This window comes from Balearica regulorum, chromosome 3, assembly GCF_011004875.1.
Source record: "Balearica regulorum gibbericeps isolate bBalReg1 chromosome 3, bBalReg1.pri, whole genome shotgun sequence".
Classification (NCBI taxonomy): Eukaryota; Metazoa; Chordata; class Aves; order Gruiformes; family Gruidae; genus Balearica; species Balearica regulorum.
The window spans coordinates 26,154,425-26,298,145 of NC_046186.1; the positions used below are offsets into that span (position 1 = coordinate 26,154,425).

Below are 143,721 nucleotides of genomic sequence, written 5' to 3' on the forward strand. Positions count from 1 at the left end.
GCGTGTAAACCCCAGATCATCCCTGCGGTTGTAGCTGGCAAGAGAAGTACAACCTTCTCATTGCTCCACTTTGGATTAAAGGCGGGGTGGGTGGGTAGATTTTTTTTTCTAACCTATGCTAGGTTAAAGTTACTGCCAATTACAGCTGATCAATTATAAGCGCGGGTGCCTCATTTCGCAGGGTGCCGAGTACCCTGCACCATGTGCTCCACCGCGCCATGAGGGAGCACCCCGGCACCCGGCCTCGGAGAGCTGCCGCAGCCCCTTCTGCCTGCCGGGGCCGAGTGGGGAGGCGGGGTGACAAGGACACAGCCCTGGGCCTGCTTACGGGGAGCCCGCCGCGGGAGGCCTTGCCTGCCGGGACGGCGCCAGCGGGGCAGCCTCAGCAGCAGAGCCCGTCCCCTCAAGCTGCGGCCGAGGCGGAGCCACAGCGCTGCCCGCCCGTCCCGGAAGTCCCCCCGCAGCCGCCGAGGGGCCGCCTTCCTGCCGGCGCCGCTCCTCCTCCGGCCGGGCAATATGGTGGCGGAGGCGGCGCAGGGGGAACCGTGAGCTAGAGTCGGTGCCCGCTCCCGCGTCTTCTTCCCTCCCTCCAGCCGCCGCTGCTGCTGCTGCTTCCCCGCCTGCCTGGCGGGTCTGCCCGGCGCGGCGAGCGATGCGGTCGGCGGGGCTGCCGGGCTGTGTGTGAGCGCGCTGCCCATGTGGGTGTCCCGGTGAGGCCGGGGGGGGCAGCAGGAAGATGCTGCTGTCGCTGGTGCTGCACACCTACTCCATGCGCTACGTTCTGCCTGCCGCCGTCATGATGGGCACGGCGCCCACCTACGTGCTGGCCTGGGGCGCCTGGCGCCTGCTGTCTGCCGTGCTGCCCGCCCGCTTCTACCGCGAGGTGGACGACCGCCTCTACACCATCTACCAGAGCATGGTGCTCTTCTTCTTCGAGAACTACACGGGCGTGCAGGTGAGCCGGGCGGGCAGGGCGGGGGAGGGGGGCTTTGGTCTGGCGACCCCCCGGGAGCCGGCAGCCGTCGGGGAGCGGCGGTCGGTAGCGTCGGTTACGGGCCCGCGGCTCTCGGCCGGCGCCTGCCCCCCTTTGCTTCTCCTCAGGCCGCTCCGGCGGGCGGGACGCAGGTCGCCTCGCAGGGCCCGCCCGCCGCCATGTGAGGTCCGCGGGGAGGAAGCGGCCGCCGCTGGCAGCAGGTGCGGGCTGTGGCCCTTCTCCGGTACCGGCGGTGGCTCCGGATCCGCAGAGGACAGTCGTGTGTCGCGGCCGCTGTTGCTGCTCTGGTGATGCTTTTCACGGCGTGTTGGTGTTGTGTTCATTTTGCAGGTCGGGAAAACGGAAGGGATGCGACACCGGTCGTGCTCTGTCAGCACTTGAATGGCAGCCTCCTTTGCACACTTGAACCTTGTGTTGCACATCTGTAGTATTAAATTGACAGCAGATAAGAAAACTAAAATCAGCTATAATTGTACTTAATGCACATACAAGTTCTTAATAAATAGATTAGCTCTAAATTATTACAGCTTCTCAGTTTTTGTGCAGTCTACCTCCTGTCAGTCTTTGGCTCTTAAATTTTGGATCATCCTTGGATTGTGATTATTCAGTATCTCAGAAACTGAAGTCCGTGGTTTCAGGTTAATAAGTTAGAATAGGAGGCTTCTCTTGCGTGACCAGAGGAGTATTTGCATTCAAATATTAATACTTCAATTACTTCATGAAGTGTTAAATGTTTGAAAGGTTACATATTTGTAATTTGAAAAGTAAATAAGACTTTTAATTCTACATGTAAAAAATAATTATGTTAATGACAGGTGCTTACTGTGCCTAAACCTGACTGTCAAAGTTGTCTGAATACACAGAAGTGTATTTGAAGTTAGTGACAGCTGTAGGTGCTTGAAAGTAAAGAATAACAAGTGCTTGCATGTTGATTGGCAGGTGACAGAGCTGGTACAAATAAGCTCTTCTTCATATTAACAGCTAAAGCATTCGCCCACTCTCTTGGGAAGCATTTATTTCAAAATTAGGCTAGGTCTCCCCTAGTTTCCACTCTTGAGCTGCAGTTGTAGGCCTCACTTCATAGCGACTCTCATGGAAACCCCCAAAACCAGCTGAAGATAGAAGAATTGCACAGTTTGACATCAGGGTAAATAGAACGGAAAATAAGTGAGACCTTCTTTTAGTGGTAGTTACCTTTTGATTCAGGTTGTAACTCATGGGACTTCACCCTTGAGTCTTGTCCAGATTAGTTAACCTGTGCTGTGATTTATATATATGTTAGGGTTTTTATTAAAAAAAAAAAAAGGGAAGAAGGAGCAGTATTCACAGATTAAGTACTTACTGTTTTATCTGCCGTTTTTATGTGGCATCTTTAATACAGATATCTTGATGTGTAGTAACACACCTTGGTCATTAGCTGCTGAAAGTAGCAGTATAGTAGTTTAAGTAGTAGTTATAGTTCTTATTCTAAGAATAAAAGCCAAAAATCAAGATATAAATTGTAGCAGAAAAATTACTCAAACTTCCAACAAGTAGTGTAGTAGTAGCAACCACTTTGAACTTTTGATAAGAAGTTTCATCAAAAAAAAAAAATGCCTGTGGCATAAAGTTACAGAAAGGAGCATGCTAAGCAAAAGAAACAAAAAGGCAGCCAACATCTGTTGACCTCTGTTTTCTTTTATTGCATTGGTAAAATTTCATCCACACAAAAAGAAAAATGGTGGGAGACAGTACAGGTGATCGCTTAAGACAATATTAAAATAGAGATACTTTGTCACAGTAAGCAACAGACGATGTTAAGAGAAGGTAATATGTGCAAAGCTGAAATAAAGGATAACAGAAACAAATAAGAGAGCCCACAAAACCAGCAAGGCATATGTCATAGGATAAGTAAAACAATAACTGAGGCTGAAAAGTAAATACAAACTTGGAAAATATGATACATATGTAGAGAGGTAAGAGGTAGAATCCTTAAAATTCATGTCTCATTTAACTGGAAGACATCCCCCATCTGTTTAAGGAGAAAGAAGGTGTTCTTTCAGACCTACTGTTGTGAACACTGAACGCATTTAACTTGAAACTTGCAGTGGAAAGTTCAGCATGGGCCTGAGTGTTTGAGATTGGGGTGGTAACCTGAGAGGTACTGTGAATTGGCCGTTTTAAGGCATGTAATTAGATGCAGAAGTGTAGCATCATTAAACTTAATCACTGAATCCCAGAAAACAATGCAAGAATAGTAACGTGTGGCTTCATAAAGGCAGCTGTAGGGCTTTACCAGCGTTAAGGCATCATAATAGCCATGGGAGGGAGGAATTCAGCATCTCTTTCAGGTCTATTAATTTATTCAATTGATTGAAATGTGTTGAGATATTTTTTTCTAACTGTGGAAATGGGAGGCCAACAACCTCATCCATCAGAATTCTGGAACTTGTTGTGTAGTCTCACTGAAGTCATTAGGATTATACAGATGCTTAAGTGACTTACTGAAGGCCTTATATGACTTTTCTTAGTACTGCGGCCATCTTACCCTATATAAAAAGTCTTCAATGTTATGTACTATTTAGCATTCTTTGGTTTATTACGCTTAGAGTATTTATGGTTTTTCAATATGATAGCGCACTAAGGCCGCTGTGAATATTTGAGATGTCTGATCTTAAAGTAATAATTTTGCTGAAATTCTCAATGATGTGTGGGGCCTTAACAGAGTAAAGTTGGTTTGGATCATAGACATAGATTATTTTTTGACTGAATGAAATACTAATGTATCTTGATATTCATTTTTTATTTATTTATCCATCAGGAAGTGATGTTTCTGTGTATCATCTGCTGTTAGTCCATCAAGTATCTAAATCTGTCTCCCCCTCATGACTGTATGCGCAGACGTATTTTTCTTCTTTTTTTGTTCTCCTTGACTTGGATGTTTTTAGCCAAGTTTATTAAAACAGAAACTCTAGTTCATGCTAGGAAGGCATTTTATCTTTGTAGCAAAGTCTTTTCAGTTGTGAAATGTAACTAAATAAGGTGATAACCTGATCTGTATGACAGAAAATCTTGATAGACCAGTAATACCCTTTCTATTAAGTATTTGACTTGAGATCTAAAATAATTACAGAGGTATAATTGCTATGAACCCTTACGGAGTATTTATGTTCTACAGAGTGGCTCATGAAGTAACTGTAATAGTTTCTACTTTCTCATACTGTAAATACTTTTTAAATTTTGGGTCAGACTTGGGTCTTTTTCACCAAAACAATTTGTTTGACAAAGCTTAAAAGAACTTGAGCTAAGATGTAATCAATTTAGATTTTTCAATAATATCAGGATTCTGTTAATGAATTGCCAAATATACCCCTTTTGCTGACTGTCATGCAAGCGTTGGCTGTAGAAAATTGAAGAACCAGTATTGAGAGTATAAGAAACAACCCAGACCATAACAATCCTGTAAATGAGGTAAACTGGACAAAACCAGTAAGACTATAACGTGAAGTCCTATAATGCTGTGCAAATTTGTCAGTGCAATTGCAGTTTAAGAGATAGCCATGAATTTTATTAAGGAGCTATAAATATATAAAATTAATCCATATATGCCATTGTGACAGTGTTCTTCAACAATTTCCAGGATTATAAACTCATAGTAATGAAAATCTGTAAATGTGGTGTGTTGGAAAGTAGCATAGAGAGAATGGCCCTGCTTTGGCCCTATGCTGCTCCTGATGCAGATGCAGTTTTGTTGTATCCCGCCTGTCCCGCTGTAAGCTGCGGAAGCGCTACAGTACTCTTTGCTAGGAAAAACATATATGAGATGCTTGAATTCTGTGTAAAGTGAGTAGAAAGTCTTCGAGAGCAAAGGATGTTAATTTTATCAGCGATGAGCCAAAGCAGTCACTGACACAAACAGGTGCAATTCGAGCGCTTTGGAGGTTTTGCATTTGCTTGTGCTAATAGTTGATTTGGGCCCAAGTTTCTAAATCATAGAAAGTAGCCTGTGAACTGTGGTTGTATTACTGCTTTTGTCTTTACTGTGTTAGGGAAGTCTGGTCTCTTATATTGCAAACAGACAATAAACAGTTGCATCATACCATAAAATGTGAAAACCAAAATGACTGCAAATGTGATTAGGATGTTTGAAGGGCTGAAAGGACTAGTAATTCAATATGATGAATGCTGTCATCTCTCTGACCCCTAGCATCTTATCCCAGTTGCTGTCAGGGCAATGAAATTAATGCCTGTTGTGTTTGTGCACGTGTTTCAGATCAGATGAGGACTAAATGTTCTTCAACATTTTTTTGTTGTAATTGTGTTTGATATTTTGTATTGAGTGGCGGTGAAGAAATAATAAAGAAATCATCACTCGGACTGCTTCCTAAAGGATCATTTTCCATCTGAAAGGTTTTGACAATTGAATAAAATCCATGACTGAATTAATGTGCATGGATTTTGTTCAGTGCTTGTGTCAGCTCTCTTCCCTACCCCCATTTCTTGCTGAATAGGAGTTTTTGGAAGTGGTGCTTTCATTAAAGGCATTATGAAATTCTGGCTTTCATGTCATTATGAGGCTCTGGAAGGGATGCTACCTCTGGTGTTTAGCAGAGCTGTAGTATTTCTAATAATTATTTTAGAAGATAGAAGAGATCCCTGTGAAACAATGCAGTTGCTTTCTGGATTGGTATTGAAGCTTGGACATGCTGTGTCTCAACAGGGTTGAAAACTATTTAGGATTAGAGCAAATTAAAACTTTGCAGAGACAGTGAGCTGCTGAACTCTTGACAATGCTCTCCAGTGGACTAGAACCCAGTCTGTATTTTGTCTCTTGGATTCCTAGGAAATCTGTGAGGAGAGCTCGGTGTCTGAGCTTGGAATGGATGCTTACTCTTCTAGCTGTTGTCCAGTTTGCATTGGAAGTGAGCGTTACAAGGTCTGTGCCCATCTCTGTTCCCAGGACAGCAGCCTTCCCAGACTGCCTGCTTTGCCTTTTGAAGCTGTTCAGCCATCCAACAGGTGTAATTTGGGAGGTCCCAAGGTGGAAGTGGGAAGCAAAAGAGGCCCAAGTCTAACAGCCAAATCGCAGTATACTCACATCAGGGAGGTGCTCTGGTTGCTGTTGGTGAGGTGGGTTATCTTCTTTTGGGAATCTGGTTCTCCCCACCCCAGAGTGGGGGAGGTATTATAACCAGGCTTCATCAAGGCAGAGCGAAGGTCCGTCTTCTAACTACTTCCTGTTGGTAGATGTGAGTGACAGGGTCTGACTCCCCTCAGGCTGAGGACCCGTTTCCTGGCCAATGCCATAACTGGAACATCAAAAGGAGACGCCACTTTTCATCCTTCTCCAGTTGTGTTTGGAAAGAAAGTGCTGGCGATTTGCATTTTGGCGTGAGCCTGGCTTTATGAACCTGCGCTTGAGTTCCCTGAGCTCTCCTCCTGGTCTGGCAGCTCAGGAGTGGGACAGTACTGGGATGGTGTGGCAGTTGAGCAGGAAGGCACAGAGCTGCAGGCGAGGCAGACTTCCAAGCTCAGCTGGGAGCTGAGCAGGCTTCGACAGCTTGCACTTTCCTAGTTCATTCCTTGCAGCAGCAACTCTTTTTAGCACCCGCTCGCATTGTCACTTTGCGGAACTATGTTAGCTGTTGTGAGGCATGTTGAGAGGTTAAGATAATCATAACTTACTATTTGCAAAGGTACAAATAATGAAATTAAGGTCTTGGGGAGTGATAGGAATTTGGGGATTGGTGTGGTGCAAAGATTGAAAAGAAACCTGAGAACGTAGTGAAGTTAATTGAATCACTTTTTTTTTGAATCACTTTTTTTTTTTTTTTTTTTTTTTTTTGTGGTAAACTTCTGAAAGAAGCCCAGTGAAATTTTTCTGCTGTGATACTGGCTCCATGAAGACAGTCTGCCCTGGCTCATGTCATCAGAGATTTCAGTGCACAGCTGTCTTGAGGCATATATGTCTTTTATAATATACAACAAAGTCCTGTGTGTTATTGTAGCAGAAATTAAGTGATACCTGCTAAGCCTGAGGGATGCAGCTTTCAAATATAGATGGATGCCTAATTTTAGACTCTTACGTTCAACGGTGGTGTGAGGCAGCAAAAATAGATACATTAGGTATGTAAACTTTGTGCTCTTTCTTCTTTAGATACTGCAAAAGATACATTTGCATATATCTTAGTTTTTGTTCTGTCTGCCTTTGGCTGTTGTTCCGAAGGTGAAAATGAAGTCCTTCATGAGTGGTTCATTGGGATGTCAGCTAGAGTTCTGGTGTGCTGCAGATACGGCTCTGGGGCAATCTGGAAAGAATTTAGCATGGGGAGATTCTACTTTTGGTGCTGGTGCTGATCATTCCCCACCTTCTGCTCAGTATATGGAAAATAAAATAAATAATGTAAAACTGAGGTCTGTTAGCATTTTCAGAAATCAGGTGTCCACTAGCTGAGCCAAAACTGCTGTTTGAGTCTAGAAATTAGAAGCTTTGTGTGGAGATTTGCCTAAAATATGTTTTCTAATTGGCAAGTCACAACTGAATCTGTATTTTACATCAGCTTTATCTAATACAGTCTGCAATTTAAAACTAATATATATGTTTAAATTTGTTAGCTACATATATTTACAAAAATCCTAAAAAGTCAAGTAGTAGGTACGAAGAGCTACCTGAGTAGTAGGAGTCAAAGGGCAGGTTTGAATGCACTTATAAAATACTGATTCCAAGTTTTTGGCCAGTAAGTTTTACAATCTCATGGTTTGATTTTAAAATTTTCTGTTCAAATATATTTTAGTATCTTGAGATTTTTAGTATATTCAGTTCTTAACATGAGTTGTCCTGATTTTGCATAATTTGTTAGATTTGAAAATACAAATGGTATTTATCACACTTTTTTAAATCCTTTTTTTTTTTTTTTCTTTTAAACCTGCATGATTTTTATACTCTTCCCTCTTTTTGTGTTTAACTGTCTTTTGGTAGATACTGGGCCATGGAGTTTTACAGTGCTCTTTCATGCCCTTTGCTTCTGCTTACATAATATGTCCAGATACTTTATGTAAGGATGATTGTTAACTGAGAAGTTTTTTCTCCTCATACTCTACCATGAGACACTGCTCTTGCTAAGAGAAGATTCTATTCATAGTGAAACATTTGACTCCCATTATTTCAAACTGTTTACCTCAGGCTTACAGGGTATCCTTTTTTCCTCAGTTTTAGTTGTGTTAGATAAAGTAGGCTCAGATGTCAGGCATTTTGACATTACAATTATGAGGAAGTGTATCTTCTTAAGGGAAAAATATTCTTTAGTCTTTGTTCTGTCAATTTGAATTTATGCTATGAAGAGATTTGGGATAAAAAAACTAGGGAAATTATTTTTCTTCTTTTGTTCATTTCATTTCTGTCACATATTACTTGTCATCTTCCCTGTTACAACTAGCTCCTCAGTGTGGGACTAGGAAATAATAGAGTTTATGCTAGTTTGATTTTTAAATGTAAGATTAGCTACCTGTGATTTGGTCAGATCTGTATTTGAGCACATAACTAGATGTGAACAAAATTATTTTGGATAACTGAACTGTGTTGTGGTAGTTGCAATGATTTTTGCTCTGGAACTTATGGATTGACTTGAAGAGTTATTGAGTCCCATTTTCTAACACCACTTGGGAATCTGAGAGCACGCGTGTTTCTTTTTGTGTAAGCAAACATAGCGCACAGTCCTGAGCAAGCTGCAGGTGAACCGGCTCATCCAGACGCTGTGATGGTGTACAGATACTAGAGTGATTTTAACAGTGGCTATTTTTTTCAGGCTGATTCAAGTTTACTGTGTTCAGGTCTGGAGCCAAATTAGTTGCAGCTAGCTCAGATACCTCCCTGCACGTTCTTTTATTACTGTGATTCCTTTGCCTCGCCTTGAGAGTCCATAGCACTTAAATTCTAAATACTTACTGAAAATGATGTGTGGAGAAGCTTTCCAAAATCTTATTCCACAATCACAAGCCAAGGACGTAGAGGTTTCTTAATCATCCTCTTTCCCATGTATATCAACTCACTGATAGCTTCACACCGGTTCTGTCTGTACTTGATAGCAATGCTTATATGAATGTTACAAATCAAGATACAATCGACTCCTCCTTGGAGTCGCTGGCATTTAGAAGCAAAGTTTCTATTATAAAGAGCTCTAGCTAGAGGAACACTGCAAACTGCCACGAGGTTTCCTGCTTATGGCTGATGTGAGGTGCACAAAGGATAACGTTTCCAGAATGTGCTTAATGTACCAAGGTACCGTAGCTGCTAATTTGAGGGGGATGAATGGGATGGGACATGGACATTATGTATTTTCCGCTACAGAAGAGTAATAAAGTAGCTACATTAAATGTAGGTCACTTTTTTCCTTTCTCTTAAGGAAACTACAAAAATCTGTGGGAAGAAATCTTCAGTGATGCCAAAGGCTTGTAAGGGAGACTATTTCGCTCCTAATGAAACAGATGGAATACTTCCTTCCACTCTTGTGCTGGAAGGCGTGTTCAGGTTTTGCGTAATACCAAGGTGCCAGATGTTCAGAAAAACCCTCCTGTTGAAATCTCAGCTTATAAAAATCTCCTTTCACATGTGCTATTTAGATTTGAAACACGTGCAGTACTTGTTAAAAAAAAATGTAATTATTACTGGTGATATATGGTAGAAGTTATTTAGATGCTTTAACTTTGACTTTCCCAGGTGGTCACTGATTGTAATTATGGGATGCTCCACAGTCCATGCCATAGAACTGCACTGTAATCAAAAGCAAGTCATTTGCAGAAAGATCCAGTAAATTATTTAGGCACTGAAAATAGGATTTATTCAGAAATTAAATGCCAAAATCTTAAAATTATGTTCATGATAAATCCTGCTTTTTTCTGTCACCAAGACTTAAACAGTTATGTTTTGGGGGTTTTTTTTAAGGTTCCTCAGCTAAGGAGTCCAGGCAGGAATGAACTAATTGTGTGTGGTTAAAGCAAAGTTCCCAACCCACATATAGCCCTGATCAGAATCCAGAAGCAAAGCTCCTGAATCTACAAAGTACTGTCAAATGGTATTTAACATATGCTGGCTGGACTGGGGACCTCCAAAAATGTTTTAGCTTTTTTGGTTTTAATTTAAATAAACAAAACCCAAGAGAGAATAAATTACAGTACCTCTCTTTAACATAAGCTCAATTTATAGGATGCATTAGTTGAGTTCTCTCTACATGTACATATCCCCATCACTTCTTTGAAAAGGATGATGTAGCAGTTTGTTTTCAGAAGAGAGAATCTCCATTCCATAGATGTACCTTCTAACAGCAATGAGCAGTGTGTTAGGATGGAATAGGATTTAAGATCTGCATCTGCTTTCAGTGGGCTAGATTCTGGCAATGCAAAGCTGACAGGCTCAGTATCACAGATTTGGTGAATCCCCTTCTGCAGCACTGAGGTCCCCTAGAATCCAAGAGCTCTTGCTCCTCGTTAATGTGCGGTGGGTAACCACTGGAGTGGTTTTGTTGACTCTAGTCTGGGACTGTTGTTTAAGTAAGTGTAAACTAACTGAAATTTCACTGACATACTTGGTTTTGTGGAAACTTACTTTGCTCATATTGGATATTCTAGTTATTATGGATGTTTCCCAGAACTTTTTTCCTCTACCACATTTGTAATACTCTGCTCTAAATCACCATCTAAGGGTCTGGGGAAGACTGTAAGGAAAGGTGCAGAATGCTGCTGTAGGATTAAGACCTTCACATTCAGTCCTCTCTGCAGCAGCATCTGTGAAATTTGCAGGCAGGTGGGCATTGAGCACAAAACTGGTCTGGTTAAACACAGGATTTTGCTCGTCTGTTTGACAAGTGTCTCATTCCTTTTACAGGATTGTGGAGGTTTTGTGGGATATTTTAGAATTACGGTAACTCTGTTAAGAGTATTCAGAATAAAAGGGAATGTTGGCATTGTTTAGCCTGCTGCTGTAACTAGATGTTCTGAGTATATACTTTTTAGTTAACTTTTCTCTGTATGAAACTCTTTCAGCTTTTGCTCTAAAATAAGTATGCTTGTTATTGCTGTTTATTTGATTTCCTTCAGTAAGCTGATGGCAGTGAAACTATAAAGATTTTTCTTCAGAGGACCTACCTGCAGTGAAAATTATTGAATTTGTTATAAACCTTTAGAAAACTAGGCAACTAATTTCTTTTAGCCTAAATATTTGCAAGGTTTTTTTATGCTGAAATGCAAAAGTAGTCAAACTTGCACAGAGTAAAAGACTCTAAAGCTGTATTTTTACTGACATAGATATTATAAAATTTATTATAAATATTAATCTATGTTTTCATTAGCTCACAAAGTAACTGCATTTCCTTCAAGATTTTATTGATCCTGATTGTTCCAGAAGGAGCTTTCCTTTAATTCAGAGGTCAATTATCTTAAATTCGTCTGGGAAACTGTAAAGTCTTTAGTCAGCATCATAACTAGACTTCTTCTGTACATGTAGCTATTGAATGAAGCATAATCACTCATGTTTATAACAGTTTGTCAATTTAGACCATAAGACTAAAAGCTAGTATGAAAGCACAAATGTACAGGCATCAGATGGTATGATTCAGTCCTGCATAATCCATATAGATTGCTAATATAGTTGTCTTAAAAAATACAGTTACTGCCAGTTTATTTCCTTCTTGTAAGTTCTCTGCTTTCTGGTTCAATCAAATGAATGATTTATTAAAAAAAATAAAAATTGAATTACATCTAGGAATCTTCTCAATATTTCCCAGAGCTCAGTCTCTTGGCAATGGTTTTCTTCACTGAACCCCAGTAAAATACATAGCTGCAGAATATTTGAGTGAACTCTCTGCTTCAATAAAATGGATTGCATTGTGATTTTATGGTTGGATGCAGAGCCTGAGCAGCAGACTTCAGACTTTTGCAATTATGTATTGAGCAGGTAGTCTCTTTAAAAAGGTAATGAGGTGTAGCAATAATATGACCATTACCTAAAAACTGTATGTGACCTAAAGGTATTTTTAGAAAAATGATACTTAAAGGTAAACTTTTTTTTTTAGATCTAGAGAAAAAGCAAGTAAAAACTAAAACATGAAAGTCCTTTCTCCTTCTGTTCTATTCATATTTCATATGCTGTAGGCAAGTGAAACCCATATCTGTTAAATGCAAATAAAAGTGCTTCTCTCTCTTCTGTGAAGAGAAATGAACCTTTGAAATTCTTACAGTAGGACATCTGAAAACCTGAGAAATTTGTCAGCACTAAGTACAAGTTCCCCATTTGTATTCTGTCTTGAGGCTGCTTCTTGTCAAAGAGGGTAAATCGATTCTGTAATCTGAGGTACTTTCTCTAAAAGCTCGAAGGACAGGCTGCATCATCACGCAGGTTTTTAGGCTGAGACGATTTCAGCAATTTCCTATACGATGCCCGCAGCAATGCTGCAGAAGTCAGCTTGCACAGGGTTATGTGTTGGCTTCAGAAGTCGTATCTGGTAGTTGCTTTTGGTGGTTTGTTGATGCAAGCTCCACCCTTTCACCACAAAATTACATCCAGACTTTTTAACAGATGAAAAAATACATCCTAGGATGCTATTTATTTTAATAAGCACTCATGTTGTAGTCGTGCCCAGCTAACAGACGCCCTTGTCTCACAGAGTGTGCAGTCCCAGTTATAAAAGTAGTCAGGAAGAAACAGTGAAATGGAGAGAAGTGCATGTTGTGAGGATAGCTCAGCTGAGTGTATGAAGTTTGTATGGTTGTTTTTAAGTGAAGTATTGATGTCCTGAATGTTCTGTTTCTCCTCTCTTCCTCCAGGAGAGGGAAGGAATGTTCTCCTGCTATTATCCTACTGCTTTTATCCTTCTTTCCCATTGCTATTGCCTGTGCTTGAAGCTGCTGTTTTTCCTGATCAGAATGCTCCACCTTCTCTGCAAAGCACCCCAGTGCACATCAGTTTTTTCGAAGTAACAGCAAAGAAGGGAGCATCATTCTGCAATTCGCACTTAGTTTCTTTGAATACAGAAGGGAGGAGGGTTAAGAAGTCTGAGGAACCAAGAGTGAGTGTGCTGGTAGACATGTGATAGGACATCAGAAGAGATGGCCTGATTTTTACCACCAGTAACCAGCTGTGTTGCCTCACTGCCACTGAAGCAGAAGTGCCAGATCTGCTTGCAGGTCAGCTCCTGAACTGCCTCTATTATCAGCCTCATCCAATTACCATATTAAGGTAATCTCTTTGCTAGGAGTTTAATGTGGTTGCCAGTTGACCTGCAAGCAGGTCTTCTGATAGTGTGATTACTTTTACCTCTGTAGTTATTTTTGTCATGGCCCTGTTTACTGAGCTGATGTAGCTAGGACGTGATTAAATGATCTATTTAATTTTCTTTGGTATGTACACAAGCAAGAAATAAAACTCTGACTTGGGAGTGTCCACCTTGTCGCAGTGAAAACCTATGCAAATTATGAGTTGTTCAGGTGTGGCTGCCATGCAGGACTGTTTTACATTGCTGGGTGACCTACCATGTTAGCACAAAGTTGAATATCTTGCACTGGAAGAAGCAGAGGCTGCTAGAGAAGCAGAAACTGGTGTCACCAGATGACCTAGGAGCCCCCATTTGCATGCCTAGATCAGTCTATCACGGAATTAGTAAATTCTCCTATCAGGAGTACTTGTTGTGACGTCCCACCAGTGAATCAGAGTTCACTCTGGCCACGACACTCTGAGGTGTGTCTTGTGCCTGCTGAGCATGTGAACAGCTTGGCGTATGGCATCCAGGGAAGCTGGGTACCAGCCTTCCCACAGAAGGGAATCTCTTAGCATCCCGTTTCCTTTGTTTGAGACCTCACTGAATTGAGTTTGACAGCACTGCTGTGTAAACAGATGTGAAAGACTCATATTAACAGTAACCGTATTACCCATTAACCAAAATGTGGCTAAAAGCACACATTTTAATATTCTGTACACAAGTAATGTTTGTGATGTTAGACTGTAAATCTGCATTTTAAACATTTTCCCTCAAATCTCAGTTTACTTTCACTTGCTGTGTTGTTCTTGCTTTTAACTTGTTTTCTTTGCTTGACTTCAATATGCCTTTTTTCTTTTTTCTTTATTTTTTTTTAACAAAGCAGCACCTATTCAAATGAATAGGCTCCTTGCTTGCTTCATTGTGGCAGATGGGACATTTATGTTCTCAGTCTTTCAAGCTGATACGTAGGTAGAATGTATGTATGCTGTGACATTTGGAGAGCTGTGAATAAAATACCTGAAACACCAGGTCCGTTAGCTTCTGAAACTGAAAATTGCTTCCCAGGTACGTCCTGCACCACTTGCCTGGTGCTGGCTAGTGAGTGCCCTGCAAAGGGGAAGACCAGCCCTTCTGGTGCTGTGCAGACCCTGGGAACAGCACTGTTCTTCTGAGGAGGACAGAGTGTCTTCCTAGCTCCTCTGAGCTCTTCAGGGTGCTTCAGAAGGGGCACACAACCTGGCACTGTGGACACTTCTTTTTGCATTGCTGTCTGTGGTAAATCACTCAAGTAGTTGCCCTCACTGTCATCCCCAGATCTCTTCTGCACCAGCAGACTGAGAAGGAGCCAGAGACTGCAGTCCCTGCAGCAGGGAATTCTGCAAAGTTAGCTACAAGCAGCAGCAGGGAGTCAGAGGTTTTCTAGGCACTGTGAAGAAGAGTACCGTATCATTTTCTTCCTCAGCTATAATATATATTAGGTGCTCTGGTTCACCTAAAAGCATCAGATGGCCAGAAATTAAAGGTTTGCGCTGAGGGGACTCTTCCCCTGCTTATCCACAAGCAGGCGAGTTCTTCAGACATCATCTCAAAGGGAAAAGGGCAGCGTTTCTGCAGGCTTCAAAGCTCTTAACTGTTAGCCCTCTGTTGGTGTAAGGTCTATGAAAACTTCCAGAAACACAACAATAAAGCAAAAATGCTTCATTCTCAGGAGAACAATGTGGCTGCCCACAGAGTAGGTGTCTCCTGTGAAATCTGAAGAAGTTGCTATTCTTACCTCCTTGCAGTAACAGTTATATCCCAAGTTTGTAGCTCTCAATTGCTAGCTGTGAATGTCTAAAATACATGAATAGCTGTTTGCTGGCCTTTCGTGAGCTGTATAAGCCTTTTCTCGAGATTACTGAAATGGGCAGTGTCAAAGTGAATGATGCTGCAGTTAAAGCTGTTGCATCCTCTTAGGCTGAGGCATCTGAGCAGACAAACTAGAGTTTCCAGATTTTCTTACTCCTTCCTTTGCTTTGAAATAAAATATCCCCATTTTTGTGTTTAATGAGAACTAATTATAAATAGGAAAAGATAGATTTTATTTTTTTCTTTTAGTTCTGTACAACAGTATGGCTGTGTGTTTTATCATGAGTAAAAAATTTTGGTCCATTACATGTAAACACATATAACTATTACGGTAAGACTTAATGTTGTACATAGAAATTGTTTACAGTAACAATGAGCGGGTGTTCCTCTGGGATTAAAAAGTGAACTAGATCCAATCTTACTGAAATAAAAAATAATTTAGATTAACTGTTATATTTGGCAGACACAATCATACATGCTTTTTTGAGGGAATGATCTTTTATATTTGTTTTTACTCATGTAATAGTCATAAGTGAATGCTTTGAATTGTGGGCCTGATTACACTGAGATTTTGCCTTTGTACATTAAAGTGGACATTCTTACAAATGAAGTTAAAAATTGTGTATTTCAAACCCTGTTTCTTGTGTGGTGCAGCTCTTACAGTGTCAAGGGCAGTTTTTGTTTTGTTCTTGCTCTCATTTTCTTATGTTTTAAAAAAGCACCAATAGCATTGAGGACCTTCTGGTTTCGTGATTTGTTGTATTGAGCCTTTTCCCTTCCTTTAAAACAGTCTTTGCCAGAAACTGCATAGTTGAATCTTAACTTGAAATTAAAGAAAACAGTATTTATGGACCTAGTGCATAACACTGCTGGAAGAATGTACGCTTGAAAAATGAAGCTTTAACCCCATAAGTAAGAGTAGGAAGATAATTTTCTATTTCAGTGGAATTTTTGCACCCGAACTGTAAGATCAGACCCTCTGACTGCTACCTTGCACTAAATAGTGTGTGGTACCTAGAGTGTCAGCAGCAAGGTTATAAATTCTCCTGGAACATTAAGGAGAAAATTACTCCTACAGCTATTCAAAATCTTGTTTGAATTTCTTGGATGCTGTTCAGAGTATACTTGTCAACTGTTACAAATAATGTTCAGTTAAAATTTGTTGTGCGTGCCTTTTTTTTCTTTTTTTTTAATTAAATAATTAATGTTCTCTGTACTGTATGCTGGATGATCTCTTGTTCACGTATTTACTGAATATCTCACTTTGCCTATATCTGGTTTCTTGCATTGAAAAAAAAAAAATTGATCAACAGTGCTGTTGCATTTTTGAAGGAGGAACAGCATGAATGTAAAACGTACAGCTTTATGTGGGGATTTTGCCCATCATTACAATACAAGGCATTATCCTTGTAATAACAAAAAAAAAAAAAACCCAAACCAAAACCTGCTAGCTGGAAGCTTAAGACCCATTTAAAGACACCCCTCAACCTCATCCTTTTTTATTGGTTCTTGATGGTTAAAATTATGGCAAATGCTTGAGATATTGTTCTTTATCTAATCCAGGAATACTTAGCATTTTAGATTGACTGCTAACAAATGTCTGGCCAAAGCATGTCTTATTCATTAGATGTATAAAGTTAAATGATGGTTTTCTACACGTCTGTGGTTCCTCTTTAATTATATTAATGTAGGGATCTTGTCGATGTAGGTCACCTTCCATGGATCCAGTTCTAGGGCTGAGGCACAGGAACAGAATAGCTTGCTTAAGACCTCATTAATTAATATTCACTTCTTTGTTGATAAGTCAATTGTATGCATGATGGGTGCTGATGTGGTGATGGAGCGTTTTTCTGTTAATGGTGCTAACTTGCTGGCAGTTTTCCTAGTAAATAGCTAATTACTGCAGTGGATCTCATCGCTGCCTAATGCAATGAAAATTATAATAAAGTAATGCTACATTTCTTTTTTTAGGTAATACTCTACGGGGATTTGCCAAAAAATAAAGAAAATGTAATATATTTATCAAATCATCAGTGTACAGGTTTGTATATTTTTGTCTTAGCACTTTTATAGATTTAAAAAATTTGCTTATCTGTTTACTATGTCTCCTTCCAGCCTTGCCCTAACGAGCAAGAACTTCTAGTTCAGAAACCTTTAACGATATGTATATGTACAACATGCACTTTTTGTTTCATCAGTGGCAATTAAAAACTAGTTTAACTAAACATTTTTGGCTTTTGTCTTTGCAGTTGATTGGATTATTGCGGACATGCTGGCAATTAGGCAGAACGCTCTGGGGCATGTCCGGTATGTCTTGAAAGATGGGTTAAAATGGCTTCCGCTGTACGGGTGGTATTTTTCACAGGTAAGCCCATTCACTTTTCCCTTGCTGTTTGTGGGTCAAATATGTAAGATGTACTTTTCTTCGATTTACCGTGTGTGCTGGGAAGATGTAGTTCTGACCTGGCACTTGTTTATTTGAACATGAAAATAGCTGGTTTCACTCAGTGTAATTAGATGTGTATCTTATTTGAGAGACAGTTATTAAAGAATCAGTTTACTTTCTAAATTAATACTTTTTAGGGACCATGTTTATTACTAGAATTAAAACTGTAGAGTCTGTTATAGAAGCATTTCAGAATATTTTAGAACTTCGTTCTTTTTACAATCCAAAACACTACTTAGCAGTAGTTGTAAACAGACTTTTTCATTCTGTGGTTTGGGGTTTTTTTTGTCATGCTACAAGTTGGGAGTAAATTGACAGTGCTGTGTTGTACTTAATTATTTTTCAATTGTTTAGTTTTAGCACAATATAAAAGAAGAAAATTGGACCTTAGTATAGTGTAGAGGAAAAGTATATCCCAGCCTCCGTGGAAAAAATACTTTTAATTAGGCAGTTTGATTGAATTGACTGTCAACTCTGTCCAAGGGGATGGGGGATATTGAGAGAAATACTACACTGGGTATGATTTGAACTATATATTAGTTGGTAAAGGAATGTATGAAGATTAGACAGCTACAGTCATATGTCCGAATAGGAGGCTTTACTCTCTCCCTCTTCTTTGGCTGTACATTCCTCCCTTCCTCTCACCACTTGCATGCTTGCATCCGTAAGTCAAGTCAGATCAGTTGATTCCTAGAACCAGCAAAAGGGGGAAAATTTTGAGTATACAGCCATGGGTGAGAAGAGGGGAGGAGGCAGAATAGCCCTTGTGTGGCAGTTGACTCTGAAACTTTGTCTCCGAGAAGCTAATGTAAATTGGATTGGGTTTAGAGAGTGTTGGGCGAGGGGAGGTACAAAGCCATGAACTGCCTAATTAGTTTGCTGAAGAACAGGAAGCCTCTTAAATGGTGGCCTTTCTCAGCAATCAGATGTAGCCTTTTAGGTACCTAGTTTGAACAGAGGTTCAGAGTCTTGGATCATGTCACATAAGATGCCCACCTCTAGGGTGTGAAATCTCTCACCATTTTATCTTTAGAGCACAGGTAGTGGTTGAGGTTCAGTCTGTTCAGTGTGTAAGAGGTTAGTGTCCCCCGAGAGATTGGGAGAAGCAGGTTCCATGTCTTCAGCTTGATGGTTGAAAATGTTTGTTGTCTTTTGGATGAATGCCTTAGTAGGCTATAAATCTAGACTGAAGCATGGGCGGTTGCCATCCTTTCTTCTAAAATTGCTATGTTTATTAAAAAATATGCTGCAGAGAAAATCAGAAAACTGTTCATGATTTCTTTTTATTGTGGGTTTGCTGTCCCAGTCCCCTAAATAAGTAGAGACTGTCACACCCTGTCATACCTCACTGAGGGTATCCACTGGGAGAAAATGGACCTCTCTGTCTAATGCTTGTCCCCACTAATGACTCTGGTTCTCTACATTTTTCTTTCACTAAAGTGACCAGTCTGCTGCATGGAAATATTTTATTCTTTGTCCTTGCCTGTGGTCATTACATTGGTGGTGATTTAAGCATGCTTTAATTAAATACAGACAGGATATATATTCTATCTGCTATCACTAGGTGTCCAGAAATGATTTTTTTTTTCCAGATTTTGGAAAATTACTATTGCTATCTGGAATATCCGGCACTCAGTTTCCTGACCGCTATATTGCCTGTTAAAAGAAAGTTCCTGTGGAAATTAATCTGAATGTAGCCTACATTTTTAATCAAAACATATATATTAAATAAAATCTGTTCAGCTTCAGATTCCTCAAAGCATAAAACTACTACAAGGTGTAGTGGGGGATGATTATATATATAAATATTCAGTGACACAAATGAAAGGCATCTTACTAACAGTGGCGATGCGTGTGTGTTTAAATGACCGAGACGGGATACAGCAGGACTGCAGTGCAAGCTAATAGGTATTTTTATTGTTTTTATCACACCAAACAGTGCAAAAACATAAAACACTTCCTGCCCTTCCTGTTGATGTTCTGTCAGTGATGTCACTTACACTCCACTAAAAGTTTCCAGAGCCACCTAATTACGCCATGCTCACGGAATTCTTATTCCCTACCTCAGGTAAACATCCTGTTTGGAAATAAACGTGGTCTGGATGTCCAGGAGAGCGAAATTCAGGCACAAAGGAAGTATATTTGTAAACATAATCCATTGTTGACTGAGAGAAGGGCTTTTAAAGTACAACGGAAAAAAATTACAAAGTTAAAAACAGTACTTCCAGAAATCTGTTTTGAAAAGTGTTCATATATTTGATCTCTTACTGAAAAGGAAATGCAATACAAATTGGGGAATTTGAGCTATATACACTTGCATAACTAGCATTCTTCTTTGGAGAATCTAATAGCAAGAAAAGAACCACTTAAATTAACCTATTATGTTCCGGATTTGGTTTATTAGGTAGAGCTATTTCTTTTCATAAAGCTGGCTTTATTATTTTTGGGTGGATCTGAATTTTTTTTTTGCCCTATCTTTCTCCACCAAAATGCAGCTAGCTCCTATTCATCTTATACCACCTGGTGAGGCTGGAATGTAATTTTGATAAATATTTTTGATATCCCAGAGTTTGCCTGACTTTTTAACATAGGAAATATGTCTTTGTCTTTTCTGTTATTCAGCATCAGCTTGCGCACCTTTTTGGTCAGTACTGAATTTTAACCAAATATTTAGCTAGTATGGCAACGTGCCTCTCTTCAGCTTTGTAACCTTGTGCTATAGGGGAGCTGACATGTTTATGTAGTTGGGTTGTATGCAGTGAATGGTGATCTTACAATGTGTAACTTGTCTGTTCTTACGAGTATGTAGTCACTTAACGTATTTACTTAAGAAGTACACATTTATTTCTGAGCATTAAAAAGTCTGAGGTGGGGACACCAAACCTGTCTTTGGTGTTGTGGTGTCCCTAAGCAAACTGTACAACAGTAACTTGATTTCTTCAAGTTCACAAATTAAACAAGGAAAAAGTAGTTCAATATTTTCCCAGTTTACTGCAGCTGGTTATTAATTTGAAAAATATGGGAAGACTTTGATTCCAGCCTTCCCTCATTTTTCAAAGCTTGACCTCACTGAGTTCACACAGAATGATGACTTACCAATTACTTGGAAGTCTTGTATAGTAGATGCATTATTTTTCATACCAAACTGAGTTTGCCCTTCCTGAAAGTGGTTGTTGTGGTGAGTGTCGCTGTACAGAATAAGACTTCTACTTCCCTTTAACGGTGTCATTATCTTAAAAATGGTCTTACATGTGGATTGTGTAGATAACATGTGGCACTCTGCTGCACAGCTGGTGGAATATCTTTCTGTTCACACTACTATCTATCCGGGACTGGTAAACTGCTTGTGGAATGGTGCTGGTATGATGCTCCAGCCTGCTACAGGCCAAGCTTGGTGAACTGGGGGATTCTGTTCTTGGTTTTGGTGCCTGCCCTGCCAGCCACAGCAGCACAGCTGAGTGTTGCAGCTGGCTGCTTCACCTTGGAAGGGAACCACAGGTAATAATGTTAAGACAGAATATTTAATACGGAGTTAATGCACCATTGACTTTCTGTTCATTTTCACTGCAGTTTTTGGAGAATGACTTCAAAGTCACATCAAATAACACTAGCTAAACAGCTGCATGGCTATCTCTCCACACCATGAAAAGCAAAGGCCGAAAGCACTTTGCATAACTGCCTCTTCTGCCTGCCTCCTCCTAACCACTCAAACTTTATTCCTGTCCATGACATGCAAATAAAATAACAGCACACGCACCACCACCCCTGTTTCTACAATGTGCTGTATTTTTTACTGAGATAAGACACTTACTGTCAACTTTCTGTTAAAAGTGTGTAAAACCATAAATGCACAGAAATTATTTAACGAATCCTAATGCCAACAGTCAGGGTGGACAGAAAAGAGTACTATCAAGTTAGGGAATCAGTTAGGAAACCCATAAAAATAATGTACTGTAAGAATGAAATTCTGTTATTTACAGGTAGGGGGTTTTTTGTTGTTTTTTTTTCCCCCTCCAGAAGTCATTGTACCAGTAGTTCATTTTGGAGCATGTTTGTTTACATCCTGCTGTAGCTATACTGCAGATAAAGCGATGGAAGAGGGGAATCGTAGAATTGTTTGGACTGGAAGGGACATCAAAGATCATTTAGTTCCAACTCCCCTGCCATGGGCAGGGACACCCTCCACTGGACCACGTTGCCCAAAGCCCCATCCAACCTGGCCTTGAACGCTTCCAGGGAGGGGACATCCACAACCTCTCTGGGCAACCTGTTCCAGTGCCTCACCACCCTCACAGTGAAGAATTTCTTTCTAACATCTAATCTAAATCTACCCTCTGCCAGTTTGAACCCCTTACCCCTTGTCCTGTCACTACACTCCCTCATAAACAGTCCCTCTCCAGCTTTCCTGTAGCCCCCCTTTAGGTACTGGAAGGCTGCTATAAGGTCTCCCCAGAGCCTTCTCTTCTCCAGGCTGAACGATCCCAACTCTCTCAGCCTGTCTTCACAGGAGAGGTGCTCCAGCCCTCTGATCTTCTTTGTGGCCCTCCTCTGGACTTGCTCCAATAGCTCCATGTCTGTCTTGTACTGGGGGCCCCCAGAGCTGGATGCAGTACTCCAAGTGGGGTCTCATGAGAGCAGAGTAGAGGGGCAGGATCACCTCCCTTGACCTGCTGGTCACGCCTCTTTTGATGCAGCCCAGGATACAGTTGGCTTTCTGGCAAGCACACACTGCTGGCTCATAGAGTCATAGAATGGGTTTGGGTTGGAAAGGACCTTAAAGATCACCTAGTTCCAACCCCCCTGCCAAGGGCAGGGACGCCCTCCACTAGACCACGTTGCCCAAAGCCTCATCCAACCTGGCCTTAAACACTTCCAGGGATGGGGCCTCCACAACCTCTCTGAGCAACCTGTTCCAGTGCCTCACCACCCTCACAGTAAAGAATTTCTTACTAACATCTAATCTAAATTGACCCTCCTTCAGCTTGAACCCATTACCCCTTGTCCTGTCACTACACTCCCTCATAAACAGTCCCTCACCATCTTTCCTGTAGGCCCCTTCAGGTACTGGTAAGCCACAATTAGATCTCCCCAGAGCTGCCTTTTCTCCAGGCTGAACAATCCCAACTCTCTCAGCTTGTCCTCATAGGAGAGATGCTCCAGCCCTCTGATCAGCTTAGCCCTCCTCTGGACTCTCATGTTGAGCTTCTCATCAACCAACACCCCCAAGTCCTTCTCCTCAGGGCTGCTCTCAATCCATTCTCCGCCCAGCCTGTATTTGTGCTGGGGATTGCCCCAACCCATGTGCAGGACCTTTATTAAAAGCTTGATTCTCTAATAAAGTGCATGGAAGTTTTCAAGATCTATGCTAGTTACTTTTGTGCTACTCATAAATTTTGCATGCATAGGTACAATACTTGTAATTCCAGTATTTGCATTAGTCACTATTTAAGAGTGGGCCCGTAAAATTGAAAACGCTGATCTATAAGTACTTGTATGCGAGTAACTTCAGTTGTGCAGTTATTTTTTTTTTATTATTATTATTTTTCCCTTGAATTCTAGTTAAGCTGCTTGGCAGTGTTGTCAGGAATAGATAGATCAATCCCTGGAGTCGGTTGCAATGTCATCTTCAAGTTAATTATTTAACACCTTTAAACAAGACACTTCAGATGTCTCAGGATTTTTTTTTATTTTATTTTATGTTTACATCTGATCTTTATTTAAACAGATTTTGTGAACTTAAGTACCTGCAAATGTAAAATTAGTTTCAAGTGCTTTCATCCTAGGAGAAAACGTTTTGTGGGCAATTTGTAGCATGAGTCATAAAGGTGACTTGTCTTTGTCATCTTGTTTGTTCTATCAAGTATTATACGTTAAACTGCTTAAATATTTAATACCTTTTTTTTTTGCTCTGTTAGCATGGAGGAGTCTATGTAAAAAGAAGTGCCAAATTCAATGAAAAAGAAATGAGAGAGAAGTTGCGGGCCCAGATGAAAGCTGAGACTCCGGTAAGATTATACCTTCCTTCCCCTACTTCTCATTTCTTTGATTTTTTTTATTTTTTTTTTAATGGCAAAGGCTTATTGGAGAAATGAGTCATGCCTGATACCTGCAAACTACAAGATGGTAATCATGGATTTGTTTTCTTTCTGTATTTTTACAGTTACTTTCTGTGATTAGAGTGATACCTCTAATTAAACTTCGGAAAATTTGACTAGTCCTTTATGAATGGCACGAACTTTGTGATCCTGTCTGTAGAGGGCAGGGGGGATCTGGACTAAATCTTAGAACGTGAGCTATAGCACCTTCATTGAGAAAGCACTGTCAGTGTTTCCTGTGTTTCAAAAGACAACGTTTTGATGACTGTGTGCTTGTCAGAGACTGGTATTTTTGTAGAATACCACTTGTTTGATCTTCTGAAAGTCAGGAACCATTCTTACCAAGTCTTAATTAGTCATTCCAATGATCAATCATTTTTAACAGCAGTGACATCTTAGAACTGAGTAACTTTGTCTGCTACGCCTGGAGGCAAAAAAAAAAAAAACCAAAAAAAACCCAAAAACCCCGAACTCTTGATAATTTTCTATTTGAAGAATGATTGTTAGTGCCAAGTGACTTTTCTCATGACTCCCTGTATGGTTTGTGGCTCAGTGGTTAGAATCACTGTGCTACGCTTCCATTACTTGCTGTGCATTAAAATGTTTTCCGCTTTTTTGGCGAGACTTAAGAAAACCAACTCAGCAAGCCTTGAAACAGAACAGTTACGCTTTCATTTTATTTACAGTGATGTGATTAGGAGTTGCCACTCCATATACTGTCAAACCCTTTATAAGCTGAGGTTTGGGTAAAAGGAATGCATAGGTTGTTTTGACCTTCATAATAGTCTTCATATTTTTTAGTTTTTATTTATTGGAGATGGTGTGTTCATGTTTGTGCATGTGTCTGTGTTGAAAAAGTAAACTGGCCTTATGCTTGCTTATTGAGAGGCTTAAATGAGTAAAGTTTCCCTGTTTAGGACAGTGCTCAAACTCATTTTGTCTTGAAGTAAGATTTAGCATGAACAAGCATTTTTTTTGTTTGTTTTTCATTAAGATAAGAAAGTGGATCTATTTTGGTTTTAGCATAGAAGTTACAAAGGCCAGAAATACATTACAACTAAACTTCTGCTGTCCAATGTCTAATGATGTCCACATGGAGAAGATGGTCATATTCAGTAGTGGTAACTTGTGCCTGCATTACCGGGGAGGGTCCTGGGATGTGAAAAGGTTGCATTCCATCAAGTTATTTTCTGTAGGTTAGTGGCAAATTTTCTACTTTCTGTAAAACTTGCAGTATAATGGAATAAGCAAAGACAAATTGCAGGATGTATGAAACCTATTTGTAGTCATCCTCCTAAGCGGTTGCTCCCCCTGCAGAGTGCTGGTTAAGTTTGCTTTAATTAATATGGATGAAATATCTTAGCAGGGTGTTTTCCTGCATAGGCCCATGGATTTCTTGCTAGCCAGAGAGGCAGCTTCTGGTTGAGTCTAGCTTTCTGGCTTCCCTCTCCACCCCCAAAAATGCAGGGGTTTGTCGTAATAATAATGTTGTGATTGTGATAGGAGTCTTGGTTTGAACTCTGCATTAAATTAGTCTGCTTTATAGAAACGTGGAATTTCTTTTTTTAATACAATCTTATAAAGATGTGCCTAGAAACTCATCTAATTGTGAGTCTCTCTGGAAACCTGCAGATGATGTTCAGTGTTGCTCCAGTGCTGTAAATTGACTGGACAGGCCAGTGTGTGATTTTAGCCCAACCGGAATGTAAGGGGAAGTATAAAGATAAAGCTTTTCTTTAAAGCTACATCCACTGTGGGTTCTACTTTCCATGGTGGATGTCTACTTGTGATTAATAAATGAAATAAATCCAGAAGGCTTTTTTTTTCTGGAATCATCTTTCTTCTCCCTCCTCAGTCTTGTGTGGATTGAAAACCTATACCTAACTGATCTAAGCTAATTCCAAATGAGTTTGGGACCACTTGGGGTACATTTGGGGTTTTTTGGTGTAATTTGGCTATCTAGAAGTTTGGTGGTGTTGGAAATGTGCACAGAACCTGGACATGCTTACCAGGCAGTTGCTGCTATTTTTGTCGTATTATCTAGGGTAGCAGTATAGAAGAGATACAAGTGTAACTGCTGCAGAAATACATTCTGGTTTAAATCTTTTTCAGTTAAACCATGGAGGGAATGACACTTGAGTTTTACAAAACCAAAGCTGTCAAAACCCTGTTTACTGAGATAAATGTTTGCATCTGCTGTAAAAGACACAAACTATTGAGTTATCATTTGAGGGACAACTAAATTTTCTATAATCCATTTTATCTGAAAATTTAAATGTAGAGTCTGTAAATGCCCTTTAACCTACAATTACTACTGGGAGAAGAACATGATAACCTGTGTCCTTACTGCATTATTCATGAAGAAACTGCAGTTCTGGAACTTAGCATGACATTCATAAGCAACTATATTGCTTTTAAAATGAAGACATTTTAATCAGAAAAGCAAGTGCCCTGAACTCATCAGCTTCATGCAAAAATAACTAATCTACTACTCTGGGAGTTTTTTATTAAAATTCATGCACTGGATGCTACAGCTCAAGGTGGGCTTTTCCTCAGTTTAGTGAGCAGCTATGGTTGCTTGGTCATTCTGCACCACTGTGGTGTAGTACTTTCTTTAATGTAGTGTTAGATAACAGCTTGCCTTTCAGCTGCTGAGGAAAGAATTATATGCCAATAAAGAGGAGATGGACAGGAATCGGTGTTAAGGGTCACTTTGTTATTTACAGTTTCTCTCCATGTACAGTTTAAACAAAATAATCCAGAAGATTAATGTTCACTCTGGAGCCATCCCTGTTCCCATTAAGAAACTGAAGATGTGTAGGAAGGCAGAACCAGTCTTCTGTTCTCATTAGCGTAGCAAGGCCTTTAGTTGTTTTATTGCCTCATGTCATGTGGTGGTTCTTTTTATCTTTTTTTATTTTATTTTTATGGAAAGGAAATTGGAGGTAGAACATGGACAGGAAAAATACGGCTGCCTCTTGGCCTGTACATTCACAGCAGAACTGGATTAGTGATCTGGTATGCTTGATTTTGTGCAGGGACGGTGGACTGCATGGTGCTCCTTGCTCACCTTGTCTTATGACTTCTACCCATCTGCCTGCCTTAAACAGCCCCTTTTTCTGTCCTGCTGTTCGCAGTTGGCCCACTCTTCTTCCTAATGCAGCGCAGCAATGAGAGATGTGCGCAAAACTCTGATGCTAGACTGAAATGCTGTTGCACCTGTTTTTTCTTAGTGGAGATCTTGAACTAATAAATTTTCTTATTTCTCTCTGGAAATTATTTTGCTTCTCAAACTCGTTGAACTATACACTCATGGTTCATTATTGGGCTTTTTCTTGGCAAAACTCAGTTGAAGTGGTACGATTTTGTTTAAAATTACGTAAAATTTGGCGGATTGTTAACAAATTGCAATCTTATGTCTTGTTGTGAGAGCAGACTGTCACACAGTTTGAAGGACATTTTTGTGTTAATGTTGTTTTAATGTAAGCCATAAGAAGACAAACACATTTCTCAATGTAACAGTATATCCAGCTGACACTTGATATGCTCAATCTGCTTGTTTTTTTAAAGAAAGTTAACTCTTCTGAACAGCAAACTATTCAGTTTGATAAATGAAAATGTAACTTATATTTCTTTTTATCATGCATCGAGAGTAGGAAATCTGCATTCTGAGATGTGCGATTTAACCCAGTACAGCCAATATTTAGCTGGTTACTATGTGTTTTGTTTTTGTTATTCAGTCAGTGACAGAATAAATCTTTATCACATGAAGCAGTGCCAAGCAAACAGTAAAAACCTGGAGGGGACAGATACATTAATACAATTGCTATAAGGCTTAATGTAATTATTTTGTCATATAGTTACTAATTTGCAAATCCCTGATGACTTCTCTGTAAATCCTGGATGTCCTTGCCTGTTTTCCTCACATCACCTTTTGTATTTTATTCCAATTATACCAGATATGCTTTCTCATATCCTGTCTTTTTTTGGTTATTGATCTGAGTGTTAATGTTTCTCATCCATTTCACCAGGAGCGTATCTTTTAGGCAGTGGTCTAAATGGATTCAGATACGAATCTGACTAGCTGTCAGGATGCAATAATAATATTAAAATTAAGCAAATGCATTGTTTAATATAATTTTGAACTTTGTAAATGAAAATGTATGATTGTTTTCCCCTTGTCACCAACCCAGCAACAGCACAGTAAATGCAAGATATCTTTAGTCAGTAGTTACCACTTCTTGACGCCCTATGTTCTTCTACAGTGGCACTTACTCTCTCCAGGACACCCTCCAAAGCCCTGTCCTCAGCCAGGTTTTCTCTTTATTCCCTCTTCTTGCTGTATGCTTATGGTATCTGGGTTGACTTTATGTACGCCAGGGATTCGTGTGCTGCTTGGTGCCCCTTTCCCCTGCTCCACCCATACAAACCAGCTCCTTTCGTGGCACCCTAAGCTATCTCAGGGGCTTCTTGGCTGCCCTACTCCCCCCTCTGGAAGCACAGCCCCTCTCAGTGCCACTGCTATTTCTTTTTGCCAGGGAGATCTTGACAACACTGGGGAAATGAACAGAGTTGTTCGGGTAAAAACAGTTATCATCATCCATTCATTTCATTTGTGGATTGTGGCAAGTCCACCGACGTTACGCTGGGGACTCTGTGGGCACCCCCTGCCTCTTTTCTGGTTTTCTGGCTCCAACAAGAATCAGTAGGGTTCTACTAAAGGAATCCTGATCCACTCCTTGAAGCTTCCAAATTGACGAGAGATACCAAGTGTATCGACACCCACCCATTACACAGAAACAGGCATGAAAGTACCAAACATAAGGACCTACTCAGCTTGGGTTAAAATTGATATATCAGTGAATCAGGGACTGTGGTAATACAAAACTTTCTACCCCATTTTGAACACAAGCACTGTATTTTGCAGTCACTGTGATAAAGTGCATAACGTTTCTGTAGTTAATTGCCCTAAATGAAAAATTAAGTATTAAAAATTGCCTTAGCTGCACCTGGTGTTTCTAGGCTGTTAAAATGCTCCTACAACTCAACAGTTCTTTATCCAAGTTCAGGGGAGCTTATCTAGTTATTAAAATCTTAGAGTTTTATACTTCTTAAAATCTTTGAAAATAGTGCTTAAGGATTTAGCTTCTGCTGCCCATGGGAGAAGAGAAAAGCCAGTCATACAAGTAGATTTGTTAGGCTGAATTGCACTGGCAGAATAACTTTGCGTTGTGCAGGACTGTACATGAGTATAAGTAGGAAATCTGTTTACATTCATTAATTTTACTCAGGTAAAGTAGTCCTAACCAGCTACATATTAGATTTATATATGCTGAATTTAAAGCAAAGGCCTCTTCTCTGTCTTGTTGGTCTCCTTTCAATTCAGAGATACTCAGATTCTGGTCAACAAACCTGTTCAGCTGCTTGTATTTGAGGTTTACAAGAATAATTAAAATATAATTTCAACCCCTGCTTTGTATTACACATGTAGAACTGGGGTAAGTAGATACTATTCTGTGTTGTGTAATCAGCTTTTAATGGCTGATTATCTGCTTTGAAGACTGGTAATGTTGTTGCATGCTTTTAAGTGCTGATCTCTTTATCAAGAATGGTATTCTTGTCCTGTGTGATTCTCTTTCTTTTCTCTGTCAATTATAACCTGTTATATCCACTACATCCCTTGGAGCTGAGCATTCATTCTTTAATGAGGAGTAGGAGTAACCTCATCTTTGAGTACCATTTTAAGAATCCAAATTAAGTGGTTTGAGTATGAGCACGTTTATGAAAAAAAATGCATCTGGATTTGAATATTATGCCCTTTCCAGCTAACTCTAAAAAGTTTTACTTAGCCACTTAAATATCTCAACAGTATACTTCATAGATGAAATGTATACATGACTAGGGGAGGTGTGGACTGCATCTGGGTCTAAGGATTCTTGTACTCGTGCTTACGCTACTGTCCTGTTAGAATAAAATAAGCACCTTTCCTTTTAAACCCATTTTCTTTTGTTCTTTCCCCACCAAATCTGTATACATCTTGGGTTTCTGCTGGTCCTTGAGCATTCTTCAGGACTTCACCTGCCTCTGCAATCTGCCAGTTCTCCTCCTCCCCAAACATGCTGTGACAAGTACAGCCTTTCTTTCCTCTAGCTCTCTTTACTCCGCTCTACTGACACTGGTTTTGCCATTCTTAATATATTTTCATTCTTTTTCCTCCACCAGATTTTAGGCTGTGTGCTCCATTCTCTTCTTGAGCTCCTGCTGTCTTCACTGGTTGGCACACTTCCCAGATTTCTTCCCTCCTCTGCATTTTAGCACATCTTTCGACCTTCCTCGCTGTGGGGTGATTCTGGAGAGTTTGCTTGCTGGGTCCTGTCTTTTTGCATTCAGCCTTTTCTCTAGCTGTTCTGTAATCATTAAGTTGCACATACCAGCACATTGCTGTTTTCTGGGTCAGAAGCACAAAATTATATTCCTCTGTGTCTCTCCGGAGCTTTTATTTTACTTTGCATCGTTTCATGATGTGCACTCCTACTTGCCAGTATCCTACTGTACTCACTGATAATCCTCCGTTGACTGTTGTGTAAATCCACTCTCTCTTTTCTTTCAAATATTTCTTGCAAAGCTAACAAGCTACTTAGTCTAGGCACAATGGGCATGATTTTACTATGAATGTGTCAGTTGACATTCAACTCCATGCTAGTTACCATTTGTGGCAGTAGTCTTTTCTTCTGCAGATGAGCCCCCAGTATGAAATTTTCACTGCTTAAGTAATGTTTTACATCAACTTTGTATGCAGGATATTACACAAGACAGCCACAAAAAAGAGAGAAAGATGGAAACCTCTGTTCTGTTTCAAAAGTAAATGGAGAATTCATCAAATTTGACTGCCTTTGTTTGGTACATTATTTTACATTCAGATATGCAGATACTTAGGCAACTTCTACCTGTGTAAGGATCTGAGAACACATAGATGGTTACTGCTGAGTAGCCAAGCAAATCCATTTGCTTGGGAAATGTAACTTTGCAGACATGCATGCTTGAAGGAATGTGATTTTAAAGTTCAGATTATGCTAAACTATCAGTTTAAGTTCATAATATATTTAATATCTAATACAGTGAGATGCATAAAGGCACATAAGATAGCTGATGTATCATAATTTCAATTAATAGTATTTTTGGTTATGAATGGAATTAACTGTAGATTTCAGTGTGAAGAAAGATTAGGTGCAAGATCTGTATTAAAGCAAAAAAATTATCATTTAGGTAATCTGTGACATGTCAAGGGGCAGAAGCTATGTTTTGAGTTGAATATTACTGGAGAGGTCTTTGCTTACTTGACTGTCTTCTCAAAATCTCCTTTTATCCCACTTAAAATGGATACTGTTGTTGATATCAGCTGCTCCTGACTTGCTCACTTCTGTTGATGTGTGCTGTCTCCCTTCTTAAATCACCTGGGCAACTTTCTATGGTGTACATTCAAAGAAAATTATTTTGAACCCCAAACAGTAAGTTTCTTAGGCCTAAGAAATTTCAGCTCAAGTATTCTGATTTTCTTTAGATCCTTACAGTAACTGATGGTGGTAACTAAATACAATATGGACCTGTCAACTGATGATAACTTCTGTAAAAGGAATCGGTTTACATTCATTGTAACAACTTGTCTGTTTTGTTTCTTTTCAATCCCACAGATGTATTTAGTGATTTTTCCAGAGGGGACTCGTTACAATCCAGAAATACCAAAAGTCATTGCAGACAGTCAATCATTTGCTGAAAAGGAAGGTAAGCAAAAAAAGTTTTGAAATAATTATTTTGTTACGGTGTTAACATATATTATATGAAATTGTTATATAACATGATCTCACCTTCACTGGACTATTAAGCCTGCCTGATTGATACTTACAGGTTAGAATAGTATAAGCCAGTGTTTGTGTTTCTCTTATCACAGAGTAGGATGAGAGTAGCTTATATACAGATACTTCATGCATTTCACATTGTGCAAAAGTATTACTTCTCACAAAACTTCTCTTTAGTTTCTATGTATATCTGTGTATTTATGGACACTTCTTTTTTTGCTCCTTCAGGGACATAAGAATTACCTACACTGGATCAGGGCACTGTTCTAAGTTGACACTGTAACTCCCATTACAGTTGTTACTTGATACAAAAAATATTTTGCCTAGAGATTGTTATGCCTTAAAAGAAAAAGTCTTTGATCACATCTTTTTTTAATTGCTGTCAGTAATATCATGGCTTCTTGGATTTGTTCCTCTCTCACCTTCCCGTCTCACCCTTCCTTGGTTGAACTTTATTCTGTAGTCACTTTGATTGTTGGCGTCGTCTCTGTAAGTACAGATGGAATTACTTCATCTTTGGAAAGGCTTGCAAAAAAACTAAGGGTCCCAAGCTTTTTCATTTTTCTCATATGCACAATACACGTAAACTTTTAAGTCCAACAGTTCAGTGAACATGTTTCCTGATTTTGTTTTTTCCTGTTGACCAAAAGTGAAATAATTCACTCTGAAGGTAAACAAAGAGTAACAAATAGGTCTGGTAAGTTCATTTCTGTGACACACTGAAATGAATTCACAAGTCTGTGAATCAGCCTGTTGATATCATCAAGCTATTAAGTATTGTTAGCTCTTGTCCAAAAGGATATATGCTTTTCTTCTCCTCCTTGGGAAGAATGGAATTTGTTTGCGTGTATGAGCAGGAGAGCTTAAGTCATAGTGTATTTATTCATGGCTTCAGTTTCCTGTCGGAAATGAAAGTCAAATGTTTCATTTAGGTTGGCAGTTCTTTGAGAGTTCAGAGGGGGTGTTTGATAGGGGTTTTTTTCCTCTCTCCTCTTTTTTTCAGGGAAAAGAAAGGGCTCTTGTTGTTGCCATTATTATTTTAATAAACCTCTTAATTATATCTTTACAGGCTGCAAAACAGTAAACCACTGCTTTTGTGCTTTCAGAGCACCTGTTCATTTCTTCTAGTCTTTTTCTCTCTGGTATTGGTCTGCTTTTATTTTGTAAGCGTTACTCTTTTTAAAACTCTCAAGACAAATATTTATTAAACAGGAAGCATCTCCTATTCTAGTGCAGAATCCTATTGATCTGCTTTTCCCCATTTCTAAATTCTCATTGTTGGTCTCTCCTCAACTTTTTATGTGGAAAGAATGGGAAGCAGTCTGTATTGGACCTTGCTCCCCAGCAAGTTCATGCGAGGATTGATACTTGCTTGAATTAGAGCATCCCTCGTACAAGTATGCTGAGAAGCAGGGATGGCTGACACTGAAAACTGCACACCAAACTATTCTGACGGCTAAGAGCCACGAGGCACATGCTAGTAAGAGGCACATACCAGCACATCAGGGAACCGGGAGGATGGGGAACTCTGCATGGCCACCAGTGGGAGATGATGATGACTCCCCAGGGTCCCACCACGCCGCTGTGCAGCGGTGCTGGCCCCAGCTTGCAGCTTTCACTGAGCAGCCCCAGTGCCACCATGGTCCTGGTTGCGTGCTGGGGCTGCAGCATGGGAGCCGTGACCAAACGCCTCACCAGTTGGTTGCGTGTGGATTGAGTCCTGGCTGCGCTCCTTGTAAGCGTGCGAGGGCTGTTATGTGATACTGCCGAGCTGAACTAAAAACACACACTTGCATGCTTGTCTAAAGATCCTTGGAGCTTATTATTTCCTACAGTTTTAGGAAAGGTAGTAATGCCCAGTAGTTTTGCGAGTCAGAGGAATGAGGATGTACTGTAACTTCTAGTTTAAAATTTGTATTTAATTCCTCATGAGAATATTAAGAAGTCTGATAATTTAGTCTTGTCGTCTTAGTATATTTGTTACAGAGCACAGTGCTGCAGTGTTGGCTTTACAGACATGCAGGGGATTTTTGTTTGTTTTATACCTTAAAATGTAAGCTTTATGATTTTTTCCTACATTTTTGCACAATTTATATGTTGAGAAAATAGTGCAAGTGTAATATTGGAAAAAGTAGTTTAATTAAGAAGAATTAAACTTCAAATTGATGTTATGAGCAGAGATACTGTACCCAAAGATAACAAAGCTGTTCTTAGAGCACAAGCATAACTCATGTTTATCATGCTGCCTAAAATACTGTTTTTGACACAAGTGTATGTATATGTTTCAGTAGTTTTGCAGAGAGGAAGTATGAAAAGGTTTTATGGGGTTTGTGTTTACTTTTACTCTCCATGGGCTGGATTCTTTTCTAGAGAAGTTTCATTGGTTTAAGAATTATTGGGCTGAACTTAATCACCTGGTCTTAGTGTGACCAGCTGATGAGCTGCATCTCATACATTGATGTTCTTTTTTTTTTAAGTAAACACCAGTTTTGGACACAGTTACTGTCTCTTTACGGTTGGTCCTAGGACCAGTTCAACAAAAAGAAATTAGAAAAAAAAAAGAAGAAAAGTCTTAGGTTAACATCCAAAGACATACTCTCACGTTACTGATTTCAACTTTTATGTCTTTCCTCATTGATATGAATATATAGATAAAGCTTATCTATCTGTGAATAGGATGGAAGGATATCAAACAGCAAAAGAATATAAAGGTGATTGAGGCTGCCCTTGAAAGAGGCAACTTTTTAAAATACTGGTAATATGTCATGTTACAGTTTGTTCTGCCATAGGACTTGGGTTCTTCACAAAACCTGGACTTCTAGCAAAAGCAGATGGATTTCCTCTTTCTGAAACACAGGCAAATCAAACACACAGGGTAGATCTGGATATGAATAAGTTGAGACTGAACGCTATAAAGCACAGAGAAACTTCTAGGGAAGGAGTAGAGCCAGGTACTTTCTTACTATTTTTAGAAAGAAATAAAGGCTATTATACAGTAAAAAATGAAACCCATGAACTGGTCTTGCAAATTTGTCATTAACTACCTTGCAAAGTTCAAGTTGAATGTACTGCCAAGATTTTGTTTATTAAAACTAAAGAATGCTAAAACCATCTAGAGGTAAAAATGATAAAATTAGGGCATTGATATTCCTGGTTTTCATGCTAGAGACTGGCATATGCGTATTAGCCTTCAGCATTGATGGATTTGACACAGCAAAACTATTCTAATTAATTTGAACTCTGTTTGAAGTTCTGTACACCATAACTGTATTCAGTGAAATAGAAAACAAATAGAATAAAATAGAAATAGAAAGTTGCATACTTCTATGAAGTACTTCCAGGAATACTGGCTTTATGGTGATAAACTGAGAATGTTATCATCTAAGGGTAATGCTAGTACCCTCAGAAACTGAAGATTACTCACTCTATATGTTTTACAAGTGACACAGAATTCCAGTCAGATCAGAGTTTTACCCAGGATAGAACAGGCAGCATTTTAAAATCAAAATACGTTTGATTGCATTGGGGAAGGAAAAATGCTCTTCCCAAAGTTCAAAAACAAAAATCACCTCTCTAAAACTGAGTTGTTTGGCTATTTATCATAGGGTTAATGCAGGAGTTTTTCATAGAAGTAGTTAAATTCTATGGAGTAGAGAAAATTAATCATGCATTTCTCTTTGTTGGCCAAAATAGCAGTATTTTCTGGGGTTTCACAGCCACAGCAAACCACATCAGCAATGTTGCCAGAATGTCAGATGACGTCCTCTGTTGGATTTTCATGTTTCTGTTGGAGGCAAATGAAACATTCCCCACTTCCAAGCCAATGGGGATACGTGCCATATAGCTGGATTTGAACCAGATGCTATTTGTTGTACTCTCCTTACAGGAAGGAGGTGACTGCATAAGGCAATTCCAGCAATCGCGATCAGGAAGGGCTCTCTTTTTCTCCCAGTTTCAGTGTAGTTGGTCACTAATGTGTTTCTAATGGGACATCTTGTAAGATTCTCATAGCAAATGAAATATTTCTCACTCCACTCTCTCTCGAAGATCGAAGAATGTGAAGGTATGTGTTTTGCCCCTTTTCTCCTGAGCTTTTGCCATCTAACTTCCACTACTTAAGTATGTAGTCAGTAATCTTAGTTTAGAGTTTGCTTTAGTTTTCCATTGTAAGGGAGCAGTTGGCTAACGTGATTCCTGTCTACAAAAACTGATCCAGTCATTCAGGTGACTTACATACTGGTAACACCTTTTAGGCACTGATCTCTTACTTCAGGCATCTTAAAAGTGCAGCGATTATTCCATACTAGTCAGTGGGCTTGAGTCGCTGAATCCAGGGAATTATAATATGTAGATGACACTTCTATTTTCATAGGGATTTAACTGTAAGCCTGTCGTAATATTAGAAGTAGTAATTTTTATTTTGTAATATTTATTTCAAACTGTACATCTTCTAAGGCTGGATCTTTTTACTGGTACTAGACTATAGAACAAAATTTCTATGAAACCCACAAAATACATGATAATTATTTCTTGTACCAGCTTCTGGTATAAAATTTGTTCCATTTATATGTTACCAAAATACATATGTATAGATTTCTGATCGTTTTCTAGGAGTTGCATCCCAAAAAGAGGAAGTCAAGCAAATCCACCAAGAGGTCCCCATGGATGAACAAGGAGCTCCTGGGCAAAGTCAAACAAAAAAAGGAAGCCTACAGAGGGTGGAAGCAAGGGCAAATAGCCTGGGAGAAATACAGAGAAACTGTCCAAGCAGCCAGGGATCAGGTTAGGAAGGCCAAAGCCCTGATAGAATTAAATCTGGCCAGGGATGTCAAGGACAACCAGAAAAGCTTCTATAGGTATGTCAGCGGTAAGAGGAGGACAAGGGAAAATGTAGGTCCCCTCCAGAATGAAACGGGTGACCTGGTTACCCAGAATAAGGTACTCGGCAACTTCTTTGCCTCAGTCTTCACTGACAAATGCTTGAGCCACACTGCCCAGGTCACAGAAGGCAGGGACTGGGAGAATGCAGAACCGCCCACTGTAGGAGAAGATCAGGTTCGAGACTGTCTAAGGAACCTGAAGGTGCACAAGTCCATGGGACCTGATGAGTTGCATCTGCGGGTCTCGAGGGAACTGGCGGATGAAGTGGCCAGGCCACTCGCCATCATGTTTGAGAAGTCCTGGCGGTCTGGCAAAGTTCCCGCCGACTGGAAGAGGGGGAACATAACCCCCACTTTTAAGAAGGGAAAAAAGGAAGACCCAGGGAACGACACGCCGGTCAGTCTCACCTCCGTGCCTGGCAAGATCATGGAGCAGACCCTCCTGGAGACTATGCTCAGGCACATGGAAAACAAGGAGGTGATTGGTGACAGCCAGCACGGCTTCACTAGGGGCAAATCGTGCCTGACAAACTTGGTGGCCTTCTATGATGGGGTTACAGCGTCCGTGGATAAGGGAAGGGCAACTGACGTAATCTACCTGGACTTGTGCAAGGCATGTGACACTGTTCCGCACAACGTCCTTGTCTCTAAATTGGAGGGACATGGATTTGATGGATGGACCACGCGGTGGATAAGGAATTGGCTGGATGGTCGCACTCAAAGAGTTGTGATCAACAGCTCAATGTCCAAGTGGAGAATGGTGACGAGTGGTGTTCCTCAGGGGTCGGTACTGGGACCGGCACTGTTCAACATCTTTGTTGGTGACATGGACAGTGGGATCGAGTGCACCCTCAGCAAGTTTGCTGACAACACCAAGCTGCGTGGTGTGGTCGACACGCTGGAGGGAAGGGATGCCATCCAGAGGGACCTTGACAGGCTGGAGAGGTGGGCCCGTGCGAACCGCATGAAGTTCAACAAGGCCAAATGCAAGGTCCTGCACGTGGGTCGGCACAATCCCAAGCACGACTATAGGCTGGGCAAGGAATGGATTGAAAGCAGCCCTCAGGAGAAGAACTTGGGGGTATTGATTGATGAGAAGTTCAACATGAGCCGGCAGTGTGCGCTTGCAGCCCAGAAAGCCAACTGTGTCCTGGGCTGCATCAAAAGAGGCGTGACCAGCAGGTCAAGGGAGGTGATCCTGCCCCTCTACTCCACTCTTGTGAGACCCCACCTGGAGTACTGCATCCAGCTCTGGGGGCCCCCAGTACAGGAGAGACATGGAGCTGTTGGAGAGAGTCCAGAGGAGGGCCACGAAGCTGATCAGAGGGCTGGAGCACCTCTCCTGTGAGGACAGGCTGAGAGAGTTGGGATTGTTCAGCCTTGAGAAAAGGTGGCTCCGGGGAGATCTAATTGCAGCTTACCAGTTTCTGAAGGGGGCCTACAGGAAAGATGGTGAGGGACTGTTTATGAGGGAGTGTAGTGACAGGACAAGGGGTAATGGGTTCAAGCTGAAGGAAGGTTGATTTAGATTAGATGTTAGGAAGAAATTCTTTATTGTGAGAGTGGTGAGGCACTGGAACAGGTTGCCCAGAGAGGTTGTGGATGCCCCCTCCCTGGCAGTGTTCAAGGCCAGGTTGAATGGGGCTTTGGGCTACGTGGTCTAGTGGAGGGTGTCCCTGCCTGTGGCGGGGAGGGTTGGAACTAGATGATCTTTGAGGTCCCTTCCAACCCAAACCATTCTATGATTCTATGAGTTAGACCTCTACAATGTTCCAAACAACCACAAATTTCTTAGGCTTATTAGAACATGAATTTTATCCAAATGATAAGAAATGGCATTATAAAGATTTGAAAATAAATATAATCCAAAGCTCTCCTACTCCTAATGTTACTAACTCTGAAAAGCCAAAGAGAAAGGGGTAAGAAGCTTGTTAAATATAACTTGTTTTGTCTTCATTCAGCAAAAGCAAGCCAATCTTCCCTGGTGAAAAGCATTCATGGAATTTTGTATTAATGTTTGATTTCTAACAAAGGTCATTTAATCAAGCAAACATCTCAGGTATTCATTTATCATCTCCCTTGTTTTTATGCAGAAAAGTTGCAAATGTAAATGTTTTTAATGCTAAGTTTATCTTGACTACTATCATGCTTTTTGCATGTTTGTATGTGCAGGATATGCTTATCTCAACATTGCTTTTACAGGTCATGTAAAAAAGAGGTATTTCAACTAATCGAAAATGTTTCCCTTCTAGATCTTGGCATTGGCTTTAGATTGTATTTTAAAGCAATCTCAAGTATTTAATATCCATAAATGTTATTTGGAACTGTCTCTAAAGAAAACAGCTTTTGGTGATACATTTTCCACACGCTTTCATGTAAGCAAGCTTGATTTAAAAGTGCACAGTGAGATGTGGAAAGGAGATTATAATTTTTTTTAAAAAAGAGTGGGGTGTGGACCTTGAGTAGTATTTGAGAGATATACCATTAGGATGAAGAAAGAATTTCTCTTCTTAAAAGTCATCTTTAGGAAATGAAATTTAGGAAAGCAAGAAGCTGCCTTGTTTTTCTGTAGATATCCATCACAGAAGAAAATGTGCGAAAGTGCTGTGTCTCCTGTGTTTTGCTATGGGATAGTCATAGTCTTCTTGAGGGGACTACTTGCCTTTCTTGTACTTTAGTCCATGGTAGCAGAAAACACTTTTTACAAGAGCATGCAAATTTTTAATACTATCATCAGTTGAGTCCTATTTATGTAAGTCGATGGAATACTAGTATACAAACAGATGAGGTCTCCCACCATATGTGATTTTTATAAGTCTTACTCTAGTTTCAATAAGTAAGGCTTCAATCACTGGGGGAATTCCAGAAGGCTGGTGGGAACTCAGTGTTGGGCGAGTACTTGGGACACACCAGGTAACTGCAAAGCTTTCAGTCTAATATCACTCCTGTGCACATGAAAAAGGAAAAATTAAGGAAGGAAAGATCTAATTAGTATTGAAATAAATTAATTGGTTTTCACCCTGCTTTCAGTTTTTGTATTATTGTCAAGAAACAAGGGGTTTTTTTGGGGTGAAACCCTCAAACTAATTTTGACATCCATTTTCCTAACTTTCACTGAAATTATCAAGCAATTTTCCTGTTATCATAACACTTCTTGATGAAATGTGGTAATGCTAATGTAATATGCATAGGGTATTCTTAATTTAAAGCTGTTTTTTTAATTCTTTTCATTTAAAAATATGGGGGATGTGCACGTCAGGGGTACAGATATGACTATTGGTGTCCAAGTCTCAAAATGTAGGTGGCCTGCCTGCACTGAACAGCTCTCTGAGTTTCTGGCATAGATGAAGGGAAGAGAAAGAGAGATCTCCATAGAGTTGTACTCAGCTATATATGTAACTTCATCCTGAGAGGTTAGATAAATGATGTTTTGTTTGGTCTTTCTTGTTCTTTTGTGTTTAGATAAAAATTCTCTTCTATAGACTTGAATGATTTGGGCCTTTGTACTTGCCAGACTAAAACCTTACTTGATTTCATTCAGGTTTTTTGCAGAATTTCTGAAATAATTCAGCATTTTTCTATAGTCTAGTAAACAGATGATATTTGAAGTACCATTGCTGACCGTATTTCTTCAGATTTTCATATTATTTTCATATTTTTATGTCAGCTTATCATTTAAAAGTTAGCTAACATAGAAGAGCAAAGCTACAGCATTTTAAGGTAGAGTATTACATTAGACATCTTGTTCATTTTCTTTGGCATTTAAAATAAAATCTCACGACCTCAAATACTTTGACAGAGAGTCCTAACTTAGTATTGCACAACATTAAAAACAGTTTAAGCACAGTGTGCTTTGTGAATTGGATGCAGGCAGCTCGCCAAGGTAGCTATTCTGTAACTACTTGGGTTTAAATTCTGTTATGTTGATTTTAGCAAAGATCATTAAGTAATTGCAAGAATGCGCGCTTAATGTTTTTATAAAACAGATTCTTTTAAAGGATGTGCTGAACTCCTGTTGTTTCTGCATGTTTGTCATGCACTGGAGTGTTTCTGAGTAATGGATTATGGACTTTTTTTATTGATTTTAATTAGATGCATACTCACTTTGTACTTAAATCTTCAAGAGTTCACTGGTAGCACGTGGAGTAAGAGGGACTTGTTCTACAGTTGCACTTCACAGATTGTTACTGAGCATCTTCATCACCAAAACTGGCCATGGATTCAAAAAACTCAGCACCAACTACTCTTAGATACCTAAATTAATTTGTCTAGAGGATTCAGGTCTCTCTGAAGCCTGTTCTCCCTTCTTCTTCCCCACAGTAATAGTTTGGTTAAGGGGAAGATGAGTTGGGCAGGAAAGGAATGACAGTGGGGTTTAGAATATGTTTGGGAATTTGGATCCCCAGGAGTTGTGTTGAGTGGAATGTCCACACTAATACCCTTGCTGACACAACACTAGAATATTCGACGCTTCATTTGCAGAGTAAACATTTGGAAACATAACATAATTAGCTGTTTGATGTAACAGCTCACAAGCTAAGAAAACACTACCACTATGTTATGCTTCAAAATATTTACATGATCCATATAACATTTTGCATAGACAGTTATCGCTATTGCCGGTAAAGCTTTGAACAATGACTTCAGAAGTAGTGCTAGTAAATCAGCTTTTATCTCTGTGTTCAGACAAGGAGATTATTAGCAAGTATTAAGAAATCAAGATAATGATTTATACTGAAATTTTCAAATATAAGAATGTTAGAGCCATTTAGAAACTAGCATTATTTTACAGTGCTCAGTAGATATTTTCATAATATTAAATCAAAGTATGCTTTGCCCAGCAAGAGAGAGAAATTCAGTACAAAATCAGGACATAATACAGTATCTTTTTTAATTGATTTTGCAAGAAGAAAGATATTAAAAGCAATACCACAATACTTTGGTTTAGAAAAATTTCCACTTCATCTATCAGGAACCAATAGCACCAATAGATCCTTCTTTAAAAAATGGACTGAAGAGTAAGCCAATGAAAAATAAAACTAGAAAGGAGTATTTTCAATTTTATTTTGATACTTCTCTTTGAGAAAGATACACATCTTATAGCAAAATAGTGAAAGTTTTTGCATAATATGCTTTTTTTTCCTAGAAGCACTTTCAAGTAAGTGTGGAAGAGCTGTGTTCAGATCATGAAAAGGTTTGGGGTTTTTCATTTGTTCTCGTTTTGAAAGTCATTGTATGTTAAAATTCTGGAAATAGAATAAAGTTTATACTTTCGAGCCCACTGTATTTGTATGTGCTTAAGTCTGCTCTAGGTGGAAGTGGTCAGTTGAAGCAAACGTGGATGTGAAATACTGTTGTTAAGGCTTGCGGAGTGCTGTTAAACCTGACGTTCTTGTGTCCTTGACATACCAATCTCTGTCTTGGCCTGGATGGTTAAGGAGAACAGTTGATTTCTGTGACTGTGGATTTGTTAGTAGCCAAGTCAATTGTAATAGGTTGTTTGCAGGGAAACAGGTCTCCTCCTTGCTGTTGGTTCTTGGTGCTGTATTTTCCCCTGCCCTGCTTAGTTTTCTGCTGGGGTCGTGAGTTGAATCAGCTGGTGGGAGGAGGATGCCAGAGCAATACAAGGTTAGCAGCAGGAACAAGCACGCAGGAGAAAGAGCAGTAGGGGAAACAACTGCAAGGATAAAGTGGAGTGTCCCATTTTCTGTAGCAGCAAGTCATTGCAGTGGGCTGAAGCTGTCTTGAGTCTAAGTGCTTTCTCCCATCCTTCCCCAAAGTGAGGGCCCTCAGAGTAAGCATGTCGGACATCCCAGAATGTGCAGAGAAAGCAGGGAAAGCTAAAGTCTATAGCAGAAAATACCAAAACACATTGAAATTTCTGATAACATGGTAGCTTTGGAGAAATCTAGCATCCTGTTTAAGCATGTGTAGTTTAAGACAACCACTGTTTTGTTATCACGGGGCAGTATTAGGATTCAGCATGTTGACAAAATTGGTTTGTCCTTTGGAAGTAAAATGCCAGCTGAGCATTAGACGTGCTTAAAATCATCTGTGCTTATGCCTTACCTACCAAATCTGTTCCAAATACAGAATTTCAGGAGGCCATGTCCTGTGCATTTAGTATTTCTCAGTTAATTTGCTTGGTCTTTTTTTTTTTTTTTTGACACAGTTGGACAAACATAAACAGCAAAGTGAAGTGCTGTTTAATTGCTTATGAGCCACATTAAAACCATCACTGCTTCTAGACCAGGAGCTGTAAAAAGAACTCTTCTGTTGAGCAGCCTTTTTGTCATTACTATCCTTTAGGATTTCTGTTTCATGTTCTAGATGTGCTCAGTAGAGCATATGCAGTGTGCACACATGCACACTCTCTCTCTCAACTGAGAATTGAGATTAAAAATAAGCCTTTTGTGATTTTGAGTGAGGGTGCTGAAGTTCTTGGCATGATGTTCCTTTTGTGAATGTAGTCTAGTTTACTTTCAAACACTGTAATTATTATTGTTATTTCCCCCCCACCCCAGGACTTGCTATATTAAAGCATGTGCTAACGCCACGCGTGAAGGCAACTCATGTAGCCATTGACACAATGAAAGACTATCTGGATGCAGTGTATGATGTGACTGTAGCTTATGAAGGTACTGTGGACCACAAAGGGCAGAGAAAGCTGGCACCATCTATGACAGGTGAGTTGATGTATATTAGACATGCTACAGCTATATACTTGTTAATATACAGAATCAACTTCAAGTGCTTTGTAATGCTCTGAAGTGCTTCTGAAAGCTCTCTACAGTGCTTCAACCATCTTACCACACGTTGGCAGGGCATTGTTCATCAGTGACTAGGCTTTACAGTATGTACCTGTGACATTCCTGCCTTCTGTTTTCCGTACAGAGAATACTTCTGTAGTCAAATTCTGCATACAAGGGCTCTTTGGAGTTAAAATGAACTTGGGGCCATAGGCAGCAGGTGCCATTTACCTTCACTTTTCTTCTAACACTGGGATTTGGCTTCATCATAAATGCTCTCTTTCCCTCTGCTGTGCTACATATGTATACATGTGATGTAATTGCTGATGTGTGTATTATAAAGGGAAAACGTGTAGTAATAGTATTTTACTGGCAATTTTAAAAATTGCTACACATAGTAACCTTACAAACACATAACAGCATTTTATGCAAGTGGGGTTTACTTGCTGTAATATTTTAAACTACCTACAACACTTGAAGAGAATGGGCTAAATTTGTTGTATGTTCCTTGAGTAATCTAACCAAAAAATAAGTTCTGAGGTTTCTGCTGGGGAGAACTCTGGGACAGAGAGCTTCAGGGTTTGCTGGTTTTTGATTGTGCTTTGATGTGAATTTGGGTTTTTTATTATTATTAAAAGTAATTCATTTACCTGTACCATCAATGGAGGGCCAGACATCATCTTTCTTTCCAGTTGTAGTTGATGTGTTACTCAGCCATATCTGTGCACAACTGTCTGTTGCTAGTTGGCTTAAAGAGGTACTTCTGAGTCTTTTGCACTGCTGATACCAAGGGGAGAAAAAAGCCACAGTAGTTCCACAGAGCTGTTCAAAATTTGGGCAAGGGATCAGTATTGGCTGAGGGACCTGCAGAGAACTTCCTACCTAACTCTCTGCTCCTTGGCTGGACCAATGTCACTGTGGCACTGGGACTTGTTTCTTCTGCTGCCAAAAATACTTCGTAGTATGGCTGTCTGCATGTCACTTCATTATTGGGTGTAAGACCTTGAGGTGGTGTGAAACTCTCATCAACTCCTTGCAGGAGCTAGTTGCTTAGAAGTTCTGGAATTGTCTAATTTTTACATTTTTACCCTGTTTAAAATTCTTCTGGATAGGTGAACAGCAAAATCGTTAACACTCTGTATTAACGCTTGTGTTGTACTGTAAAGTCTTAGGATGGTTTTATTTTATGTACGTTTTGTTCCCAACAGGCATTTTTGTGGTTAAATATCCAAAATGCTTTTTATGGTTTTTTATTTATAATTTTATAAAAAAAAATTTATTTTGAACTTGATTTTATGATTTAAAGTTTTGATTTTTTTTTTTTTTTTAATACCTTATGACCCTCTTATAGAGTCCCTTGAGGACTGGCAGCCTCCCTCTTGTTCTGTCACCCAACCCTTTTCAAGACCCCTTCAAAACAAATAGGGTTGTTTCCCCTTCCCTGCAGCATATCTTGTTTCATGACTTAATTATTAGGCAGTTTCAGCCATTCTCATGCTGGACTTCTCACTGCCTGATGGTTAATTAAACTATTAAAATGTCATTACCTAATGATAAGATGGCAAATGTTCAAATTCCTTACAAGACCTCTTCACCTATTGAACCTTCTGGTTTGCATGAAGCATGATATAATTATGGAAAGGGATCCAACAAACTGAATTTCCCTTTTGGCTGTTTCTTTTGTTCCATGTCAAGTGGTAATCAGATGGTTTGGGGTGGCTACTCTACATCCAGCCTTTTGGAGACCCCACAGCAGACAATTGGGCGTATCTTTCAGCCCCCCTTACTGTTAGGACTGGGGTAATTACTGTGTCAGCCTTGGGTAAAAATAAAGACAGTAACACAGAACCAAGTGCAGCCAAGCAGTTGTTACCCATTACAGAGTAGATAAATGAAATATCCATCCAGGGCATTCCACGCTATTGTGGCAGTCACATGTAATCCATATAATACAAATTATGTAGACTAAAGACACTTTATATAAATTACAGTGTGGAACATAGTTGTCATTCTTTTAGGCCCTCCAGACACAAAGTGGAAGAAAAACAATTTCTGTTCTAAGAGGTCAGGATAATTTCACCATTTGTTATGCAGAAGTCCAACAATTGGTCTGTTCAGGAATATAATATAACAAGAATTGAATTACACATTGTTATGCATTTGAATTTTTTTTAGCATTATTGCTGTTTTACAGTACTGAGTTATGTCACTTTTATGTGTGCGTTTCACATGAACATTTCATATTTATGTCAGTGCTGAATGAGAATTTTGTTTTTCATTCTCATCGGAATAAAATGGCAGTGCAATCCTGGTAATTTTTAAAAGATAAGGTTGACATGTCTTTTTCAATCTAGCAACTCTGATTGAAATTTATTGCATGGAAAACAAACTTCTGATAAACACAACTTTACTTGAGGACTGTATTTCCCATAGTATGACATTTCCCATGTGAATGAAATCTGAACTCCACACAGATAGAATGTGTTTCTTGAAATGCATTTTACTTTCAGTTCTATAAATCGCAATTCCTCAGGAGAGCCTGTGCCACTTCTGGAAAACCCCATACTTACTCAGGGATACGGTCAGCTCTTGACTGCCGTGTCCAGTAGTGAACAGAGCAGGTTAAAAGGAACATTTTAGCGACTGTGAGTAGCACTACCACACTTTATCTGAGAAATTGTGTTAGTAAACTGCAAATGGGAAGAAAAAATTCTGAAGAAAAAATGAATTGCATTTTAGATTTTGTAAATATGGAACTCTTACTGTAAACGGCCTTTCTTAGCAAAATTGGATTTTTTTCCAGTCCAGCAAGCTTAAATATCATAATGTTGACTTGCTCGACAGGATTAAAACAAAACATCGTATACTAGCAACTGGAAAACAGACATTCCTCATCCTTTCTGCATTAGTGCTTTGAGAAGAACAGTGAATGCCAGGTACACCTGATAACATAGTACCTTTTTAGAGCAGGCAAATTATTATGGTACATCCTTTCAAATGTGTTGAACTTCTTGTCACTATTTATGCATTTTAATGTTTTGTTGGCACTTTCCAGCTGTGAGTTGTTTGGTTTAGAAGACATCGAATTTGATTAGTCTTCGACAGGGACTAAGATTAGATTAGCTTTAGACAGGGATATTTCTTTCCGCTGTTGCTTCACGTCCAGTTGTGACCAACGGATGCAATTTTTTTCCTGCCATTTATTCGTTATTCGTTCCTTTTCATTCCGACAAGTTTGGATCTCGGTACATTTCCAGTGGAAGCTTCTCCTGCACATGGCAGCCTTTCCAAAGAACAGCGATTTCCCACAGATTTCTCCTGTCTCACTACTGAAGCTGGTTTGTCCAGATCCTTAATGACAGAACATGATGATCCTGCTTAGGGAGGACCATGCTGCTAGACAGTATTTATTTGTGGTCATTAGAACAAGATGCAAATAATCACATGGGCACTGTGGCACAGCTGAAGTGCATCTCAGGTACTGAATTCTGGAAGAACTATTTAGAATGGAAAAGGAGGAGGAGAAACTCTTGTGCTGGATTTGTTGATATTGTTTTACTACACTGTCATTAAGTAAAAAGTAGAAATAAGCTTGGGCAGAAAGAATGAGAACCTGGTTTTCCCCCTTCTGAATGAATGTCCTAAGTGTTCACATCCAGCTTTGCCTGGTATTAAGGGGCAGGTCTTGTGGGACATGGGAACTGTTGTCATTCTTGCACCTGAAAGAGCATTATGTACACATCTACATCTTTATTATTCTGCCTGAAGGCTTTAACATAACCAGATGGTATTTATCTGGCCATTGTAGATGAAAGTGTGTGAAATAGCAGCATGTGACAATGATAAACACTGAATAAAAATAGCAAGTACATGTAGACTCTATCTTAAAGTCAGAGGAATTCCTGAGAATTATTGACTCTGCTGGTTATCAGTTCCAGAACAAACACTTTGAAAGCATGCATATGTGCGCATTTCTGAAAATCAGCACATCACTTTGATCGGTATAACTTGAGGGGGTCAGACTGGCCTAACTTCCCTAGGGGAAATTACACTTTTCCAAATGTTTGTACTTTTGTTAGGACCCAGTTAGACAGTGAAGTACAGAACAATAGAAAAGAAACGGAATCAATAGAAGACAGTCTTTGTCTGGACTGTGGCCCAAATTTGATCACATCCATTGTCTTTCAAGGTCCAAAAATTATACCAAGTGCATGGTTATAGATATGTTGAAAGAATTAAAAAACTAAGTTGTTAAACTGATAAACAGTAACTGGAATGTAAAATAGTCCAAAGTAAGATTTCTAGTGATGAAATGACTCATAATCTGTTCAGATCTCTGATAGCTGTCATGTTCTTATTGCATGAAAGAATATTGAAAAGTAAGTGGCAATTATTTTTAGAGCAACCCAAGAAAGGAAGTAAATTAGAACTGCAGCTGGACATCAGCATTGGTGAAATTTGCATCAAGTGTGGGATGGCTTTTTAACATGTACAGTCAATCTCACATCAAGAACTTACCATTCTGCATCTGTTCAAGCAAAATTTAAGTAACTACCTTTCATATTTCAAAATGTAAATTTTCTATTGAAATAGTATGGGGAATTTTGGTAACACTAGTTGGCAACATAGTTCTGTGATACTCTATCATACATTTTTTTCCTTTAAAGGAAATACTGGTTTTATTTTGTGTAAAATATTAAAATACAACTTTTTTAATAACATGACTTTGCCAGGTACCACACAGTAAGTAAACTATCAATCAGTTTTAAACCTAATGCATTTTCACTTGCCCTTCGTAGGACTAGATCCGTCATTTTAGAACCCCTGAAATTTCCAATTAAAAGTACTTTGAGTAACATCAAAGCTTAGCTCTTAGTTTGTGGATGACTTATTTGAAATGGCACTTTGAACACAGATGTCGACATATGCATCAGTATTCTGCACATAAGGATGGTCTACGTAAACGCAAAGTATTTTCATACTGTCACAATTAAACATTTTACTTCTGCTCAGAAATAATGACATTTCACTGAAGAGCAGCATCAGTTAATGGGAATGTATGCAGGCCTTGCTGTAGTTCTTCAGAGGTCTCCAAAAATTAGAGAAAATGAAGGTCAGTCTGAGCATGAGTAGCTCCTCCGATTCTTTACCTATATCAAAACAAGGACATAAAGATGACTGTATTTGGAGTCCCTGTAGCCCAGTTTCTTGTCTCCAACAACAACCGAACTTGGATGCCTAAGAAGTGTAAGAATAAGGCCAGCGTAAATGATTCTGCCTCTTCCCAAATCAAAAGCACCTCTGGGCACTGCGGCGGTGTGTTAGTAACACCCCCTCAGTGGGGGTCAGCATCCCTTCGAGACCAGAGTGTGCATTCCTCTGATTGTAAACTAGGACCTTGTGTATCTCAGTTATTCTCAAGCAGCTCATACTGAAGGAAGGTATCTGTAGCTTCCCTTTGGGAATTTGGGATTAGAAAGCACGCGGTCATCAGAAAACCTCTGCTAGACAAAGAGGATTTTGAAAACATTTACACTAGGCTTGAATAAAATTACCCTGCACTCCGGGCCTCATGCACATGTGAGAGGAAACTCCCCAGGCAGCATTTATGTACAACAGCTCGAGGAACTCCTGATTTTTATGCAAAAGTGTATCTAAACCTTGAGGATAACAAAAACAACTTTAATTTCTTCACACTGTCAGGTTTGGCCAGAAATATGTTGCTGCTTTGAGAGCCTGTGTTTATTTTTGCTTTTTTTGTGCTTCAGAGTCTTTTTCTTCTACTCTGTTTGTGGTACTGTTCTCTGTTTATCAAAACAGACTGTCTGAAGGAAAGGCAAAAACATCAATACTAGCAGTACTGGCATAGTTCCTAACAGATCCTGTTTATTTGCTAGAGAGAGCATTGTTTTCCACTTGTGCTATCCGTGTATCTTTTCTTGCTTTTTTTTTTTTTTAATTGCATAGTTCAACTTTTTTTTTCCCACTTCGGAAACTTTAAAAATATTCCAAGGAAGACACAGACATCTCCTAAATTTGCTCCTTTTCAGTTACCAGCAGTAGGAGACCCTTTAGGTGTAATCCACAGACCTAACCTGATCCAGGTTCTGTTGCTGGGCAGCCTATTGATCAAAACTGTTTATGCTTTTGTAGGAAACCTCCTGCTAACTTGGCCACCATAAAATATTCACAGATTGTTACAGAGCAGTACAAAGGCCAGAATGCATCTGTTAGATTAAAGCCACTTGAAGACTGTTTCAGTGAACTACAGTGTGCAAGTACTATGGGTCTTCGTCAAACACCATCTTGTTTCGGCAAGACAGCTTACACTCTGCTGCTTTCTACTGCTAATACCAGCATAGAAAAATAGATGTACTATTTTCTAATAATAATGTTAAAAGATTATTTAGATCTGGGCATCTTTAGGAAGTACAGATATATGATTATTTGCCCTTGAATTTTCAGGATTTGTTGAGCTGTAGTTCTTACCTGCCATCTTCGGGATTTTTTTTTTTTTTTAAGCTGTCATATGCTTCCCTCTGCTTCTCTTCTCCAAACTGAAAATTTGGCCTTTTTAATCTCTCCTTGTTTGTAATACACATGCTTTTTCTCCTGAAGTATTTTAGCTAGCCTTTTCTGTGGCCTTCTCTGAGTCCATTACGTTGTCTTGAGATACAGAGACCAGAACTGCACACGGTATTTAAAATGTGGATTCACAATCTTTTATATATCTGCGAAGTGATTCACTTCACCCTGCTCTCCGAGTCCTTGCTGATACTGCCCAGTATTTGGGGGGATTTGGGGCTGCTGCTGCACAATTGAGAGGATGGTTTCAGAGAAGAGTCAGCGACTCTGAAATTGTAACCACCAACTCCAAGTTATCATGTAATCAGGGTTTCCATTGGTTTTTCCCACGTTTGTTTATAGTGAAGCTCAGCTGCCACATTTTCACCCTGTTTGCTCAGCTTTGGGGTCCTTTTGGAGTTCAGCCAGTGTTTGACTACCCAAAGATCTTCTGAAAAAGATGTGAAAAACTGGAAGGTTCACTGTTTGCTCCCTTCTTCAGCTCATTGGTCATGACACAGAATAAAACCAGTCCTAGCTTCGATCCCTGGAGGACCCCAGTTGCTGGGTCTTTTCCATCCTGAAAAGTGACCATTAAGTCCTTCCATTTGCTTCCTTTCCTTTAAGCAGCTTTCAGTCTATAAAACATAATTTCCTCTAATCCCATGGCAGCTTAATTTCTTTAATGGCCTTCAGCATGGAACCCTGTCAGAGTCTTTATGAAAATTCAAATCTGTCATGTCCAGTGAATCCCCTTTATCCGCCTGCTCCTTGACACTGTTGTAGAAATCCAGCAAATTGGTGAGACAGGATTTCCCTTTACAGAATCCACGCCAACTCTTTCCCAACAGAAAGTGATTATCTCTGTGCTTAGTGATCTTATTATAGACCCTGTTATCTTACCCAGGGATGTAAGACTCTCTGGTTTGTATTTCCCAGCATCATCTCTAAAGCCCTCGACTGTACAAGGGAAACTCCCCATTTTTCTGGCACAATGGCTGTTTGTGATGATAGGTTACACATCTTTGTTTTTAAATTCCACATTTGAGAGCTTTTGGATGAATGCTGTCTGGTTTGTGGTGACTTCCTGACATCTAACTTGTTTATTTAGTCTAATACTTTCTGTCTGTTTACTTATTGATCTAGTTCCTTTGAGCAATCTGGTACAAAGAATGCAAAGGGTGTAGGAATCAAACATTTTCAGCAAGAAAGAATAATGCAACCAAATATTTCAGCTTCTCTTGCATGGGCGTATACTTTACAATGAGTGCTGCCTTTCACACCTTTATCACCCAGCAGTCCCACCAGTGCCTTAGCTGGTTTACTGCTTTTAATATATTAAAAAAAAAAAAAAAATTTTAGAGCATCCTTTTCATTTTTCAAATTCCTTTTTAGTCTTCTTAATTTTATGTTTACATTTGGCATGAGCGGTTTTGTGACTTTTCCTTATTTGGACAAGCTTTCCGTTTCTCAGAGAAGAGAAGGTAGGAATGTAGTGGTAGCCTCCTTAATTTTCGCTTTATGCCACAAAGGTGGGTTTCAGACTAACCCAGACTTTTTGTTTTGCAGTGTTGCACATCTTTTATGTGGGTTTCGAATACAAGTTTTTTCTGGGGTTTGATATTTAGGGGTTTTTTAGATGCCTCCTTTTGGACTGTTTCTTTTAGGTTGTTTTGACACTTTGCCTTTTTTTTTTCTCCCCTCCATTACATAGTTCCTTTAATTGTGCATTTGTGTGCTGTAGACTCTGTCTCTATGATGCTGACGTTAATTGTATTGTGGTTGCAGAGCACTTCTCACTAACACTGTGCACCGCTCAAGACTGTACCAGGAATGCCATCTTTTGTTGTGGCTTTTGCAACTAGTTGTTCCGGGAAACAATTTTTATTTTTCCTCTTGTTGTTTTTGGTGGGGTTTTTTTTCTCCCTCTGCACCTCATCCTGCTGGAAGCACTGATGCAGTTCAATAAAGATAGCTGGAATTTCACACTCCTGCTACCAGTCCTGAACTTGCAGCTCTCAGTCTGGCTTCACAGTTTCTGATCACTATTCTCAAACTTAACAGGAAGTCATTTAATAGATCTATGTAATGTGTATTTTATTAGTCTGGCATTTCCATCCAAAAGGATTTCGTTGTGCTTCTGTCTCCTTGTACTATTTTTATGCTGTTATATTTCATATAATCCTACACACACACTGCCATTCCCTCACCTGTGCATCCTATTCTGTCATTCTGATAGTCTGGTAACGTACGTGCTTTTTGAGGTCACAGGGATACCTGCCTTACTGGGGTAATCTCTTGGTACCAAGAATTCTTGTTCTCCTCTTTAGGCTTCTTGTGTTGGTACAGAGGCGCTTCTGAATTTTGCCCTCACATTGAATTTTAGCCACATCCACCTCATATGCTACAACCATCTGAACAGGTTGCTTTTCCTGACCTTTCACTTTCCCCAACTCCTAGTTGAAATGCTGTCTAAGACACTTTCAGTTTTCATTGCCAGCACCTTAGTAATGATTCGGGTGCATCCCATTTCTCTTGTCTCGGAAAGCTCCTCAGGTGCTGACTCCCTACGCCGTGTCCCTCGTGGACGCGTGCAGGCTCGGATCTCCCCGTGCATCTTGGACCTTGCGCAGAGGATTGGCATTACTTCTGGGAGTGCTATTCCTCACATCCCAGGCTTCTCTCCTGGCTGCAAGCTTCAGGCTGGCCTGCAGAACATCCCCTCCACACCGGTGCTGCCTGCTCCTCCACTGCTCCCCAGGCTAACCCATCTAAGCAACCTTCCCTGTACCCTGGATGTCTGCTTTCCTGGCCAGTGCCACGTTGCTGTACCACTGCTTTATTTTGTTAGAGCAAGCTGTGAAATAGTTTCCTGTCAGCTCAACTGGAGGTGATGGAAAGCGTGAAGCTGGGAAACAACGCAGCACTTAAATTTATGTTTGTCTTGCCAATTGATTGTTAATTTGGTGTACAAAGCAAATGAAAGTGGAGAGATGGGATTTCTTTCGTTGAGGAGGAGATAATGTATGAACTACTTTAGTAGCTGAACACTTAAGTCTAAGCTAATGAAAATTTTAAAAGTGAAGAAAGCATCTACTGCTCAGAAAGGAATGTCTTTGCTGTCATGGTTTTTTGCCTGTAAAACTATATGCACCACAACACACAATGTTCTGTTGCTGAAGAGACTTATTCTTACACGTTTGAAATAACTAGTTATTTAGAATAAACATATGTTATTAAAATTTCAGTTTCCTGTGATATCACTTTCAACTTAAACTTTACTGAAATCTGTTAAAACAGAGAGAATTGGGGGCTCTTTAAGTGGACATGACTATGTAAGGCTTCAGTTTGTCCTTTTGTAATTTGAAGGACTTTGGCAATAATTACGTTGCAGTAAAAGAGCCGATGTAGGAGGCTGAAATCTGAGCTACTTTATTTTTGTCATATTTAAAGTGCATATAAAAATAGACTTCATTAGTAATTGAAAACCAGAATATCTGTTTAAGTGTAACACCACTGTCACAACTTTCTTAAGGGGCAAGGCAAATAATTTGAAGTGGTGGAATGAACTTCTGTGGTAGCATTAAGGGGGAGGTGGTCTTGAAACCACTTGTATGTCCCTTCTCAGTTTCAGGTATGTTTATGCTTTGGAGCTTCTCTCCTTCCCTCACTTTACCTGTTAATGCTGAATAATTCAAACTAGAATTGATTGGCTTTTGAAGGTGAGGAGTTGAAAACTGGTTGAATTTTGTGGAAGTCCCAGCAAGCAAAACACCACGCACAAAACTGTTTGCAGTTAAAATCTCTGTGTATCTGATTCCTTTCATGGAGGCTGTTGCATTCCACTCATTCATCCTAATTCTGCACTGAATCCTTCAGTCCTGTGTTAGTGTGAATCCTGTCCCACAGAAGGAGGGCCACAGTGTCACTGTTTAAGAACAAAAATGCTCGATCCACCTTATTATTTTCAATTGCTTCTTCCTGCTGTGGTTGGTCAGTAGAAGCATTATAAACATTCTGCACTTGGATCTGTTATTTAGCTAGATAGAAAGTTTTATTAGGTAATTATCTCCCACATGAAAGTCAGTCCACTTGGCTTCCTCACAAGTTGTTAGTTTTCATTTAACCCAAATGATGCTCAGTTCTTGACTGACTAATGCTGCCCCCAATATTGTGTTTGATTACAATGCAGGATTTGCACTTAGATTCTGTCTTTTGAAAGAAAGTTCAGGCTTGCTTGTTCTTGCAGTTAGTTATAACAAATTCTGGCAAGTTTAGGGATCTGAAAAGCCTGTCAAATGTTGGCCTTAAGGTCTAGTGTCCCTGAAGTTGGATGTAATTTGCAGATAATAAATTGCTTCAGTAAGATTTTATTTCTTAGCTTAATTACATAAGTCTTTTGGGAGTTAAGCTAATGTGAAATTAAGGGTCATGGGACCACCACAAACCTTTAGAGGTTGTGGTGATAAAATACAGCTGTTTCTCCTCAAAAACAACCTCTCAATGTGTTGTTCTTACCACTGCTCATCTTAGTGATTGCAGTGACATTGTGTGTCTTAAAAAAAAACAAAAAAAAACCCCCCAAAAAACCCCATTGGATTAGTTGCATTAAACCCTGACATGAATTGGATAATTAAAGACCAGTCCGATTCCCTGACTAGCCTGATTGCATACATTACAATGTCATCTGCAGATGTCCTGGATGCCCAGGCTTTGTCTAAAATGGCCTTGAATTGCTGGGCGGGAATCGTGAGCCTCTCTAGGGGAGCACCTGCAGCTGGAGATCAGACAGCCTTCAACTAAGACTCTACTAAGTCTCAAACTGGAAGGGAGGGTAAGGCTGTGGAGAAGAGCATTGGGATTTACAAAGGTGGGAAATTAAGATGAAGTTTTAGGATCTTCACGTACGGGGGTGACTCAGTGTAGACTGGTTGAAGACGACATGTGTGGGAAGTAGTAAGAATCAACTTGCATTGGAATTTGTGCTAAAGTAGAAAACAAGCAGCAATGCTTAGATATTTGTGGAAGGTTTTTTGCTTTCTAAGCAGATTTGTAGAGTTGCTACATTTTGGCTTTGGTGAGTGAAGGTGTTTCTTTTGAAATACGTCTTATTCCTGTTTTTTTAACTAAAGCTTATTAATTGATAATGTACTCTGTTGCTGTCTTTAAATGACCAAATACAATTATTTTTTTTAAGCATTCGTTTTAAAAATACCATATAGCTATTAATAATGCTATCTCATCTAATCATAGAATCATAGATTGGGTTGGGTTGGAAGGGACCTCAAAGATCATCTAGTTCCAACCCCCCTGCTATGGGCAGGGACACCCTCCACTAGACCACGTTGCCCAAAGCCCCATCCAGCCTGGCCTTGAACACTGCCAGGGAGGGGACATCCACAACCTCTCTGGGCAACCTGTTCCAGGGCCTCACCACCCTCACAGTAAAGAATTTCTTTCTAACATCTAAACATCTGTCAGTTTAAAGCCATTACCCCTTGTCCTGTCAGCACATGCCCCTGTAAACAGTCCCTCACCATCTTTCCTGTAGGCCCCCTTCAGGTACTGGAAGGCTGCAATTAGATCTCCCTGGAGCCTTCTCTTCTCCAGGCTGAACAATCCCAACTCTCTCAGCCTGTCCTCATAGGAGAGGTGCTCCAGCCCTCTGATTAACTTCGTGGCCCTGCTCTGGACTCACACCAACAGCTCCATATCCTCCTTCTTACGTTGAGGCCCCCAGAGCTGGATGCAGTACTCCAGGTGGGGTCTCATGAGAGCAGAGTAGAGGGGCAGGATCACCTCCGTCAAACTTAGAATTTTGCTTTGGTTTATACTTTTCCTTAATAATTTATAACTGAAATTATAAATAACATAAGGAAAGAGTTGTTTGTTCCTATACAGAATAACCCATGTGCTACGAAGCAAAAGAAACATAGACTATACAATGCACAGAATGTTTCAACTATCTTTTAAAGCCAGATCTTCAGCCCTGGCTGAATATGCATAGCATAGATGCTTTTCGTAGGAGTCTAGTACAAAAAAGAACTGTATCATCTGGCTTCCAGGCATTTGTTTTCTAGATACAGTTCTGCATATTTTTAGAATGTTCCACTTAGGTAATGCCACTCAGAAAGAGGATTTGTACATCAGTGAACATTACAAGCATTTAAGACATGGATTATACATCTGTCATTTTAAAATAATAATAGTATGCTTTTAGATGCTCATATAGTGTATGACCCTTTGTATAGTGGCCTGGATAGTACCCTCAGAGAAAAAGATCTGCAAAATCCTTCCTTACCATTAAAAGCAAGAGGAAAGACCTGCTTTCAGATACACAAGCACTGATTTCTTCATGGCTGGTAAAAATGCTGCACATAAACCTGAAGACAGTATCAATACCTACTATCATTCTGGACCTCCAAATACTTAACTTGCCTGCCATCTAATAGCTGTAGCTAGGAGACGGTTTTACCAGAAACTTTTTAGCGACAGTTGTGTTTGCTACTCCATGGCCAAGAGATGGACTTGTTTCTGGTTAGAGCCCTCTGCCAGTTCTTCAGGTGATGGTGCATGGATTGTGTTGCTCTCATTACGTGATGGTGCAGTTCAAAACTGCACACAGCACCTTACAAATTTCTGCATCAAAATGCCATAAGACTTTACTGATCTCTTTATCTCTTCTCCTTCCCTCGTCCTCTACAAGCATGAAAACACATTTGCATGAACAGGCTTTTAAATTCCTTTAAGGCAATTGCTAGTATATGATAAGGAGTGCTTTCACAACAAAGTCCTTAAAAATAAATAATCCTGTAAAGAAGAAAAATAAATAGGGGGATAACTGCTTTGGCAGACAGTAATAAAGATGTACATGCAGTGACAATTATTTTGCACAGTCATTCCTCAAGATACCCCTAACAGTTATGGGTCAAAGTCTTCTATACATCTGCACTGCTGTCCAAAAAACATCAACAACCTAAAGGGACCACCCAGTCTGTGTTACATTTGTTGCCTGTGTGTACTGTAGGATGGCACTTCTGGTCCCTTTCAAAATACCAAGATTTTCCAAATTTCTAAGGACTTTCCTCCTCACATCATGCATCTTTTTGTACAGGAATGCTGTGATTACTACAAGTACCCCTTGCTACTGATAAATACAAATGATTATTAATACACAAATACTGGTGCGTTTTTCATCCCATGTGCAGTATTTTTACCACTTGTTAGTTGTAAGAAATCCCACAAAGCTATTTGAGTAATGGAGTTTTGTTTGTAACTGGCTTAATGCTTGCTTGCTAGATTTTTCTAGGGACAAATTGAGGAAATGGGGGAGGGGGGTTGCAATAGGGCTGTCTTTAGCTTTGTAAGACAAGAAAAATGAAGGGATGCAAAATGGAAAGCAGCATTTTGTTCTGAGTCTTTTGCCCTATCGTACTTTTTAATTATAGGTTATTACTTAAAGTGAAGCACACTTCCTTCTGGAGATGCTTTGAGAAATCACTATAATTCTGATTTTGTCATCCAGGAGCAAACAAAATTTAGATTTCAAAAAGGACAAGCAAAGAGGATTGCTAACTTTAATCAAAATTGCAGAGCAGATAACGTTACAACATCCAAGTTACTGCATCCCATGCTACAGAATGAGTAGATTGCTTCTGAGGCAGAAGTGTTAACGTTTTCAAGCACAACATTTTACAGTGAGCAGTGTGCATTTTAGGACAATTTTTCCATGCTGCACGTGATAGTCGGCTACCATTTCAAAAGTGTGTAGGCCAGATGGCTTTTAAGTTCCGTGAAATGCTCAGGATCCAGACATAAAGAGGGGAGACTTTTGAAAGCTGACGTTAGACTTCCGAGGCACTTACAGCTACGAGGTCAGATGTTAAGTGTATTTTAGACAAATAAATGCCCTACAATGTTTTTGTAACGCAGTCCTGTTGGTTTGCTCTCTTTTTAGAGTTTCTTTGCAAGGAATGCCCAAGAGTTCATATTTTCATTGATCGAATTGAACTGAAGGACATTCCAGAAGAGCAGATGTATATGAGAAGGTGGCTTCACGAACGCTTTGAAATAAAGGATAAGTGAGTAACAACGTGTTACTTTCTGTTTAAAGAAGCTGTCAACTTTTGTATGAACAGATATACCCATGATTTCTGTGTTATCAGCAGTGCAAGCTGTAGGGCTCTCTGAAGAGAGGTGGTGTTAGTACTCCTGTGCATATTCTGTAAAATACCCTTGTGGTTAAAGCTTTTGCTCAGGAGGTTGGGATTCCTGGGTTTTAGACCTTCCTTAGACTGAAGAGCTGTGAATCCATGTTTGAGGCAAGACTCATGTTCATCTGAATACTCTCCGTTTATCTTCTTGAAGCTGAGTCATGCACAGCCAGGAACGTAAAATGCCCGAGGTAAGCAAGCAAGCAAGCAAGCAAAAGGAGCTTGATTCTAGGCTCGTAGTTAGAGTTAGGGTTAGAAAGGGGCAGGTCTTGATCTAATCTCTTCTGCCAAAATTGTTTATGCATATTCCATCAGACAGTGACTGGATAAAACCACAAGTAACCCTTCACTGGGGAAATTAGGTGAAGAAGTTTTAGCTGTCCATCTTTGAATCATGGCAGAACTAGAGTCCCTGGCTCTCTCCAACGTTTCCAGCATAAGGTCACTCGTGAGCACGTGCAACAGTGCATAAGGTCCTGGGGGGACCTTGTGCCTAAATGTGAGATTTAAGTATTGATTGAGAGAAGATGGTTTAATTTGTCATGTCTGAAGTCCAACTGAAGGGAGCTAAATCTGCTTACTTTCTAAATCCCAGAATACATTTGTGAGAGTTAGAAATTTCTCTGTTTCTTCAGGTATGTTCTGCTTTAAAATTGTTCTGCCAGTCTCAATGCTCTATGGAAGTAAAAAACAGGTTAATTTGTCCTGTGATTTTTTGAATCCATGTAAAAGTTAATGTGCCTGTCTGTAAACATGGCGCTATTACCAAAGTGCCTTAGAAGTTTAGGATCGCTAAGTTATTTTTCTTTTCTTCGCTTTTTAGAGGCAAGAAAGTCTGAATTTCATTTTATAGACAAGTAACTGATAAAGTAAAAGGCCATCCAGTGGCTCACAAGTAGTCTTCTGGTAAAGACCAGCAAAAGTGAACATCTATGTGATCATCTATGTCTCGTTGTAGACTCCTGTTGACTGGAACATCCTTCCTGGGACCTAAGCAGTCTGTCAGGCGAATTTAGAGATGCTTAAAACAAAACCCCAGAATTTTTGAATCAATTTATTACTGGTTTTCAAAAATAGAAGAAAAAAATTACTACTAAACCTATGGTGTAGCATTTTACTCTTGCATGTTTGTTAGTTTCATGAAGATAACTCCCCCCACCTTCAGTGTTCAGTGATTAACTCTGTGCTATTTTGTCCTACGATGTTGCCCAGCACTCTGGACTTTTTTGCTAAATGCTGAATGAAAAGGATTCTTCTCAACTTTTATATTCTGTGTTAAAATTGGTCCCTCTGGAAAATCTGCTTTTATTGCTCACAAGGGTTCAGGTTGAGTACTCTGACGTGCAACATTACTTTGACTGTATCGTATTAAGGCATACTGGTTGCTTAAACTTATTACAGTTGAGCTGCTTCATATTGTTAAATCATTTGTAAAATAATGTGTGATTAGAAGCAGTTATTGGATAAAAGTAAGTTGCTTTAAACTTCTTACGCTAATGCATAACTTTGACCATCTCCTTTTGTCTGCTTCTAGGTTACTAATAGAGTTTTATGACGCGAAGGATTCTAAAAGAAGAAATAAGTTCCCTGGAAAAAGTGTTCATTCCAAACTGAGCCTCAAGAAAACCTTGCCATCTTTGCTGTTTTTAGGTGGCCTGACTGCTAGTATGCTTCTGACAGAATCTGGAAGGAAACTTTATGTAAAAACATGGATATACGGGACTTTAATTGGCTGCCTGTGGGTTAGCATTAAACCATAAGCAGGTGTTAGTCTCCAATCAGTGAAATGTGCAGTCTTTTCTTGCACATTGCACCAAACTTTTTCCTGACTTTATAGTAAAAAAAAAAAAAAAAGTGTAAATAAAGCCTTATTGATCAAACATTGGAAATAATAGAATTTGTGACTTAAGCCTCTGTGTGGTTGGTCTGGGGAAAATAAATGTAGATTTTCAAATTTGCTACTGATTTTTGCTGGAATAATGACAGATAAAGTGACTCATGATAAATTGCTTTCCCCCTGAACTAACATCCATCTCTATCTGCAGATTTGATGAAGTATGAGTTATGGATAAGGGGTGTCTTAAATGGACCTATGAATGTATTTACAGAGATTAATTTAGGGTATATATTTATTCTTCTGATATTCATGTGGAATTTTTGTTACTCTCTGGTGCATTGCAGCAGTTCAGCTGCATCTTTCCCAGCTGCATCACAACTAAAATCAAAACTTTTTTCCTTTTTTTTTTTTAATTTTGCTTTTCAGTTTTACTTAAATACCGTGTTCTTTAAAAGGGACTATGTAAGCTGGCAAATCATGAGATGTTACCTGAAGCAGAACAAAATGTTCCTGAGAACTACTGTTCATGGGGAAGAAGCTGTTTATCTAGTGCATGATTTTTTATTATATTGCAGTATTAGCTGATTATTTTACATATGCAAAACATTCAGTTTTACTGAGGAAACAGCTTATTTTGCACACCCTGTATTTGTGCATAAGAGGAATGTATGCAGTATAATGAAACGTTAAGTTTTTGTTTCTGGCCTAACCAGACTGTAGCCTACCTTGTGTCTCTGTTACCCCTAGCACCTCGAGAGTTTCAGCTGAGCTCACAGACCTTTCGTGTGTACGTGCCATAAGCAGAAGTTTCCTGTTACCTCACAACTTTCTGGAAGCAAAGTCTGTTGATTGGGTAATGCAGAGAATTACTGTAACTTCAGGAGAGTAAGGGTATGGTAACGAGGAGCCTTCAGGTGTTCCTGCTAAATCTGAAGCATGTGCCTTTTCCTACTAATCTGATTTAGCCTGATGTTTCGTAATCTGGCAGTCATCTCTGTGCTGTAATACCACACTAGAGTCTCAAATCATTCTAGGTGGTGCAGGCTGCAGTGGGATTGGAGTTACAGGGTTGATGTATACGACTTGCACAATAGACGAGTAGTGAAAGAAATGCATATCCTATTGGTATTTCACCTGCTTGAAAATATACTCTAAAAAGCAAAATCAACAAACCCGTGCTACCGGAAAGTCTGCGATTCCCTTGACTGGTATTTTTGTTGGGAAAATGCCATTTCCTGATATCAAGGGAATAGTCTGTACGTACAGCGATCGGGTAGGAAAGAGGATGTATTTTATCTTCCGTTAGGGAATCAGACTCCCTGTATCAAAATGAAAGAACTAGAGAATATTTTTATATCACACTTGCAGGCTTTAAATGTGCATCTCTTTAGCTTCAGCACGATTTGTCTTGCATTAGAGTCCGTCTTGAGTTAAATGTCTCTTAAAATTGTAACTCAGTTTTTCAGATTCCACCATTGCCATTTAATTGAAGATACTGCTTTTACTGTGTGGGTTTTGTTGGTTTTTTTACAGTATTTTATAGAGTAATTACAGTTCCACCTTAAAATCATTCGGTACAACTTTCAGTTTGCAGTTCTGTGTCTTTCCATAATGGATTTTGTCACTGGAGTTATTTATATCAGTGATTGATTCAGGATATGTTGATGAACCATTTTAAAAACAATGACTGGGAACAATGTTGAAAAACAGTATTGTTATGAGGCTGTGAAACCAGGAAAAAAAAAAGCTATTTTATGTAACAGCCAAATGTGCTCACATGTAGTTCTTCCTATTCTCAGCTGTTTCCAGCGGGTATAACCAGAAGGCAGTGTTCCTATGTTAGCGTGATTTTTCAATCTTGGAATGAAATTTTACTCTGACATGACTAAATTTCTTTAACAGCTAAGAATAACATTTAATTATACATCAAAAATGAATGCAAACTGCTTAATTCATTTGTAGAAAGATAACTGCTATTTTGGAGAGCCTAATTACCACAAAATACTGGATCTCTCTTGCTGTTTAAGTACCAGGAATATAATTGACGCAGTGTAACAAGCAAACAGGTTGTTTATTTTGAACCTTATTCTCTATGTTAATCTTAATATTTTTTTTGCCATTAATTTATAAAGTTTTGAAACTGTAATTTGCTGATGTATTTGGCGTTGGGAGTATCACATGCTATTTCTAAATATGCACTGATATTAACTTGAAATATTTCTTCATTAAAATAAGAAGAGCCAATGCTCATTCAACTTTTCTGTGCTGTCTACTTATTCAGTTTTTTCTGCACTTTTATGTTTGTAACTTGGTTAACAAGAACTGCTTGCAAAATGGCTTACAAAAAGTGTGGGTTTAAGTCCTTGACAGAAGGATTTGTGTGAGAAGCAGTCAGTGAAAAGAAAACAACTTTGTCTTTTTTTTTTTTCCCCATGCAGCTAAAAAATGTGTTAGAATCAGTTTGTGCTTGTTCCAGTGCGACACACTGCCAGATCAGTCGGATTGCAGTAGCTTTTCACCCGCAAACTCCTGCACCGCTGGTTGCTTGTTAATAATTTTAATTAATGTGCAGTACCACAGTTCTGGCCAGGAGTCGATACACTTTGCGCAGACATCACTGGCAGAGAGCGTGGGCACACCCAGGGGTATTGCAAAGAAACACATGAAATATATCTCAATAGCAAATGCCACCTAAGTTTCAGTGACGTGTTAAATCTGGGAGGAACCTGTATGCTCAAAAACTTATTTTTCCAGCTCTATCTGTGCATCTGATAAAAACAATTTACCTCTTCACAAGTACTGCTCTGTTCATATGCATAAACTATGTGTAAACCTTTTATAGTTGGCAACACCACTGCTACATGCTAGTTTCACAATATTATCGGTTTTACTTCTGTGAAGTAATTGGGCTAGTGAGGAAGCATTATCTTAAATCATGGAGAACACAAAAGTCAAGTGAGACAGAAAATTGAAGCACTGAGTGATGCTACAGTGAAGAAATGACCGAGTAGGACATGTGAGGGGCTCCAGCTTGCTCCGCTCTTTTGGTAACTCCTAACTCCTCTGAAGCGTTTTCTTAGTGTAATACTTGGGTTTTCTCCCTTCAGTGGAACATAGCATACCTGTAAAATTGGGGTTTAGTGCTCAAAAATTGGCCCCGATTACTTTGGCATTTTAGAGTGCATAGAATACATATATATATATATATATATATATATTCACTTTGGGGGGGGAGTGAGGTAACTCTGTTTGTTAGGTTTGGATAATGAAGGGGACCAGGTTTGGGATTTTTGGCTCAGTGTTGTTAAAAATGGAGAGAGAGACTTCTCCCCCCACCACTACCTCCAAGTAAAAAACACACTTGATGGCAGAAATTTCACCCGCACCCAGAAAGGCAGTGGAAAACCAGTTCATAGGTTCAAGATCTCGGCACCTGCTTTAAAAAGGCTTTTCCTTTATAAATATGGAAACCACAGCTTGGTCCTAACCTGCAGTTCTAGGTCACTTTTTAGCAGAGCGAGCTTGAAATGAACACGATGGGGTGTCTCTTGTCCTCATTTTCATGTTCTTGCCTGTCTCATCAGTTTGGAGCTCTGGGGTCCTAGTGAAGCGTGTTGCACAATTTACTAAGCATAAGACCAAAAAAAAAAAATTGTTACTTTAAGTTTGTGTAATGACAGAAGTCACACAACTAAAAACCCAGAGCAAGTCCAGAGAAGAAAAAACAGCAATAATCTAATACAAAAAAAGATTAGAAACATCAGCTGCAGTCAGGCATGACCGATTGATTCCAGGGAAGATTTGTTCTGTGTGCGGGGACCAATTTCCCTGCCAGTGTGGTGAACATTTCTCCTACCTGTCATCTTTCAGCCCCAGATCTGTAGCCGTACCCTGGACTGTTGTTTTCCTAACGAGTCGGCCCTCATCGCTTTCCAGACACTGATTCGAATCTCAAGTTTCCTCCATTCTCCTCCTGGACCCAAAGTATTTCCTGATTTGTATTCAGCCAGATGAACTGCTGACAGAGAGACCTTTGATGGTCACCTCCTTCAAGCTGCCTTCTCTTTTTGAGGTGGGCAGATGCCAGTGGTGAGGCTGGGGTCTTGCTGGCGGACTGGAAGTAGACATCCCTGTTGAGAGAGGGTTATGGGTAAGTCTCTATTGAACATCCGATACGGCTCTCCCTTCGCTTCTGCCGGAGCATGCTCTTCCGCTGACAGACAGTTTGCCTGGCTGTAAGTAAATGTGATGGCTAGAAGCTGCCCTGAAAAATAATAACTTGTTCCTGGGTCATATTTGTAATGTGAAAACTTCATTAGTTATGCTTGTACAAACTATTTCACAGCCATTCTGTCTCCCTTTCATCTTGTGTGGGAACTCAGTTTTCCAATGACATTTTGATGCCTCTGTTTGTGTTCCCTGCGTGACTAATTCGAACCACAACCATTTCAACCTGTTTGCCCGACTGGCTCAGAGATATTACAGAGGACACAGATGTTTAAGGGCAGAAGTTGCTGTTGGTCGTCTGGCCGTGCAGTGGCAGCCGGAGCTGCTGGTCCGAGTCACCAGGCTCCCCACAAAGCCTCTGCGGTAAACGGGCCACTCAAGCCCCAGTCCCACCACAGTAGACTGGGATGGGAATCGCCCAGGGCTGCCAGTACAAAGGGTTTAGGAGAAAGGTAGGTCCCAAACCCCATGTGGCTTGTTCATAAAGTATCCAGGACCCCTCTCCGGAGAGTGCCTCCAAAAGATGGGCTGAGGCTCATTCGTGCTTTGCAGCACAGCCGGGCAAGAAGTTGAAAGGTGATGCCTATTCCAGGACATCAAAGTCCAGTCACTGGAATGGGAAGTAGGGGATAATGGTCTCAACCTCTCCTGGCCTGAGGAAGACCAGAGCTACAGTACTTGCCCCACCACCCCATGTCCTCAGGGAGACGTGCAGGTGTCACTTTTGACCTCTTTTGGGTGCTCTGGCAAAGGTCGGAAAGAACTTTGAGGTTTGTAAGGCCAGTATGATGTAACCAGTGGCGAAGGCGTTGACTGGGTGCATGGGCTTCTGCATTCAGCTTCAGCCCTGGGGCATTTCTGCATCCAAAAATGAACCTCCCTATGGACAAGGTGGAACCAGAGGTCACCCGCACGCTCACACCAGCATGCAGGCAGCTGTAGCCTCAAGGCTGTGGTTATGAAACGAGGGGACGGGTGCTGCTCAAAAAGCGCTATTTGAAGTGTCTGTCTTTGTTAGGAGCGAGCTTGGAGCATCGTGGGCGCCAGCAGACCTTGTTGCCGTGACACTTGTTTTGGTCTCGCGTTCTCCGTACCAAGCTCCTCCTTCCCAGTCTTCTTCAGAGACACCCACAACGAAGGCTGAAATTGCCAAAGCAGTTTTGAATTTCTGGACGCAGCCAGCCTCTGGCTTCGCTCAGCTGTGCAGCTATTTCAGCCAGTTGGGACCACGGGGGAAACTGAGCTGGAGAGAATTTAATTTGCAGTTGGCCAAGATGGGAGAGTTAACACTGTAATGATCCCAAAAAGTATCAAATGCTGCACAACATCGTTAGGCACAAATAAAAGAATATGCAGCATTCTCAAGCCTGAAACCTGAACTGGAGGTATTAAGTTCAATTACTTTTCAGGCTGTATGCATAACAGTTAAGGTTTTCATTTATGGTTTAGCAGGCATTTACATCTCCTATCGTCTAACATCATTGCACTTCTAGCAGAAACATCATAGATCCAGAAAATGGCATTGCCGTTACATTAGTTTGCACCCGAGTCTTTTACAGTCTTGTGTGATGAAGAAACTCTAAAAATTTGCCTCTAATCTATATAATCTATGAGCATTTTTTGGCTTTTGTAAACTACGAAGTCTTCACTTCTTGTCTCATGAGTTATAAAAAAAGTTGGTTTGACATCAAGGTGCTTTAATAAATTCCTGTTTACCACAAAGGATTGCATTAGTATGGCCATGTACTGATGAATATTGAAAATATTTTTAAAAGTGCACACAGGTTTTTATAGGCGGGGAGGATAAATTAAAATGCAGAATTACTGCTCTCTGGAACCGTGCACTTGTAGATAGGACTCAGTTGCAGTCAAAGGCCCACCTGTTTTTCTAACAAGAGAGAAATAAATACAGCTGAAGAATGTAATCCGCACTGCTGTTTAAAAAGACAGAAAAGTAGAAGTTGCTGAAGAAATGGTGGCCTTATTGTCCAGAAAAGGAAAGGTATTCCAAAGAGCTGACAACTAATTCTGCATAGCTAATCCTATCCTGCCAGTACAGGATATAGTATTGTTTTCTACGTTTAAACAGTAATAAGAAATGGTGTATACGTATCCTGATACTGTCCATTGTATTCCTGTCCCCTGACAAGATAACCGGAGATTCAAGCAGTCGCAGCATTTAAAACGCATCCCCTTTTGCACCGCCGGGCTGGGAATGCCAAGTGGCTGCTGGCGCTCGCTTGTCCTCCGCAGCCCTTTGGAAAGCCAGCTGATGCTTTCGGAGCCGGTTTAGACCTAACACTTATTCTTGGCAGCGCAACGTGTATAAAAGGAAAGGTGTGAGCAGGGACATGTCCCGATAGCCAGAATGCTGGTCACAGTGACAAACACACAGTGAGAGGCGGCCCATCAGCAAGCCCTGCAGAAGGAGGGAATGGGAGCTCAAGCCAAGCGCAGGAGCTGCAGTCGCGGTGGGATGACAAAGTGCCCGTCTGACCAGGGGATCTCAGAGGTTTACGCAGCGTGCGCAGCAGAGGCAGCGTCTCCGGGGGCCAGATCAGGCTCAGCTGAAGTAAATAGGAACTTTGCATTCCCTTTTTTTTTTTTTTAGGACAAATTGTAACCTTTAGAAGAAAAACCCTCTCCAAATTTTATGACATTCTGGAAAGGAAGGAGTGCTCCTGAACCCTCAAAGTTTGGAGTAACTTTGATATCAAAAGAGTTGGATAAGGGTCCGCCAGGCTGCAGGTTCTCACCTCTCACTTCTTCATCAGCTCAGGCCAAGTTCTTTCACACGCAGTGATGACTTTTGCATCCCTTATTCCTTAGATACCTGACAATTTAAGCCTAGTTTGCAGAATTTAGGACTTGCATCTGCTGTCGAAGGCAACAGGACCATACAAAGTGCATCTACAAACCACGCTACAGTGGTCTCCTGCTAGAGCAAATGTACTTCTTGGACTGAATAATCAGGAAATACTTCTAGACTCTGGTTTTCTGTTTGTAATATGATGGCAATGCCTTTCCTTGCATTTTGGGGGTGTTCAACAAGCATTTTGTTTTGTTTTGTTTCGTGAGGTTTTGAACCATTTTTTTATAACATTCACCATGATGGTATCAGGAGGAACAGTGTATTTCTGTCTTCGTAACCAGGTTTATTTAATATACAGTCAGTAAGGTATGGGAAGGTCTTCTGAGTGAGCTCAAGTGTTCCTAAGTGAGCTCAGAATAATGTGCAAAGAGGCTGAAATGAGATCCCTGACATCCTTTCCTCACACAGCTTTTCCCAGTTGCCTTCCCAGACTCCGTGCTTTGCCGTGCCTCGGTCTCCTCTCCACCCTCCAATTTCCCCCCCAGTGCACTTCGGGTTCCCCAGCTCTCTGCCAGGGTTCATTTTGTCTTCTCCAAATCTACTTCTCTGAACTATCTCCTCCTCTTGCACATCTCGCCTCCCCTGAATTCATTTCAGCTGACGTCCTTCATGTAGCCTGGAAACAAACAGGTGAGGAAAAAAAAAAAAAATCCATGCTTTCCGCTCCAAGTATCTGGACTTAGAGCTGTTCTGGCCTGAAGCAGTTAGGAAATGGAATTGCTAGAGAAGTCCTGCTCCAGGCCCTGGAGCATGTCCCATGCTCATGGACTCACCAGAGAATGAAGCCTGCAAGCTCTAGCACGTGTGAACGGCAGCTGGCTTGGGTTTTTTCCAAAGCCTTATGAATTGGCCAAATTGAGACAGACTTTTCACTGAGATTAGAAAAAGTCCATCTCAGCAGTAAGGTTACGTTTTCGTCTAGTTCCAAGTCCCTCTTCCAATAAAAAAGAGCGTCACAGCTTTTCGAAGAAGATTGCCAGAGTATTGGGTGGGGGCTTTTGTTTGTCTTAACCCTAGCCATGCTTAAGTTAAGAAAAAAGGATGCTCTCAGAAATGTGGAACTGTTTTGGCTGAAAATTTTGAAGAAAACCCAGCCTTCAACACAGCCCTGGCAAGGAAAGCTTTGGCGTAAATATTTGCTGATTGGGCAAAGGTATGTGCAAATAAACCCAGGCTCCAGACAGCAAGATGCACTGGGCAGCCCTAACCATAGGGTACGCTACCAGCCATGTACGCAACTTGCATCCTTCCCTCCCTCGACCTTGAACTCTGAGCAAATTTGGACTCATGGATCGATGTGGGATCAGTTGTGGTTTGGACCAGATTTGGCTCGTCTTTGTTTTTAACTGGGTCTCTTCAGTGAATCCATTTTATGGCTCCACGTATCTCAGATTCTGCTTTCTCTGTAATGAAGTTTGGCTACTTGAGCCAAACCCGATAATACGCCAAGCCAGCTTGGCTATACAAATAGGTTATAAAGGCTGAACTAAACCAAAGGGCTGAAGCGGAGAGCAGCTAAGTCATGTACAGAATATCTAAGTATTTTGCTTCCTTGTGTAAGTAAATACTGTATTTTATCCACTGAATATTAATTTCTAACAGCTATTCCTGAGTATACCTTCGTCGTCCAGCACCAAAGTGTCTCTAAAGTGCTCAGAATCGGTCCTGCTACCCAGGGGAGGTCAGCGTTGCTATAACCAACCCGGCTGGCCGATATTACTAACTTCTGCCTGGAAGGTCGATAGTTTGATTATAAAATGCATTAGAAACATGAGACTTAAGGCTGGGAGAAGAACACAGCCCTTAATTAAAAATAAAAAAAAAAAAATCCATCATGAAGCAGTCCCTGCAGCATACAGTTCCTCAGTCATACAGTACACCAGTACTACGTGTTCAGCAACGGCCATGTAGCTCATATCTTCAGGCTCATGGGGCTCTTTTTTGGGGTTTCAGCATCCTCCGTAGCCCCCCACAACAAGCGGCTGGCCTGCCAGGGCAGCTGGAGTTTGCATCTTTATGCTGTGCGAGTCGGTTGTGAGAGGCAGGGCTGTAAGAACCCCAGCTCTCTGCCAAGTCTCACGTCCTTCTCTTTTCTGGATCAAAGAGGTCCTCTTACACCACCTGCCATCTAAGTGGCTCTCTTGAGTTTGCACAGGAGCAGAGCCAAGGAGCAGCTTCACGCAAACAGCAGAGGTCTTGGTCAGGAGGCAGCAAGTGTGAGCCGAGAGGCTTGTCCAGCGTTTGTTAGGACCTAATTTGTTCACAGCAGCAGCAGCTCAGTCAGTATCTTGGATTAAACCCCAGAATTTGGGCCCAGCTGACACATGCGGTGTGGCTGCTGTCTCACAGGTTGCCTGACGTGAGCCTCCCCTTGCTCATATCCACTCCCAAGGTGCTCGGCTAGCACAGACCTGTGGGGTTCCCTCCCTCCTGTCCTCTGCCGTGGGAATGCTGCCTTTGTGTCACCTCTGAAGTCATCACTGACCAGGCTGCAGCGATGAGCACTGGAGTACCAGCTACTTTTCCCTGTGCAAATGAACTCAGACTTGCCTGTCCTTTCAGCAAGCCACCCACAGTCACCAGTGGGTGACACCCCATCCCTGCAAGCTCAGCTTCCTCTGGAGGCAGGAGCCTGCGGCTGGATGCCCCGACTGATCCTGCTCTCCATCCCCTGGGCCCCTGCAGTGATTTGGGCTGCCTGGGTTTTTTGAAACATTTAACACCAAATTCTTACCTGGGTGAAGCTCCTACATCATGCCGCACAGAAGAACTGGAAGAGATACTATATAAGCTAAGAGGTTAGAGTCGTGAGGGGTTTTTTATTATTCAGCCGCAAGCACGTGCCGATGCCGAGCACGCTCCAGGACTGTGGCAGTGCATCTCGTGGCCTCTGCCCGTGGGACTCCTGCCAGCATGCCTCTGCCTGCAGCGGGGCACACCAACACACAGGGGGCTGCACCTGTGTTTGGGCGTAAGGACCGTTTGGGTTTTTTCCATTCTTCCATGTTTTCCATGTTAAACTGCAATTGCAGAAGGGTTTTCACTGCAGTGAAAAGGTCAACCCTGGATCTTTCAGTGTGGTTTATAATGAAGCTTCAAACCCGAGTGGTCTTGCCTGCACATCTTTTGTAACGTGGTAGAAAATGCATATTAAGAAGACACTTTCTGTAAGACAGATATTCCCTAAGGAGTTCTGTGCCAGGCTCCCTTTGCCTGCCTTTTGCAGATAATCCTGCTTTCTCCCCAGCAAACCCCAGGTGTCATCACCGGTGAGAGCTGCCGTCTTTTTGGGCAGCGTGGGTGCGAAACAAGGCTGGGAGGGACCTCTGGAGCAACCCCCTAACTCTAGTAGCAGGGAGAACAGCAGTACTGGCCACAAGGGGTAAACAGGGAGGCTAAGTCTGAACGTCCAGGGTAGGGACTAGATTATAAGAAAGTAAAGGAGTCAGAAGGAGAGAAAATTGGGCTATAATGAAGACAGAGTGTGGTGCCAGCATTTGCAGATGCCCAGCATAAATCTGTCACTCCGGAATGGTTTTGCTAGGAGAGGGAAAGGGAAGCTGGCGCTCGCCAGGCAACGCTCCGGCACTGGCCCAGCGCTAGCATTTACCACCATCTCGTGGTGAACCAGAAGATACCAGCTCTTTGCCGTTTCCACCTATTCATTAATAGCAAGGGGAAGGGGCAGTGAGTTGAGCCTCACATTCTACAGTCAGTAAAACAGAGGAGATGCCGGGAACTCACTGAACGGGATTGCCCAAGGGCGAAGGAAGTGTCACCAGGTTCATTCACTGGAGATCACGATACATGCCCAGCCCAGGATGGGCCTGAGAAAGTCTACCCGACAGACATCCGCTCATCTCCACTCACCAGGCTCACAAAATTTTAATTAAGAGACCCGCCTTCCAAGGAACCCTCAGTCCTGAGCGGTGGTGCAAGAGGACATGATGCTTCTCCTCCAACACTGGCAATAATGCTCTACGTTTTGAGGGAGGAAAAAGCAACCTCCCTCCTCCTTTCCCTGCAGGGTGGCAAAATACATGAAACCAGCAGCGGTAGCAAGTCAGGTTCACAGTGAAAGAAATTATGGAAATCAGTTTAGAAAACAAAATTTCATGGGAGGGCAGAGGAGGAAGAGGGCTGCCAAAGTGACAGGAAAGATTTATGATTTCCTACTGAAAATATGTGAAGCAGTTTTGAGTTTCGTTTTAAGCTGCTTTCAGAAACCAGTGATAGAGTAACAAGCCTTAACGCACCATGCTTTATGTAGGAAACGTGCTTAATCCACAGTGGACTCATTTCTACCTTTGAGATTCTCCCCAGCCTGATAATAAATCAGAAGAGGTCTCGGGTGTGTGTGGTGGTGGGGGTTAGCGAGCTGGGAGCTGAGGATTAAGGCAACGCAAACCCAGTGATGCTTACTGAGAGCCCTCGGCAAACAAAGCACTATCTAAAGAAATGCTCATCTCACGAGCTGGGTGTTTCACATCTGCCTTACCCACACAGAGCCTAGCCAGCTGGACCTCAGGTTCAATATATTGACTAACCAGTGGTCTACAGGAATCAACTACGTTCCCCCCCCCCCCCCCCCCCCCCTTCATCTCCTACTTTGCAGCAAAACCAGGAAGAGGAATAGAGATCCCTGTGCTCTTTCACCCCCTCCAGAGGAGATTTTCTCCTCCCATTTTTGAGGGATCCCTAGCGTGGACTGTTTTGCCTGTGGATCCCACGCCAAGCTCCCTGCGTTCCTTCACTCACTTCTTAGCTGTCCCGGCCAGAAGGAGGGTGTCTGATTTGAATTTGTTGGGTAATGATCAGCAGGCCCGTGAGCTATAGCTGAGCATGTGGCAGAACAGTCGTCTCAGATAACTTGAGACATCCACAGTGCGCACAGCTACAGCTGATCCGCACTCCCGTACAGGAGACAGAGGAGCCCAGACCTTTTTACTTCTCTACACCATCGCTCGGGAGATACATGCACATCCGGTGATTCCTTCATCTAAACAATTTTAGACATTGATTCTAGGATGAGATGAAGCGGGCTGTAGCTTGATTCATTACATCGACTATATGTCTGCTGGCTATAAGGAGGGCACAGCCTGAGCAGCTCAGGTGCAGACGTCCGTGCTGGCGGTTGCCTACATTGGGCCAGGTGGATGCCGGCCCCCGGCCCTCTGCCTCCATCGGGGCACGGGAGATGCCTCAGCGCCTGCAGTCCAGGGGCAAGGGCTGTAGGCAGTGCAGCCACCCCTGAGCAGAGGGGTCACCTCCCGCCATCCTCTGCTCCTGGCCAGGCGCGCAGAGGCTGACGTGGGGATGCCACCCTCCTGGGGGCTGCTGAAAATGATAGCTGAGCTGCCAAAGCACAGCACCGCACTCAAGCACCTGGGATGTGTGCATGGTTTGGTTTCTGTGTCCTGACAGCCTCACACAGGGTACCCCTCCCTCCTTCCTTTTGGGGATGGGCCTGGGGAGACATCTGCCCTCTCACTGGGTCTGCTTTCTCTGCCTCTTTGTTTTCTTGCTGTCCAGCTGATATGGAGCTACTCGTGTCGTACTGTGGAGAATGACAGAAGCTGAGTTATTTTTAGCAATGTTCCCATACAAAACATCGGTCTTGTTAGGCAATGTTTGATGTACTGCATCTAGTGAAGTACATCGCTAAATGCCATGCTCTGATCCAGAAATTTCTATTGCCCAAGCAAACAGGAAGCTGCACCCCAGAAAGTGCAATTATGTGCCTACTTTTAGAAGGAAAAATCTAAACCATGGTTAGATCTATTTCTATGTTACGTTGGAAATTTCTAAAATGTATTTCAGGGCAGTCAGTGGTGCACTTACAGGGTGACCAAGAAAACCCCCGAAGCTTACCACCATTATGCAAGCTGAAAGCTCAGCGCAGTGAGACGGCTGAGGCCGCGGACTCTGCACAGCGTTCAGCTGTGGCACATCACTCCCATTGGGTTCAGAGTAAATTGCTCCTATCCACTTTACAACAAACTTGCATTAAACCTTTGAGTCACCGGACTGTTGGAAGTTTTATTTCTTCTCTCAGGGAAGATCACTTGCTCTGTGGTGTTAATGATCTCCTAAGCATTCCTGTTTAACTTTCCATGCAGAGTGATGCACAATGAGAACGGGGCTGTATTATATTACTTTATAATAGTGTTTCTCAAACTGATCTAATGAAATACCTGCAGCAAAGCCAGAAGGTCTGAGGCGTCCTGGTGTGTATTCAACAACATACCATATACAGCTGTGCATATTTCTGTCTGTGCAGCCCACGGTCAGAGAAAACTGAAGAGCAGAAAATGGAGGAATTTGTCTGGTCTCCCATTAGAGGACTGGGTGCTACGACAGCCGGGTTTATTTGCAGAGCACCTCGGGGCATGTCTTCTCAAGTGAGCTATGGAGAGACAGACAAACTGGAATTGCTTCTCTAGAAATGGGCAATCATCGTAACTTCTGCCCTCTCTAATACTGCAACCCACAACCTCCCTCACCTCCACACTGTGCCCCTTATCTTCAAGATCCAACACGTTTTTACTGCTCACAGAGAACATAACTTATATTGCCAACAGCTCGGTTTATATTTAGTCGTTATTAAAAGCCGGGGGAAGCAAATAAAAGACACTATTGGCTCTGAGAAGCTCTCTGCTCTGCAGGCAGTCAGATGAGATGACCTTGAGAGCTCTGCCGTCGCTGGTTGCTGCGGTAATCACTGCTGCTGAGAAAATGAGCCTGAACAGGATGAATTCAGCACACGATTTCATTACATTTTTCTGTACCTGCTTTTTTTTATGGAACGGCCTCCCACACTCTCAGCTTTCAACTTTGTTTCTCTGTTGTTCAGTTATCCTAAAGGTTTCTATCCTCCTCACTTCATGCTGTCTTCCCTCTTTTTGTTCCCTTCCTTGTGGTTTCTGGATCACTGCTCTCTTAGCCAGACGCACTGTGTATTTCTTTGTGTGCTGTTTTCTTGTGTCCTTGCTACTTCTGTTACTTTGTCTTGCCCCTTCCCTCTTTTACCTCTCTTCACTTTGGGGTACACTTTTCCCATCTGTTTTTGCCTTGTGCTTTTTGTATCCTGGCCTACATACTGTTGCTTGGATTGGTTCTTTATTTTTGCATGTAAACCCCATTGCATTTCTTTAATCTTCTCTGGTGCAGTCTCACCATCGCTTACACTACACTGAATTCATTGATTTCAGGGGCACTAGAAAGAATGAGAGGATAATCCAATTTGGAAGAGATCAGGACCCAGATAGTACAAAGTGACAAAATGAGGAAGAGAAAGCTTATGATAATCCTTAAGCTAGATGCTCCCGTGTCGCAAAGGGAAAGCTCTGCCAGGTGCGTGGATTTGCCAGACCCAGGAGCAGCAGGAGACCTGCTGGCACGACTGCGACGCACAGGCTGGGCACGCTGTAAACTCATTGACCTTTTCAGAGCCAAAGAAATAAAGGGTCAGGTCATCTGCATGACTTCCCAGCATCCTTACAGAAGAGCAATATATTCCCCCACTAGCCACAGTCCCATGTTAGGTACTAGAAGTGAATTTGAGGGTACAGGTGTCTGGGGAAGCTCGTGTTACACAACCTGCATTTGTGTTGCCTTTTTCCCCCTTGGCCAACGACGAAGAGCTCTTCTTTTTCCCATGTTACCTGTCTCTGGGCTGTGAAACACAACGAACATCCGTCCCTTTGTTCAAAGAATCTGCTGATGCAATTTGTGGAAGACAGAGAAGTATTGGGATTAGGGAGATGATTTCTATTTATGAAAACAGCATTATCAGTCCAGTCCCTAGCATGAGGCAGTTACACAGCACAGCAGCACCTTACATTCCCTTAGTTTGTTCCCTGGCTTGTACTTGGGATGGCAGCTCAATTGTCAGACAGTGTGAAAGAAAATGTGAGAGCAAAAGGACCAGACCTAATGACAATGAGTATCTGAGCCAGGCTGGCAGTTATTTCAGTCACTTTCCTTATGACTGAGCTCGCAGGACCGGTAATGCTGCTAGCAGCGTGACTGCAAGTAGAAGGCTTCCAAGCAGCAGTTTATTAGTATGCATTCCTAAAATCTTGTATCTAATCCATCCTTATTTAGTTGCAATGATTTAATATCTGAAACATGCTCATCCTATATAATTCCCATTAGATGTGTTCAAAACTCCTTATGTCATTCGAAGCCCTTTCAAAGTCCCCAGCCCACCAGGATAAACGTATCCCCTTGCTGTTTCTGCAGTGCGTGGCTGGTCTTTTATAGCTCCAGTTGAAGAACAATTTTCAAGCGTTCAAATGCTGTCTCCAATGTAGTTACTTAAAAACCAAAAGAAAACCAAAAGCAAAAGAGCAACATAAGCTGGTAGGCAGGCCCTGCGAGGCTGACTTTGCAAAGCCAACCTGCTGAATGGCGTTGGGTGCCCCAGCTCAGCCCAAAGGATGCTGGCCGTGCCGTGGATCTCCACCAGCCTCTGAACACTGCGAATGCAGGGCACAGCCCTCCCCAGCGGGGGACACGCACCGCGCTTCGCACTGCTACTAACACACAGTCAGAATTGCTGTCAACATTGAAATTGCTGTAAAGCTGAAATTGTTCTGCGACTGGCTAAAGGACTTGAGGAAGTGGATACAATGCAGGAGTATATTAAATCATATCTTTTCACATTGCAGGGTATTACAAATTTCTCAGAATAGCTGCACTAAAAGTTGTCTTGACAACATTCCCAGTGAAAATGCAGTAATTTTATCTATTTTACCTAGAGCAGATTATAATGGGGATAGGAATATACTGTCTCTTAAATAGAATTGCCAGCTCTTTTACCGAAATAAATTGCTCCTTTGAACTTTACAATGGATATATTTTTCGTAGCAGAAATGTTTAAGGGTTCATTTTCCTAATGAACGCAGACAGTAGCATGGCTTTCCCACACTGCCCGGGAGATACAGTATTGACTTACATTTTGTTGTCCAGAGCTGTCAGGATTGTACATGCTGGCTGAACTGGAATTTTGCTTCCAGCTTTTCATCTGTCCCCATGCCTGTCCTTGCCATTTCCCATTCCTCCATCAGTTCATGCAGCTTCTCATGGCCCAGCCAGCAGCCCCTTTGCATCTCACTCCCGCTGCCCAGCAGCCTAGGTTGGTGGGGGCTGTCCTTGGCCAAGTGTCTCAGCAGAAGTAATATTTTCTCCTGTCTGCCTTTTCTCAGAAAACAAGTATTACAAGGTTTGCACAGAGACTTCATTTAGGCAGCGAATGTGCTCAAGTGGTTAAAAACCAGGCCTGGCACTAGGTGATGTAGTTCAAACCCCACCTTCATGACTCCGAACAGGGCAGACAACAGTTTCATTTCCTTCCTCTTGGCTCTCTCATCACGGAGCTCAGTGCTTGCATACTCACAGAAAGGTGGGAAGGGACCTGTGGAGATCATCTAGTCCAACCCCAGGGTCACCTACAGCAGGTTTCCCAGGGCCCTGTCCAGCTGGGTTTTTACTATCTCCAAGGCTAGGGTTTAGCGCACCATTTTTTTGGTGGCAACTCCTGTGTTGAGCTGCTGAGTTGTGTGGTGAGCCCCTCACGCAGGCCAACAGTTGACAGACCCCTGTTCTCCCCCCTGCTCCTGCGGCGGGAGGCCACCGACGTTGCGGCTGTGCCCTGGGTCTGGCTGCAGGAGGAGGTATGAGGCAGAAAAAGTAGGAAACATGGACTGATGTGGGAAAAATAGGGGTGAGGTGGAGAGAGGTGAGATATAGGATCCCAGCTGCTGAAGAGAGGGAGGGAGGCTGGGGTATGCTAGGGACCCCAGAGTAGCAGGTAGGAGAGTAGGATCCTGGATTGAGAGTGGGTTGTTCATAGGAGAGGGGTACACGGCATTGATGTACGAGTGTAGTGGGGTAAGATTATGTTAAAGGAAAGGTAGGTTTGGAAGTGTGTACAGTTGTGTACAGCCCAACCAAGGCACATTTGGAGAAAAGCAATTTTCTCTTCTTCCCTTGGCCCTCCTCTGAAGCCTGAGCAGGCCAGAACAACAGGGTCCCAATTTAGGACTCTTTTTGTGTTGCCTCGCTTTTCCTCCCTGGGATCTGTTTTTTTCTAAGCTTTGTGCTCTTAGATGTTTCAGCTGCAACAAGTTTTTATCACGCTCGTATCAGGCAGGAAGCCTGACGGTACATCAGCCTTTCAATCGCCGGCTGTTTGATCAGGTGCACGGAGGTAGCAGGGAGAATTCAAATAACTCTCTATCTATACAATAGCTATTGTTTCCTCTATCTCCCAACTCCAGAGCTAGAAAAGAAAAATGTTGTTTCCCATCTTTGCTTCTAAAAGCCAGGGTTTTCAAACAGCCTTTTGATCTGACTTTCACTGACTGTCAAGGCAACCGGTTCCTGGCTTGCATACAAAGGGTGCTTGCTCTCCCTCCCCTACTCAGGTCATTAAACTTCAGGGCCTAATTTGCTGCTGGTTTTGTGTTCAAGCTGGGAAACTACTGCTGCCAGGTAGGTTTATAATGCTACTGTGCCATTTTTGTAAAGCTTCCTTTCTGCTTTTCCAAAGCAACGTGTAAATCCATAGAGAGCTGTGCCTCTAGTATTGATTTCCTAATCAATCAATCGCACCAAGAAAATCATCTCTCAATCATTTCAATGTGACACAAAGTATGTCTCAAGAAAACCAAACCATTGGTCTTGAGAGCAATGGACAAAGAGTGGACACATCATCATCGTGGGCTTGATGATTTAAAAGCTGCATGAATGTGAGAAGTCTGCATTTGATTACTTTAACGAAACCCATTCCTCTCATCTTCTCTCTCCTTTGCTCGGCCTATGGCAAGGGAGAAAATTCATCCCTGCTGTAAGCCAACTGAAGTCATTCTGATCTCGCTGGTTTTAATGCTTACTGCTGTGCTTTTTGTATTTATATGAAGACATAGCAGAAAGAAAGAAAGGAGAGAGAAAAATTAGGCAAAGTTACAATAACAAGTGAGATACCAAGCAAAGATTAAAGCAAGAAACAAAAAGTTACAGCTCAGCATGGGGTCAAACACACAGAAAAACAGCTTTTTATCTTTAACTCTCCTCTCCCCAATTTGTCCATACGTCGTCTTGTTAGGCTATTATCAGCTTGCCATCTCACACAGGCCTGATTATATTTTAAATCTTAAAAACTGAAAATGGCAGAAGGATGAAACTTTGTTTTTAAATAAGGTGGATATATTTCACATAGAATACATGAATTCCAACTAACCTTAATGTATTTGTGTAAAATATGGACGGAGTTTCTCAAGGATAGAGCAGCTGCTTCTTTTTGCTGCAAGAATCTCACTCCGTGCCAGGGAATGCTGTGAGACTCCGCACTGGAGCTGATGTGGAAGGGACCTTTCATTTCCACTCCCACTCTCTGTGAGCCAAATGTGACGCTGCTCAAGTTTGTCAAGTCTTTGCATATGTATCTCTTTCTATACATATGTATGTGTGTTTGTAGGTACATATATGTATATCTGATTGTATATGGGTAATGCTTTGAAATTAATAAAGCTACAATCCTGTTGAATCTTCCAAATGTAGAGAAAGAGTAATTTTCAAAATTGTACCTTCACATAGACACATCTAAATCTTGTCTGTATCGTCTTTTTGTCTAGACCTGAATCCCTATGCCGTAGTATCCAAGGTATTTATTTTATATGGTAACGCTGCTTTGGGGTAAAGCCTGAGATAAAAGTGAATTTTTCTCTCATCCTCCTGGCCCTTTCTGTTTCGGGAAGAATAAAATTAAAAGGTTAACTGGCAATGGAAAATCTTACACAATGGACAATGGAAAATTGCAACATTTCAGGGACTCGTACTGTTAATGAGTAGCAAGAAATAGTATCTCTAGTCTTCCTATCTAGTTATTTTGGATAAGCCAGCATTGCCGTATACTCTTCCAACTGGAAAGCAGTCTCGCTGCTGTTGCACAACACGCACCTTGGCCAGCACTAAGGGCATGTGGTATGTACACCTGGGGACACCTACTGTATGGACTGCAATGTAATACAGAGGTATCCATCTAAACCTCGGGTTTAGAAGCAATCAGATATAATAACTCCGTGTACTGAGGTTGCAAAACTCATGTAACAGGAAAGATAAATTAGCCACATTGCGCTCATGGCTTGGGTACCATTGCAATGGCTAGGCAAGGTGTTTGCAGCGCAGACCTCCTCTGCACAAGCACAGAGCAGCACTCAGGGACAGGGGTAAACTGAGGAGTCCACAGCTGGAGACCTGTTACCGACACACCAAACACTTCTGTTTTCTCCCTGGGGTAAAATTCTTGTTGTCTGGTTACAGCTGTGTTTGTGAGCTCAGCTAAGGGCATCTGCCCAGATAAATGCATCAAAGCTGAACAAAGACAAAGCGGAACGGAAGTTGGTGGCAATACACAGATAGTGAAAGTAGCTGTGTGCCCAGCGTGCTGGAGAGGAAGATATGGTTGTATAAACATGGCACTTGTCTTTGAACATGAGGTGGCCATCTAGTCATCTAATATACTTGCTTAGGAGTATTCTGCCCTGCTGAGACATTTTAAAGAAGACATTGGTGGATGGCAGCAATGATTTCACCCACATGTACCTCAAGAAGCATCCAAATGCAGTGCAAGACGATCCTCAATGAGTAGGTTATGTAGAGCACTGCAATATTGGTCATCTCAAAAAAACATGACTAAAAACTCCCTTTAAACAGAGAGTGGCTCCCCTCCTTTCTCAGGCACATTGTTGAACCTCCACGCAGGTTCAATAGTTTAACATGAATAGTCCTAACATTTTTATTATATTTAATATTTACTAATATTGCTGTTTCACAGAATCACCGAATCACAGTGTCTGAGGTTTGAAGAGACCTCTGGAGATCATCTGGTCCAACCTGCCTGCTCAAGCAGGATGACCTAGAGCCTGTTGCCCAGGAGCATGTACAGCTGGCTTTTGAGTATCTCCAAGGATGAAGACTCTCTAGCCTCTCTGGGCAACCTGTGCCAGTGCTTAGTCACCTTCACAGTGAAAAAGTGTTTTCTTATGTTCAGATGTCACCTCCTGTGTTTTGTGTTTACTAATATTTTAAGGCTAATAACCCCCGTAAAAGATTCAAAAAGACAAATTTTATAGATAGGGATAATGTGGCACAAAAAGAAAAAAAAAATTGCTAGTCTGGAGCTTTCCAGCAGTCCCAGGTCAATAACAAGCATGGTCTCCTAATTCCTGAGCCTTTCTCTCATGTGGCTTCCTTTTCCTTTGGAACTTGTGGTGTCTCTTCTTTTACCTGCCCATTTCATCCACCCATTTCATCCCATCATCAGGGAGCAGAAGCAGGCTATGGTCGCTGCTGGTGAGGTAGCAATAAGAAGTGTCAGAATGGCCAATGTCCATCGAGCACAGGACTCTCCTCTGTGGTGGTCAGCAGCAGATGCACAAGGGCACAACCAAGGCCATGCACAAGCTGAACTTTCTTCTGACATGTTCTCTTGACCTCCAGCAAACAGCCATTTAGGAACTTCCTGAGGTGACAGTTTCATCCAAATCCCTGTGTACCAATGGATGGATTTTCCATGAACTCATCTAATCACTTCTTGAATCTACTTGTACTTTTGGCCTCCGCAAGATCTTTCACAATGTTATTATATACTCATGAACAAGTCTTGTTTGTTTTTAAACTTGCTGCCTGATCATTTTGTTGAGTGCTCTCTACTTCTTGTATTCCAAGAAACAGTGACTAATCATTCCTTTTTTAGAATCGCCTCAGTATTCAGCACTTCCTAGGCCCGCAGTGCATCTAGGCCCAGCACCTCTCAACTCGTTCAGGTTGGAAGGGATCCCAGGAGGCCTCTAGCCCAACTTTGTCCTCAAAGCAGGGTCAGCTATGGGGTCAGACCAGGTTGCTCAGGCTTTATCCATTTGGGACTTAGAAACCTCTAGGGATGGAGACTGCACCTCTCTGGCCAGTCTGATCCACTGCTGGGCTGTCCTTGTCAGGAAAAGGTTTCTCCTCATACTCAGCGTGAACCTCTCTTATTTCAACTTAAATTGTCCTTCATCCTCCCAACATGCACCACTGTGAAGAACCTAGGTCCATCTCCTTGACACTCTCCCTGTAAGCATTGGGGCTCCAGTTAGGTCCCTCTGAAGCCATCTCTTCTGCAGACTGAACACGCCCAGCTCCCTCAGCCTCTCCTCACGGGGCATGTGCTCCAACCCTGATCATCTTGGCAGCCTCTACTGAAGTTGCTGCAGTTAATCTATGTGTTGCAAGGGGAGGACTGGGAGCAAAGCTGGACATCCTAATCTAGATGAGGTCTAATGAGTGCAAAGTAAAGGGGAATAAGCATCATCTCAAATCAACTGACCATACTATTATTACAAGCCCAGATGCTATTGGCCACCCCTGCTGCTAGGGCTCACTGCTGGCTCAGGCTCATCTCACTGCCCACCAGGATCTCCAAGGCCTCTTCGGCAGAGCTGCCCTCCATGCAATCAGGCCCTGGTCTGAATCACTGACAAGTTTTTTTCACAGAATCACAAAATGGTTGAGCTTCAAAAGGACCTCTGGAGGTCATCTGGTTCAATCCCTCTGCTCAAGCAGGGTCACCTAAAGCAGGTTGCCCAGGAGCACATCCAGATTCCTTTTGAATATCTCCAAAGATGGAGACTCCACAACCTCTCTGGGCAACATGTGCCCATTGCTTCTGGTCCTGTCACTGGGCGCCACTGAAAAGAGCCTGGCTCCATCTTCTTTACACCCTCTTGTAAAGTATTTATATACATTGACGAGATCCCAGAACTGAACAGTCCCAGCTCTTTCAGCTTTTCCCCACAGGAGAGATGCTCCAGTCCCTCAATCATCTTTGTGGCCCTTCATTAGATTTGCTCCAGTATGTCCATGTCTCTTTTGTGCAGGGGAGCCCAGAACTGGACACAGCACTCCAGTGTGGCCTTACCAGTACCGAGTAGAGAGGAAAGATCCCCTCTCTCAATCCGCTGGCAACACTCCTCCGAACGTAGCCCTGGAAAACATTGGCGTTCTTTGCTTCAAGGGCATATTGCTTGCTCATATTTGCCATCCCAGGTGCACAACTTTGCATCTGTTCTCATTGAATCTCATTTTGTTCTTGTTGGCCCATTTCTCCAGTCCTGCCTCAAGTGTACCAGCTGGTCACCTCCCTACCCCATTTCAGTGTTGTCTGCAAACCCAGTAAGAATGCCATCCCTTGCCTCCTCCAGGTCATTGACAAAGATGTTAAACAGGACAGGTCCCAGGACAGACCCCTGTAGTACCTCACTTGTTACTGACCTCCAGGTAGAGTACAGCCCATCAGCCACCACCTGCTGAGCCCAATCATCCAATCCAATTCTTTCTGGACTAAAGAATGCTTAAAAACTTGCGTCTGAAGGCTTAGAAAACCTTATAAGCAGAGGTTGGCCAATCTGAGACTGATCAAGACTGATTCCTGAAGATCTGGGGTTTCACTTACGCTAGTTTTGATCATTACCACTGGTGGAGAAATTGGTTGGAGGAATTTTCACCTTTGGCTCCCCTTACAGTCAGTGGAGAGAGAGAAAGAGCAAGAGCCTTGTGCAAAGGACAATCCATTCCATCCACTCCAATACAGATTTTTAAAACAGATGGGATAAATCACTGTGGGCTATATGCCTCCACTAAGGAAGGAGCTTAAGCAACTAATTCAGTATTAAACAGCTAACTTGCTTCCAACTCAAGTCAGTGAGATGAGCCATACACTTGCTATCTTTGATTTTTTAATTCCCTATCTGTAAAATGAGAATGCTAATGCTTCCTTGTTCCTCACATCTATTTGAACTGTAACTACTAAGTTAGGCTGAAAGGTGTTTTGCCTGGTGTCTAGAATAATGACAACTGACTTTTTTTGGTCCTCTCTTATCGGATTCATGCTACCACTGTTAATAATGAGATGATAGAAGGTGACGCTTCTGGAGCAAATAAATTTTAAGCATCTACACACAGCTAAAAAACTCACAGAGAAGAGGCATGAAGGGAAAAATAAGGCAGTTAATTTCCACAATTTCTCATTCTCTCAATCTTCTGTACTGCTGCCAACGTCAAATCTAAACTGGCGTATTTCTTATTTTGCTGTTTTTAACAGGAGATAATTATAGCTCATTGTTCCACAGCTTACTGTGTAAAATGCTGAGCAGTACTTCTGTCTATTCTTCTTAGCTCTGAGGAACTTTAACTACTTTTGATTCTTGTGTCCCAGATAACCACTATTTAGCAGTTAAAAGTTCATTAAAAATGAGGCCAAACATAGATGAAAATGCCAACAAAAACATGTCTGAAAAGACAGATGAATAACATGGCAGTGCCAATAGAAACAGGTTTTCTCACACTATATTTTCATACATATTTAATGACCATTTTATAAACTTTAGTGTATTTGATGAAACAGACTGTCTACAAAGTAATTTTCCTAAGGATGTGAAATCTAAAAATGTAAATGAAGCAGCACCCAATGAAGACACTTTCTGCAAATATCCATGTGTATTTCTTTCATGACCTAGAGTTCAAACTTCTCTACTGTTTTGCACACTATGGAAATACATTTAAACTATAATGCACAATTAAAATGAAGATGGAAAAAGCATGTTTGAGTTGCACTCCTGCACTTTTCCACAATTAGGAAGGCAACAGTTCCCTTGGGTTTTCCTTCTCTGGCTGTGAAGGAAAATGGCTGGTTAGTATTTCCAAAATATTTCTGTGCTATTCCACGACATCAACAAAAGGAAGTTCCTTCTCCCATTCTTTTAATCCAAACTCCAATTGAAAAACACATCATTACAAAACATTCTTTTAGAGGTTCCTCAATTTTTCATTTGAAGTTTTCCACATTGAAAGGATGCTCAGATCATCCCTTCTCTCAGCTTGAACTTTGCTAACGAGAAGGTCCTCAGCCTTTTTTTTTCTTCTTTGTGGATGGACAGGGAGAAACCAGTGCTTTTCTTGCTAGTAGAAAAACACAGTGGATGATCAGGGCACCAGAATCTTAGATTAGGACAGAGGTTCATCACTGACAGACAGGACAAAGGTCAAATAACTTTTTACTAGAAAATATCTTAAACAGTGAAGCACACGTGGAAGCACAAGTTGCAACCAGAATTCCTGGCCAGGTCACAGCAATAAAATCTATTTTCCTACATTTAAAACTAACTATAAAATACTAAACAACTATTAGTAAGCTTTGTGGTTTGTACCACTGCTTGAAGCAGCCTAAGAAGCTGGTAGAGTCAGGCCTGGCAAACAGGCAGCAAGGCAGGATGATAACCTGAACAGGGTAATAAAAGTGTTAAAAGCGTGCCTCTGTGTCAGCAGGCACTCTTCATAGGCCAGATGTTTGTGGAAACACACATTCACTAGAGCCTGAAATAATTGTTCAGAGCACAAAGTAGGTCAGGTCTAGGAGAGATACTGGCTCAGTAGCCACCACCTCTGCTTAGGGCACTGGCTGGCAGGAAGACAATACAGATAACCAGCGATATCACTATCTGTTATGAGGGAAACAATTTTTTATTGGCCAGAGGCAGCAGAAATCCCCATGAAAACTGTTGTTCAACCATTCCTAACAGTTTATGGCATCGTTTGCAATGTTTTCCAATGAGAACCTGATGGTCATTCACAGATACAAAATGAGCCTCATTTTGTTTGTTCATGTTATGCAATGGGCTGATAAAAAGAGACAAGCATAAAGTTCTTACTAAAGAATAAAAGAAAACCAGAATGTTTTCATTAACCCATCAGAGGCCTGACATTGTACCAAGGACTGCTGACTAAATTCATATTTGTTTTATAGGAACATGTTTTGATGAGAAAAATATCTGCACTTACATTGATTAGTCCTTGTTCACATTAAGAAAATTTTACGTAATAGGAATGGCTAGGCACTGCATGGAGAACCAAGCAGGGTATGATGCAAATCTTTAAGGCAATGGAAAATCACTCATATGGTAATTATTTATTATGGAGATGTTCAAAAGCATGCAACTTCCACTAAAAGTGCCAGGAGTTGAGTTCATAAGTTCCCTATACCTTCAAAACTTTTTCTCATCTAGTGTCATGGAAATTGGAAATTGTTGCTACATTTTCTACTTAACTGCTGCAGAACTTGAGGAATAATGATCCAACTCCAAACTGCTGTGCTCACATGAACCAAAACAGAAAAAGAAAAAAATCCAGTGAATGTGAAATGTCACACAGAAGAGAATCAAATTCATACAAGTATGTAAGATACAAAAAATAAGGCTAGACATTATATCTGGCTATGTGATCACCTTGATAACTTCAACAAAGAGCCTTTCCAGTTTGGTTTTGAGCCAACCTAATGCTTTTCTCTTATTAAATAACTTCAGTGATTTGTAGTCCTGTTTGTATGCTATTTCCTCCTATTTTAATCTTCACAGGATCAGTGAAATGTTAGCTCAGGGATACTTTCTCTCTGAAACACAAGAGGCTTAGTCAACCTGTTCTGCATAAACATCTGAAAATACATAGATCAATTGATTTACCAAAGGTAGTACAATATCTAACTTGCCCATTCCTTCCTGTCCTGAGATAGTAAAGATTAGAGACATGAGACGCATTTATTATGTTTTCCCTATGCTTGAACAATCGTCATAAAAATGCAGTTCTGCTAAGTCTGTAGAGTAAGAACCAAGGATATTTTGATTCCCTGTGCTTTGCCATCACAACCAGGGCTTTCAGGTATGAAAGCTGATCAGGTAAGCAGTCAAATCCCACTGGGTTTTCTTCTCCCCATTGCTGAAGGAGAGTCAGGTAGATGTGTAATGTGGGACTGAAATAAAAGGGATGGCTCCAAATGAGTGAGCCAGTCCTGTTCCTTTTTTAGGGCCTGAAAGATACAGAATAGGATAGGTAGCTCTTCTTGATACTTCTGTATGGCATCTTCTACCCAAAAGAATCTCGGGGACAGGTGAATGCTTTCACATACTACTGAGAGCCCAAAGCTCTTCAGGTGGAGTTCTGGGACCATGATCTGAGACAGCCATAAGGACTAGCACACATCGCTAGAGCTGCAGGAAGTGGTAGCAGAAGCAGGCTACTCTTAACTAGATCAGAGCTGGCTAAGTACCAAAGAGCTACCCTTGATTTAAAACAAGGCCTGTGACATCTTAAACAACAACAGTTTCTCGGGACGATGGCCAAACCAGCGGTTCCAGTGCCACTTAGAAATCTGAATGCACTTGATGTACAAATTAAAGAACATTGTTTGGACTCCAGTGTCCCAAACAGTGCAGCCTTGATAGTCTCCCAGCTCTACCTGGTTGGGCAAACTGCACGAGGAGCAGATCCAATTTGAACCCACCATTCAAAACACATGTCTTGATCTTCCTTGTGCCTGATCTCCCTGACACCTGATCACCACCACAACCAACAAATTTGATCGCTCACAGGTGAATCAGACTGAGCAAAGGACTGACCTCCATCTGACAGTTTTAAAAGCTCTTGTTCAAGGAAGAATACATGTCAACATTGATTTGAGCTCCTCTGGAGTAGCTGAAAGGAGATCTTCTTCTTCCCATGGTGTCTATTCCAAAGCTGAGGAAAAAAAACCTGCAGACCATGAATGTAGCTGAAACAGGCACATCAGATTCTCTGCCTGAACACTACACTGAGCCCCTATTTTTGCCCACTGTTATAGCTAAGACAGCTGAATTACAAGGTCATGTATTTTGCTGAAGGCCATATCATGAGTCATTTGATTAAAACTCTGCCCTTCCTGGCTCTCAGTCCTTTGCTCTACTCATTAGTCCACACAATGTAACAAAATGTTGGAATATCCCCAGAAGGGAGTCTTGCTTAGACCACTTCCTCTGTAGTTCACTACCACAGACCTCAATTCTTGGCTTGGGCAGCCTTCCAGCTGAACTACATGATGCAAAATAACATTTTAAGCTAAATTTCAAGTGGGATAATGAGCAGCTACAGAACTTCAACATTGTTCTAAATTTAAACAAAACAGCAAGAGGAATCTTACAGAGTATTCAAGAAAGTAAACAGAATAGAGCGGACACTGTTTGCCCTTCCTATTATCCATCTTGACAAGGTTCTTTGATGCATTCAGTAACTTATGACCTCCCTTGCCTTTTTTTCAATTTTTAGCAAAAACCCTTTACACAGCTCTCTAACCCAGGGTAACTGAAAACTGAAAAGCTGGTAAAATTACCAGCTGCGCTGACTGATGAGAAATCATTGATAACATTAGATACTTTATTAAAGTCGCATTAAAACTCTCCTATTTAATAACACAGTTTAAGGAAGGGTTCATTTTATAAACTCATAGGGTGTTGGAATGAAAGATGCGATAGTTCCCATGTAACCTCATAAATTCTCTTGCTAGTCAGTCTCGAGTCTATGAGCTCTAATAAAATTCTCATGAGAACACAGTATCCGTCCATAAAAACTCCTGAACCCCCCATGGGAATCGGCTGGTTTAGAAGGGTTCAGAGGTTCAAGTCTGTGGTTTATTTATTAAAATTTTCTCAGTAAATATATCATGGTATAATAGATAACAACCACACTGTTCTGTGCTAGTAACATCCGTCTTCTATAAAATACATGAACAGTAAGCCTCAAAAATAGGAAGGAAGAAGAACCTTAAGTTACATTTAAATGTGGTTGCACTGAACCTTTTCTCAAAAAAGGAGCTGAAATCATAAACAAGAGTGAGAATTTGCTTCCTTTTTTTTTTCCTCCACAAAACCACTGTCATCAGGAGCAGCTAAAATGTTGTTCTATGCAAAGCTATAAAAAGGGAATTCAGATCACCTGAGCTTTTAATAGACTGGGCTGAGGTTAGACACAGTCCCAAAAGATGATGGTGACTTAAGAGATAACATAACTATAGTATTAGAAGTGTGAATCTGATCAGGAACACCATGTCCATGCTGGAAATCCAAGCACTTTGTATAGTCTGCGGTCGAAGGCTCTCAACCAACTTTACCTGTTCCCTCTATAAAGCCTCCAAACGAACCCTGAAAAAGAAAAGTGCAAACTCCTTCCCTTGGAGCCAGTGAACAGCAGTGGGAATGTGACAGACAACAGTAGCTTCTGGGAGGCAATACTGTACCCAAGAATTGCTCAGATACTCTAGCAATGAGTTTGACAATTAGTTGTTGTCAGCCTAATTATTCTAACATGGGTTCTGTACAATCATTTGCACCAAAAAAGGCTCCTTAGGAAGGAAGAGTACCACTAAAATCCAGACAGATTTTTTTTTTTTTCCTGTTGGACAGCAAAACTAGTTGGTCCAAATCCTGGGCCTCTGGTGGTGTTGTTTTGAAGACCATTTCCACTCTAAGAAAAAGTAAGTAAGTCCTTCATAGATGTTTTATGGCAGGTCATTTCAGGCCTTTAGAGGTAGGCTCTTAGGGTGGTAGGAACAGTGAGGTGACAAAGTCCCTTCCTCCCAGCACTACAGCCAGCTTCCAGCTCTGAAAACGAACAGTCAGCCGACCTGGTCCAAACGACACTGCTTCACACCAGTCTGCAAAGCAGCCCCAGCACGCTGCAGGGCCCAGGACCACTTGTGCCAAAAGCTCCGTTAGTCTCCACTTTCTCTACTTCTCAGCAACTCCCATATCCTCCACTCTTCTCCTGGGACTTCTGTATCAAGAGAAAACGGGAGAGGAAGATGCTACATGGAAAGGGTGGAATAGCCTTGCATTTTCCCCACCTTGCCTCCCTGAGACACAAATCCACAGCCTTCATGTTCAGCTGCTCTGCGCTCCGCATTGCATGCCCATCTTATCTCCCCATTCCCTAACACTGACACATTGTTCGCCTATAAAGAGCACAAGCCTGCGCAGCAAATGAGCCATTAGCCTCATCTCTCTGTGGTCGGCACGCATGCAGATCCTGCTCAGAAAAATGGACTTTGCTCTGATCTCTGCCAACCATCCACTGAAATGTAAATGCGTTTTAGGTTTTATTCTCAGTATATTTCAAACAACTCCAAGTAACTTCACAGGCTTCCTTCACTTACCATAACAACACCTTGTATATGTTCAGAAAATTTGCTTAGCTTGGATAATAAAGTTCTGGCTTTGTATTTCAAAGCAGTGTGCTTCAAACCCTGCTGGGACTGCATTTTTATTAAAAATTCTCTGTATCTTTCCTTTCTCTCCATGTGAGCTCGGCACATGTACAGTATTTGAATGCCTGGATTACAAAGATAATTAACAAAAATATTCAAACAACTTTTTTTCTTTTTTTTCTGGAAAAAGCCAAACTTACTCCATGCGTGCATGCTCATGCGTGTGACAGAGCAGATTTCCTTCACACTGACACACCTGATAAATGATTAAATAGAAATGTGTGTGTGAAATTCAACTGTTCAACATGTAAAGATACCATTAAAAATCCTTCTTAATTTCTTAATGGAATTAAGAGTTTGATCTTACAAGTAGTGTACACTATTATTTACTGTTGACCAGCTATAGGTGTGCACATAGAGGAAGTCTGCAGGCACAGTACCTTTACATATCTATACATCTTTTCTCTGGAATACAGCTGGCATTTGCATCTGCCAAATTATTTACACCATATGGATAAAAGAAAGCAAGGGAACATAGCATTCATTGACTTTTGCAAAGTAGAAACTAGATCTGAATTCCATTTTAGCCCACTCAAAATCCTAAAGCTCTAGGGAAAGCTTCTGCTTGCATTTTAGCTCCAGCAAGAATAGTGACCTGTAATTTACATAGCACATCATTTGAAAAATCTCAAACTTACAAAGATTTACAGGGGTCATTTCAGACAACAGTGAAACGCAGAGACAGGGGAAAATAAGTTTGTGACATAAAGAGATAGGACACAGAAGTGAAAGACAAAAGACCAAGAAATACTGTATTCCCTTGAAAAATGTAATTATGTAGACACACTATAAATTATAACACTGGATTATCCTTCAGCTTGTAAAAAATGTCAGGAGACATTAAATACCTACAGATGGCTAGTGCCTCCATTTTCAATTACCTCTGACAGATGGCCCTTCCCTATGGCCCAGTGCTGATATGCCAAGAACAGCTATTAGAGATTGACTCAGAGGCAAGAGCAGTGCCATACTTTGCAGTTGTATTTATAGTCAGACCCCGAATTTTCCTTGCATGTCTATCTGCAATTCAAAAATGCTACCTGAAGACATACTGAAACAATAGCAGCCATATAGCTCTAGCCCCCCACCCCAACTTACCACCTTAAGTCATGCTCTATTGAGAGAAAATGCTATTCATCAGTTACATTGAGACCCCAGAACTTATTTCTAGAAGCTAACAGCTCTGCATACATTTAATGCATTAAATTATCAATGCAACACTCTGCCTCTCCCAAAAGCTGAGGATTCTGCTACAGATCAAATCATAAGTTAAACTATTGGCCAGTAATGACAAAACCCGAGCCAACTGCTGACAAACCAAATCCATAACTGGCATTTATACTAAATTAATCATGTAACACGTGGCATGTTAGTGCTTTGCCACATTGTACACAGTCTGGTTATTTCCTGACTCCAGTTCCAGTTTCAATCATGGCTCTTCATTTAATGTAAAACATCCAAAAAATAAAATGATCCAAATGTCTTTATCACCTCAGAAAATGTAAACTGTGGGAGTGCGAAATGTAAATTCTTCACCATCCAGTAAAGCACCAGGCCCAGATGGCCTCTCTGCACAGTTTTTCCAATGATCAAATTTGCCACTTCTGTCTCATTTATGATCCCTTTATTAAGAATCATAATAGGTCTTCTATAGATACTTAGTAAAGCAACCATTATTTTTATTTGTAGATTTTGGAGCCCAAAGAGAGTCTGGAAATAGGTTTCCTTGCCCACTTATCATTACCTTCAACCGTGTGGGGTGCATCCAGAACATCCCAACTCTCTCTGGTGTGAGGAGCGGCTGAGCCACATGGCTGCAGGCAGCTGCCTGACCGTGCCCCTTGCTCTCCCTGCCCCTCTGGCCCACGTGCCTCCCAAGGATGGCTCTCCCTCACTATGGACCTGGCAGGGATGCACAGCTCCCTCCCCTCCCTTGACAAATGGCACAGATAATGTCACCTGTGAAGATAAAGATGTGTCCAAAGTGCGTATGCATGTGTGCGTCTGTGGGTCAAATACACCAAACTGCCTGGTCAGCATTTGCCCAAACCGATCCTGTTACAGAAGATGACCATCAGCCAGATTAAACAGTTACTGGGGAATTACAAAGAGACTTGACACAAAGCAGGAGTCAGACTAGAAAAGAAGCATGAAAAATCTTAATGGGAGGGAGAGACCTTGGAGGGCAAATGGCTTTCTTATGGGCGTGTGGTTCAGCCAACGACTTGTAGGGAGCTGCAGGGGTGTGCATAAAGGTAGAGGACCCATATCTCCCGCAGGAAGCATGTGCAATCTTTGGGAAGGAGGGTGTTTTTGTAACCCATACTGCCCACGAGCGAGGGGGTGCATACAACTCGTGTGTGTGTCCATGTGTTTCTGTGTACGTCTATGTGTACACTAAGGCGGATATGGGATTAGTTATGGGAGACTGTTTAGAAATTTCTAGTATGGTTTGCCTATTGTATTACTGATCTTGTATGCATAGTTCACTGATTGCTGGTTAATTACATTCCATCAAAAAAGCAATAAACTGCTTTGATCTGTATTTATTTTAAACTATGTGAACTCAGCAGTTTTTTCCCTGCAACGTCTAACAAGTTGCTGAAGCAACCAGAGATCTCTGTAGCACAAGCATTTTATGTTTTCTTCCAGAGCACTGACACTGAATAAATTAAAAAATAAATTCATGTTTGGTGAATCACATCTAAATAGAGGTGGGATGCCTTAAGTGTATACAGTATTTCTCTCAATTATTTTTAAGTAAGTAAGACATTACACATATGGTTATTTCAGATCTATTTTGCAGGAGTTTATACGCAGATGTTACATGGTTAGCATTTGTAATTAAACATGCTGTTATGCTTCAATTTGGAGACCAGCACTCATCGTTTGCACATATTTTCCCTTTGAGTTATCTGTGAAAAGAACAAACCGGGCTGGATTTGGATCTCAATTACCACAATCCAACAGAGAAGAGCCTTAGCTAAGACACACTAAGGAATCAAAATCATAACTGTACAAGTGTTTTTTGCATGTTGCGGAGTTTAACTAATCCTATAGGTTTGGGGGTTGTTCAGTGGGGGTTTTTTTGCAACATCCACTCAGAATTTCCTTTTTCTGTAAGACAGACAAATCTTTCTAATTTTACCCTGGCCAATTCTCCCTCCTTCCATAGCTGCAATCACATACTCCAGTATTCCCTAAAGCACGTTTAGCTGTGCACGCCTGGATATGCTAGTCAGTGCTAATTTGCTACAACCCTGCTGTACTGACTTTCCCAGACCGCACTGATACGAATACAGGCAGTTTGGTCCAAAGTGTGGACTTTGCAATAGCCTCACAGCCCTGAATATTGCCCAGCATTGATACACTACCAGTGACAGCAAACTCTCCGCACATCCTCGCAGTACGGACAGGGCATAGGCAGGCAATCAGTCAGGAAGGTTCTAACACCGAACAATGAACTTTGAACAACTTGGTAAAGGAAACAAACAAACAAAAAAAAATCTATTTCTGGGCTGAGACTGTAGCTGGATATCCCAGCCAAAGACAATTGCATTTCACAAAATTGCAAACCTCACATGAGGGTTTATAGTGGAAAAATACTGACAGGCCATTGTCTGCGGCATTGTATTCACAATGCTGTAATTACAGCTTTACCATAACGAGTGTAACTCTGTGGTCAGAAAGATGGCAAGAATATGATATTTTTCCATGGAATATTTCTTCCTTCATAGATGTTTGGCTTGATATCTGGAGTTTAAGTTGCAGTGTTGTTGGCATTATTTTTCTCACATTTTCTGGGACTGATCTATGTGCGTGCTTTAACTTGGCTTCCCCTTTTAGGTGTACAAATAAAAATTACTTCATTTTTTCCAAGCTTGATTAACTGCATGTAAAAGTAGGCATGTAAACACTTTCTCTCATTTGATGTTTATGATCCTCCCTTTGCACCCACAGTGGTACTCCTTTGGGTATTACCAGCCACAAAAAATGAAGATAGCTTTTTTCTCTTTTTTCAAATTAGGTCACCGCTGTTATTAGGCGAGATCCCTGAGGTCCTCCAGGGACTGTGCTCCTGGAGCTGTGCTCCTCCAGGCTGGCTTGGCAAGAGACATATCCTAACCCACGCTGCCTGATGACAACCACTGTGAGACACCAGTCTTACACCTCTCTGGGGGCTCCTTTACCACATGGCTGTGGAAGGTTTCTGGCTCATCTGCACTGGAGGAGCAGCAAAAAAACCAAAGATCTGGCTCCATAATCAACCAAGTATGAAATATTGTACTGTCTAATATACTCTTATGTATCTAAGTGTGGGATGAGCTTTGGAAGGGGAAGGAAAAAATTTTGCATCTGATAGGTCTAAAAGATGGGTCGGTAGTCATTACTGGAGGCTGCTTAGTAGCGGGTGGTCCTCCTTACTGGCTGTCCCAACTCTAATGAGCTCTGAAGAGGAAACAAGGTCAGAATCTTACTGGGAAAGTGCTGGAATAAGAATATTGCTTTGAGGGCCCAAGCTTGTTCACCACTTTTTCTCAGTAGTACTTGAGTAAGCAATTGTCCTGATGTTAATGTGATTATCTAAAGGCTGAAGGAATACTGATACAAATAAGGGTTGGGATTCATGCCTAGTAATCTGTCTAATCTGGCACTCTCTCTCCTTCAGCTGCGCTAGATGTTTTCCAGAAGACTCTCAAATAATATATCCAAAACACACCGATATCCTCGGGGGAAATTCTATCATAGTTCACACAATCTTCCCTGGGACTTGAGTATTCATCAAGTTCTGTGCAGACAGAGCAGAAGGATCCCAGGGGAAAAGTGCAACATCAGGAGGGCTACAGTTTAGTCTAAGGTTCCCTTTCTAAGTGCTTAATACTGTGTGGACTGTCCTAAAACTGCATCTTTCCTCAATAGGGTACAACATAGTGTTAGTGATCTAAACATCAGGTTTCACTGATATAAGAGAACCTTGAGATCTCACCTTTGAAAAATAAAATACAGACTCCTACCAACATCACATTTGTCCTCACATACCTGTGGACACAAAACCAGAGCCCTGAAAAGAACAGGAGGGATGCCCTGATGGGTCAGACCAACATCCAGCTATCCCCAGTATCCTTTCTCCAGTAACAAAAGATTTAAAGATAACATGCAAGCCAGGCGTTTATGTTTCCTTTGTTCTCCTCCAGCATCCATAATCATTGTAGTAGGGATGTTAGGGAGCACATTGCTACTCATTCCTTTTACTATCTCTTTAAGAACCTGTAGTCCATTTAATCATTTAGTCTCCATTCCAGTCGGCTGACCTATCTGCTTCCAAAACCTTTACTGGCAGCAAATTCCACAAGTCCACTATATCTGCTACATAAAAAAGGTATTCCCTTTTATCTCTTCTAAACCAATCTCCTATAGGTTTCAATGAGTGCCCCTAGTTTTAGTACTGCAGGATTTGGAGAATAATCTGCATTCACTCTACCCACTGCCTTGATTTTATAAATCCTGATCATATCCACTGTCTCCAAACTGAAGCTCATGCTGTGGATAGTCTCACTGCCTTCTATTTGCCCCCTGAAAGTATGTCATGTGGGTTTGAGTAGGACTGTCCCTCCTCCTTTCACTCCCCTCTTCAATACATGAGCAAGGATCAGCTCTCTAAGACTGCAGTTCCAGAGCAGAAATGTCAACAGCGAGCTGTTGATTTATCATCATGGCTCAGCACAGAGTTCACTGAATGCCAGAGGTGGTCAACAAGGGACTGAGAATGGGGAAGCCAGCAATTGAAATAAGTTATTGCAAAATCACAGCTTAAGCCACTCTCTGTGCATCCCATAAAAGCTAGGATCTCACAGACCTCTTCCTTCTGGGAGAGATGTTGCATTTTACTTTCTCTTTTAGCGTGAGAATGGTCTGAAGGATGCTTATGATTTGGATACTTCTGTCCATAAGCTTGCCCATACTGGACCTGAACAAAGGTCCATCCAGCTCATGCTCCTGTGTCAGTCAATGGCCATGGGTAGGAGAGAAACAGCAAGAACAGTGGCCATGAACTGATGTCCAGGAAAGAGTAAAGATAGGGCATGCATATATGAACTTTCATCGTAAAACTTTCCTAGCTTCAAACTATTCTTCAGCCCAGGAAGCTGCCTTGAGGCATACACAGGTTTTGGGTGTGCCTGGGTGTATCTGCTAGAATTTGGAGAGGGTAAGGAATCCTCTAACTCTCTCCTTCGGTGAGTTGTTGTCGTCTGGAAAACTCTTGTCTTTCAGTGTATGCAGCTGAAAACAGACCCCTCTGTACCAAGCACGTAGAGATCTGATGTCTATCACAGGACACAAGTATTAGGGAAACAGTCTGAATGCGCACACGCACAAACACACACATCCCTCCTCAGTCCCAAGAAACTTTCATCTTCGTGAGTTGTTTTCAATCAGCTGAAAACAGCACACAATGACAAACAAGCCACTTCAAATGTCTTTGAAATCCCTCAGGGTTTCACTCTGACTTCCTGAACTACTTTAAAATCCACATATTTAAGAAAGATGGGAAATTTGGGATATCTTAGAAGCACAGCACAGCCAGTGGTCCTAATCTGGATTTATTTACACCAAGGATTCCTGAGATACTGAAGAGAAAAACCTCCATTTCTTCAGGAAATGGAGACTATCAGCTTTTGAGAACTCAGCTAGGAAAACCAAATCGCTACACTGATCAAGGCAGTTTAATCACTCGCTCTTAACAACCGCTATGGCCCTTTGATCATGCCTGGTGGGCAGAAACAGTTTTAGCTCTTCCCATCACTGCATATCACAATCACGTTCTTGCATTTTGTTCCCATTAATCTCTCCAGTATTAAATGGGGCCAGAACCTAGTTTCACTGGAGACTTCATGGAAGAACTGTGGATATTGTCAGCTCACAGTAAAATTGGATATTGTCAACTCCCAGGGCCCACAGGCAGGTTTCTGTGGGCACATACCTTATTTCAGTGTTTGCTAGCATCCAGAAACACTAGTTTGTTGGACTCAGCATCTGGGAAGATTCCTGAGATACCACTGAACAACCATAATTCTGAGCTGCATTTCACTGAATTTACCAAGAATTTCACTCAGTGCCATACCATAATGCTTCCCCACAGGCAAGATTCCCTGAAAAGGCAGAGGAAATGCACAGCTTCAGGTTATCTCACTATTTCTTGCTGACCCCTGCAGAAGTCCTCCCCGGCCTCCCACCCGGTCATGCAGTCCCAGCTCTTCCTTTGTGCCATGATGCTTGTTGGACCCTTGTGACTGAAATAATTGAAACAAATGACTGACTGAACTAATTCAGCAAAAAACTACCTATATTTCTGCCCAGTTATGTTTCAGTTGACTCAGCCATTGAGGACTGGGAGAGAAGGAGCAAAACCCATCAATTACTGCACAAAATAAGGGCCTGGAAAGCAGAATTGGAAATGAAGAGGCCCTTTTGGCAGGAGTGAGCTGTTAAATTTGAGCACTGTCTCCTGTGAAATCACTGTGCAAGAACCCATCTCTTTTTCCTTTGCAGGCTTTAGTCCATGTTTATGTATGTTTAGTTCAGAAATGGCCTTAGTTTGTGTGGCTGTTTAGTAATTTATATGCTCTGCCAGATTGCTTCATGGTTATTATAAAGAGCAGTATCTCTGCTTTTTACCATTTGATTGAATTGCCAGGGATGATTGTGGATCTAAGCTTTCATATGAAATTTTCCAGGAACCGACACCTCAGGACTGAGGGGTAATGACCCATAAATGCAGCCCAATGAGGCTCCAGATCAGCCTCCTCAGCCTTGTAAAAAAACCTTCCATTATTTTTAATACCACTGTCCTCACTGCTCATATACACAGAGGACAGTGTGTATATGAGCACACTTATTTAACTACAGATTATTAAAACTGAAGCCTCTGAATCTGCATTTTAAAAACTGTATTTTGCTCCTCTTCCTCTTCCATAGTCTCAGCTGAGGAAGACAACAATCTTTTGCATAAAAATCTTCGAGAACTACAGCTATCTCTGCATGCCTAGCTGCTCATTTTTTGCCACTCAGGACCTCTTCTTCTGCCTCTGGTATTTCGGAGGCACTCTTCTATTTCTACAGATCCCTTCTGGTACCACATTATGTTCTGGGATAACAGCATTAAATCTCACTTGGAGCTTACAACTATGAGCATTTTTTGCTGTTAACACACAAATACCAACAAAAACTGTAAATAGCTTACAGCAGGACACAGGTCTAGTATGTGATTCATTCTGCCAACACCCTCTCTACCAACAGGTCACCTGGGCAAAAACGGTCAAGGGGAGGGAGACGGGCTGCGTTACATTTCAGCCCAAGTCCCTTAAAGGTTTCTTGCTTTGTACAGAACATTTGCAAAGCAAGGCACAAGCGCAGCCTTTCTCCAGAGAGAATGCATGCATTCAGATGTGAATGTAGGTGAGTCTAACAAAAGGTCACACATGATCAACACGGGTGGAACTTTCTGGGAACTGGGCTGCAGAATTTTAAGAAGGCTCTGCTCAGCATTTTTAACCCTTTTTCTCTTCAGGTCACATTTTCATGAAGATGGAAAAATATATCCCTGAAACTAAAGCAATTTACTTGCCAAATTTGAAAGCTGTTTTTCCAAACCAGAGAGATGCTAGAGGCTGTTCAGTGAAATGGTTATGTTTATAATGGACAAAAATGTGTATTCTCCTCTAAATTCATCCTTGTAGTTGGCTCAATTTTTGTAAGTGGAACTTTACAAAAACAAAGCAAACAAATCATAATACAAAATAAAACAACCAAAACAAGCTCAAATAAAACAGCTGGAAGCAGAAACCCAACAGGGGAAATTTCAGCTCAGACTGGCAGTTATGAACAACTGAAAACTAGAATAGAAAGCACTTCACACCATTAACGCTACCTTTGCTATTAGCTCTGTTATAGCTCACTGTTAGGACTGAGGGGTTTGATTTATCATGCTACCAACAAACTAATTTAATGAATTCTCCTCCCATTAAAAACATCCCAGGGGAGACTACCTGTCCTGTAAAATACAGCAATCATTTCACATCAGACAATAGTTTAAATAACAGCTTAGGGAAAACAATACCAAATACTTTTCATGATTGAAAATGGAAAGGAACATAACAAGCAGCATATAATTACGTGAATTCAAATTTATCCCAGACTTCAGGGTTATCCAGTCTACTTTAGTGAGGACTATCATTGAATCAGTAACCACAACTGGTCATTATCCCAGAGGTGCCAAAAGACATGGTATTTGGTCCACTTTGGAGCCCCCCTCAAATAGAATTGCATGGTTTTGCTCTGTTTAATCCACTGTTTATTTTACTGTGCTTTTCAAGAGCCTCAAGTCTCAGAAAACTTCATAAAGACATCCAAGATTTCTGGATTTCAGCTTATGAATCTGCTTTTGGTTTGTATTTTGGAGCCGTCCTGCCCTCAAGTGTCCTATGTTTGTTTTCCGAAGTTGCTGTACCTTCAGTCTTCCTTCCCACAGACACTGGTGAGATAAGGAGAGCTGTTCTGTTTTCCACCCAGCAGACAGACTTGGACAGCTCACACGGAGTGGGTTTGTGTCACAGCAGTTAAACGGTAACAGAAAAAACAAATGGAATGTTAGGAGTGGAAATTAAATACGTTAACCCTAATGAGAATACTGATTCGCTTTCCAGCAAGATCTTTGGAGCGGAAAACTCCCACACCTTTAAGCAAAGAAATCTAAAGGAAACACAAGATTTTGGCAGGAATTTTCAAATGACCCCTGAAGAAGGCAGGTATCCAAGTCCCATCACACAGCATTGTGCGTCTCTCCCTGCTGTGGCCATGTTTATGCTCAGCCTGTCCGTGGGAACAATGGAAGCGTGGGGAATGTCACAGGCACCCCTCAATTACTGCTGAAGGACACGTCCCGTACTGGTCAAGAACAGCTCACTTGAGAACAAGCTTAAGAAATTCTGCAGAGGGTGACAAAATATGGACAAAAATGGCCTGTAGTGGAATAGGTCCAGCAAACGGGACTAGCAGATGAGAAGTCAACGTGTTAAAATAAGCATGCAAAACAGTTTCATAAATTAGCTACGTGTGTAGTATCTGAGTCTTGAGGTTTGGACCTGCTGGGTTTCCTTTGAGAAATAAATAACATCAGTGTTTGGTCTACGTGTCTGCTTGCCTGATTTCATGCAGGCAACCCTCAAAGTTTCAAAGACGCAGGCAAGGAGGAGAGGCAGCACCCTGTGTGAGGGGTGGTGGGCGCAGTGCCCAGCATGGCGGTGAGCACCTGTGTCACAGAGTGTCTCGGGGCGGTGCAGGCAGGAGACCCCCACCCTTGCCCCTACCCCAGCCCAGGTCTCTGCAGGATTCTACGGATGGAGCCCTGGCACACAAGCCGCCTGAGGGCAGGACGAGGAGTCTCACGAAGCAAGAGACGCAGACCCCGGAGCTGGGCGCTGCCGCTGAGCGGTCCCGACAAACACGGTGCAAAGCCCCGCTGCCCCGCGCTGACCGGGGCTTGTCTCCCCGCCTCAGCCCAGTGCACAAAAACGGCCGCTCCCCCCCCGGCAAGCAGCTCCGCATAAGGCAGCGCGGCCGTGCCCCGGCGTGGCGCCGCCATCATGGCGGCAGGCGCCCTCTTTCCCCTTCACCCCGGCCCGACGAGGGCCAAAGGCCGAGGAAGGTTGGCTCGGCGGGACCGAGGCACAGGCCCCGCAACGCCTCACGGTGCCCGCCGGGCGCAGGAGGCGGGGCCGGGGGAGGTCGGAGGGCGGCGGGGCGGGCACGGTGCGGCGGGACGAGGTACGGTGGAGTGGCGGAGGGGTGCCGTGTCAGCGGGGTTGAGCCGCGGCGGGGGCGGCTGAGGGCGAGCGGGCTGCAGGGAGGATGGTGAGGTCCCCACCACCACCGCAGCCACCCGCCTTCTGGCGGGAGCTCCGCCGCGGGGGGGCGGGGGAAGCGAGTGCGGGGCTACGCGGAGCGGAGGCGGGGGAAGCGTGGGGAGAGGCGGGCGGCGGGGGGAGGCCCGGTGGGCCCGGGGCTGGAAGTGGAAGTCCCCCACCGGAGGGAGAGCGGCTGGCCGCGCCCGGCCTCGGCCCGCCTGCCTAGGCCACGAAGGCCGGGTGGATCAAAGGCCGGGCTTTGAGGCTGGCCTCCGCAGACCTCCTTTATGGGGGTGCCCCTAAAACCATCTGTCATTCTGAGGGGGTTACAGCTGTCAGGAGCTCGTTGTGAGTTGCTGACTTAAATATTAAAGGCTTGACATGGAATGATGTCTTTCCTGCCACCCCTTTAACACTCTTACTAAGGACACCCCCTTCTCACGTAAAAAGAAGTGTGCACTTAATTAAGTGATGTGCACTTAATTTGGGAGATGGAAAAAAGTATATCCCACTGGGTGGGAAGGAGAAAAAGTATATCCCACGGGGTGGTGGGAGAGAGGCCATAGTGTTGCGGGGCTGCAAACCACTGCCACTTGTGTCTTTGCAAAGCACAGCTGGGGAAGTAGGGAGCAGTATTACAACAGTAACTTAAATGCTTTTTGGAGGACAGAAGCCTAACTGGAGAGCATATCAAAATCTAAAGGTGAGACAAAAGGGGCATAGACAGCGATAGGGCAGAGCTGCTGTATGTATGGCTTCCTGAAGATGGCCTAGGTTTCTGTTTGGAAACTTCGAATAGACTCTGAAAATTCCTATTTTTGCCTGGTGTTGCAGAACCTGTGGCATCCTGCTCAAAGTGCACTAAGTACAGCCCAGTCGAAAGGGCACTAAACTGTGCCCTTAGAAGACCTGTATGTATCCATAGGGTATGTCCACATCAGCCGTACAAATCTGATACTTAGGATGGTGTCAAGCTTTTTGTTTGCATGCATGTATTTTTTGACTGGGAAAAATCCATGCCAAATACATCCCCCAAAATACCCATTTCCCCTAATGGAAATACAGTAGACCTATATACTGAGGTGTAAGGAAGGGCAGCAGTTAGTGAAAAGATGATACAATAGCCAATAAACACACCTTCACCATTGGAATGTCTTGACACAGTAGCTAAATACGACTTAGGAGAGTGTAGTGTTATTTAGAACACTTTAAGTAATGTTGGGGTTTTTTTACCAGGAGGGAGGAACTTGTTTGTCTTCAGTTGCAATGTGTTTTCTTCTCTAGAGTTGGGGCCATGGCTATTGACTGGATTGGTTTTGCATACGCTGCAATGTTGGCTGTTGGAGGTGTTGTAGGATACACTCGTAAAGGTAAACGCTGGGACAGCAGGGTTTATAAATGAAGCATTTGAGTTTGCTTTCCACTACGCTTTGTAAAAAAAGAATTGATGTGAGACATGAAAACTTCGCTGTAATGAACACGACTGCATCTTAAATCCATCCTATGCTGCTATAAATGAGCTGAGTCTCATGAGATTTACTTGAGTCAGCTTAATGCATTTAAGTGGTCGCTTCTTTCTGTTAAGCTAATTGATGAGTCTGTTTTCAGGGCAAAAAGGGGCTGTCATGTTATCTTTGACCTTCGATGTATTTTGGGCCTTCTCATTTCCTTTAATCATTCCTGCGTTGAGCACAGTAGATGCTCTTTCATTAAAGCTTATTTTCTACAGAGGCATCCAGGCTAGATTCTGAAATTTCCAGATGTACACTGGAAAGAAAACCCTTTATTTAGGTGTTCTGCTTTGGTAGTTAATTATCTCATACTGTTAGAGTTGTGTATTTTCACTCTGAGATAATCAGCTTTTAGGTTATCATGTGCTATAAAGCACATTTTCCCTATTTCAGTCATTTTCACAGTCCTTTCCAGCTCACAGCACCCTGCCTGAGCCAAGCACAGCAGAGGTCGCAGTGGTACCGAGAACAGGCAGGATCTCCAGGCTGGTCCCGGTTAGCTCGCCCACAAACTGCACATCCCTGCAGTCGACTTCACTGTGGCCATTATCCATCCCTATTATTGTGATTTAGGGTCACTGGCTCCCTGCGCAGCGTGCATATGCTTTGCTTTTAGAGATGTGGCTTTGTATCTCACTTTCTGAAAACACTCACTGTATTTTTTGTTTGCACACAGCTGCGCTCACTGACTATCCCATTCACTTGTTTTCTTCACTCTTTAATAGTTGGTCAGTCCTCGTGGCAAATCTAGTTTATTTTTTTAATTGGTAATGATTTCTGTTTTCTTGCAAATTCTTAATTAAAAATATTCAGTATAACAGTGAGCTAAATGACATCTGGGAATCTGGATTCTTCATTTATAAACATTTTGGGATCAGCTTAATCCAGATAATGCCTGCTGTGCTGATTCTACACTTTTATCATATGCTACCAAGTCACTTGCCTATTCAGAAACCCAGGTATATTACTGAAACTCTGGGCTTTATGAACCAGTTTTGTAATAGCACTGAAAGAACATGTCAAGGTACTTTTAAAAGCCATATTTTCATCTTCATTGTCATCTAATTGTTTTAACTTTTAAAATTCTTTATTAATTAAATGTGATGTTGGTGATACCATTTTTTTTGTCCAGGACTGATGTCAGACTGAAAGTCTTATGACTACATTTGTTGTCCAATTTACCCTTTGTACAGATTGACACATTTCTGCCATTTTTGGAGACTCCCAAGTGCTGTAAGATATAGTTACAATCAACAGTTAGGGCAGAGAAATTACAAAGATGCTTCCAAAGGTATGTATGGTGGAGAAAATAGCCAAGTTTAGGTTTGTGCTTCAAAGATTATTTTTCCCAAATTGCAAGTATTACTAGATCCTCATCATCTCCCTCTAATTCAGTTAACTTTGCCCCTAATGCCATGCAAGAGAATGACTCAGTTACATAAATATTATGTCTCTATTCACACTGGGTGAGCTAGCTGCACTGCAGCAAAATCGGTCATATTTTTTAAATATTTGGATGATACTGTATAGAGAGAGAACTACTGTGTAAAGATTGAGCTTAAAGACATTGCATTGAGAAATAACACTTGAATGTTTTTTTGCAGGAAGTAAAATCTCTTTAGCTGCTGGTCTCACCTTTGGTTCTGTGGCTGGTTATGGAGCTTACTGCATAACACGTGATCCGAGAAATGTGAAGATATCATTGTGTAAGTGCTTTACTATAGTAAACACAAAACCAAAAAAAAAACCCCACCAACAAAACCAAGCAGTTTCCAGAACTGCATGTAGAAGTCTCTCTTACATTCAATTTTGAGCATTGCTTTCATTTAAATGTTATTTTTAAATAGAGTTAGACACTTCAACTTAGCTTGCAAAATTCAAGAGCTTAAATGAGGAACCATTTGCAAGATAAAGCAGATCATTCACACAAACCCAGCAGGTGTGTGTTACCACCTGGCAGCACCTCCTTTTATTAGATGGTTACCTAACACTGCAAATATTGTGAAATCCAGTTGAGAAACATGACAGAGTACTGGAATAAAATCATTTGAGCTACAGATTAGAATGTAATTTGAGCAGTAAAGTAGGTGTGGGATCCAGTCTTGCATAATGGCATGTATCCTTAGCTCTCAGTTAAACAAATAGTTTGACTTAGTGTTTTTCATCTGCTGCTAAGACAGATGGGATACAAATTATGCAATAATTGTCACATTAGGAAGTTTGCCATGAAACCCTCATGGAGGTAAGGAACTACAGCCTCTAAGTGGGACATTTATGTCACACAACTGATTTGCAATAAGAGCTGTTGGGAGCTTGTCTCACTCGTCGTTTTAGCAAAGGTGGCTTAGGCTGTGGTTTCACATGCAGAAATGCATTTAAAATACATTTAATCCAGATTGTGTGAGTACACGCTCACTTTTTCTGAACTTAATTAGAATTTATGGTACAGTGTTCATCCTAGCTTTGTGCTTTACACCAGCTACAGCTGTAAAAACTTCCATTTAAAAAAAAAAAAAAAACCAAGTTGAATACGTTGTTAGCAAAGTACGTTTGTACCAACTGATTTCTTTTGTGAAAGTGGTAATGGCATACCTGATCTCCTAGATGGCCTAAAATTGGATATTCCAGTTTTGCCACCATGACCTTCCTCAGATTAAGTTACCCCACTGTTAAAAAACCCCTTTTTTGGAATGAAGACACAGCCTTTAGTATATGTAAATTTGTAATCATTCGCTGTGACATGCTTTTAAGCAGCATATGGTATTGTACATTTATGGGTCACTTAAATCACTAATTTGGATACAGAATTTGTGGAAGGGAAGACTAATTAAAACTTAGTAAATATTGCCTATTTCCTAATTTGTTGATTTTGAAAGGACTAATACAAAATTTCCACTGATCTGCTTGTTGACATCAGATACACTAAAATATTGCCAGTGTTGTGCATTCCATGTAGGTGTAGGCACGTGACAGCTTTCTCTCATCTGGAGAAATATGTATTACTAATTGAATAGAAATTATAGCAATACAGATGAGATACAGTACCCTACACATGCCTTAGAAAGCTCTGATTAGGTAGAGTAAAAAGAACAAAGACTTTTTAAAGCAGTCTTAGTTCAGAATGTATACAAAGTGATGTTCGGATTGCTTAAAACCTAAATATATGTTTAACCTTGTCTTGGAATGGGTGGCCTCTTCAAGGTCCACCTGTGCTGAATGAAACAAAGACGGTGGTCTGACCTAACCAGGGTAATTTTTGTCTGCAATGAATTAGGAAATATTCATACTAAGTGCTCTGCCAGGGCCAACCATTCAGGCTGGTTTCAGTCTCTTCCAGGCTGATGTATCTCAGTCTGGAAGAGGGTGTCTTCTGGCTTTGAGATACACACATAGCTCAAATGAAGAAAGAACTCAGTAGGAAGACTTCAAAGGAAGGGAGAGTTAGACACAAACATCTGCAGGCCCACACCCTAAAAACCTTTGGTGGCTGCTCTATCTGCTATTTTCAGAATAATAAAGGCTGTCCGTAATAAATGTGTATTGTTTTTGTAGAAAATCAAAATGTTTTCACTTGCACCTAAGGTGCCAAAGTGGCAAAAGCAACTACAGCAGAAATGAAAAGGAAATTAAGTGCATGGAAGAAATTGACTGCTCTGAACTTACAAACCAGTAAATTGCAATGTAAAATGAAGCAAGTACACAAACCTTTAAAAGGTTAGGAAATTAAAAAAAAAAAAAAAATCCCCCTCCAAACCCATAGTAATCTGTATTATTTATCACCTACGCAAGAGTATCCTACAATAATGTAGGTAATGTGTTAGTACAAGATCTTGATAGTAGGGTTCTTGTAACTTGTCCTACATACAAAGAATACGTAGCATACAGATACCCTAGGCAAATTTCCTTTCTTGTTTTATAAATTATTCTTTCAGGCATTTTCCCACTCCCTCTGAAATTAACTGTGTGCTTTCTTGAATACTTCAATGCATTTTTATGCATTTGGAGTAGGTGTAGAAATTCAGACTTCAGTATGCAACAGTCAGTGCTATTCAGAGTGCCAGTTGATGCACCTGATTTATTGAATTTCTAATCTGAATCTGATTTACTGAATTTAATTTGACTTGATTTATTGGATTTATTTAACTGATTTCAGGTGAAACAGTGAATATCTAGCACTTTTGAAAATCAGGTCTAGAAGTTGAACATCTTAAAAACTCGCTGGCACATGTGAAAACCCAGATACTAGTAACTGGAAAAAAGAACATTACAGAGTGAACATGCTTTGTAGCTTGTGGTTAATTCTAAATATACTTAGGGCTCTGGCAAGACACATACTGTGGAATAGTCCACTCTTCAGACATTCCTGAGAGGATCAAGGCTATAGGACCAGAAAATAAGAACAATGGATAATGGAGCATAATTTTTTTTTGCAGGATATCTTTAATGAGAGCACATGCATAACTGGTAGAGTTTTGTAAGACACTTGTAACTGTCAGAGCTCGTTGTGTAATACTGGCATGAGTTTAATTCTTGACACGTGTGAGCACAGGACTGTCTACAGGAGGAGACAGTGGAGTTTGAAGAGGATTAGCCAGATGGTATAACTGCCCCATAAAAAAGGGAAGAGATTTGTGAAACTGCCATTGCTTTGGCTGCAAGAGTGCTAAAGCCCAGCTGCTCATGAGAAGTCCTGCCTCTCTCCCCACTTTTGGGAAGCATTTCAGGTCACAGCTCTTTAATGAAGCTAGCTGTCTTAGCAGAGTTTTATGTATTTTCATTAACCTTCTCATTTATATAGCACTCTGCAGCCACTAGTTCGATATGAAATCCCCATGCCTGATCAGTTCATTGCTACCTCCATTTTTAGGTAAAAGGAAGATGATGTGATTCCTTCCCATGATGTTTGTTCTCTGCTGCTTACACTGTATTTGTTGCCCTGATGGGCTGCCCACCTCTTGTCACAGACAAGGATGGTTCCCTTGTAGCAAAAGGAAACAAAGGAACTTGTAGTCACGGTGAAGGAGATGTTGATAGTCATTATTGTGCAGCAAAAACAAGTCACAAGTTTTTAAGGCTTAGGAAGTAAAGAGCTAATGTTCTAAAAAGGAAATAGATAAAGTTGGATGCTCTAGCTCCTTGAATAGTTAGTAAGAAGACAGCTCCAATGATCTAGGGTGGTGGGATTTATGAGACACTATTCCTGTAATTCAGCATACATGTCACTGTTATGATGAGGATTCTTCCAACTTTATTCGTACCCCCGTGAATATAGATACGGGGCAATACAAATCACTGTCTGACAACCTTGGTATCTGGAATAGGATTTAGCATTTTGCTGCAACTGGAAACCTTATTTGCAGCTGAAATAAATCATAGTAGTGTGTTTTGGAAAAGCAAGAATGTGTTTATAGACCCATATCGCTGATCTAATGTTTTATTAAATTACAGTTCATAGCAAAACAAAGCAATGACCTTTGATAACTCTCCATGTTCCTGAATAGTCCACTGGGAGAAGTGAGAACATAAATATATTGAATTGTCTTTTACAGTTTCAGCTTTTCTTTTGACCATTATAATGGGAATGAGGTTCAAGAGGTCCAAGAAATTAATGCCAGCCGGACTAGTAGCATGCCTGAGGTAAACTTATATTGAGGATCTTAATGTAAAGATTTCACTGATTTTCAAATAGTTGCCACTCGACATCTGATTCAAGCCAGTATCAGGGGAAGTTACTTTTGTCCAGCAACTATACGGTTTAAGTGAAATTAGTTTGGAGGTCACAGTGAACAGCTTTTTCATCCTACCAGGCAGATATGTCTGATATGGAGTGACTTTCTCAGCAAAGGAAAGAGATATCTGCAATTAAATCAATAAATTAATGCATATTGATAAGGCTCTTAGAAGAACCTGAGGTAAGCCTCAGTGTTTTCAAACACATACACGTAAAATTTTGTCATCTAATTTCATCCAGCACAGGCATCTTAAAGACCAACCTTTTGGTTTAGAAGTGCTGCGTTCAAAACTGCTGGAAGCTCAGCACCTTTGAAAACTAGGACGTTTTTGACCTGACCTAAGAACTTTGGTCAATATTGCTGCAAATTATGATGTTTCTAACCATTCTGACTGCTTTAGTGCTGCTGTTTATTTTGGCATTCTGGAAGAAATAATTTTCTACACTTATTATTTTGGAATTAAGTTACAGAGTATATAAAACCTTTTTTTTTTTCCCAGTGAGTCTTTAACTCAAAACATTTTTCAACTGGAAGTCAGAATCTATGTCTTGTGAAGGAAGAATGTTGCTTCATTGTTGCCAGATTTAATGTAACTCCATTAACTCTTACTCCAAATACATACAAGGAGGAAAAAATCAGATGCAGATTGTCTAGGTGCACTATTTAAGAATCGGGATTTAAACTGGAAGATGTTATTTTCCATTTTGGACCGTTCTTCAAGCCTAGATAGAACATGTGTTTCAGCAGACACTGAGGCTGTAGATTTACACATTCTGAAAGATTGCTTACTAGAGGCTCTAGTGTCACCTATTTATGATTCTGCTGTTATTTAATGATCAGTTTCACTGTTCATGCACAACCATATTTATGGTTTTGTTCTGTGGTTGGTTTTTTTTCAGCCTTTTGATGATTTTGAGGCTTGTTTTTATGCTGCTGTAGGAGAATTGAGCAACTTGGAGCCCAAGTATGACTGCCACGCCCACCAAACAAACAGGCAAGCTCTCCATACTTGAAAGACAAGCTTGAACACAAGTCTTACATTGCATGGTGTTTGATTATTGACATTTGCTGATATTTTGCAAGCTTTTTTTAAAAACTAAACCAAATGTTTTGTTGAGGATATATTTTGATCTGTTTAAGCAGCCTGTTAACTCAAAGGATCTTTCTTTCTAAGTTTAATCTCATTCAGGGGTGCTGAGCACCCCAAGAAATTGGGTTTGTCTTACACTGTATCTCTGAGAGAAGAATATATATAAATACATGTTTATCCTAAAAAGGTATATTGTATTGAACCAGAATTTTGTAGCTTCTGAGATTAAGTAATCAACTCTAATCATATTGTCAATTACTAATCAATAAAGGTACAGGCCTGTACTGTGTTGCACTAGAAAACCTACCTTCCCTTTAAACACACGTATCTTGTTCCACTGGTTGTAAATGTAAAAACTGTTACCAGTGTTCAAATAAAATGTAAACTGTTCAAAGCTTCTCAGTTTTTTATGCAGACTAGTGAGCCATCTTGTCAATGGAAGAGTCTAGTGATCTGCTCTGTACTCACTGCCAGTTTAAAACACGTACCATGTTGTAAATTCCCACTGACACAAACCACAGGTGAGGAAAGTTCACCACCTTGCACAAATAGGTTCTAAACTCTCAGTCTCAATACTCTAACAGGTTTGCTGTTGTGGTCTTACACAGATGATCTTGCTGAACTCCTCCTCACAAGCAAAGGAGACTACTCAGACATAAACTATTCAGGGGTTGAAGTTGCTTTGGTTTGCACAGAAAATAATTAAGTATTCCCTGGGTCTGAAAGCTTGGCTACGACTATCTTCTGGTGCACAGGAATTTGCAGCATATCATTAGGAAACTGAATATGGGCGAGTGCACTATTGAAGATAAAGAGAAATTTTTGCTGCTTTTCATGTTTTTCATGCAGAGTTTGCTTATAAAGGCTGTCATATATCAGATGTCAGGGTTGCGCAAAGCCGTCAGTGGAATACCAAGGTATTGTTCTTGGCAGGGGCTTAGGTGGTGATAAGGTGTTGTGAGCAGCTCAGATGTCTAAGGCACAACTGACATATTAAAAAAAAAAAAAAAAAAAAGGCAAAAATCCCCCCAACCTACAACCTCCAGCTCGGGAATCTTTTGCTAACAAACGTTGGTATCAGTCACCTCCAGGCATTGCCAGACTTACAGGTGATGGAGCTGGAATGTTACGGATTTCAGAGTGGGATCACAGCTGAACACATAGGATGTGGTTCATTTCATTCTGAAATAGAACTTCAAGGCACGTCAGAGGAATTGAACTGCCTGTACCAGAACAGGGTTGGGTGACCAGTGCTGATTTGGATATTCGTAGACAAGGTGAATCCTGCCAAACAAGTAGTGTTCTCAGCAAGTCCAGTGTATCCCCATGGGACTGAGGACTCACAAAATGCAAAGGTGATGCCCTGTGCCAGTCTCTGATGGTTCAGTGATCATAGCACTTGTTAGGAGGAGAGGTGTAGCTCACTGAAACTTGTGTAGTACGGTGGGCATTGCAAACTACTGCTTCCAGCTATCTAGGTAATGTTAATGTAAAACTATTAGGAACTAACCTGGGGAATGTCTGGGTGATTGGGTCATTTCTGCTTTGTACCTCTGAGATACATTATGTGGCTCTTCTTATGCACAGGTCAGAAAATGAGGTAACTTTGCTGGGCAGCAATTCCGCATCTACACTGGTGGACCATTTTCTCTGCCGAATCAGTTTGAGCCCCTACTGAGAAAAACAACTAACTGCAAGGAAGAACAACAGTTAATGGCAGTGTTCTTAAAGAGGACGGCAATGGTTCCCATGAAATTCGGGCAATCAATTTGAAATAGTAATGAATGCTTTAAGTACTGTTGAGATAAAAATTAACTCTTTTACTGAAAAGGTAAGCAGCTGGTGCAGTTCTTTTACAACTACTTACAACAACACATTTCTTGCCCATAAACTTAGGAGGATCATGAGTATTTATTTATTTATTTATTTTTATTTTTTAATCTGCAGCTGTGAAAGTACAGAGACAACAGTGAAATACAGCAGGAGACCAATGAACTTTAATCTAGGAGACCACCTAGAGAGCAAAACCAAAAGTTTCTAGGCCTGAATTTGAACGATTTCCCTGTTTTTCTGGAGTGGCTCTTCTGCAGTTTATTAAAATGGAGGGAGGAAGGGGAAGGAGGGCTTGCTTTCCACAGTATCCTGGAGGCTACAGCTGAAACATTTTACCCTACCAGGCATGTACTGTAATTAAAAAAAAAAAGCAACAAGTATCAGGATATTTTATTTCACATAACTGCTCCATGAAATACCACTCTCTGGACTCAACAGGTTCAAATCAGTATTTTAGTCCAATTTAAACGTGTACTCTGTTTCAATGATTATCACGTGACTGGCTCTATGATGCAAGCTACAGAATACATCTACGTAGTTTGCACTTCTAAGGCACAGCTCTGGTAATATACTACATTCATGTTATCTTCAGCAGCTACATGATTAGATATTGAATATTTTCCTCACAATGGCAACAAACTTCTCATCTGTTGGTGGCTTCCTCTGGCTGCCAGGCTGCAAGAATTTTTTGATTGTTGGAATATTGCTTGTTCTTCCTTTAAAAGCCTGTAAGAAGCAGCAGTAAAGCCAATGAGAGTCAAGAAATTTTAATTCCATCCTTTATAGCTTGTAAATCAGGTGACTTGGATTTTTACTTCTCAGACATACTTATTAAACAGAGAAAGGTAGTAGCTCCTTATAGCCAGCTCGTGACTCAGCATTTTGCTTTTAAAAAAAAAAAAGGGCAAAACCACAGTTACAACATATTAGTCTTTCTGGAAAATCCATGTATGAATATTCTGATCTGCAGTGCTGGTGCTATGAAGTTTACCTTGGTTTCCCAGATGGGGATGGGAGAAATGAATATTAAAGAGTTCAGATTCATCCGGCAAAGGTGGAAGAAAAAAAGAAAAAGAAAAAGAAAAAAATCACAGCCTGAACCCACATCCTGCAGATATATTTGGGCAAAAAAGAGGCAAGGACAGGAATACCTCAATTCAAAGCACTATGGAAGACAAGATATAAGAAACTTAACAGCTCTTGTGTATGACTTCTTCAAAATACAGTTTTGCTAGCAAAAAGAGGAGGACAGGAACTGCAGACAGGACAGGCCACAGACTTCCCCTCCTGATGCTCATTGCTGTGTTTGAAGACATGGAAGTAGCTGTTACAGGACCAAACTGGTAGCACTAGTAAGTGAATTCCTGCCAGCTGAAAACAGCTGGGAAAAATAGAGCTTGAGCAAGGTGGGCCCCCAGCAGCTCTGGGAGCAAGGCAGCACACGTGTTCAGGTTGCTGAGGTCAACAGAAGTAGACCAGAGAACTGCCAATAACATAGTACAATGGTTCAAAATATTTAAACATCAATTAGCTTTTAAAACTAGGCAGTGACATTTGTATGTTACATTCCATATTGAGCTCAGATGATTACTAACCTGTAGCAGAGGGAATGCAGAGAGTATATCAGGCTTACATTCTTCTGCCATTAAAATGGCTTCCAGCAGATGGATGTCTGCCCAGCTTAATTTGTTGCCAACAAGATAATCATGCCCATGGTCTTTTAAGGCCTACAAAATATGAAGGAATAAAAAAAGTCATATAGGATGTACGACTTTTATCTAGGCATTTAATTACAGGCAGTTTTCTACAAAAATACACAGCAGAGCAAAGCCATGCAGGGATCTATAAAGTTAGAAAGTGATAGATATTCTCACAACAAAAAAATAAATCAGAACTCATGTTTCAGTGTGCATGGACCTATCACGCACTCTAACCTACTGCACCAGGTAGCTGTAGCAAGTCCAGTCCCACAAGAAAGACTTAAATCATAGAAGAGAAACAGGATCCAAGTAACTATAAGAGGTAGTCAGAACAGTTTACCTGTAGTGCACTTTGATTAAAAAAAAACAACTAAAAAAACCCATTAAGTGAATTCCCAGATGTTTCAGCAAAATGTGAGATTGCTGATTACAGTTTGAAACAGGTCAGGAATGGAGGAACACAGCTTTTCCACTCATTATCCTGTATGGAAGGATACTTCCATGCCGAACTGCTGATGCAAGAATCACAGCCCGCCCAAGATACTAAGAGCTGTAATAGAGAAGTTGTGGTGAATGTTGCAGCACGGCTTCAGAGCACTTACCAGCTCTCCAGCCTACCTTTTCCCTGAAGACTTACCACCCTTGTAGCAGAAGCAGAAGGAGGAAATGTGTCTGTGCCCAATATACTCTAGTGCTGCACTGAAACAACAAACATGCACTAAAACCAAGTCTGTGACTTTGGAAGCCGATTCCTTCTCCAGTCCCATCTGCCAATTTTACTTTAAAAGAGGCAGTAACCTGACTGAGGCAAGGCTGATACCTTCACGTAGTTATTTGCTATAATGCTCCACACCTTGTCTATCAAAGCCATATGGCAACCCCCAAACTGAGCATCAGAACCAATAAGGGCAAGTATAGGGTCCTGTGCTTAGGGAAGATCAACTCCAGGTACCAGTACAGGTTAGGGGTTGGCCGGCTGGGAACCAGCTCTATGGAGATGGACCTGGTGGTCTTGGTGGACAACAAGCTCTCCATGAGCCAGCAGTGTGCCCTTATGGCCAAGAAGACCAATGGTATCCTGGGGTGCATGAAGAAGAGTGAGGTTATCCTCCCCCTCTACTCTGCCCTGGTGAGGCCACATCTGGAATATTGTGTCCAGTTCTGGGCTCCCCAGTTCAAGAAAGACAGGGAACTACTGGAGAGAGTCCAGCGGAGGGCTGCAAAGATGATTAAGGGACTGGAGCTGGGTCTGCTTAGTCTGGAAAAGAGCAGACTTGAGAGGGGATCTCATCAATACTTATAAATATCTAAAGGGTGGATGTCTAGAGGAAGGGACTAGACTCTTTTCAACAGTGCCCAGCAACAGGACAAGGGGCAACAGGCACAAACTGGAACACAGGCAGTTCCATCTCAATATAAGGAAAAACTTCTTTACTTTGAGGGTGACAGAGCACTGGAACAGGCTGCCCAGAGAGGCTGTGGAGTCTCCTTCTCTGGAGATATTCAAAACCCACTGTCCTGGTTTCAGATGAGAGGGTTCATTTTCTTCACAGTAGCTAGTATGGGGCTATGTTTTGGATTTGCGCTGGAAACAGCGTTGATAGTACAGAGATGTTTTTGTTACATAGACCTGTTGTTGTTGAGCAGTGTTTACACAGAGCCAAGGCCTTTTCTGCTTCTCGCACCGCCTTGCCAGTGGGATGGCTGGGGGTGCACAAGGAGTTAGGAGGGGACGTAGACAGGACAGGTGACCCAAACTAGCCAAAGGGGGTATTCCATACCATGTGACATCATGCTTAGCATAAAAGGGCGGCTAGCCAGGGAGGGGTGGCAGCAGGTCCAGGACGTGTGGCTCGGGGACAGTCCGGTTTCGGGACAGGTCTGAGCATGCGGTCTGAGTTGTATGGTCCTTGGGCGAGAAACTGCATTGTGTATCACCAGTTTTGTATACTCTGTTAAGTACCGTTTTGTTTTGTCTTCCCCTCTCCCTTTGCTATCCCAGTAAACTGTCCTTATACCAACCCACCAGGTCTTGCCTTTTCCTTCCCATTCTCCTCCCCATCCCACTGGGTGGGGGGGGGAGTGAGTGGCTGCGTGGTACTCAGCTGCCGGCTGGGGCTAAACCATGACACCCACCTAGACACAATCCTGTGCAACCTGCTTTAGGTGATCCTGCTTTAGCAGGGGGGGTGGACTAGATGGTCTCCAGAGGTACCCTCCAACCCCTGCCATTCTGTGATTCTGTGAAGCAGTGCTTTATATAACCTTTTGCTGCTGTATCTGGCTACTGGGTATTTAAAGTGAACACTCGTAGCTAAGGATATTTTCTGCCAGGACTGTGTGACACATGGACTGCAAACCCTGCTAAGCTAAGTCAATGGACAACTTATACAGCTGGTACAGAAGGAAAATTATTAATCATTCTAACAAAATTAACTAGGCTAAGATCATGGAAACATTTAGCTGTGTCTTTACCATAAGTAAACATGGATTATTTGAAAGACTTTCCTCTAGTGAGTATACACACTAAAATGTATCATAACGGTAGTGTATCCCACCTAGGCACAGGTTTGGAGAATACTGCTGTCTAAATTTGCTTTTTCATTTTTAATAATTTAAATACTTAATGTTGACTTCAAATCTTTGAAAGATTAATGTGTGCAATCAGTCTCTCAGCACAGCCTTCCATTGGTCTGGCAGTGAATCTATATGAACTCTGATTTCAGGAGTGCTGGCTTATGTCATTTATGTGCAATTTTTTTTCACAGGATAGCCTCTGTGGGTTTTGCTTGTGCAATTTAAGGCTCTGATAAAGAGGCACAAGAAATAGCATCAAGTCCTGTATTTTCTGAATGGACTTCAGCTGCCAGTGAACAAGGATTCAAGCTAGAAACACAGCTCAGCTCTGAAACAGCACATCGTTGTACCCTTGGCACAGACTTCGGAGGAGACTCTGAAAAAGCTCTGAAAAAGCGCTGTGAGAAAGTCTGTGTAAGTACAACCATACAAGGTACAAAAAGTAGTTACAAACAGAAGTAGGATAGCGAGATGAGGATCACAGCTGGCTCAATTCAAACAGGAAAATGTTAACACCAAAAAAAATTAAAATATCCTAAAGGGAAAAACAGAAGAAAACAACATAACAAACAGCAAGTTGGTAGAAAATGGCAACTTGGTAACATCCAGGCTATGTTCCAGGGAGAAACAAAGAACAACCAACCCCCTCCTGACCAACTCTTGCCTAGCCAGGAAGACTCTTCATGTGCTCTACGGGGGCAGCAAGCATACCAATGCTTTACCTCATAGCTCATTAGAGGTAACTGCAGTGCATGCTAGCCAGTAAATAATTGCTTTATGCTTTTAAGCTGGATACATCCTGTTTGCAGAGCCTCTCTGTGCACATTTAAGGATGCCCGAATAGCGATTCAGAAAAAGACAGTAATAGTATGTAAGTATAAAATATTTAAGTTTGGGAAAGATCACGGAATTAGGTCCTTAATTATAAAGCACAATTATATTTAACGTTGAACAGCAAGAGTATATTACATTTCCAGGCAGTAAGTTCTGAAGGCTGGCACAGGTATTTAAATGGTGCATTTATACAAAACGCTAGGAGTTATCAGCCACTAAGCTGGGTTTAAAAAGTTGGATTTGCTCTTTGAGGAGTCTTAAAAAAGCCAGCAAAGATACTCAGTACTGAAACTAGCTGAATATTATTTCGTGGCCTTCTTTTCACACTGCTGAATACTGGCTCCATCGTACAGTTCAAGAGTTGAACTGTCACATGCCTTCTAGCAAGCAGGTGTGTAGGGACAGGGAAGACTTTACTGTCTTCGTGGACTACTGGTGATTTATCACTTACCTTTTCATAAACAGGAAAGTACCTGGTTGTAGCTCGTTCAATGATTAAGGCAAGATTCTTTTCTTTCGTGTCAGCTGGTTGAAAAGGGAGATACATGATCATTCCCATCAGATCTGTTGTTCCCTCCACATACATATCAATCCTGAAACAAATATTTTTATTTCACATTTATCATTTGAACATTCTATTTTGGTTATTTTCCTGAAATACAATGCTGAAGTGATCACTGAGTAAAATGCTTACTAGTGAATGTAACACAAGACACTAGTTTGTTTTCTTGTTCTTCCACTTTGATTCCAGGTCAGTTTTTTTCAAAGCACAGATCTTTATATATAGGCTCACAGTGTCTGCAACAAGCAAGCTGTAAGGAAGAGTTTGCAACTAACGTATTTAAAGTGGAGTTCACACTGTTCTCCATTGACAACCTATTCATCTGTGCTGTGGAAGAAAAGACCACATATGCAAACCACGCTAGAGAAAAAAAAATAGTGTTGAGGTGTAATCATGAAAGGATTCAGCTACCAATTGCCAGTTCAGACATGCTAGGCCATAATAAACCCCACAATCTCTGGAGTTGCCCCTCCATTATCACAGAATAAACCCTTTGGTAGTCAGTTAGCTTAAGGACTTAATTGAACTTTTGCATGAACTTTTGGTTTTTTTAAAGAAAGAGTAAATAAAGTTTTTTGCCTTTCCATTATCCTTTTAGTTATGACAATGCAAAGTATCCACAGCCTACACAGTAAAGTAGTATTAGGAAAATATTGGTTTAACTTTCAGCAGCATTAAGCCTCTGAATGTGTTTTTTTTTAAATCAACTGTGAAAGATTCTTTACATTTTGAAAAAAGGAAATTAGAACACTTAAACACACTTCATTTTTTGCAGACAGCTGTAGTTTTTCCTACTGTTTTCTCATTTAAAGATAAAAAAAAAGCATAGTTATCCTTTCTTATTGTATTATGGTCCTGCAGCTGCCCAGGAACTGAATGCACTTCTGGTGTCTGTGAAATCAAATGAGCCCGAAGGTGGCCATTCTCACTATGTTGACAATTAACAATCCTTTATCAATCGCAAAGTCCATTCACCCAATCCCTGGATCTGAGGAGACAAAGCACTGGCAGATGTATATGCACCTTTACATGCAGATATTTCACAGCAATATTCTTCCCATAAATATTAAAAATCATGGAAGAGTATTAGTAAGGATAGCATGCACTGTTACTGTACCATGCTCTCTCCTTCAGGTCTTTTCCATAGAGGTTGTACTTTGCCGCTATGTAGCTGAGGATGGCTCTGGTCTGCACCATCTTCATCCCATCCATCTCCACCATGGGCACTTGCTGAAACAGCAGGGATCCATCTTGGGAAGAAAAAGCAGCAAACTACTCAGACTGCTACACTGAATCTGAGAAAGAGACCTGGTAACAGAAGACATTTCCAATTCCAAGGGGTGAAAGCATCTGCAAGCAAGCAGGTCTCTTAAATCTTCTCTTTACAGGTCACATCATATTGGACGTCTTACAAAAATCTCATCTGTTGTCCTTTTGTTATATTGGTGTGAATTTATGCTTAGGGTACAGTTTACAGACTCACCATTGCGTAATTTCTCTAGGTCTTCCTTCGTTTCTATGAATTCTTCCTCAAACTGAAAAGCAAAGACAGAAAACAACTGTGTCACTCCAAAGGCGATGGGGAAGTGGAAGGGAGTTCCACACTATTCCCCTTACGTCTTGTGATTGCATTGACCCCTACTCCTATTCTTCATCTCTGCTCCAGCAAATAACCAAGGACTATCGTGTCCCCGACCCCACAGTAATGTAGAATGCTTTACACTGCAAAAGGAGCTTCCTTCATTATAAAGGCCAGTCTACTTGCCTGCACAAACAATTAACAGACATCAAATCATTCACTTAAAAGCAGCTGATGCCACATGAAATACTGAGAAATTTTTAATAAGTTATGCCTCTGTTACACAGCATTTATCTCTTTCCCCCTGCTGGCTTTTTTTTTTAAGCAAGAAAGACATTTGAATGAGGGCAAGATCTTTGTTTCCTCAGCACTTGTGCTCTGCAGCTTCTCTGTCCACAACTTTCACAAGTGAGCGCCATTAAAAAAGCCTTTTATTTCCAATGCAGTATAAATAGTTTCTGAGAAAATAGTTTCAAAACACCATACTGAAGCAAAAACTGCATGTAGAAATTAAGATGCCTTCGGATGGTTTTCCCCTGATGTTAATCTAGATAGCTCCCCCCACTGCCTTCCGGGCAGCTGTGCTGATTTATCCTACCCAAAGAACAAAAAGTATTTTGTTTGGAGATAATGTTCTAAAGTTTTTCATGTGGTAGCGTTGTCTGTCAGTTGAGAACAACCATGAGACACAGGGAAGTAATGAGCATTCAGAAAAAGTCAGAGATACACAGTTTTGGTCTGTAGCAACAATTTAAGATCTCCTCAGCTTAAAGTACATTTCAAAAATGACACTTAACAATTCTCTTTGTATGTTAAAATCCTTTTACTGGGCAAGTGTTGCTCACGGAATACATTAAATAAATACAACATGAGAGAGTATATCACTCAATCTAAGTATTCTGCATCACAACATGTGATGTTGTGCATATCTCTAAGTGTAAATCTAATTGGGAAAACTTTCCAAAGAATACTTATTTTGATCACAGATTAATCTGATCACCTTATGAAAAAAGATACAGACCTCAACCCCAGCTGCTGCTAACAGCCATCGGATTGACTCCATCTTCCCCCTCCCCTTGGTGTAGTGCAGCTTGGGTTTCCCCGCCATGATTTGAGAATTCTTGCTTCCTGATAAATTCAAGAAGATGAGCATGTTTTAAATTAGCATTTATAATGTTCCACTCCAAACTACTACACACAGCTGGATGAATGTGAAAGTAGAACGGCAATCAAGACCTAGATACTTGGGCCTGATTCAACCAAGTTTCCTGTGGATTAGTGGGGAAAAAAAAAGAAAAAGCACACACTACCAGGAGAATATGCATCAATTCAAAAAAGAATCATGACAGAATGTAATAAGCATCTACTAAATCATATACATATCTTTAAAAATATTAACACAGCTTTAAGAGCTCATTAGAGTTTTACAACCAAAACTGAGTTGTAGGGTATTCCTGAATAAATACATTCTTAACCTTGCAGTGATACAATCTATTCAGAAGTTGTTGGGTTTTATGACAGCATCCAGGTCATACCAAACTTGAAAGTGTACTGTCAAATTAATTGCTTCACAAGAACACCAATCCTGAGACACATCTCTCATTATGAAGTTTCAGAGCCCCATGCTGCTGTGCCTTTACGAATATGAGATTATAACAGCAATATATATTCCAGCATATATTTCACCAAGCCTGTTGTCTTCCATATCTAGCTAGTTCTGTTTTGACCATTAGCCGAATCACACTATATCCGTTACAGAGAATGTGGATGACTTCAAAACCAATTTATGAACAACAGTTGAACTGTAACAGAGATTTACATCCTATTTGTTCTGAAAACTTAACTTTAAAATCAAAACCAAATAAATGAGACCGTGACCTCTGTTGGACAGATAAGGCCTGGTCAGTGCCCCCAGCAGTAGGGGGCTGAAGTCAGCCCACCACATGATGGCACTGGGATGAAACAAGTCATTCTTTCAAATTTCACTAATTCCAAGGGCAGTCACATGCCATAGTATGAACCCGGCAACTGATGTGAGCTTGCCTGGTGCTGGAAACAAAGCTAACGCTGTACTCTTATCACTAATGGGTCCCAGAAGAACAAAGCAGATTTAATAAGGGGACAGAGTCACAGACTGAGTGCTTCATCATTAGGCCAAGGTTTTATCTGTTTACAGGCAGGCTTATTTATTCTTGCATAGACTTCACAGTACATAATTGAGCCACAAAGTGGAAACTTTGGCCATAATCCCAAAGGCATCAATGAAGAGGTACAAACAGTACACCAGTGAGAGGGGAGACTGCATCCCTGGCCTTCTCCACTGAAGTCCTTTGTGTTGGGTGGTATCTTCAATAGGCCGTATAAGGAACAGCCATTGCTCTACTAGGGCCTGGACTCAGAGGTGTCCCAGTCCAAAATACAGGTCTTCAAAACCACTGCTCAGCTTTCACCTAGCCCTGGCAATGCCTATATCCCCAAATGCCTCAGTCTCTTCTAACGAAGTTCTCCTGATATATAAATATGTGCTTGATAACAAAGACTTGATTATGCCTTAATGACTTGATTATGGTTTAGAGTTGTCATCAAGTCTAGAGCTGCTGGATGCCTAGCTAGCTTCCTAACACCTGAACAGCAATGCAGTGCGTAAGGCATGCATTTAGAGAAGTGCCTTATCACAGCTACCTTACACACAGAAGACCATGACCTATGCTTCATTTCTAGTTCCCATGAGTGAGTGAGTTACACTATACCAAGTGAAAGAGCTCTCAACCCTCCATACTTCAAAAATACTTCATTCCCTGATGCTCAGGAATTAGACGATCTTCTCAACTCTACTCCATCAGAGAGAACTGCATTTGGGCCCCTCACAGCCTGGACAAGCACTTTAACCTCCAGCATGTGGGATCAAGGCTGGGAAACACATTACAAGGTCAGGCTAGCATAAGCAGAAAGAGCAAACTCCCCTGACCTCTCCCCACAGGAGAGGCAGAGCTGCTAAGTACCAGCCCAGTCAGAGCCCTGCTTGCCAGTGTCAGCTCAGTGTTCCACTCCAAACAGCTGGGAAAGCTGAAGAGCAGACCAAGCGGAAAAGAGCAGACAGTCAGTGGAAAAAAGTCCAGGTACCAACATAACCTGTCCATGACAGTTCCTTGTGGGGACTGGCCAAGGGTTGAGGCTTTTTGCGCAGGTAGGAAAAAGATTTCCTGGAACTGTACTGCTTAAGGACTGACTTTGGGCCTTACACAGGGTTGCAAAATACTTGGTGACTCTGTTACTGCTCTGCAATGAATATCCCTTTGTAAAGCAGTGAGTCATGAAAGAGTAGCAAAGTTGGTAAATTATCTTTCCTGAATAGCAATAATGGGCCTGAAAAGAAATCACAAACTTTATGTTCTAGTACATTGGACCTTCCTTGGACCTCAGCCAGGCAGTTGTCAGAGTGACAGCTACTGCTGTGAACATTGCATTAAAAAATCATGCTATTTTGTCCAAAACAATTCAGGCACCAGCCTTCCAGCATGTCGTGGTTTAGCCCCAGCCAGCAGCTAAGCACGTGGCTGCTGGCTCACTCCTGCCCTGGTGGGATGGGGAGACAAATTAGAAGAAAAAGGTAAAACGTTTGGGTAGGGACAAGGACAGTTTACTGGGACAGCAAAGGAAGAGGAAAGTAACAACAACAGTACTAATAAAAGAATATACAAAGCAAGTGACACACCATGCAGTTTGCTTACCCTATGCTCAGCCTGTCCCCAAGTATCAACTCCTCCTCTCTGGCCAGTTCCCTTTCTATACTGGCCATGACATCATGGTATCAATACCCCTTTAGCTAGTTTGGGTCAGCTGTCCTGGCTGTGTCCCCTCCCAGCTTCTTGTGAAAATTAACTCTATCCCAGCCAAAAACCAGGACACAGTGAGAAACAAGTAAATGAAAGTAAGAACAAGCTCATCATCTGCTGCAAGATCTTAACTGTTCTTCCTGATGGGATGTGGACCCCGAGCAGTTCCCTGCAATGCTTTGTTCCAGGAACACGGGGCTGCTCAGGCAGAATGACCCTACAGCATCGAGCCCCACTCCGTCTCCAGACCATCTTAAGACTGTAATTGCTCACCAGCCTGTGGTTTTTCCTGGGACTCAGGCCTAGCCTGGATTCAAAAAGCATTCCTTCCACCACCCGCGCTAGGAGGAGCGTTGGAATTGGGTAAAAGGCAAATTACCCCAACGGATTTTAACAGTTAAACACCAAACAGCAATTCCTCTTCAGGTTCCTACCCAGCACCAGCCACAAAACCCCTCCACGCACACCCACCCCGCCCGACGTGGCTCTCTGCCGCTGGGGAGCCAGTGGGGGGTAACCCCTGGACAAAGACCCTCCAGCAGCGCCGCAGGACACTCAAGCACGCTCCCGGAGCAATGACCGGTCTGTCACACGCCTCGCCTCTCGCCCCCCTGGCAGGGGCCCCAGCTGGCCGCCCCCAGCCCCTGCAGGCGGGCTCCTTCCTCGCTGCGCGGGTGGCCCGGAGAGGAGGGCATGCAGGCAGCCTAGCCTTGCCCTGCCCTGCCTCCACACCTGGCCGCGGGGGCAAACACACTCCTGGGGCTCCGCCGAACAACGCGCGACCCTCCGGGCGGGGGTGCGGCACACGGGCTCCCGGAACGGAGTCCTGCCGGCGAGCAGCTGCCAGCCCCTGCACCCCGCCGCCACACGCCACGCTTCGCAGCAAAACTCACACCCTCCGCCAGACCGCGACCAGCCCCCCACACTAGCCCGCAACGGCCCCCCAGCACGCCGCCGCCCGTACCCTCTGCACAGGCCGCACCGCCGACAGACGCCACAGCCCGCTCAGCGCCGAGTACCCTCACCGCCCCCTGGTCCACCGAGAGACGTCGCTCCTCCCCTCAGCTGCCGCGCCGGGCGGCCTGCCCGCTGCCCGCTCCCGCCCTCCCTCAGGCCTGGCAACGGCGGCTTCAGCGCACCGACACCCGGCTTCCCGCAGCTAAATCGCATCCCTAAGGCCTGCAAGCGAAGCCGACGGAAAAGCCACCTCGGCCTTGTCCCTGAAGTCTTGTGAAGCGACTTTTTCCACTGGGCTGGCTTCAAGGTCGGCGGGGTGCTACGGCTGCACCTCGAAGAGACGTGGCAGCCAGGGCAGGAGGAAGGCTTTGAGACCCCTGAGATGGCAGTGGGGTCACAGCGATGGCGTGACCGGGGAGAGAGACCTGGGCTGCAGCCCCTGTGTGAGCTACACCGAGCTGTTGGTGTGCCAGGGACTCCGGCTATGCAGGGGAGCTGCAGGGCAGAGTCGGCAGCCATGGCCGAGGTTACCCGTTCAAGTTTCTGACAGCAATCAGCAGCTGCGAGTGCTGCCCAAATGCTTTGGGGAGGCGGGAGGGAAGCAGCTCTTGCCTATGAACAGCAATTCTAATGAATGCATGCACTGCTGCTGAAAAACGTTCGGTTGTTTTCCTTTCTTGTTTCTAAAAACTGGCATTTCTTATAAAGAAATCATTGGTGTTAGCATGAGTTTTAGTGCCCCGAGTTTGCCTGTTTTAAAACTGCCGGTACTAGAGCATTAATTGCTTTTAGGGCACTGGCTGTTGCATTTACATCTGTGGTTGATTTGGTGTATAAATAATATACGTATTTATGTGTTCAACTTTCTTGCGTCTCAGTAGCACAGCTTGATTTAAGCGATTACAATATACAACTTATGTACAACTTATATTTAACTGAACTTAATATAAAGTGACTTAAGTCAGCATGAAGTCCTACATTTCAGTGTCTCACTAGCACTTGGCACCAGTCTGATTCCTTCTTCCACAAACAATAAGTTTTCAACATTACAGTTGGTGACAAGCATTCATCTCTCAATCGAGTCTGCAAAGTGCTTTTAACTGCTACAGCAGACATTTTGTTACAGGAAAGATTGGTGAAGCTACAATACAAGAGTTTAAATGCCTAGTGACAAAACACAGGTGCAGTAGTGTAGCCAAAAAGATAGGCCTGTAACGAAGGCCTGCTTATATTATACATAATAAGAAAATGTAGCCAAGAAGAAAGGCCTGTAATGAAGGCCTACTGGTATTATGTGTGATAAGAAACTATTCATTATTACTTTAGGTAGAAGGCTAACAATTCTTAGAATGAGCACCTGCTACACATCATGAGAAAAAGGAGGAGCTACAAGACACTTCAGGGTCCTTATGTACATACTTTGCAGAAAGGGAGGACATTAATTGCCTCCAGCAACATCCTTATCTTTCTGAGGCATATAGCAAACAGTTACCAACACTGAAATACTGAGAAACTAGGGGAAAGGTAATTTGGGCCAGGGTCCCCACGACCACCGACCCATAAGCCCCCTATCCAAATTATACCACCTACTCAAAAGATAGAGGCGGAGAACAGAACTGAGCATGCGTTCTAGTTTGCATACTAAGCGAAGAAATATGAACCAATTATTGGAACGGGGAGTGTACCACTTTGTAATCTTTGTAACATTTGTGTATAAATATGACAAGAGAACCAGCATTAGGGGTGCCTGATTTGAGGAACTATCCTCCTGACACCCAGCGCTGCAATAAAGGAAATGCCTGCTTCTTAATGCTAAATTAGTGTTAAGGAGTTTTCTTTCATTCCCGAATTTCGGTGGCAGTAGGACCTCTGGTCCCAGCATACTCCAAGTTAAGTTCAGAGGAACGCTGAATCCAAACCTGTCATCCCCATCAAACCAGAACCTGCAGGCTTTTCCTGGCATTTCCCAGAACAGATGTGTCACCCACTGTTTGGGCTAAGCTCTCTTCATTTTCCAGCAATTCTTGGGAATGCCAGAAAGACAGAATCAGAGAGCCCTTAGGTATATAAGTAGCAGCAAGAAGTCATTGAACAAACTGGTTTTGAGTGTCAATAGTAAGACTTTATTTCTGGTAATCTCTTAAGTAATTTAAGACATCCTGTGTTGTCCAGCATACCCCCTAATTGAGTGAGCTATTTCATTTGCTGGTACACTCAGGTAGGCTTGCTTTGGATATGTTTGCAGTAGGCTAAAACCAGTCCTGCAGCTTAGGAAAGAGAGATGAAAAACCTTTTCACTATTTTTATTAATTTCACTTTGCTGCTATCAGCAAACACAAGACATAGCATTTCTGTGGGTTTAAGTTGCTGCTCAGTAGAAAATTTTCATCACTTTTGGGACATCTTTTTCTTCTAGTGGTGGTTTCCTCTGGCTGCCAGGCTGCAGAAATTTCTTTATTGTGGGGATATTGCTTATTCTTGCTTTAAAACTCTACAAAACAAAACCAAAACAGCACTGTTCTTAAGAACCATGGTAACTGTCAGACATTTAGATGTTATACATGCTCTAAAAGTAACATTATGGGCTGATCCTACAGAAGAATCTATATGCATCATCCTGTTATGCTTTTATGGCTATAGTAACAGAAGGTGAGAATAAGCATCAGTATTTGACACAAGCTAAAAATACTTAGGATATTGGAATTTGATTTTGTCTTTCACTTATTTTCTCACTCCCCTACTCCCCCTGTATTTCTCAGCCAGTTTAAATCAGTGGTCCTGCTTTGATTCATTGTCCTTTAAAACTGTCCATTCAATTACCTGCAAGAGAGGAAATTTGGCAAGTATATCAGGCTTGCACTCTTCTGCCATTAAAAGGGTTTCGAGTAATTGCACATCTGCCCTGCTAAACTGGTTGCCAACAAGAAAGTCTTGTCCATGGTCTTTCAAAACCTAAGAACAGAGAACCAGAAGTGATTTTTAATTTTTTTTTCCTCTGTGTGACTTAATATGATAGCTTCAAAGCAAGGTCACACACTGCATGGAGATATCCTTGACAATAAGAACATCTGTAGTACAAACAAACAACCTGACCACACTGTCACTCTTGGCATAGTTTTTCAGTCCTTTCTCTTCTGCTCTTCTCCCTGGCAGCTCAGTTGTACCCCTCTTGCCTTCACCTCCGTAGCTCATGCAATCAGCACTGCTGTGGTGGAGGCGAAGCTTTATGGGATACAGCCATCACTGCAAATGCCTGTACAAAATTTACAAGAGGCTTAAGTTCAGCCCAGGGCATAGTAAGAGCATCTTGGAGTCTTTCAAATTGCAGCTCTCTTACTTCTCACCTGTTTCCTCTTAAAGTTTGGGAACATTGCATTGGGAGCTCTCCACGTATAACCTGTGCCTCGTGGTCTTGACACCCTAATCCATCCTTCCTTTTGCTGCAGAAGGAGCAGTAATGCTTTCACATAGCATGTGTGGTAGAGGGGGTCCTGTACTTCAGGAGGAAACTTTATGTAAAAGTTGATGCTAATAGTGGCTTTTTGTCTGAAACAACATACAAACTGAAACATGGACATTTGGGGAGATCAGTGTGTCCTGGGTTTTTGCAGTCTGCATCTCTCCCAGATTTGTGGCACCTTCTGTCCCCTCCGTAGTGTTCTGTCTCCATCCTCATCCCAGCCCCACCAAAACCATAGCATTTATATTTAAGTGTTTTTTTTTTTTTTCTCTGTTTTCCTCAGTACAAATTGTTTGTGTGGATCCAGAATGGAGTTTCAGGAAAACAATATTAATTAAGATACTACATCTTTGCCACGTACCTTCTCATAGACTGGGAAGTATCTGTTTGTGGCCTTGTCCACAATAGTAGCAAAATGTTGCTCCTTTTTATCGGCTGGTTGGAAAAGGTGGGTCATGAGTACCTCGTTCAGATCTATTACTGCTTCCACGTACATATCAATTCTGAAAGGAATAGATCCAGTTGGTCAAGTCAAACACAGTAGGTCTGAATAGCACGATAGCTACTGGCATAACCCCACTGAGGTGTTGGGAACTCTCCGTCTCTTCTATCCAGCATGCAGTAGCTTAGGGCAGAGGCGAGAGTGGGTGAAAGACAAGTGCAAAGTGCCTAACAAAAAACTAAAAGACTGTACCCCTACCATTTTTTCACTAGGGGTGATAGTTCTATGTACTGTTTTTCTGAACCGGAGTACAAAATTGGCATGTGTGTCATCCAACCTTCTGTTAAAAATACAATCAGATGTGGGAAGTTAAACAGTAGGTCTATACAATTTCTAACAAATATATTGAAATGAGTTTACCTGTGCTAATTAACTTGAAGCATTTAAAAATACTTCAGGTCAAACCATGTGCCCTAAGAGCCCTATCCTTTAATAACCAGTTATTAAGTCTAATTCTAATTCCTGGTTATTAGAGAAGATTTTTGTTTCCATCAAAGGCATTTCCCTGAATTTGACGTGGTGAAAATGCCTGCTGCTGCCAACTGCAGGAGGAAATGAGAAGCAGCATCAGTACGACAAACTGCCCTCTGCGCTCCTGACTGCTTTCTTCTGATAACTGTACTGACCTTCAGTCTTTATGAACTCCCTTGCACCACGCTGCCTGTCTAATCTAGCTGGTTATTACTGCTGTAGACATCACCCGCAGTCACGGTCAACACGTGCTACATGAAAAGTATCACCGTGAATCTAACTGTGAGTTGGGAAACTCTTGAGTTACACAGAGCGATAGTATGAACTGTAGTCTAACAAAGAAAGGTGGTACTGTTACAGTACAGGGCTCTCTCCTTCAGGTCTTTCCCATAGAGGTTGTATTTTGCTGCTATGTAGTTGCCAATGGCTCTGCTCTGCACCATCTTCATCCCGTCGATCTCCACCATGGGCACTTGCTGAAACAGCAGGGATCCGTCTAGGGAAAAGAGGACAAGACAAGGAGATGTTCAGTCTCTGAGTAAGAACCATTAGCAGGTGTTTGGCAAAGTAACTATGCTTATTATTTTTTATTTAGAACCATAGAATCGTTTTGGTTGGAAAAGACCTTTAAGATCATCGAGTCCAACCGCTAACCTAGCACTGCCAAGTCCACCACTAAACCATGTCCCTTAGTGCCACATCTACAGGTCTTTTAAATAATTCCAGGGATGGTGACTCAACCACTTCCCTGGGCAGCCTGTTCCAATGATTGACAACTTTTTTGGTGTCAGTATTCCTCCTTCTCATAACATGGTATGGAAAACGCTTACCATGAAACCAAGAGCCATTTCTTAGTGACATGTTAATAACTTCATATTATAGCAACCATCTTAAGTTTCTTCAAATCTGAGGAAGCACCTAAATGCGGAACTTTTAGCAGTTATACACAAAAAGACAAGTCCTGTGCTGTGTGGCTCTAACTCAGGTGATTTTCATGGAGGTTAACACAGATGAGAAGGACTGAAGGATATGACCCATAATGAGCCAGTTTCTGTCATGCTTTGGTAAGTATTATGGAAATCTGGACTATTTAAGGGCTTGTCAAAATATAATCTGAATATAAATACATATAATACTATCTTTGTGGCTACTATATTGACTTTATACAATGACATACATCTGTACAGGCATGAAGCAGGGAATAATAGGTGGGTTTCATGAGATTCCTGCAAGAGCCAAATATCACTTGGTGTGAGACTGTAGCCATGTAAATCCCTTGCTAGTCTGCAGAAGCTTTATTCTAGCAAGGAAGAAGTCAAAATACCTCCAGGAACTGATCAGAGAAGTGAGTCAGAGTATTTACTTTATGGAATCATATTTCTTGACTCAAATAACTGATCAGCTGCATCCATCTTTGTATCCACTGTAAGGCAGGCATGCAGAGGAACTGCCTGCTATTAAGGACACATTTTTATTTATGCTTGTGTCTCAAAATACTTTTTAAAAGCCAGCAGGTGGCAGGGAGATCAAGTCATCGTTCCTAAAGCAGAGCAGGACTACAAATGCCAACCCCAGCTCAGACCTCTTTGAAAAGCCAAGTGAACTGGAAGAGCACAGACATGTAATTTGCTTTGGAGATGTGAATATCATATCCACAAAGATGGAAGTAAAGATAGCAAGGTGCGTAGTTGCCTTGGGAAACAGGAACGCATCAGAGGTACGGGTTAAACTCAGAAATCTGGAACTCTGGTTTCATATGGATTATAAAACAACAACTTTGTAGGCAACCTAAAATGCTAATGAATTTCAAGATGATCTGATGACAAAAACCTGAATTGTCATAGGACAGGGGACAGTGGGCACAAACTGAAATGCAGGAGAGTCAATCACCTGAACTTAAGGAAAGGCTTTTTTACTGTGAGAGTTACTGAACAGTGGCATGGGCTGCCCAGAGAGGCTGTGGAGTCTCCATCCTTGGAGATACTCAAAACCCAACTGGACACAGTTGGAGCAGATGATCTCAAGAGGTCCCTTCTGACCTCAGCCCTTCTGTGATTCACTGAAGACTGAAGCAACTGGGTGGATGATCCTATGTAACACACAGCAGTGTGCATCTCTGATACCTCATGTACTATCCAGTCTAGATTTTCTTTTTAAGACATAAGACTGCTTAGGTGTTCTAAGACAAACAATTGTTGTTGTTGTATTGTTATCATTATCATAATTATTGTTATCATCATCTAGTTATTAAAAAGTGAAGGAAACTTACCCTTCTGTAACTTTGTTAGATCATCCTTTGTTTCCAGAAAACATTCTTCAAACTGCAGGAAATACAGAAGAAAAATTGTGTTGTCACTGCATGTTTAACTTCTGCTTTCCATGAGACAGTGAGGGCACAAAGAGCTGTGTTTTGTGGAATTTTATTTAATAAAAAAAAAAGAGCAGATTTGGAAGTGATATCTTTAAAAACTTATTTTGCCTCTGTCACATCCTCTCCTCTTCCCTCTCACATGCAATGCATATTTTTGTGCAGGTAAGATTTTGGCTAAAGCTGAGGTGACTGAAGGGCACAAAACCCTGTCTGCAAAGCAAACAAGGACCATGCCGCTTCTGTTGTTGGTGCTGGCAAGAGATGGTGGAGGCAGAGGAGGAGAGGACAGGTAAATTCACACTGCAGCAGCACAAGCTGGCACAAGGAGGGACAAAGAGAAGAGATCATGGGCTCCGTGCAGCTTTCTGGCACGTTGCCCATCACCATGACAAAGACTCACAGCTCTTAAAACACACAGATCCCGGCACTCCCTTTCCAGTTCAATATCAGAAGCTGTTAGAGGTAAAAACAATCGCTCTAGGTTTTATAATGTACAGTACCTTCAGGGGTAAGCTACACTGTAGTAGGCACAATAATTTTTTGCTATTTTGGGTTTTAGCTGAAGGTCTTCAGAATTGAAAGTGGTCAGCCCCTGTGATCAGAAGATAAGAAACCAGGTTCTGCTGCTGTGGTTTTATTTTTTTTTTCTTTCACTAGCTACAGGGGAAGAGGCATTTATGGTGCTACCAGCAGGCCTGGCACATGATACTTGGAAGTGAAATGGGAACTTGGCCCCCTGCTTAGGGTAAGCTTATGGTCATTGTTGGCTTGGTCAGCAATGCACTAAATGCAGAGCTTGAATCTGCTGGTCAGTCACATTTTTTATAAGGAACAGTAAAAATACGTATTTGTCACATGCTCTTAGTATAAAAGACAGGCAAACCTCAACCCCGGCTGCTGCTAGTAGCCACCGTATTGATTCCATCCGGCCTCGTCCATTGAAGTAGTGCAGCTTGGGTTTCCCAGACATGTTTCTATGTGCCTGATTTCCTACTATCTGGAATAAAGAAGTAAGTTTTGCAAAATAAAGATTCAGAATGCTGGTTTTGAGACTCTAACTGGTTCTCAAGCATTGTTCAAAATTGTCATGTTCGAAACCACTGATTTATGGTCCAAGACTCTCATCAAATTAGCAGAGGAGGTAAAAGACTGTATTGAGAGACTGCATTGTATCATTTTACCTTAAGATGTCTTTTATATGTGCAGTTTAGTTAAGCAGAACTCTGCACTGAGAGCAATTGGCCAATGTCAGAGAACAAGCAAACCAAAACCCATTTCCATCCCAAAGCGTTCCGCTCTGACCAAAAAGCAGGGTGTGCGAGATAGATACACTGCTCTGTTTACTTTGGTATTATCTCAGGATACAATTTACTGTTTATGCAGATACACAGTAACTGTAAACTCAGCAATTGCCGTGCTTTCTCCAGTAGCCGTTACGCTCCATTATAAAGTGACAGGAAGGATTTTTTTCCCTCATTGTAAGCATGCAATCTCATTTACAATGCTCCCTCTCCTCTCATTTCTTTAGGCAAGCACCTGAAGACATGGAATTTAATTTTGTCTCTGGTAACATTGGATTTGCCTTTACCATAGACAGAGCCAAAGCGCAATACCTGCTCGGTTCAATTCCAATGCTTTGCTGAAATTTAAAGCAACAACAGTTTCTAAACTGATTCTTATCCCCCTCCCCATTCAGAACCAGTGCGTACACATCAGCAGCAAATATGTAGATGGTGCCTAGTTTATACTAGCTTCACAGTTATGAACACTCTGTCGACAACAAAGCTGAAGCATTAAGAGCAGCAAAAGCAAATGGCTAACCCCACCCCCCCCCCCCCCCCCCCCCCATTTCCCTTGTAAATAACATGTCATCTTCTCTACAATAGGAAGAAGGGGGTAAGAGGAAGCACTCCACACTTCTGAGATCTAAATTTCTTCAATCTGTACACCTAGAAAGCAGTTGATGAGTAATTTAACATTTTATGCACATAACCATGTTAGTAAAAAAGTATATGCAAGTATTTAATCCATAAACCCTATTCACTGACTTAGTTTCAAGTACACTAATTCCCAGTGCATGTCCACATTCGAAAAAGCTTACCTTGTGCACAGTATGACTCACGCTAAGCTCTCAGTGGCTTTGCCTTGAGATTATATAGGTCAGTAGCCCCTCCTACAAAGAGAATTACAAACAGTTTTCTGCCGATGGAAGACTCCTATTTCATGAACAAATAAAACCAATTAGGTCTGTTTAAGTCACTTCTCACCTACAGAAAATAAATTCCTGACTAATGCTGACTATGTATTAATGTAAGATTCACAAGAGGTCATGATCATTGAGAACATCTGTGACAGAAGAAAATTGTATGATGTTTCCTATTTTCATTGTTTGCAACTTGCTAGTTAAAAATAATTGGACTGGCTGAAAAGCTCCCAAGATTTAAAAAAAATACCATGATAGCAATCAAAGTTTTAATATTTTATGATTTTGTACTTTTAACAGATTGCCGCTTTACATAAGTCACATCAACTAATTCAACCTGAATCCTTTATAAGCTTCATTCCCTTCCTTAGGGATGGGGGATATTCCTTCAGGACAGTTTTCCGTGGAATTTCATTCCTCAACATACAAGGTTTTTTTAATTTTTCTGTCAAAAATGTTTCCCTGAATTTGACCTGATGAAAATGCACACCAGAGACAACTATAGGAGACAGTAAATGAAGAGTGGTATCAGAAGACAAATTGCCCTCTGCACTCCTGACTGCTTTCTTCTGATAATTCTGTTGACTTAAGAGTCAATGTGGCATAAAGTCCCATGCACCATCCTGCCTGTCTAATCTAGCTAGTTAATACTGCTGTAGACATCACCAGCAGGCAAGGTCAACATGCTATAAAAAAATCTGCTGTATCACTCTGAACATAATTGTGAGCTGGGATATTCTTCTCATATTACACAGGGAGGTTGTACAAACTGAAGTCTATCAAATAAAAAAAAATTAGTTGTTACAGTACAGGGGGCTTTCTCCTTCAGGTCTGTTCAGGTTCATAGATGTTGTACTTTGCTGCTATGTAGCTGAAAATGATCCTCATCCCATCAGTCTCCACCACTGGTGCCTGTTAGACTGATTTGTTCCATGCTTGACATTAAAATAAGCAGAATTATTTATTTAGAGTTAGAACCACAGAAGGACAAGGCATCAAGACAGTCACCACTGCAACGTCATGTCTTTTAGGAGGTGCATGGTCCCCAGCGGAGCACTCTGTAGCATGTATGGCACACAGGGAGAGCCAGGCTTCACAGAACGGGATTCCTCACTGACAGCACATCCTATAGCCTCTGCCTTCTGGTTCAGGCTCTTTTCTTCCTTATTTCCCTCTGCCGCCTTCTTACCTTTTGGGAAGTTCTTTTCTGCAGCCCCTGAAAGCCTGCAGTGGGGCTCAGTCACCTACGCAGAGGTGTCCACGCTACTGTGCGTGCTCGAGGGTGTCCACCGGCCTCTAGCTGCTGCTGCAGAGCCCGGCTCTGCAGTGTGTGCCATGGCACGATGGCCAGCCCCGCGGGGGTGTCACGGAGAGCCCCAGGTGTCTGTGTTAAGTGCAGCAACAGCTCACTCTTGGTATCACTGTAGAAGCACAAACTGCCCACATTTTGTTTTCTGTTAACGTCCAGCCTGAAGTAATTTCTTCGTATTTTATAATGAATCAGAACTCTGCATGACAATGTTTTATTCTTGAGAAGTGACTGCTTCCCCCTCTAGGATTCTGGGAGTGCTGATGTTTGCTGTTAGCATGGGGGTCTATCAGTAGAAGATGAAACTACACTGCTGGAAACAATTTCCTGCATTGTTGGGCAGACAGACACGACCTGGAATCTAGGATGATGTGGGAGATTGAAGCTTTCCCTGCAAAGACATGTGCACTGAGGTGCATCTGGTAGCGTTTCACCAATGCAAGCTCACTCTTACGTAGCTTGGCTGGATTAATCATTTGTAGGCCTGGCCATGATAAACTCTAGGAGATATCTCAGGTCTATTGATTGCTCCTGCAAGGACTTGGTATCCACTGTGTCAGAGGTCTGCAGGGTGACAAAACACCTGTTCAAGCATGAAAGTTAATCACAGTGTAGACAACTTGGGAAAACTCATCTCACCTAACTTTTAGACACCTGCATCTAGTCTAGCTGCCTAGTCTCCTTCAAATAGGTCTAAATTCAAGTAGGAGGAATCCCTCACCATGCAGTTGAGCTACAGCTGATACCCAAACCGAAGCCAGCAGTGTGCACTCAAAAGGTAGATGGATGCTGTCTCGATTGAAACAGTTAAAAGTTTAAATGAACCCAGTCCCTTCAACTTTCCCTCATGGGTAGGGGAGAGGAGTAGGAGTCTTCAGGGGGTGATTTATCCTGATACTGACATTTCTTACCCTGTCGGAAGTATCCATCAAGACTTCAGGCAAGTCCTCTTCAGCACAGTTACTAGACAAATTAAAATTGAAAAATACAATACAGTCTATGTCTCCTAACTTAACAGGGCTTTTGGAAAAGTCACTTCACTGAGCTTGTAACGTATTTTGGAAAATGCTGTAGAAGTGTCATTTGTATCTTGCATGCCTGAAGGCATCTAATCCCTTTAGTACTTCTAGGTTCAGACTGACCATCCAGGAGTTAAAACTAGGGGAAATGTCAAAGATATTCTAATAACTTAGGAACGGATATTCATTCACACCAGCTGCTGCTTCTGGCCACCATCTTGTTTCCATTTGGCCTCTTCCTTTAAAATAATAAGGTATAAATATATATTACTATTTTGTAATTTTTTTTTTCAGACATGATACTCATTTCTTGACAAAGCATAGGAAAATGTTTTGTGTCATCAGGATTTGTGAATTTTCCTCTCTGTATAAAACATATCAGAATTTTCTTGATTTGGGTTGGAGCTGTGTTCAAAATTAAGAGCCAATATTTAAAATGTACTCGCAGGGAAAGAGTTGCACGCACAAACTGTTGCATCTTATTGTATTAGCAGGGGGAACAGGGACTGCAGGGAAGGGAGCTTCATCTGTGGCTAATGAGACCTGCTGGGGTATGGTATGCCCAGCCCTGCCTTGCCGCAGAAATGGAGTGCAGCTCCAGTGTTCTGTATTATTTAAAACAAAGGGCGCATTTGTTGTGTTTCCAAACTGGCGCTGCCTGTGTTCAGCACACTTGAAAAGTGCACCTCATACGTGACATCCCATGAGACCTTTCTCCACACTGAATTACGCCCTCTGAACCCAGCAGGGTAAGTGTGCAATGTAAACGTCTTATAAACCCAGGACTATGTTTACCAAAGCTGGACTTGTAGAGGGGAGGGAGACATTAAAAGAAAAAAAAAATGTCCTTTTCTGCAGTGATCCCCATGCTGACTTAACACTTGGCTTCAAGTATGTGAAGGGCATTAGGTGTTTTCCCAAACATTTTGAAGAAGAGCGAGTGGGTTATCTAGAAGCCAGCAGGTATTCTCAGTACTACAGAGCTTGATTTTTTTTTTTTTTTTACCACGGTGTATTTTTGCCAGCAGTTCTTTACATGACAGTTTGAATAATAAATATAACCTTGCCTAACCAAAACCAAATCAACGCTGTGATATTCAGTGAAAATTAGTGACCATCTTCCTCTGGCTAACATTAGCAGCTCCCGCCATCTCCATGTGAGGCAGACAAAGAGAAGATTGTGAATGGGGTGTTAGCTGCTCACCACTGCTTTTAGAGCTCTCTCTCCACATAACAGCACATCAACCTTTCAGATTTTCTTCTAGTTCCCTCTGGATTGCGCCTTTCTCTCTCTCCTGCTTAGTTTGTAGCCTTAGTTTGTGTCTTTTTGGCAAATTCCAAACTATCTCGCTTACCTGTGATTATTCCCGATTTTCCTCTCCATGCTTCCAGCCCCTTTCTCCTTTCTAAATGTGATTCTCTCCCCATGGAGACAGTCAGTATTTCAGAATAGAAAGTAGGATGCCATTGACAGGCAGGCAGTATCAGGACTTCCAGAGCATTCCACACCTGGAAACCTTCTCTTTAGTATCCTTCCTCTTCTTTTCTCAGCTTTCCATCAGACAGCACAGAAAGGTTCCTAATATTTATGCAAATTCCAGGGTTTCTTAGGTCACTACTAGTAATGATTTCAGACAACTCCTCTCTGAAACCAGGGTAAAGGGATTCAATTCCTTTGCAAGTATCCCTCAAAGCCCATTCGAGCAATAGCACGGTACAAACCAGCACAACTCCCCTCTGAGGTCACTTATGGCCTAATGCGAAGGTGCACTGACCATTTCAACAGCTGACCTGCAGGTCCTCACTATCCGAGAGGGAGAGAAGCCAGCCACTTAACTCTGCTAGCTGTTCCCTCAGGAGTTATTGGGAGTTCAAAAGTGGAAAACTGATGGGAAATACAACTTCTGTTTTGAAACTCAAGGTGGGCATGGAAAGGAAAACTTAGGCACCAAGTACCAGAAGTATGTATTTACCTGCCTTCTCCCGACAATGACCTCTAGCCCTCTTGCTCCGTGGAGCCTGGAACGTGCCATACGACTTGTTAAACTGCTTGTGCTCTCTGCCCCTACAGTTTAAGCCAATGTATGTCCTATACCAGCGGGAAATGCAATTGCTTTTAAAAGTTTTTCATACCTCTTACAGAATTAAGCTGCAAATAGGGCACGCTAGCATTTTTCCAGCACCCTTATTTTCAGATTTCCTCTCTTGTCCAGCTTGCCTAAAGGCTTGACAACACTAAGAGACATTAAAAAAAAAAAAAAAAAATCCTGGTTACAAAAGCAATTAAATTTTACAGGAGTGCCAAACTTTTTACACACTTGTGAATAACTCACAGAAGGATATTTGCTACTTCAGTTCTATTTATGCTTAGAGCATAAAGGCACACTTGAGTGCACAGTTCACTAGCACTCACTATTTGATTTACAGCTGTGCATAAGCACACACTTGGCCTCAGATGAATGGAGCTTCAGTGCTTGCAGGTCATAGCCAAAAAGCTACACAGTTGCAGCAGATGTAACAGTAAAAGGTAAGATGCCCCTGAGAAAATACAGAGCATGTTCAGTTAAAACCCCCACTTCATCTAGTTGTACCTAATAAAAAAAAATAATGAAGTATCCTTTTGCAGTCTGCTGTGTGGGAGAGGTGTGGGGGGATGCTGAAGAATGAGCAATCTGAACAGGAAGTTCTATCTTCTCTTTTTTTTTTCCCTACCAGGTTCATTTTCCAATATTTTTTTCTAATTTCCTTTTTTTCTACATTTTTATCATGACAATATTAAGCATCAGATTTAGTTACTGACATCCACTGGAACAAAGCTCCTCCTATACAGATGCTGCTCTGCCACAACAGGCCCTTTCACAAGGCAGATTTTGTCTGCTGTAAACATATATCAGCCCTGATATTTATGTTTTAAAAATCAAGAGGCTGAACCTCCGCTGCTCTGTATTCTGTAGAAATAAACCACCTCTGCCTGACCTGAGTCTGCAAAACAGACTGTGTGTTTCTTCCACGATGTTTCGTTCTCAAGAGATAATGTATTTGTAACCTGCATGTGAAATGCAAATGATTTTGATGTTTGAAATAATTGACTTATGAAGAAAATAATCAGTTTTGCAAGGAAAACTTTGCAGAGAGATCTTAAAAAATTCAATTCACCCACAGGCCTTAATTTAAAGAGGGTCACATTGCCTGCATTTTGACCTGTTACAGATGCGTAAGTGAGCGATGTACCAAGCAGCCCACACGTTCAAAGCCCGTCCTGTTGCTCAGTGGAGAGAGGCAGCAGCCACACGGATTGCGTGGAGATGTACATCACTGCGGGAGCAGCTGCTGGGGAGGTGGTGTCCCTGCACGGGCAGGCACGCGGTGGCTTTCTCCTTGGGACACCACAGAGGTGCCTAGTGACAGAAGATGGCAGGACGCACCACAGCACTGCAGGACAGTTTGCCTGTGGCGTTGCCAACTGTTAACAAATAAGCCCAGCTACTTTTCCTGTAAAATGTAGCTTTCTGGATTTTACAGCAAAAGCAACTTCTTCCAGAACTGCTTGAGACCTGCTGGTTTTTCTCACTAGGGAACCAGGACAAGACAAAGCACTGACCACAAGGGTGACAAAAAGATGGTATCACAAAGCTGAGCTCAGCTCATATCACAGACTCCAGAATATATCTTCTTCAACAAGTTTCATTCCAACAGTGGTAACACTGCATTGGTCTTTTCCCAAAGGAATAAATTCCTACCCTCCAAATAGTTCTGTGCTTCTGTACTCCTTTGTTTTCATGTTTTGCCAAGCATTTGATATCAAGAAAGACAAATCTAGAGTAATCAGAATGTTTTATTTCATTTTTGGGGGGTTTTGTTTGTTTGTTTTTTTACCATGGGTTTTAACTACAACAATACTAATTTCCTACTTCCTTTAAGAGTTTGGGGTTTGGGTTTTCAGTGGTTTGTTTGGGGTTTTGGGGGTTTGGTTTTTGGTGGGGTTTTTTTTCAGTATTTTGGGTCTCACTAAAGGTAGGAAGACATTCATGTCTTAAAAATCTTCAACACGGTTTCTACATAACGTTCATCTGGTGGAGGTTTCCTTGGGCTGCCAGGCTGCAGGAACTTCTTAATTGTAGGCATATTGCTGATTCTTATTTTAAAAGCCTAAAAACCAAAAACAGAGTAAGAGAAATTCCAGCTACTCCAGCAGCAAACAGTGCTCCTTGCACAGAACAACTGCTTCCCCCGCTGATAGAAGAAATCCTATCATTCACTCAGATCTCCATCTACAGTCTCCTTCTGTCCAACAGAAGGACCCAGCTGCTGCAAAAAAACCCTGTTCTTACTAAGGAAGGCAGAGAAGTCATCCTCAATTGTATCGAGTTGACTATTGAAACAAAGCTGTGGCTTAATGCTAAGGCCTGAGTTTCTAGTCATACTGAAGGTAGAAGTGGAGTGAGGTTACTGGGATCCCAAAATTGTAATACCAGCCAGTAGAGAAAATGGCACGCTGTGCCTCATTCTAACGTGTCAACCTGTACCACAGACTTAATTGCTTATCTGGTGTTAGATAGCATCTACTGGTAGGAAGCAAAAAAATGAAAACAGGGCAGCTTAGATCAGTGATTCCCTTGGGATGACATCAATTGATTTCTATAGAGGAGGTATGTACCACTCAAAGAGGGACAGGTATACCTGCACAGGGTTAGTCAGGAGCACACAAACCAACTGGATCCATTCCCTCTTCTGCTTGATGTTAAATAAACATACAGACAGTGACAGTTCCTCGAAGAGCCCACACTCCTGATTTACATAGCACACAGAGGTGACCACTTCGGGATTGCCCTCTAGTTCCTGAATACAGGCATGCTCAATAACAAAATTACCTGCAACTGAGGAAACCCCGACAGCACAGCAGGTATGTTCTCCTCCGCTGCTAAAATGGCTTCGATTAGCTGAACATCTGCCCAGCTGAATTTGTTGCCCACGAGAAAGTCTTGGCCATGTTGTTTCAGAACCTGTAGAATACAAGAGAATGTGGGCTGCAAGTGAGAACAGGTCGTATGATGCCTGGCAGCTAAGTCGCACGCACAGCTGTAGAGCTGAACAATTATATCTGAAATTTCAGGGTGGAGTTTTCAGCTGGAAGCCTGTGAGCCTAAATCACTTCATTATTGTTGGGAAAAAAATCTGAACTGTACACAGACTACGAATTTTGGTGACTTGGTAATGATGAATGATGATAGGCACTGGGAAGAGGGACAAAACCACACACAAGTAGACTAGTGACGGTCATAGAATTAGAAATAGGGATAATGGAGGAACTAAAGAGTAACTCGGAGAATTTATAAAATTGCCATTTAGATATTTCATTTAAAGTTATGTCCAATGTTTATATCAGGAATCAAACTTAGAAATGCAGAATTACAATAGCTAACCAAAGAGAATCCATGTCTTTGGAAATAAGTTTTATACTTGTTAGAACTTTCTAGGATGTTCAGTCTTTATTATTGTTTTCTATGAAAACTAGATGAATGTTACAAAAGAGAGAAATATTGCCAGATGCCTGAATCATATGGGTTTTGTTTGCTGTTTTTGAAAGTGGAATGTGCAGAAATCTATGACTGTTGTTTTACTAAAGTACTCATAATGTCCCTACCTGATTTCTTGGTGAAGCATTTTTGCATTCTTCTAATGAAAGTGTTCCAAGTGAAATTAAGTATAGCAGAGAGATGTGCTCTAAACAAATATAAGTGTGGAACTATCCCCTCAAGGAAAAAAGAAATCATACATGCTTGCCTGTACTTTAGTGAAAAGTTTTGCTGTAGAGCTAAGAACATATTGCTTTGTTTGCCATGTAGATTATTTCAAATACCACAGCCCTGACAACAAACAGAGAAAATGTACTGACAGAGATGAGAAAACTGAGGATTTGGAACTGACCTACACTGCAAACACGTTGTTGTTTTGTATTTGTAAGTACAACTTTCACAGGCACATCCTCACTGTCACTTACCTTTTCAAAGACTGGGAAGTACCTGTTAGTTGCCCTCTCCTTAATTGAGTCAAGATTTTTCTCCTTTGCCTCAGGCGGAGAGAAAGGAAACACCAAAATCATTTGCATCAGGTCTGTTATTCCTTCCACATACATGTCAATCCTATTGGTGGGAGGAAGACAGTAGGAAAGAGCACAGGGGTTATTTCATCTGCTTTCCAATTAACTAAGGCAATTTATAGGAATTTTATATCACCACCACAGTGCCAATTTTCACAGCCAAAACTAAACATGAACTAAAGCTAAATATTCTTTAAAAGGACTAAAAGCCTGCTTCTGTTCAACAGTGATTCAGAAGCAGTGGTTAAAACCTGAGCAAAGGCTAGAGTCCTTGCTCTTTATTGTGTTAGCCTTTCTCACTCCTTCCTACTGGATTTACAGGATTTGTTTTAAGTAACGCAGCTGTCAAATAACAGATTGCTCATTAAGTGAAAGGAGGTGTTACGGTACAGGGCTCTCTCCTTCAAGTCTTTCCCGTAGAGGTTGTATTTCCCTGCTATGTAGCTGAGGATGGCTCTGGTCTGCACCATCTTCATCCCATCGATCTCAACCAGGGGCACTTGCTGGAACATCAGGACTCCATCTAGGGTGGAAAGTTGAGGAAAAGCTTGTTAGTTCCTTCTAGACTTCTAGCTTTACAGGAGAGCGAGAGACTGAGCATGTTTCTTTTGCTGTTTAGGAGGTCATTGATATCTTGCCACACCTGTAAAACTCCATGCAGTAAACCAACATTGTGGGAAAGATCAAATATTGACTAGTCTGCATCACACTGTTGTAGCTAGGTCATCACAGTGCAGCTGGGCCCCTTGGTTTACAGCGTTGCCAGAGCTCTGCTGGCTGATGGGAGCTGGCACCAGCTGCTGCTTTGCAGTTCTGGACCCTGCCTCACGCTGGCAGGAAAAGCTTGAACTAGCACTTTCAACCCAAGGGATCGAAGGAGAATAAAGATCTGTGTTAAATCTGAACTTAAAAAAATCCAATTATTCTGAATGCAGATCAGTTCCTTAGCGGGGACACACACACACAAATAGAAATTATGAAAGGGGTAGTACCACAGCAAGACTGAGATACTGAGGTAAAGGAAGAGGTCAGGCCACTTTAAACATCATGAAGCCACAGAGTTAGAGATTGTTAGGGACTGTGACAGCCATTGCAGTTTAAGTAAGTTTTACACAGTCACTCCAGGGATGAGAGTTTGTGTCCCCATAGATTTTCATTACAGGGCTATCCTCAGGCTTAAATTGCTGTGGAATGACACTATTTAGATAAGCCACTACAATCCCTTCCAGCCTCTGTAGTCCCATTTTCTCCTGGTGTTGGTAGGATCATTTGTCTGAGCCTTCAGTGAGGCAGCTCTTGGAGCTAAGCTGACATGGAGATTCAGCATAGCAAAGCCAGTCTTTTCTAGACCAGTTTTCTGCTGGACTAATTGACTGTCTTTGGAGAGACTCCCTTCTCCATTCACACATTAAGGGGATACAGAGAACAACCCCATCCTGTTAAAATCACAGCAAAACTCCAAATACAACTAGGTAGCTGCCACTTTGCATTGCTCAAAGTCAATAATTTATTTTAATTGCTCAATTTTAACCTGTTTGTGGCATCCTTCTTTAAGGTATAAGGGTTCATCTTAACAGGCACATCTGTCTGCTTTCTTCTCCACAGAACTATTAAAATATTTGCTAGCCTAGAATTAATAAATGTTCTTCACTTATTCTGTATTATTAATTTACAGTTTAAATTCAAAGAGTAGTCATCTGCCTGTGTTTGTTTCTTGTAAACAGTCACAAAACTCAGGTGTCTTCATGTCTTTCCAGAACACATCTCTGCAGCTTAAGGAAAAAATATTACTTGGTATCTATCTAGCAGAAACACAGTAGAATGGGAAAACTACCAGCTCTGCAAGGATATTTTTCAGCAAAAAGATGCACAAAGTGAAAAATAAAATCTGACTTTCTGGCCCTTGACAAAAAGTGGTGCAGCAAATGTGAGTGACCTGAGTGCACGGTTTGTTTCTTATCTACAGAGAAGAGGGATTTCTCTCTTATGACCAGCAGCAGACTGCTTCTCCTCGCTTTGCGGTGAGAACCACTTCACGTAGCCACTGCATAGAATAGGTATGCAGGATTAAAAGCAGTTTGCCTATCGTTTTGCAGATTGCATTGTGCTGTCTGAAGGTGGTCTGTGGAGCATTAAACACCACGCATCTAGACCTACTATTTGTCGCAGGCCAGCAGAGCTTCTCAGCAGCCAGGTAGCAACTTGGGGAACCTGTGGCTGCACAGATTGAGCCAAAGTAGTTGTCTCTCAGGCCAATGGGTAAAGGTCTGGCCACGCTGATGCTCTTTAACTCTCTCAGCCTCCAAAACAGCTGTCTGTCTGTAAGCTGGCTGTTAGGAAGAGCTCCTTGCTCAGGCTTTATCCTGGACACTGCTGCAGCATTGCTTAGAAGATCATCAGCTGGCCTGGACCATTCTAACAATGTGATGATGTCTAAACACAGGAAACCCTGGCAAAAAGCATGTTGGTAGAGAGAGAAAAATATTACAGGGAGAGGTAATGTGGAGTTATTCGTGTTCAGTCCTGCCCTGCATGATCGGCAGCATTCTAAAGGTCTCTATCAGGATGACTAATTAATTTGTCTTTCTTTAACCCACCGTATCAAACCCCACCTTTTTTTTTTCTGTTCTCACCCTCTTAAGCTCAATATATATACATAAAAGCCTTTGATCTTCTTTATAAAACTTCCCTATCCTTTTCATGACCACTTAATTCTTCTCTCTGGATATGGATAATCTTTGACGCTGTATCCAGGATTGTATCACTCTGTCTGGATTAATTAGTCCTGTGAAACAAATTCAGATTTGGGCTTTCAGTACCCAAGCTATGACATTCAGAGCTACAACTGGTGTCTTTACGCTGCACTGCCTTCCCACATCGTCAGATTCCCAGCCAGCCAGACCTGCAGCTTTCATTCTGATCTTCTTGATACCACTTCTTTTTTTATTTTTGTTCATTTTAGTTTTCCTGCCAGAATTTCTTTAAACATAGCTTTCCCTTTCTAAGCAGGCAGCCAGAATGCAGCCAAGCCCTCTTCAAGTCCCCTAGTACGTCCTGGCAAGCTCAGCCTGCTGTGAGGTTTCTTACATGTCTCGGGCAGCAGGTAAACTGCGGGGCTGGTGCACTCTAGTTTGGGAGCTGGTCTCACTCCCAAGGCTGACATGAAACCTTTGTGGCTTGCTGCTTTGACCGTGTCAAACTTCCTGCAGGTCTCCCTGCTTTTTAGCTGGGGGAAGTTTCATGGCTCAGGCTTATCCTGCTCAGCTGGCCCCATACCTTACTGCCCATCAACCCCTGCCTTAAACTTCGTAATTCCTGGCCTCTAGCACTCTCCAGTCAATACCTATAGATGTGTCTCAGCTGATATTTGACATAGTAGAAGATTCCTTATAACATCTGAGCAAATATTACCTTATCTTCCTTCAAATCTACCACTGCTATGACTCGGGATGTGACAAGTGACTATTCCTACCACCCTTCTTTCCTTTACTTGCTGTCTTCTTGTCTCTTCTAACAGTTAAAAATTCACACTCTATTTAACAACTAAAGCTGTGACAATTCTCTGTTACATGTTACTTTTCTTTTGTCACCTGCTTATACACCTCTAGCCTACTGTTTCCTTCACACGAGGGTTTGCAATGTAAGGAGAAGAACTGTCACTGGTGTGTTGGCGCAGAGTCTAGAACAAAGGAAAACTGCCTTTCCTGGGGATTTGGGTGCCATGCTGGCCTTTCATTTAGAGGCTTATCTCACTGAGGTTCAGAACCGATGTACAGGTTCATCTATACTAATCAACTCAAGAAGAGCTCAGGCCAGCTGACACAGACTGGCCACATTTGCTCTATTCAACTCTCTCTGCCCACAGAGCGTGGCGGTCACATCTAAAGGTCATCTTGGAAATGGCCCCTGGCCTGGGCCAACTCCTAAATGATGCCTATGAATTGATTTGAGGAGTACTAGTTGTCCCGAACCAAAAGTGTACCAGGAACCATGCTAACAGTTCATCGGCATAGAATTAAGTTGCACTTAATTTGCTACCCCTGTTTAATGTACTACAGAAACACGGTCACAGAAGCTATGGCTTTTAGTTTATAGGAGTTGTTTGGCACTGCAAAGAACAGTGCCAAACCAGTATTTCAGTACTCTAGGTGTGCAACTAGAAGTTTGCACTGGTGTAAACAAACTGATTTTAAAC

The 143,721-nt window shown here is 41.6% G+C and overlaps 5 protein-coding genes across 7 annotated transcripts in view; 2 read left to right on the top strand and 3 right to left on the bottom strand.

Moving 5' to 3' along the window:
* Positions 1–451: 451 nt before the first annotated feature.
* On the top strand, positions 452–61,968 carry AGPAT5 (1-acylglycerol-3-phosphate O-acyltransferase 5). Its single transcript, XM_075747341.1, has 8 exons — positions 452–955; positions 17,041–17,110; positions 17,319–17,434; positions 23,431–23,520; positions 31,302–31,392; positions 42,871–43,032; positions 57,617–57,740; positions 59,407–61,968. Exons 1-8 carry the CDS (start codon positions 737–739, stop codon positions 59,630–59,632), a joined length of 1,098 nt encoding a protein of 365 aa, XP_075603456.1. The 5' UTR covers positions 452–736; the 3' UTR covers positions 59,633–61,968.
* Positions 61,969–99,448: 37,480 nt separating this feature from the next.
* Positions 99,449–108,607, top strand: TMEM14A (transmembrane protein 14A). Of its 2 annotated transcripts, none has more exons than XM_075747347.1 (5): positions 99,449–99,800; positions 101,165–101,250; positions 102,996–103,097; positions 106,941–107,028; positions 108,023–108,607. In XM_075747347.1, exons 2-5 carry the CDS (start codon positions 101,175–101,177, stop codon positions 108,060–108,062), a joined length of 306 nt encoding a protein of 101 aa, XP_075603462.1. In that variant the 5' UTR covers positions 99,449–99,800; positions 101,165–101,174; the 3' UTR covers positions 108,063–108,607. The 2 variants fall into 2 exon arrangements, with proteins under 2 accessions (XP_075603462.1, XP_075603461.1); XM_075747346.1 differs by lacking the exon at positions 99,449–99,800 and adding an exon at positions 100,436–100,583.
* On the bottom strand, positions 108,221–122,547 carry LOC104630174 (glutathione S-transferase). Of its 2 annotated transcripts, none has more exons than XM_075747343.1 (7): positions 122,342–122,547; positions 118,320–118,426; positions 117,203–117,254; positions 116,837–116,969; positions 115,609–115,750; positions 111,642–111,773; positions 108,221–110,772 (listed from the first exon to the last, which is right to left on the bottom strand). In XM_075747343.1, exons 2-7 carry the CDS (start codon positions 118,404–118,406, stop codon positions 110,650–110,652), a joined length of 669 nt encoding a protein of 222 aa, XP_075603458.1. In that variant the 5' UTR covers positions 118,407–118,426; positions 122,342–122,547; the 3' UTR covers positions 108,221–110,649. The 2 variants fall into 2 exon arrangements, with proteins under 2 accessions (XP_075603458.1, XP_075603457.1); XM_075747342.1 differs by lacking the exon at positions 122,342–122,547 and adding an exon at positions 122,099–122,227.
* Positions 122,548–124,191: 1,644 nt separating this feature from the next.
* LOC104640550 (glutathione S-transferase-like) lies at positions 124,192–131,129 on the bottom strand. The gene is made up of 7 exons (XM_010308937.2): positions 130,997–131,129; positions 129,779–129,892; positions 128,794–128,845; positions 126,888–127,020; positions 125,913–126,054; positions 124,912–125,043; positions 124,192–124,582 (listed from the first exon to the last, which is right to left on the bottom strand). Exons 2-7 carry the CDS (start codon positions 129,863–129,865, stop codon positions 124,463–124,465), a joined length of 666 nt encoding a protein of 221 aa, XP_010307239.1. The 5' UTR covers positions 129,866–129,892; positions 130,997–131,129; the 3' UTR covers positions 124,192–124,462.
* A 6,151-nt stretch (positions 131,130–137,280) lies between these two features.
* LOC104630001 (glutathione S-transferase A4) overlaps positions 137,281–143,721 on the bottom strand; it is an 11,691-nt gene continuing 5,250 nt past the window's right edge. Inside the window, exons 4-7 of the mRNA XM_075747344.1 lie at positions 139,917–140,049; positions 139,428–139,569; positions 138,298–138,429; positions 137,281–137,575 (exon numbers count right to left, since the gene is read on the bottom strand). Of these exons, the coding sequence (XP_075603459.1) occupies positions 137,453–137,575; positions 138,298–138,429; positions 139,428–139,569; positions 139,917–140,049 (530 nt within the window). The 3' untranslated portion in view covers positions 137,281–137,452. The remainder of the gene's footprint in view (positions 137,576–138,297; positions 138,430–139,427; positions 139,570–139,916; positions 140,050–143,721) is intronic.

Coding starts and splice junctions, on each gene's coding strand:
- AGPAT5 (XM_075747341.1), top strand. CDS start 737: ATGCTGCTGTCGCTGGTGCTGCACACCTACTCCATGCGCTACGTTCTG. Junction 17,435..23,430: donor ACGGGTGGTATTTTTCACAG/GTAAGCCCATTC, acceptor TTGCTCTGTTAG/CATGGAGGAGTCTATGTAAA. Junction 57,741..59,406: donor CGCTTTGAAATAAAGGATAA/GTGAGTAACAAC, acceptor GTCTGCTTCTAG/GTTACTAATAGAGTTTTATG.
- TMEM14A (XM_075747347.1), top strand. CDS start 101,175: ATGGCTATTGACTGGATTGGTTTTGCATACGCTGCAATGTTGGCTGTT. Junction 101,251..102,995: donor TGTAGGATACACTCGTAAAG/GTAAACGCTGGG, acceptor GTTTTTTTGCAG/GAAGTAAAATCTCTTTAGCT. Junction 107,029..108,022: donor GGACTAGTAGCATGCCTGAG/GTAAACTTATAT, acceptor GTTTTTTTTCAG/CCTTTTGATGATTTTGAGGC.
- LOC104630174 (XM_075747343.1), bottom strand. CDS start 118,406: ATGGCGGGGAAACCCAAGCTGCACTACACCAAGGGGAGGGGGAAGATG. Junction 116,970..117,202: donor CCTAGAGAAATTACGCAATG/GTGAGTCTGTAA, acceptor TTTCTTCCCAAG/ATGGATCCCTGCTGTTTCAG. Junction 115,751..116,836: donor GACCTGAAGGAGAGAGCATG/GTACAGTAACAG, acceptor TATTTGTTTCAG/GATTGATATGTATGTGGAGG.
- LOC104640550 (XM_010308937.2), bottom strand. CDS start 129,865: ATGTCTGGGAAACCCAAGCTGCACTACTTCAATGGACGAGGCCGGATG. Junction 128,846..129,778: donor TAGCAGCAGCCGGGGTTGAG/GTTTGCCTGTCT, acceptor TATTTCCTGCAG/TTTGAAGAATGTTTTCTGGA. Junction 125,044..125,912: donor ACTTCCCAGTCTATGAGAAG/GTACGTGGCAAA, acceptor CTCTGTTCTTAG/GTTTTGAAAGACCATGGACA.